The 139562-nt window shown below is 35.4% G+C and overlaps 1 protein-coding gene across 3 annotated transcripts; it reads right to left on the bottom strand.

Moving 5' to 3' along the window:
- Positions 1 to 56277: 56277 nt before the first annotated feature.
- On the bottom strand, positions 56278 to 116271 carry LOC148951462 (uncharacterized). Of its 3 annotated transcripts, none has more exons than XM_089090288.1 (8): positions 116140 to 116271; positions 102975 to 103046; positions 97058 to 97129; positions 90862 to 91039; positions 87164 to 87304; positions 81330 to 81482; positions 73392 to 73665; positions 56278 to 56434 (listed from the first exon to the last, which is right to left on the bottom strand). In XM_089090288.1, the coding sequence occupies exons 2-8, from the start codon at positions 102992 to 102994 to the stop codon at positions 56400 to 56402; spliced, it is 873 nt and encodes a 290-aa protein (XP_088946414.1). In that variant the 5' UTR covers positions 102995 to 103046; positions 116140 to 116271; the 3' UTR covers positions 56278 to 56399. The 3 variants fall into 3 exon arrangements, with proteins under 3 accessions (XP_088946414.1, XP_088946415.1, XP_088946416.1); XM_089090289.1 differs by lacking the exon at positions 56278 to 56434 and adding an exon at positions 61701 to 61994; XM_089090290.1 differs by lacking the exons at positions 56278 to 56434; positions 73392 to 73665 and adding an exon at positions 68146 to 69355.
- Positions 116272 to 139562: the final 23291 nt, after the last annotated feature.

Here is a 139562-nt window from a genome sequence, read left to right as displayed (position 1 = left end):
TTTATTCATTCTGAAAATTAGATTTTGTCAATTTTATCCGACATATCCGACAAAGGATGTTGATAATGAATTTATTCACTCTGATACTTAGATTTTGTCAGTTTTATCCGATGTATCTGGCAAAGGATTTTGAAAAAAAAAATTATTCACTCTAACACTTATAATTTGTCAATTTTATCCTATGTATCCGAGAAAAGGATGTTGATATAGAATTTAGTCACTCTGATACTTAGATTTTGTCAATTTTATCCGACATACCCGATAATGGATATTGTTATAGCATTTATTCATTCTGGAATTTAGATTTTGCCAATTTTATCCGACATATCCGACAAAGGATGTTGATAATGAATTTATTCATTCTGAAATTCAGATTTCGTCAATTTTATCCTATGTATCCGGGAAAAGGATGTTGATAAAAAAATTTATTCCCTATATTACTTAGATTCTGTCAAATTTATCCTATGTATCCGAGAAAAGGTTGTTGATATAGAATTTAGTCACTCTGATACTTAGATTTTGTCAATTTTATCTGACTTATCCGATAAAGGATGTTGTTAAAGCATTTATTTATTCTGAAATTTAGATTTTTTTCAATTTTATTTGATGTATCTGACAAAGGATGTTGATAAAAAAAAATTATTCACTCTGGCACTTATATTTTAACAATTTTATTCGATGTATCTGGCAAAGGATGTTGTTAAAAAAAATATTCACTCTGATACTTACATTTTTGTCAATTTTATCTGACATATCCGACAAAGGATGTTGACAATGAATTTATTCATTCTGAAATTTATATTTTGTTAATTTTATTCGATGTATCTGCCAAAGGATGTTGATAAAAAAAAAATTATTCACACTAACACTTAGAATTTGTCAATTTTATCCTATGTATCTGAGAAAAGGATGTTGATATAGAATTTAGTCACTTTGATACTTAGATTTTGTCAATTTTATCCGACATATCCAATAAGTATCCCAGAAAAGGATGTTGATAAAAAAAATTTATTCACTCTGTCACTTAGATTTTGTCTATTTTATCCGACATATCCGATAAAGGATGTTGTTAAAGCATTTATTTATATTGAAATTTAGATTTGGTCAATTTTATTTGATGTATCTGACAAAGGATGTTGATAATAAAAAAAAATTATTCACTCTGGCACTTATATTTTGTCAATTTTATTCGATGTATCTGGCAAAGGATATTGTTATAGCATTTATTCATTCTGAAATTTAGATTTTGTCAATTTTATCCGACATATCCGAAAAAAGGATGTTGGTAATGAATTTATTCATTCTGAAATTTAGATTTTGTCAATTTTATCCGATGTATCTGCCAAAGGATGTTGATAAAAAAAATTTATTGTCTCTGACACTTAGATTTTGTCAATTTTATCCGACATATCCGATAAAGGATGTTGTTAAAGCCTTTATTTATTCTGAAATTTAGATTATGTCAATTTTATCCGACATATCCAGCAAAGAATGTGGATAATGAATTTATTTATTCAGAAATTTAGATTTTGTCTATTCTATCTGATGTATCTGCAAAAGGATTTTGATAAGAAAATTTATTGGCTCTATTACCTGGAACTTGTCACTTATATCCTATGTATCCGAGAAAAGGATGTTGATATAGAATTTAGTCACTCTGATACTTAGATTATGTCAATTTTATCCATATCCGATAAAGGATGTTGTTAAAGCATTTATTCATTCTGAAATTTAGATTTTGTCAATTTCATTTGATGTATCTGACAAAGGATGGTGATAAAAAAAAATTATTCACTCTGACTCTTATATTTTGTCAATTTTATCCGACATATCCGATAAAGGATGTTGATAATGAATTTATTCACTCTGAAATTTAGATTTTGTCAATTTTATCCGACATATCCGACAAAGGATGTTGATAATGAATTTATTCATTCTGAAATTCAGATTTTGTCAATTTTATCCCATGTATCCCAGAGAGGGATGTTGATATAGAATTTATTCACTCTGACACTTATATTTTGTCAATTTTATCCGACATATCCGACGAAGGATGTTGATAAAAAAATATTCACTCTGATACTTAGATTTTGTCAATTTTATCCAACTTATCCGACAAAGGATGTTGATAATGAATTTATTCATTATGAAATTTAGATTTTGTCAATTTTATCCCATGTATTTGCCAAAGGATGTTGATAAAAAAAAATTATTCAATCCAACACTTAGAATTTGTCAATTTTATCCTATGTATCCGAGAAAAGGATGTTGATATAGAATTTAGTCACTCTGATACTTAGATTTTGTCATTTTATCCGACATATCCGATAAAGGATGTTGTTAAAGCATTTTTTCATTCTAAAATTTAGATTTTGTCAATTTTATTTGATGTATCTGACAATCGATGTTGATAAAAAAATTCACTCTGACACTTATATTTTATCAATTTTATCCGACATATCTGACAAAGGATTTTGATAATGAATTTATTCATTCTGAAATTTAGATTTTGTCAATTTTATTTGATGTATCTGACAAAGGATGTTGATAAAAAAAATTTGTTTACACTGACAATTTTATCCTATGTATTCCAGAAAAGGATGTTGATATAGAATTTAGTCACTCTGATACTTAGATTTTGTCAATTTTATCCGACATATCCGACAAAGGATGTTGATAATGAATTTTTTCATTCTTAAATTTAGATTTTGTCAATTTTATTTTATGTATCTGAAAAAGAATGTTGATAAAAAAAAATTCATTCACTCCGACACTTAGATTCTGTCAATTTTATCCTATTTGTTCGATAAAAGGATGTTTATAAAAAATTTTAGTCACTCTGATACTTAGATTTTTTCTATTTTATCCGACATATCTGATAAAGGATGTTGTTGAAGCATTTATTCATTCTGAAATTTAGATTTTGTCAATTTTATTTGATGTATCTGACAAAGGATGTTGATATAAATATTTTATTCACACCGACACTTAGATCCTGTCAATTTTATCCTATGTATCCGAGAAAAGGATGTTGATACAAAATTTTAGTCACTCTGGTACTTAGATTTTGTCAATTTTCTCCGACATATCTGATAAAGGATGTTGGTGAAGCATTTATTCATTCTGAAATTTAGATTTTGTCAGTTTTATTTGATGTTTCTGACAAAGGATGTTGATTAAAAAATTTATTAACTCTGAGACTTAGATTTTATCAATTTTATTCGATGTATCTGGCAAACGATATTGTTAAAAAAAAATATTCACTCTAATACTTAGATTTTGTAAATTTTATCCGACATATCCGATATAGGATGCTGATAATGAATTTATTCACTCTGATATTTAGATTTTGTCAATTTTATCCAATGTATTTGGCAAAGGATGTTGATAAAAAAATTTATTCAACTCTAACACTTATTTTTTTTCAATTTTATTCGATGTATCTGGCAAAGGATGTTGATAAAAAAATTTAGTCACTCTGATACTTAGATTTTGTCAAATTTATCCGACATATCCAATAGAGGATGTTGTTAAAGCATTTTTTCATTCTGAAATTTAGATTTTTGTCAATTTTATTTTATGTATCTGACAAAGGATGTTGATAACGAATTTATTCACTCTGAGACTTAACGAAAAATGGATTTCACCTATGAGCCAACGAATTGTATTTTTCATAATTTTCTTACAAAAAACTAGAGTTTACAGTAAAAAACCCTTATTAACTCAGATTTAACGGAAATAGTTTATTTTTCGATCTAAAAAAGGACTTAAGTTTCACATTTGAACCAGAGAATTGTATTTTCCATAATTTTCTCACAAAAAACTAGAGTTTACGGTCAAAAACCCTTATTAACTCAGATTTTACTGAAATAGTTTATTTTTTTGATCCAAAAAAGGACTTAAGTTTCACATTTGAACCAGAGAATTGTATTTTTCATAATTTTCTTACAAAACAAATAGAGTTTACGGTCAAAGACCCTAATTAGCTCAGATTTTACGGAAATAGTTTTATTTTTCGATCCATAAATGGACTTAAGTTTCACATTTGAGCCAACGAATTGTATTTTCCATAATTTTCTTACAAAAAACTAGAGTTTATGGTCAAAAACCCTTATTAACTCAGATTTTACAGAAATAGTTAATTTTTTCGATCCAAAAATGGACTTAAGGTTCACATTTGAACCATAGAATTGTATTTTCCATAATTTTCTTACAAAAAAAAAATTGTTTACGTTTAAAAACCCTAATTAGCTCAGATTTTACGGAAATACTTTTTATTTTTCGATCCATAAATGGAATTAAGTTTCACATTTGAACCAGAGAATTGTATTTTCCATAACTTTCTTACAAAAAACTAGAGTTTACGGTCAAAAACCCTTATTAGTTCAGATTTTACGGAAATAGTTTTATTTTTCGATCCATAAATGGACTTAAGCTTCACATTTGAACCAGAGAATTGTATTTTCCATAGTTTTCTTACAAAAAACTAGAGTTTTCGGTCAAAAACCCCTATTAGCTCAGATTTTACTGAAATAGTTCTCACAAATCAAGTTATCAAAAAATATTTGAATATATTATGTTATAGGCAATACTGGTTTAGAAAAACTAGAATAGTAATTTTAAGTTTGTTTCATCTGATTCGATGACGTGTAAAAAAAAAGGTGAAAAAAATATATCATGTTAAAAAAAAAAAAAAGGGGGGGGGGCAAAAATTTGGAGGGGGGGCGCCCTTCGAGTTTGGGGATAAGGGACCTTTGGGGAGTTGATGTAGCTGCTGGTTAGAGTCGTGGGTGCTTATTATCCTTGATGGTTAGTACTCACATAAACCATACTACTTGATTTGCAAGGATTTATAATGTTTTTTCTGAATTTAATTATTAAAATTCTTTTGTTACCATCTACGTCTCTCTTAGTATCAACTTTTTAGTATACTAAAACGTTAGACCCTATTTTAAATTGACAATACTGTTTAAACATCACTTGTGTATTATACAGACCACATCGGAGAGGTAAAGCTAGGTCAAGTCACAATGTCATTCTATCGCCGTTAGCCGTTTTCATAGACTGATGTTGTTTAAAATTTATAACAAATTGCCTTAGATAACAACCACTTCAGGGTTACCTTAACTGTTAATCAGTTTAATCCCTTTTTTTCTCCACCATTATGAGATCCAATCACTAATCAGAATCATTCACACTCCTATTATTCAAAACATTAATTAATATCGTTCATAGTGTCCAATTTGCGAATTCCTTATCCCTTTTTGCAAAAATGTCAAATACTCACTCTCTTTGAAAAGGTGTAGAGGCGTACGCAAATAACGTAAAGATTCCCCCCGTTCATACTGCTTTCTTTTTTGCAATGTTTAGGAACAGGCGGGGAATCCCCAAAAAAAACCAGACTATACCCATCCAACCAGACTAGACCCCCCAAACCAGACTGTACCCATCAGACCAGATTATACCCACCAAATCAGACTATACCCACCAAACCAGATTGTACCCACCAAACCAGCCTTGCTATAACAGGAAGGAACGTAAAGGCCACAAATCCATAGGTACATGCTCTGGAAAGATGCCATGGAACGTAAAGGCCCAGAAACTTATAGTTGACCCAGAAACTTGTCTGCTTGGCCCAGAAACATGTCTGGTTGGCCCGAGAACTTGTCTGGTAGGTTTTGTATAAGTCCATATTCAATTGACAACAATAGCAATACTCAGTCTTGGGGGAAGGTGCCAGGGAATGTAAAGGACCAGAAACTTATAATTGACCCAGAAACTTGTCTGCTTGGACCAGAAACATGTCTGGTGGCCCAGAAACTTGTCGGGTAGGTTTTTTATAATTCCATGTTCAATTGACAACAATATCAATAATCAGTCTAGTAATCTGCCATGGAAAGGTGCCATGGAATGTAAAGGTCCAGAAACTTATAGTTGACCCAGAAACTTGTCTGGTAATCAACCATGGAAAGCTGCCAAGGAACATAAAGGCTCAGAATTCAATAGATACTTACTACTGCTGTCTTCATTTGTCAAGTAGTGTAAGTCTTAGAAATTTGGAAATATGGACCTAGCAATATAATCTACATGTTTCACAGGATGAGATGTTTGCTAGGTACCTAAAACTGATAACTTGAATCTACTCAATACTATTCTCTTGTAGGGTTCTTATGCAGTAGCTTAAAAACTTTAGTTGTTTATAAGACTTACCTAGACTTGGGACTTCCCACACCGGTTAGCGTATAAGGTGGCAACGATGCCTCTCCACGATGACCTCTCTAGTGTCTTCGGCCAAAGATCCTCCAGGGATGTTTTTGAGAGCGCTGCATCTTTTTCCAGGCATCATCCAAATGTAACCTTATGGCATCCACTCCATTGAACCCCTGGAGGAGTCCAACACCAAACATCATGAGGCAGACGAATGCTGCCCATTCTAACTATGTGTCCTCAATATCGCCACTGACTGCTTATGACTTTGTCAATAACGAGTGGCTGTTTAGTCTTTTTTCTATTGAATGCCTTGGTAATTTTATCTGTCCACTTGATTCCAAGGATTCATCGAAGACAATTATTTTCGAAACTTTGTTTATTTTTTCCTCTAGGTGTTCGTCAGCACCGAGCCTCCAGGACCATACATTAATACTGACAGGACATTACATTTGAAGAGCCTCAAATTCAGCTTCCAAGAGAAAGTGGCACTTCTCCAAATGTTTCTTAACTTATCAAAGGCGATATCTCGGGAGTCCCGTGAGCACCGATGGCAGAAGCCCTGAGCATGAAATTGCCACACTTATCACGTACGCAGGAGTCACCTCTGATAAGTTAAGAAACGTTTGGGAGAGGTGCCGCTTTCTCTTGGAAGCTGAATCTGGCAGGTGATTGCTGCCCATTCTAACCATGTATCCCCAATATCGCCACTGACTACTTATGACTTTATCAATAATGAGTGGCTGTTTAGTCTTTTCTCTATTGAATAAGTTGGTAATTTTATCCGTCCCAGTTGATTCCGAAAATCCATGGAAGACCATTATTTTCAGATATTTGTTTTTTTTTTCTCTAGGTATTTATCAGCACCGAGCCTCCAGGACCATACATTAGTACTGACAGGACATTACATTTGAAGAGCCTCAAATTCAGCTTCCAAGAGAAAGTGGCACTTCTCTAAACGTTTCTTAACTGATCAAAGCCGACTCCTGCGCACGTGATAGGTGTGGCAATTTCATGCTTAGGACTTCTTCCATCGGTACTCACAGGACTCCCAAGATATCTATACACCTCTACCTTTTCAACATCCTTTGCTTTAACCGTCAGCGGCTAAGCAGGTAGTTTATTCACATTATTGAACATGATTTTCGTCTTTTGCGTGCTTATTGTCAAACCTATTCGTTCACCCTTTTTGAGAGCTCATTTATGATGTAATGAAGCTCCTCTCTTAAGTGAGAAAGGAGTGTTATATTTTCTGCGAAGCCTGCATTAAATAAAGTACGACTTTCATTCAACTGGATACCACCTATGAAGTTAAACGTCCGCAGAATGAAGTCATTGAGTACTGTAAACAGCACTGGGGCAAATTGCACCCCTGTCGAACGCCTGAGTGGACTTTCAACCACTCAGTCAAGTCCCATCTTCAATCGGAACAGCACAATAGCGCAGTATTTTCCAAAGTGAATATCTATGGACTGAGCCGAAAGCCTTCAAGAAATCAATGAAAGCTATTATGACTTCAGTCTGCCATTCATTTGACACTTCAATATTCTAAGACTGAAGATCAAGTCAACACATGACCTACTTGGTCGGAATCCATGCGGTTCATTTCTAAGTATGGCGTCAACTTTCGTCTGGATGCGATTTAAAAGTACTTGGCAGAGGACTTTGATTCCTGCAGACTCTAGGGTGACACCTCATGAATTGTTTCAATCAGCTGTGGTTCTATCCTTCTTAATCAGTTTTCCCATAGCTCCTTTCTTACAATCTTTGGGAATGTCCTTGGTGCACCAAATATGCATTCACGCTTGGTGTAGCGGATATAGTTCAGGATTTATATTGTTGATGCCACCTGCATTTCCATTCTTTAGTTTACGTAGTACAGCCACTACTTCATCTAAACTAATTGCATCTATACTTATGTCCAATTTGAAAAGGGGTCGACCATTTGGGGGGGTCTGCAAGGTCTGCAGGAGGGGTAAAGTTTAATATTTCGTGGAAATATTCTTTCAATCTATTATCGATTTCTTCTTTGCGTGCTAGTAGCCTTTTTACAGCCTTGGAGGCTTCTTTGTACTTATTCTTAAGATACTGCTTATATTCAGAGGTGGCACTGAGGTCAAAGGAATCACTTCAAGAACAATCAATTTTCAAGAGGAATCACTTATTCACTTTTCTATTTTCTTTTCAGCAAAACCAAGAGTCTCTTCAGCTAGAAGATTTTCCATGATCTTGGTCCATGTTTCACCAACAGAAGCTGTCCTCTCCTATTTTTGTCGAATGTCTTTGTCTCTTAGCTTCCGCACATCAAATGTTCAAAGAGTTCTTTTGTGCTTCACAATAGTCAGTAGCTTCAGCTTGAAACGGGCGATCACTAGTTGGGGATCTGAGAATGAATCAGCACCACGAAACTAACGCACGTCCTCCAAACACAATCCGTATCGCTTTCCGATCAAAGGGTGGTCAATTTAGCTTCTTTTCACTCTATCAGGGGAAGTCCTAGTATACTTGTGGATTCCCTAGTGGTGAAACCACGAGTCCACAACAATTAGGTAACGGCCAGCAGACATATCTATTAATCACTCACCATTATCATTTATAGCACCCAAACCATGCTTTCCAATTACTTCAGGTGCATAACTATAGTTATTACCAACTTTGGCATTAAAATCTCCATATATGACTAAAATACCGTGCTCAGGTACTCAATTCATTAGATTATTAAGTTCACAATAGAAAACTCTTTCTTGGAATTTTCGGCTTCATTTGTTGAAGCATACACACTAATGACTGTCAGCTTTGACTTCGAGACTTGCGAAATGGACTTTCATTATTCTATCGTTTTTGGGGACGAACACAAGCATCGAATTCTCTGCTGGCTACAGGGGCAACGCCAGCTTCACGCTTCTTATCCTTGCCAGAAATGAAAACCTTATTGTCCTCAACTAAAATAGATCTAAACCTGTCAATCTAGCTTCCGATAAAGCCGCCATTTCCACATTATATGTTTGAAGGGTTTTTATAACACCTTCTATGTGGCCATGTTGTGTATCAGGGTTCACAGTGCGGATATTCCAAAAAAAAACACGGAAAGGTTGGTTTTTTGTCAAAAATCGGTTCAAAAGTCGGTTTGTCGTCAAAAATCGGTTCAAAGGCGTTTTGGACGACATCAAATTGGGTCCAAAGCTTATCGTTGTCGTTTCATGAATCAGTAATATTTTGCGGGAATTAACCTATCGCCCAACCCTCCTACTTTCCTGGCTTGGGACAGGCTGATCGTCAAAGCCCCGAAAGCCAAGTATCCTCGCAGGCGGGGTTAAAATACAACAGCAACGTAAAAATTATTATCTCGGTTCTAGTTTAGCCTCTGTTGAGTGAATAGGCTTTTGTAAATTTATTTAATTTTTCAACCCCAAAGAAATTGTGGCTTTGTAGATATTTTATTTCTGTACTTGCATTTTGTGTGGATATCAATATCTGAGGGGTCTATTTCCTTAAGGGTTAGTCAGAGGCCCTTCGGAAAAGCATAAATCTGAAGAGCCTTCGACGTGCTTTGTTTGTAGTATCTTTTTCTTTTGCAAGTAAATTCAGTTCAGTCCAAAAATGGACTAAGGTGAGGAAGATTTAGCTTGGACCCCTACTTTCTTAAATAGCCCATTGGAATCAGAAAATACTTCAACCACTGTCATTCTAATTTGTGGTATCCTAGGGTTTTAACAAGAGCCATCTTGTAATTAGTCATACTTTGCAATTTGTGCGATTATTTCACTAATAGATTTTTCCCTTATTGGCTATGAAGCCATGCCGCTTTGGGGATTGTGCTATTTTCTTAAGAAAGGTAAAAAAATGAAACACAAAATGATATTTGTTCTAATGCCTAAGACATCTGTTCAGAATACTGGATTAAAATTGGTTTGTCTTGATCAAAAGAAGTCAATTAAGAAATATTTATTTGAGAACTGAGACTAGTGCCTCTGTTATCTTCTACATAATACAAGTTTTCATGATAAACAATCACAATTGGAATCAACTTAATATGAAAAAGGTAAAATATTGATTTTATTAGATAATATTTTTTTTATCAAAAATTTGTACACCAAACGATAATTCCACTTCCTCCTTTCACGTCCATAAAGGTTGTTTTATGTAGTAATCCATTATCCGCTGCGTATTTTAATCCTGCTTGTTGTTTCCAGAAGAAAAAAAAAAATTAAAATGGCGTAAATAAATTTTGCGAAATTTTCAAAGGCTTATAAATCTGAAAACACAGGTCAGCCATACATAAGCGAATTACCGCTTTGCTTATAGCACTGTATAAGAAAAAATGGAAGACGACAGTAAAAACATAGCTTGTGACATTTAAGTCCAACCTTGGAGCTAGCAGGAGTTTCCAAGAATTTGGGTGACGCTGGAATTCCCACTGGCTCAAGATCTTAGATTAAGCCATCCCCCAAAAAAATCTATGGAAAGAAGTATTCTGTCGTTTTCTGGGCACCGCAATGAGCGTAGATGCAGCTTGCACGTTAAACTAGTACAGTGGTAAGTACATAGCTAAAGGTAATATGTAGCTAGTCATTTCTAATACCTTGTCTTTTTAAGCTCCAAAAATAGCTAGTGTTGAATATCAGTTTATGATATCATTACGGCAGTATCAACCTGTTTTAGTGCATATCAAATCGCTTGGAATGGAAATAACGTAAAGAATGCTTTTCGAAATCTGTTGCGCAAGCTTTGAGCCTGATTGTAGTTTATATACAGCAAGAACTTTCTTCATATGTTTCTTCATGTGTTTCTATATAAGAGTTTAAAGATGACGCTGAATACCTTAAATCAGCACAACTGAAACAATTTTTGGGATAAGGCAAAAGTAAAGGGAAGTAACGCCTCCATGGAACGAATTCTAGATTTTCAATGAAAAGATTGAAATAATTTCAACACCTGAATTTTATTTTACATTAGATAAGGGTTGGGATTGCTATTGCACTTCAGATAGCAATTCACAATAGCAATTCAGATCTCTGTCGTCAAAATTTTTGTTTTCACCCTTGCACACAGCAAGAACTTTCTTCATATGTTTCTTTTTTCCTTGAAAATAACTTCATTACGCGCAATATTAAACCCTTTACTTATTTTGCATATGTGGTTTAAAGCGGTTTAAATAATTGACTAAATAATAGTCTGTGGCCTAAATAAATAGTTAATGATAAGTGTGTTTTTTTTGTATTTTTCTGTTGCTTATAAAATTCAAAAAACTACCTGATATTGGCATTCATGTCTTGTGCTAAACATGGCAAAGTATTGTTGTTCATATTACCCACCCCCTCATCCCACGCGAGACCTCTATAACTATTACAATTCTCCTTATATTTGGGATATGTTGTTCAATATGTTCCTCGGCATGTCTCGTGACGTTTTTCCTAGTTTATTCATTAACTCATTTACGTACTGTTGTATAGTGCAAATAATCTAATAAGGTATGTACAGCTAGAAAGAAATATTTTGGCGAGGAAATAATAACAAACAAAACTAGGAGATGACAAATGATTGCAAAAGTAACAACAATATAACAAAAGAGATAAGTAGAAAACAAATTAGAAGAACCAAGATTTGAAATCTTGAAGAGAACCAAAAATGAATAAAAGTTGAAAAGCGAGGAAAAAGAGCAGCCTTAAATTAAAATTATTAAATACTAAAGTAAAATGAAAATTGACAGAACTCAGAAATAACTAGGAAATTATAACGCAAAGAATATTATAGACGAGGATAAAATGCACAAACAATATCTGAAAGACGGATAGGATAAAAAAAAAACCTAATAGCTAATTTAATATTTTATAAAAGATGGCTCATGAAGATAAGAACATAATAAATGATTAAGAATAGCATTGTAAACACGTCAAATTAACAAAGCTAGAACACATTACAATTTATAATAAGAATGTCTGAACTTCACCAAAAAAAAAAAATGTTAAAAAAGACGAAAATTTACGGAGAGGAAGAGTGAGTGAAGTAAAAGATATGATGAAGGTAAGGCAGAAAAAAAAATGAATATTGCCTGTTAAACTAAAGATCTTCTGCCATCGAGGGAAGATCTAAACAAGGTTTAAAATTTAAATGAGAATAAGTAGCCGGTCAAATTTATCATTAAGAGAGGCAAAAAAGTTGTTTTACTAAAGAAGGGGGAAGTTTAAGTTAGCAGCAAGAATTACAAAGCGCTATAAGTTTCAAACTGAATATACCAACAACAAGTCATTTTTATTATTAGAACCTGGAAAAAAGAACTTAACATTCTTTCAAAAGTGTTCATGGTTCTGACAGCTGATCATACATGAGCAGTAAAAAACCTAATATTATTTAGGTTTTTTTATTTACAGTCTGTAGCTTTTAGTGCTTTTTAAATTGCTGCAGTCAATTAGTATTTGGATCTGTTGTGCTTTATTTAATTCCATCTCATACAAATTTTACACCTCTAAATCTTAAAGAGTAATAATTTTTTAGTTCTGTACTTTGCACTCACAAATCCTAACGAAAATTTAAAGAGAAAAGCAGACTGTGAGTTGCAGGTCGCCATCTAACCACCATATCTGGTTAGATAGCTCTTTTTATCAACAGGCTTTACGTTTTGGTAATGGCAAGAATGTGCAAAAGTAGGTTAATATGCATAAGCCAACTCACCTCTGATCAGGGTTGCCACCCTAGTGATTTATCACTATTTCTAGTTATTTCTTATGTTGCTTAGTGATTTTCTTCAAGCTAGGATAGTGATTTTCTTTCTGAAACTAGTTATCTTTTCCTAAATCTAGGAATTTTTCACGATATAGCACGTGGATTCATGATTCAATCGAATAAATCATAAAAGAAGCTAATTAATAAAAAAAAAAAAGTAGAATGGTGATACATTAGTGATTCAATTGTTTAATGGTTTTAATCTTTACTTCTAATATTATATCGAAACTCCAATAATTATCCAAATTCTCTTATTTCTAGTTGAAACACCTAATAATCACAGATAACATCCTATTCTTTGAGTTTTCGGATTTATGTGCTAACAGATCAAACAGTTTGTAGTAACGAACTGTAAGAATCGAGCGACATGGCTCAATAGCAACCGAGAATCTAGAAACGGAATTTTGATATCAATCGCTATATAATCGGCTTATTATGCTGATTCCAAATATATAAGTTTCATTTAGCTTCGTTTTACCCACAAAGGCTAAGAGACTGCGAAAATTTGCCTGATTTTTGAAAGAGGGAGGAGACACCCACTAAAAGTCAAGGAATTTTAATTGAAACCAACCACTAGATTAGGCGTATCAGAGAACCCTCCTGTAGATGTGTCAAGCCCATATCTGCAAAATTGTTGAATTTTATACTTTTTGCCAGAAGAAAAATCCCTGATGAGTGTTAATTTGTTTTTTTCCCAGGGGCGATCGTATCGAGACAAAGGCCCAAGAACATCGGGAGAGAGCTCATGTGAACGGAAATTAAAATTTATGGTGTCCCTTTTATTTGACCAGAAAGATCGGACGGCTACTAGCCCCCTTCCTACATCCCTTTTTTTCCCAAAAATGGTTCATCATGAGTTTGAGATAGCCATTTTGTTTAGCATAGCTGAAAGGTTCCAAAACTATTCCTTTAGATTTAACATGACGACGCAGCCCCTGAGGATAGGTCTGGGGATGAAGTGTGCGAAGGATAGGTTAGGTTACTTTACCCCCCACACCCCTCTAATGTGCGAATATATAGCCCAAGTTATGTTGTTATATAAACTAAAGTACTATATTTTTATCATATTTTGGTATAATTCAAGTCCCTCTAACAAGTACCTCTTTTTTTTATTAAAGAAGTAATAAGACCAATGCTTATTGAAATATGTGAAGGGTGGGACACATTTTTTCCATGAAAGTATAAAAAGGCCATTTTCAGAATTTTTGGTGGTGTCCCAGTAATTATACCAGCTCAACTAAAGTAAAAAAAAAATTGTTTCTATATTCTTTTGGGGAACAAGCTGGGGTTTTGAATCGACAAGGAAAAAAAATTAAAAAGAAAAAGCAAATACTTCAATTAGATCACCGATAACTAACTTTCAGTGATCAGGGTATAAGCCAAGGGTGCCAATTCGGGAACATACATGGAGGAAAGAAGGATTTTGTCCCATTCTCTACATAAAGATGCAAAAAGGCATATTTCAAAATTTCAAGGGCAATTTCCACTTGGGAAAAAACAAAACATCAATCTAAAGGTATTTTTCCACTTCCAGGAGGGTAATTTTATCCCCTTCCTGTAGGTGCGCCTGTACAGAACATTGTAAATAAAACAAAACAATTATTAATTACAATGATAAAGAGTAATATAATTCTATGGTTTCTAGTGATTTTTAGTCAATAATCTAGTGATTTATGCTCTGATTTAGTGATTTTTTTTTAAAGAATCTATCGGGTTTTTTCACCGGGTGGCAAACCCTGCCTCTGATTTGGCTAAGGGTACAAAAGCTGGTAGAAATTTAGTAAATTTTGTAGCAAGATAGGTTTCAGACTGAAGACTTCACAAACAAAAATGAAGGACTTTCATATTATGAGAAACCATTCCGATTTATCGTTGCTTTTCGAAAAAAGCTGGTAACTATCGTACAAAACTTAAATTTTGCTTTAATAATGTAAGAACCTGTAAAACAACGTAAAAAATCCAGAACTCCTGTAATAGAACTCATTTTACTACAGTCATTTTTAGCTTTTGTTTGTTTTTACCAATTAAGCATAATTCTAGATGGCAATAAGTAAGAAAACAAATCCAAGTTAACGCAAATCCTTGAATTATAAACCCAACTAACCCCAAGTTAAATATAATACCCATTTGTTTAACAACAGCCCTTCGTCTGTTTAGAAGTTTAATCTTTTACTAATATGAGGTAAAAACAAAATCGTAACAAATCGTAGCTTTCACAATCTTTCCACAATTTTGATTTATGCCTGGGGCATACAGAGGAGCTCATTTCACTTTAGGGATCATATTATGGAGAGAGAAGGTATGATTTAAAAAAAACGGCAAATTTTATGAATAGAACAAAAATATAGAAAATTAGATTTTTCGTTCAGGGGAGGAGAGTGGGTCTTAAGGGCTATATTACCCGTGACAAAATTCGTTGAGCAGAATTTTTTGGAAGAAATATGGTTTCTGAAGCATCTATCTTCGAGACCATTATTTATGCCATTAGATTTCAAAAAGGGATTTTGAAAAACCTTGCTTCAAACCTGCAACAATACATACACAGAAAAGACAAATAATAAGGTACGCACACGAAAAGATCAAAACCACAACACAAATGTAAATAGATAATAATAATAAAAAGCCAAACAAAGTTGAAAAAAATAATACCAGAATGAAATGAACAATCTTGAAGAATACGACAGAATTTATCTGAAATAAAAAGAAATACGGGGGAAAAAAAATCGGAAAAAAAAGAGACATTCTTAGTCAGAGGCGTCAGGAGTATTTCTCTTTACTCGGGGGGTACGTTTCAGACTTGAAATTTCATGATATTTCTGATAAAATTTTCCGACTATTCAGATCATAAGAGCACTTGCTCACAAGAAGAACGGGTGTCTCTCTTAAATTGAATATTTTTTTTTATCCAACTCGTAAAAGCGTAATGAAAATGCATTTAAACACATTTTGACGCGTTTTTCAAAGTTTTCTTAACCCTCCCCCAGAACAAAAATTGTAGATATGGACCTGTCCATGAGTAAACAGTGGTATAAACATAATTGAAAACATCCAAACATTGTTTTGTTTCTATTTTGCTTAAATTGGATCAAGTTGTGGTAGTTTCATGTGCCCATGAACATTAAACCAGTGTCTTAAAAAATAAAATTCTATATTTTGTGTATCCATATTGGGATTTTTGTAAGCGAGATCACATTTCTGTATTAAAATCGGCAATTTAAAATAAATCTATCCTATCGATTTTTACCCATGGATAGGTGCTGCTGATTAGCTTTACCAAGGCATATTTCGTTCCATTATTGAGTTTGTATTATTAGAACAAAAACCAGCCAGTTATTTATGGGGACTTCAATGTTCTTAAGGATTTCCAGCATTTTGTTTTCAGCTATTGAGAAATGGCCGGTCGTTAGTATCATTCCACTAAGCTAAAGACATCAACTTTCAACCCCTATCGGTTGAGATGAAACCTCAACTTCTCTCAACCACTCACATCTACCAACAACAACTCAGCCTCGAGTACTCAACCGACAGCCCTTTTTAAAAAAGAAAATCTATCAATTATAGAAAAAAACAGATTTTGTTAATATTTCATAGCCTTTACCACACACACGGAAAACAAACAAAAGTATTGGATTTCTTTTATGGAAATATTAAATAAAATTCCAGCTCTCTTTCGTCAAATCATCTTTGTCTTCACCTCAGACAAAGGAAGATTTACTTAATATTAAGTAAAAAACATTTACCGAAGTCACTTACCGAAGATCAAACAGTCAGCAAGAAAAGTGTGTAGATTATTCTGTGAGATTATCTCATGAAATTGGCCCTATAATATAGTCAATCCAACTTTAAATCCCATTTCATTTGGGCTGGTTATACCTGGCAAGAAAAAAAGAATGAAGATTAAACCCAAAAATCTTTTGAAACTGAAAAATGTTTGATTTGGACTCCAGGTGCGGGTTTTCAAACGAAGAATAAGTTTTAAACCGTAGACCACACTGTACTGCCTAAATGAAACAATATTCCAATCTGTCTATTTTGCTTGAATAAGCATATTTGTCTATTTTGCTATTTTGAATAAGTTTTACGCCGTAAACCACACTGTACTGCCTAAATGAAACAATATTCCAATCTGTCTATACTTTGCAAATGGAATCCACTGCTCTATCTAACTTTTCCATATTAGGATTTAGTCCAGGTGATAGTTTGGGATTGATTTCTCAATCTAATTGATTAATCTGTCGAAATTGCGCTGACATGATCATTTTTGGGAACCCGCTCAACAAACCTTGATGGAGTTTCATGAAAATCTTTCAACTTCGAAATGTGGATTTTTGGGAAGACCAACTTTATCAAGTGGGAGTTCCCTATAATTTGAGGATAGTGGAAGTGCTAGTCTGTGGGATTCACGGGCCATACATTTTATCGCCCCCCCCCCAAGTTTGCACCAACGATTTATACAATTTTCTAAGGATAAATCTTGCCAGATATTCCCGGTTCTCATACAAACTCAGAGCGTCGTAGTTAATTAAAGCACGATACTTCAAATTATATAAATGATTTCACAACATGTAAATAATTAATAATTGTAATTCAATAATTTTAATACTAAGATGCTTATTTTATGTTATGTGTTGTTATATATGATATATTTGCCATAAAATGACTAACTGAGGTTTTTTTTTATATATTATTAAGTATTGTCAGAGTCCCATCCCTCTAAAGTAAAAAATGAAAATGAATGGAATGGAATCTTCAACGCCTTAACATGACTGAAATCGGGATTAGAAACTAGTGATATCAATCACAGGGTCAAACTATGCTTGACCGAGTCAAACTAGAATCATTCAAAATAAGCTTAGCCCAGGTTAAATCTTATTTTATTTTAAATTTTGTTGTAATTTAAAGCTGAAGCTCCTTTGGATCCAGCCTGCAACTTCTAAAAGTCTATACTCATTCTCAAACTTTGCTTTTTGATTGAAGGTTAGTTTGGAGATCATATAACTAGACTTAGCTAGTCGGGATAAAAAAAAAATTGGGTGTAGCTATGTTGTTCTCAGGCGGCTTGGTGCTGCATTGAGTTGTTGGCACTGTTCTATTAGCTGGGAAAATCGCGGGATATTGTATAGCGAACATGATAAAAGAAAGTAGTCAAGCAGGTTCTTTCAAAGGAGAATTCCTATGTCGAGCATTGCAAACAGTGGTTTCTATCTCTGTTTAGAATATTTAAACTTTAGTTTTTTGGGGTTAAAGGGGCAAAAAAATGTATGTAGGTTAGGTTAGGTTACGTGTTTAATGTATGCTATGCTTTACCAACACCCCCACCCCCTAATGTGAAAATATATAAAATATATAGCCAAAATTTGTTTCTAAACTATTATATTTTATCCCATTTTGTTTTGTTTCATTAGCATTAACCAGACTTCACTTCTCGCAAGTTTCCCAGCTAATAGAACAGTACCAAGTTGTTAGTAGTTGGGAGAAAATATTCTAGCCTTAGAAAGATTTGCACACATGTTCCTATCATCTCCTTTTGGCAGAAGTAGTTCTTTGACCAAATATAAACTATCGTAACAAGAAAAAGATACATACAATATCTTATATATAGTAAGACAGTAATATCTTATATATAGTTTTATGATTAGCTTTCTAATTACACCGTTATTGGTTTTTCGGAGATAATTTTTTTTTTCTTTATTAGTTCTTCTTGCTCTAAAGATTGAAGTGTCTTTTTCTTACCTTAGACATTACATCCTGTGCTGCCAGTGGCATCCAGGATATTTACGAAGAGCCGCCGGTTATTCTGTATATGAACCACTGCCCACCATTATTCCCATTGGAGTTGGACTAGACAGGTCTAGTTGCTAGATCTGGTGCAAGGTGTTTATTAGTCAACCTCTCCTGCAGATTCTCTGAGGTTTCAATTCCAAGATCTCTCGGGGTCCTTTCATCCTTCGTAAGGATCACGTACCCAAGGTATCCCCACCTTGGTTCCCATTTGCGTCTATTGAGCCTTATGAAAAATGACAATTTGTTTAAGCCACCATTTTTGTACCTTTTCTCAAAATTTACGCATGCATCTAATGGATTTTGCTGGATTAAGTTTCATATAATTTTGTCGAATTTGCATGAAATTGCAATACTATTTTTAAGAGTATGTGTAATTGCGAGGAGATTCAACTGTTGTGTTGAATATCAATCAGAAAAAAGTAAAAAAGTTTGTACCCTCCGGAAGGTATTACCAAATGGGTCATGTAAATATCATATACAATTCTCACTCTATAAAACATTTCGGATATCACACATTTCAAAACATTTTCTGAACTTTATAGAGTAAAATTTGCGTGTTTTTCCTTGTTAAAAAGGTTCTAGATGTCATCTAAGTAATCATATTCATTATTTATGTAGTATAACCATACTGGTATTTTGAATTGTATTATGTAACTCTTCGTGGGCATCTGTAACGAATAAAATGGTAGCCATCTCCCCCTCCCCCAGAAGAATAAACATACACAAGAAGCCCCAATTTTCGTAATATTGAAGGAGACTTGTGACATTTTTCTATCTTTTAGAAAAGTGGTTAATATCCCATTATGCGGGCCTCTCTAAAAAGTCAAGTTTGATTAATGCTAATGAAATAAAATAAAATAGGATGAATATATAATAGTTTAGAAATAAATTTGGGCTACATATTTTCACGTTAAGGGGGATGGGGGGGGTAAAGCATTGCATATATTAAATACGTAAATTAACCTAACCTAGGTATTCCCCCCCCCCTAAACCCCCAAAAAACACAGTTTAATATCGTATATGCACAGTTTAATACGCTATCATTGCCTGCTCTATAACAGTTAAGACGTCACAAAACGGGTTTTATCATTGCCTACTCTATAGTGATTAACCCGAGAGGCCCGCATAATGGGATAGTACCGAAAAATGTACAAACTTTTACCCCCGTTCTTTAAAAATTGGTCCACCTTCACCCATACATGATTCACGCTATATATATTACCAAAAAAAAAATATATAATTTGCATTCCAAAGTAAAAGAGCATATTTAGAAATAACTAATCTGACTGTTACAATGTTTTAGAAATAAAATGTTTTGAAGATATATGTCTTCAATTGGATAAATAGTCGGGTTTATAAGACGAATACAGTCAAAAACCTTATGGTTTTTCCGGTTTATGAGGATCAAAATTAACTGCAAAGATACAACAGCGTCATCTAAATTTTTCTATGTTTTGTAGTTGGGTGAATATTTCAGTAATCTCAGTGTCAAAATGAAAACTATAAATATCAGAGTTAAAGAGAGTATTGGAAACTTCTTATGAGAGGATGCGGAAATGAAAATAACTGAGATAAGAGCTTCTTGCGGTAATAGATAATCAGATAGATAATTTTTTGTTCGAAAGCAAGGTGAATGTATTGCATTTCTGAAGATAAAAGCAATATGAGTTTCAGTGATTCTAGTGATTTCGGAACTGTTACTAATATTCAGATTATGTTTACTTCGTCGAAAGCACGAACTGCAACTAGTAGTCCCAAGCCTAACACAAACCTAGTTTAAATAAGTATTTTGTTCGAAAATGATACCGCAAACTGTATCGATAAAACTGAAAAGCTTGATGATCATATGTGATATCAATGGCTTTAAAGTCCTTGGATTCAACTGTATGGCTACATCTTCCCCTGTTCAGTTCACAAGAAGCAGGGTAGGGGTGAAAAGGGATTTTTCAGTTGCATTGGCTTAGAAGAATTCTGTTGGCGAGTACTTTCAAATAAGATTAGGGGCACATTTTGTAAACATTGTGTTTTGTTTAACGTTCATGGGTTTGGAAACTTGCAAAAGTTGACTAAGAAGCCACTCGTATCTTTTGTTACGCCAACTGGAAAAGGTGGCAACTTAGTGTGTTATAAAGGCAATCAGTATCACCACGATTCAGTTGACACAGGCACACTTATCCTTCTAAAGTACAATAGCCTTGAAACCAATATTTTAACGCTTGTAAACGAAAAACTTAGCCAACAAGTGCAAAAAAACATAGGGAAATTGGGGCCGATTGTGGAATGAATTATTTTCTTGGGTTGACTGAGCATTACTCTTCGGTACCGTGGAGGTAACAAAGAATTATTGGCAGAAAAGGACCAATTGACAGACAAAGGAAACTTCCGAGAACTTCTACGATACCTTATAAATAGTAGTGACACCACTGTAAAATAACTTATTGAAAGCTCAGGCGCCAATTATGCTTATATAAGGAAAACATCCCAAAATGAGTTAAATGAATATTGAGCCAAGACATTCTTAAAGAAATTCATGCACGAGTTCATTCTGCCAAGTTCTGCAGTGAGGATGTTGATGAAACAACGGATGCGTCACAAAAGTCGTATCTGAATATCGCCCTTTGCATTAATTACGACTCACAAGACGTGAGGGTTTTTGTTATTTTTTTTTAAGCTCTGCACGAAGCATGTTACTCGGGAACCATTGTATACTTAAAACCGATCAAGTGGGTTTTTTTATCTCTTGGGCTAGACTTGCTAGATTGTGTGAGCATAAGCACTGATGGATGAGCTATGACGGTTTCAGCACATTTTGGTGCTGTAAAAGAAGTTCAAATTTAGAATACCTTGCGTTGTCCATGTTTCAACCATGTTCTAAATCTTTCTATGTTAAAGTTTCTCCGTCCAAAGTGCTAGAAACTCTATTGGGGTAAAAAAAAAGAAGACAATCGCTATTTTTTGGTGTTTCTGCAAAGTGCAATTAGTTTTAATCAGAGTGATGAAACACTTGGCATGTTTGAAAGGAGTTGATCGAAAGGCACAATTTCTTAATGCACTTCGTGGTAGAACTACCTAAAATATTGGTGACTTTGGAGATCATCAGCAGCTGAACAAAATGCACAACAGCAGCAAAAGCAAGTTCTTATTGAGTGCTGTCAGATCCTCTGATATGACAGTAACCATTTACGCTCTTAGTAACATGTACGGACTTATTTTAGTGCCCTGTCAGCTATTTCAGAAGAAGAGCTTGGACCTTGCGTACGCAGCAAGCCATGTTAAGGACCTTCTTACCCAGCTGCAAGCCAAGCGTCGGGAGAGTGAAAGTGAGTTGAAAATAATATTTAATGGGGTAAAACTAGAGCAGCAACCAGACTAGATTTAGAAAGAACGGTGGCCGGCGTTTACCCCCCCCCCGGCAATTATCTCCCGGAAAATACCCCCCACGGAAAATACCCCCCCCCCCCGCGGAAAATACCCCCCCCCCCCGCGCGGAAAATACCCCCATGGAAAATACCCCCTCGGAAAGTACCCCCTGTGGAAAATATCCCCTCGTGGAAATCCCCCCCAGAAAATAGTCCCCAAGGAAAATACCCCCCCCCCGGAAAATACTCCCCCCCCCCGTAGAAAATAAGGCTTTCCAAATTTGAGAATTTCATTTGAGTTTTATTTACTTTTATTTCTGTAGGGGGAAGGAATTTTGCTACTTGTGTATTATGCGCCACTCACTCAAGTTTACGCTGTGTAAAACTCAAGAACAAACCGGTTTCTTCGTAAGTTTCTTTCAGTTTCTTTCATGAGACAAGACAAAGACAAGTGACAGAATAGATTGAAAATATATAATTTGGGCTATATATTCGCACATAAGGGGGGGGGGTAAAGTATTTGTACAGTTTGAAGTCAGAAAACAATTCCTTCTAGGCATAGCCACTAAACAATTACAGAAGAAGAGCGAAATATCTGGAAATTGTGTTAACTAAAAAAAAAAGAAATTTTACTTGGAAATGATCGAGTATTTTCTTGCCTACAAATTCGATAGGAGCGAAGAAACAAAAATTCCCTGCTTCAATTTATTAATTGTCAATGTGATATTAGTCAGTTGTCGTTTTTTACTCCTTCCAATTGGCTTGTGAATCTGCTCTCGTCGGAGAATCGACCATATGGAAAAGTCGGTTGCCTCGTCTGAGAGAAAGCAATGAAGACACAGGTAGTTGAAATACAAGCGGAAGCTTCACTGAAACAGAACTGCGATGTTTTATATTTTCCCAAAATAATAATAATAATAATTTATTTTTGACCCACTATACAGAAAATGAAGTGGAGTAACACAAGAAAAGAAAAAAAACACAAAAATACATTTAACAACAACACAAAAATATGTCAGTGCTCTTGCAGATCCTCGTGACCCTTATTCAATATCAGAAATGTACGTTATGCTTAATTTAGAATAATATTTTTTTTGCAGTGAGCTGCAATATGAATGAAAATTTTACAATTTCCATTGGGAAATTGTATTGAATAGGAATTTGTCTTGCGAATCTCATTAGAATGGGAATTCGCATTGCGAATCTCGTTAGAATGGAATTTTTCCCAGACTACAAAATTTTAGGTTAGAGTTCCACCACTAATGCTTCTTCTGAGTACTCACAAATGGTCAAATTAGTGCTATTTGAAAAGCTGCTTGCATCCACCACTTTTCCAAACACTTTATCAGGGAAATAATTTTTCTTCACAGGTTTTCTAGTATTTTCCAGATCATTGAATTGTAAAAATTCCGTTCCATGTTTTACAATGCTACCGTAGATGCCCTTATTTAACGCATTCTCCGTAAAATTTAAAACAGCATAGTAGATCGGTGAAGCTGTAACTTGTGTTGAGAAGAAATACTTATACAAAGGTATATGCTCAAGAAGTGTATATTATGCCTAAATTTTCTAGCTTTCCACAAACCTTTGGTTATGTATAGCAGAATGTCTGAGGGGGGGGATATTGAGATATCATACCCTGCATATTTGAGTTTACACTGTAAAGAGTGATTTGTCTCACGTGTATTATTAAGAACCCATTCTATTAAAAACTTTGATATCTAATTTCTTTTTCACGGGCCAAGTTGTTCAAAGGGCAATGTACCACTCATTAAATGCCCAATGCGTCTCGGTGCCTTAACGTCCCCTATGACACTAAAAAATTCAAGATAGCCATTTTAGTCCGAACGGTTTTAGGGTCCTGAACATTTTTCCTCTGTGACGACGCACCAAGAGCAGTCCGGGTTGTGGGGACCCAAAATTAGAAGAAACAGTCAATTATTCATAGATATATAGTAGTACAAAAATTGAATTTGTTAACAATTGAATATAACTATGACTCCAACACTGAATTCTCTATCCAAGGCCCTTGGGTTGTTAGAAGCTCCTGCATATGGAAGCTCTTTTGACTAACGGTTAGTCGGGGACAATTTAGAGTCTGGATTATTGTTTAGGATGGAATATTACTTACGGAGTAAACCTTATGGAAAACACGTAATTTTTGTCCAAATTCAAAAGATACTAAAAACATACTTTACCAATGGTGTTCCGTTTCCCCTGATGCTAATAAGGCAAAGGTTTTAAGCTGTCATATTAAAAATCTGAGGATCATTATGGAATTAAAAGGAGTCCGAGATCCAAAGACATCGTGCACATATTCAAAAATATGGACATGGTGGGCCTTGTTGGAAATGTTTTTTGAGGAAATGTACAACCCAGAACTTTTTTACACTATTTTTTAAAATACTTAGTACTAGTCAAGTTTCCCGAAAATTTACTTTTAAACTTTTTCTGTTACTTATTTTTCATTTTCCAATTACTTATATACATTTTTCATTGTCAATTTAGTCTTACTGCTTCAATGGGAGTTGTTTTTGCAACTAATTTTGCTTTCAATTCCGTTTCGTTCGAAAATGTAGAAAACTGATGACCAAATAAAATTATTAAAGCATCAGTTTGCGATTCTTCAAGCAATCTCTTTGCTTTGAATATGCAATAAGACTTTTTGGAAAACAAACTCAAAAGACGATACGTACATATTTCACAAATGCTTTTGATTTCAATCGAAGTAGATATTTTTTAAGTTAACGAGCCTAGTGTTGCAATATACATACTTATTCAAACGTGAGTAGGCGTCACATTGTATTCTAATAAGAACTTTTCCTTTTTTGTTCTAAAAGATATTGTGTTTTTCCTTTAGTTGAGATAAGAAGTGAATTTATCACTATGAATTTATCACAATTCGTATCACTATGTATAAAACAAACAGTTTAAATTTCATTGCTTCCTTCCAATCCTATTTAGAGTTCTGTATTTACATCACATATACTTCAGCAGAGAAGTTTAATCTTTGGAACTCAAATTCCTTCTATGTTTTTTCTTTTTTTTGTGTTGAAAAAAATACTTAAAACCGGACTCAAGTAATATCCTTATTGATTAGATTTAACTACTTAGGTTCTTTAACAACCCATTTAACATTGGCTGATAAAATGATTTGTACCCATTAAACCAGGCCCATAACCAGGGTTTTTCAGGGGGGGGGGTATTTAAAAAATTTAGGGAGGGCCAATAATACAAAGGAAAATTTTATTTTTAAAATTTGAATAAGAAATTCAAGAAAATTCTAGATTCTTCCGGGTGGAAGGGGGTGTGCCCCTGAGGTGCTGCAGTGAACAACAGATTTGGAACACATAAATTACCATTTTATAATATATAAAATTACTTCTCCCCACCCCCCTGTATGTTCGTAGTAAACCTTTTAAAATTCAAAGGGCAATTTTGAACTAATCAACACTCTAGCGTCTAGAAGTAAGCACTCTAGCCCCTGAGGGGTTGCGGGTAAATAAAACCGAGCTGAAGCATTTTCATTACAAATTTTTGTAATTGTAATAAAAACACTTCGGCTTTTTTATTATAAATTATACTGCAAAAGCATTTTCATTGCAAATTTTATCCACTAAAACATATACAGTGTCTAACTAAACTGATTTATTGTATACTTTAAATGCGATGTTAGCAAATTTAGTTTTGTCGTTATTAACAAGTTCCCTAAGCTGTGGCCTTTATGACTTGTCTTTTAAGTGATCATTCCTTTTTGAAACGTCACTGTGTAACGAATTCTCTTTTTTATAACAGCCGTCACCGAATTTTTTCTTAACTAAACAATCCCTAGATTGCACATGGAGCTGGAAATTGCATTTGAAAATGTCTTTCAAAATGTTTTGATCGCTTAAATCGTTGGACTGCGTTCACCTCTGGTCGTTATCCACATTTTGTCAGAATCCTTAATAAAAAAAATAATAAGTTGCCTCTTGAAAATGATGCTTACTTTTTGAAAGATTATTCTGGTCTATAATAAATAGTCTTCTTAGAAAATAACTGCCAATAGAATTCTTCGCAGCTAAATAATTTCCAGCTCGTTATTAATCCCATACTTCTTTCAATAAATCACATTTGAATTGAACCAAACCAGTGCCAACATATCCTCAATCAAGCAAACCAAAACCTTAGAATCTTGTAAGAATGCAACCGTATAACTTATGTTATAGATTCATTAGAATAAATTTAATTTTATGACAGAAATAAAGTCACTATTGGTAACCTTAACGACCGTGAACTGATCCGGCCAGAGGCAGTGGCGTATCCAACCTAGTGTGACTAAAGGTGGGACGGAATGATGGGATGACATATGGAGTAGTGGAGTAGTTTCTTGGCACAAATATTGGTGTTATGAGTAGATAATTTAAGGGCGGATAAGAAAACCAAGTATAGCTTAATTTAGCCAGTCAGCAAAAAATCTTTTCGATGAAGTATGTTTTGATGAACACAAGGAAACAAATTTTCAAACAGTTCGTGGTAACGAACCGTAAATAAGGAGCGACGTGGCTCAATTGTAACCAAAATTCTAGAAAACGGGATTCTGATATTAATAAATATATCAAAAGAATTGGCTTGTTATGTTGATACCAAATATATAAGATTCATTAAGTTTAGTGTTACCTATCAAAAGCTACGAGCCTGAGAAAATTTGCCCGATTTTCGAAAAAAGGGCGAAACACCCCTAAAAGTCAAGGAATCTGAAAGAAAGTCACACCATCAGATTCAGCGCATCAATGAACGTAGAAATTTCAAGCTCCCTAATTAAAAAATGTGGAAATTTGTATTTTTTGCCAGAAGAAAGATCACGGATGCGTGTTTATTTGTTGTTGTTTTTTCCTCCAGGAGTGATCGTATTGAACTAACAGTCCTATAATATCAGAAAAGAGCTCATTTGAATGGAAATTAAAAGTCTTTGTGCCCTTTTTAAGTGACCATAAAGATTGGAGGGCAACTAGCCCCCTCACATCCTCTTTTTGAGAGATTTTGAGATAGACATTTTACTCAGCATAGTTGAAAACCCAAGTAACTATGCCTTTGGGAATAACATGACCCCCTACAGCCCCTGGGGAAGGGTATATAAGCTGGAAAATCTGCCCATTGTTTACGTTTAGTATTTGTTTTTGGGAAGTATATAGGAAGGGGGGTAGGGGTTCTGAATTTTCTGCTAGGAGGATTTCCCACAGGAATAATTTTTTTGGGGGAGGGAAGTTTCCAGGGGTGAGCATTCCAAGGGTTTTTCTTTTACTGGGGGAATTCGCCAGAATTCCTTCACGAAATTCTTTTTATTTGTCTTGCTTTCTCTTTGACGACCCAATTTTACTTGTGGAGATATTAAGGGGAATTGTCGGGGGGGGATTTGTACCGGTTTAGGATTGTCTAGAGTATCTTTCTGTAGTGGGGGGGAGCTCACGGGACAAATTCTCCATTGGGGAGTTTTCCACGCGACAAATTCTCAAGAGGGAATTTTCTGCTGGAGCAACTTTCTACTAGAAGCAGGGGGGATCTTTTCCAGAAGATTTTCCACGAAGGGGGAGAATTCCAGCATGATTTTAAAACAATCAGAAATTAAAGTATTTTTCGAATGAAATTGTGCTAAGAAAAAAAATTCAGCCGGAATCGTCAGTAAGAAATTTTCCGGGGGGAATTTTCAGTTTGAAAGGAATTGTCTGGGGGTAATTTTCATGGTTTTTGGAACTTTTAAAAAAAGCTTATTATTCTGATGAAACGGCCTTTGTGTTCCAAGAGTCGTTCTTAAAGAATTGGGATAAAAGACAAAAAATTGGGACAACTTTAGTGTAAAGAGCGAGGTATTGAAGATGGGGCAACCACCCTCATATATGTAATGATTTCTGTTCGTTTTAGGTTTTGATGGTGCTCCTTACTTTCAGTTGAAAAAACTTGTTTTTTTTATTTAATCTTGAAATACCTTACAGATTGTCTGAAGAAACAAGATCGTCTTTTTCTTCTGGTTTAACATCCAGTCAAGAAAGTCAATTCACGAAATACAGGGGTGAGGGCAAGGATTCTTTCATTTTTTTAATGAAGAGAAGCCAGACCAAATTAACCGATTAAATTGGAAATAAAAGAACAAGGAGAAAAGACAATAGTTTTTTTTTGCAAACTATGCAATTTCTTTTACATTCTATTTTGTTGTTTTTCCTCAAAGATTCAGGGGAAAACAGATACTTCAAAAAGAAAGTAAAGTTGGAAAAAGGAGGTGGACTAGATTACAACCTGAGATAATACGAAGCAAGCCTATGCGGAATATTGTTTTTCTCTGATCATTTTTCTACCGACTAAAAATATTAATATGGAAGATTTGTGTCAATTGCTTGACTTTATTGGTCGATCACGACTACAAAGTAGGTATTTAATAACCCCTGGCTTACTTGTAATATGTAGAAATAATAAAGTCAATTAATATGTCACCTGTTTTATGTATTTTTGGCAAACCATATATTCTTGGGCTAACTGATCCCCTCGGGAAGAACTTGTAATACATCTGGGGTGTGTTCTTTCCGAGGGGATCAGTTAGCCCAAGAATATATGGTTTGCCAAAAATACATAAAACAGGTATCCCTTTAAGACCTATAGTTTCAACAACCAATTCACCAACGGTAAAAATCGAGAAATGGGTAGCAATGACACTTAAACCTTTATTATATCTCCAAGATTTGTATATAAAAAACTCGGAATTCTTAAAAGATAAACTTATAAGTGTAGAAATATCAGAAGAATCTAGATTGTTTAGTTTTGATATAAAATCAATGTATACGTATATTCCTTTTGATAAATCGTTTAGTATTTTATCCAAAAAACTTGAGGAACATAAAAATGAGATAGAAGAATTATCTTCGGGAATCGAACTGGAAACTAAATTAAATTTAGTTAAAATAACTAGCAGGTATACTAATTACTTCATGTTTAGAGATAATTTTTACCATCAAATTAGGGGATTGGCAATGGGAGGGCCTTTAAGTCCGTTGTTAGCAAATATTTACGTAGAGTATGTAGAAAATTTAGCTATAAAAACATATTTTTTAAAACCTAAACTTTGGGGCAGAAATATGGATGATATTTTAGTTATTTGGAATTATGGGGAATCATAAATTGAAGGTTTTTTGGAACATTTAAATAATCTGGGAGGAGAATCAATTTTTACAATTGAAAAGGAAACAGAGAATATCTTACCGTTTCTAGATATTTTGATCCATAGAAATAATAAAGAACTAGCGTTTTTAATTTACCGTAAACCAAATAATAACAACCGTTACTTGTCTTTTGCACCAAATCATCCGATCCAGGTAAAAAGACGTGTGGTTATTTCTTTAGTTGATATGGTATTAAAACTAGAATACCCAGAATATATAAGCAATGGACTAATTTTTATTAAGGATATTCTAGCACGTAATGGCTATCGGGAAAATATTATTTCTCGAATAATTGAAAAAAGGAAAAAAAAGTTGATGGAGTCAGAAATATTAGAAGAAGACGGGTCAAATCAAGAAACAAATTACATAACTTTGCCTTTATCCCAATATTGTCACAAAAATTAAGAATAGAATTAAAAAAACATAATGTGAATACAGCATTCAAATCAGGACAAACTATAAGCTCTTTGTTAAATAAAGGGAAAGACAAGGTACCGAGAAATTTGCAAAAGGGAGTATACAAAATTCCATGCTCTTGTGGTAAATTTTATGTTGGAAGAACACAACAGATTTTAGAAAATAGGCTACAGCAACACAAGAATGCAATAGATTGCTCTCTAAAACATAATAAAGCACCGGAAACGTTTGAGTCAGCTGTTGCAGAACATGTATATAATTTTCCTCGTCACATCATTTTATTTGATCAAAGAAAAATGGTAGATACGTCTGTAGGACTTTTACAAAGTTTTAGAGAAATTATAGAAATAAAAAAGATAAAATATGGGGGTAATTAGAATCAATATAGATGAAGGGGAATTTAGGATAAAATCAATTTATAATTGTTTAATTAAAAAGCAGGTAAGATTTTCAACCAGTACTGATTTTAATAATAGTTCTGAAACGAAAGATGACCTTGAGAACAAAGGTCAGAATGGGTTAAATGCTGGGAAAAGTAAACGAACTGCAGCTAAGCTTGCAAGCAAACGAATCCGTTCAATTTATAATTCAAAAATTGGTTAACGAATTTATGAGATCTAATTATGAGTTATGGGCCGGGGGTTAACCGACCTTTATTGTTTGGGTTTAAGTATAAGTATATTCTTCATTTTCTTATAGATTTCCATTTATATGCTGTGAGGAGGCGTGTTTGAATCAATATAGACATTGGATTTGTTTATACGCCAGTGAATGGAAGTGTTTTTTCAATATGTGAGTTTTGTTTCCTATTTTTTTATATTTTTTCTTTTGTTGTTTTTTTTCTCTTTATGTGTTTAGTATATTTTTATTTTGATGTAAGTTCCGGTTTTTAAAAAGAACATTTTTTGTTTATAAGAAAACAACTTGTTCTGAAATGCCATTGAAAAGTATTGCTTGGTGTTGGAGCATTCAAAAATCAGTATAGTAAAGTTGTGGGTGAATAGGATGGGTACTTCATTTTTAAAATGGTTTTAGGATGGAAATTTAGAAAATAACTTTTTCTTAAAATATATAAAAACCCAATAAAAAATTATTAAAAATTGGGGGCGGAGGGGCCTTGGGGGGACGGGGGGTCCTTTTGTGGGCTGGGGGGCACGTGAGGACCGATTGGTCCTTTGGGAGCCCGGTGGACCTTTGGGGACCGGGGGAGGGCCTTTGGGGGTCCGGGGGGCCCTTTGGGAGCCTGGTGGTATTTTGGGAGCCCGGTGGACCTATGGGGACCAGGGTGCTTCCTTCGGGGCTGGGGTCGGGGGATTGGAACCCTTTGGGTGGGGGTAGGGGGATCGGAACCCTTTGGGTTGGGGTAGGGGACCTCACGACACTGTTAAAATACAACTTGTGTATTATAACGACCACAGAGTTTCACCCTTAAATTCTCTTCTAAAATCATCTTTTAAAATGTCTCTAACTGTTTCGCCGAAATAATTCCCTAAAATGGTTAAACGGTTTCGCCCAAATAATCCCTAAACGTAATTTCAGCGTGTTCCTTTTGTTTTGGCATCTCTGCGCTGACACATTTCAAATTATTTGGAAACCCTTTCGTGAACCAATCTCTTCATTGCTAAGATCGAAACATTCGCTCGGAGACAGTTCTGTTTAGAAACAACAAATTAATTCCCCTCTCGTGAATCAATTCTCTTTAGAAACAACAAATTAATTCCCCTTTAATGTCAATCAATCAATCATGACATCACCTGTCAGACATTATTAAACTTCGCCTGGAAACAATTTGATTAATGATTGACAGTACCTGTCAGACATTATTAAACTTTTACCGGAAACAATTTGATTAATGACTGACAGCACAGGTGTTCCAAATTCCCAATTGCTTTAATGAACCACGTATTCTCCCTAGGGACTCTATGCCCAAATTTGGTGTTAAAAAAAGTTGTAGGTGGCAGCAGGGTGTTCTCGTGGGAGTACACAACAACAACAACACCCTTGGAAAAAGAGGTCATTGACCGATTACGCAATCTTTCTCCCTAGGGACTCTATGCCCATATTAGGAGTCCCCGTGGGATCAACAAATGCTGTTTTCTATTTCTGGAAACTCATAACATTTACCTCGAGCATGTACATGTCCAAAACAACAACAAATGCTGTTTTCTATTTCTGGAAACTCATAACATTCGCTGAGAGCGTACACTTACAACAACAATAACATCGACCTTGGAAAAAGAGGTCATTGACCGATTACGCTATCTTTCTCCCTATGGACTATAGGCCCTTATTAGGAGTCCCCGTGGGATCAACAAATGCTGTTTTCTATTTCTGGAAACTCATAACATTCGCTGAGAGCATGAACTTACAACAACAATAACATCGACCTTGGAAAAAGAGGTCATTGACCGATTACGCAATCTTTCTCCCTAGGGACTCTATGCCCATATTAGGAGTCCCCGTGGGATCAACAAATGCTGTTTTCTATGTCTGTACACTCATAACATTCGCTGAGAGCGTGCACTTACAACAACAATAACATCGACCTTGGAAAAAGAGGTCATTGACCGATTACGCAATCTTTCTCCCTAGGGACTCTATGCCCATATTAGGAGTCCCCGTGGGATCAACAAATGCTGTTTTTTATTTCTGGAAACTCATAACATTCGCTGAGAGCGTTCACTTACAACAACAATAACATCGACCTGGGAAAAAGAGGTCATTGACCGATTACGCAATCTTTCTCCCTAGGGACTCTATGCCCATATTAGGAGTCCCCGTGGGATCAACAAATGCTGTTTTCTATTTCTGGAAACTCATAACAATCGCTGAGAGCGTGCACTTACAACAACAATAACATCGACCTTGGAAAAAGAGGTTATTGACCGATTACGCAATCTTTCTCCCTAGGGACTCTATGCCCATATTAGGAGTCCCCGTGGGATCAATAGGGGCCTTTCTACTATCACATTCAGCATATCAGAGAACCCTGCTGAAGAGGTTTCAAGCTTCGATCTGCAAAAACGTGGAATTTTGTGTTTTTTACCAGAAGAAAAATCGCGGATGTGTGTTTTTCCTTTGTTTTTATTTTTTCAGGGTTGATCGTATCGACCCAGTAGACCTAAAGTATCGGGAGAGGGCTCATTTGAAGAGAAATTGAAAGTTCTAGTCAAATTTTTAAGTAACCAGAAAATTGGGGGCGGGGCAACTAGGCCCCCTCCTGCACCCTTTTTTCAAAATCGCCAGAAGAAAATTTTGAAATAGGTACTTTGTTCAGCATGGTCGAGAGGCCAAATAACTACGCGTTTGGAGATATTATGATCCCCCACAGTCATTGGGGGAAGGTATTTAAGTTATAAAACTTACCTATTGTTTACGTATAGTATTTCTTATTAAAAAGTAAACAAATACTTCTCGGGGGGAGGGTATTCTCTGCTGGGCCAATTTTTCACGGGGATAATTTTTCATGGGGACGGAAGTTTCAAGGGGGTGAATTTTTCAGGTGAAATTTCACGCCGGGAGAATTTGCCTGAATTCTTATATTAAATTCTTCTTATGTCTTGCTTTCTCTCTGCCAACTCAATTTTATGCGTGAAAATATTAAGGGCAATTGTCCACTGTAAGTTTTCACCAGGATTAAATTGCCTAGATAATATATTCATAGGGAGGAGGGATTTTTCCGTGGATGCGACGACAGATTTTCCGGCGTTAGTAGTAACCTATCTATATATTTGAATTGCACATGGAATTACACATGAATATACAGTGTGGTTTCACGTGCACATTGCAAAAAAGCTGGCAAACCTATAAAGTGGCCAAACACGTTCTGAGAGTATAGTCAAGGTTGTATAAGACACTCAGACTGGTTTTTGCTATTGATATCAATTGCACAACAATATACACTTCACTTTCACATGCACATTGCAAAAAGCGAGCAGTACGAGCAGGGATTCCTCACTGGTTCCTGAAGTCTAGCTTGTTACATAAGTTTGCTTACATTTGCGAATTGGATCGTATGAAGGTGGAGAAAAAAAGGGTTAAACTGATTATCAGTTAAGGCAGCCCCGAAGGGCTTGTTAACTCAGGCAATTTAAGACAACATAAATCTATGAAAATGGTTAATGATGATAGAATGACATTGTGAGTTGACCTAGCTCCACCTCTTCCATTTGTTCTGTATAACAAACAAGTGGTGTTTGAACAGTGTTGTCAATTTAAAATAGGGTCTAATGTTATATTATACTAACAAGTTGATACTAAGAGAGATGTAGATGGCAAGGAAAGAATTTTAATAATGAAATTCAGAACAAACCTTAGAAATCCTTGCAAATCAAGTAGTAAGGTGTATGTGAGTACGAACCATCAAAGATCATAAGCACCAACGACCCTAGCCACCAGAGACCTCAAATCCCCAAGGGTCACCTATCCCTAAACTCGAAGGGTGCCCCCTCCCCTCCAACTTTTTCGGACTCCTCCCCCCAGTTTCTTAAGTTTTTTATAACTTTCTTTTTTTATTATTTTTTTTAACATGATATATTTTTTCAACTTTTTTTTTACATGTCTGCGAATGAGATCCACTGGTCCCCCAAAGGGCTCCCCCGAGCCCCAAAGAACCCCCAACTTTTTTTACCTCCATTTTTTAATACTTTTTTATTTGCGCATTTGAGACACAGAGGGGCCCCCAGCCCCCCAGCTTTTTGGCTCTCCCTCCCACCAGTAGTATTTTGTTGTGGTCTACCTTGTCACAGTTACATTCTCTTTATTTTTCAAAGTTTATTTTGGATTTATTTCGTGGAAATGCAAGATTTGGAAAATTTAAGTAGTGTTTTCTTGGGGTTTACCTTGTCACAGTTACATTCTCTTAATTTTTCAAAATTCATTTGGAATTTCTTTCGTTGAAATGCAAGAGTTGGAATATTTCAGTAGTGTTTTGTTGTGGTTTACCCTGTCATAGTTACATTCTCTTGATTTTTAAAAGTTCATTTGATTTTCTTTCGTGAAATGCAAGAGTTGGAATATTTCAGTAGTTTTTTGCTGTGGTTTACCTTGTCAGAGTTAAATTTTCTTGATTTTTCAATGTTCATTTTGAATTTCTTTCGTTGAAATGCAAGAGTTGGAATATTTCAGTAGTGTTTTAAAATGGTTTACCTTGTCAAAGTTACATTCTTTTGATTTTTCAAAGTTCATTTTGAATTTCTTTCGTTGAAATGCAAGAGTTGGAATATTTCAGTAGTGTTTTGTTGTGCATTTTCTTGTCACAGTTACTTTCTCTTGATTTTTCAAAGTTTATTTTGAATTTCTTTCGTTGAAATGCAAGAGTTGGAATATTTCAGTAGAGTTTTGTTGTGGTTTACCTTGTCATAGTTACATTCTCTTGTTTTTTCAAAGTTCATTTGAATTTCTTTCGTGAAATGCAAGAGTTGAAATATTTCAGTAGTGTTTTGCTGTGGTTTACCTTGTCAGAGTTACATTTTCTTGATTTTTCAAAGTTCATTTTGAATTTATTTCGTTGCAATGCAAGAATTGGAATATTTCAGTAGTGTTTTGTTGTGGTTTATCTTGTCACAGTTACATTCTCTTGATTTTTTACAGTTTATTTTGAATTTCTTTCGTTGAAATGCAAGAGTTGGAACGTTTCAGTAGTGTTTTGTTGGGGTTTATCTTGTCACAGTTACATTCTCCTAATTTTTCAAAATTCATTTTGAATTTCTTTCGTTGAAATGCAAGAGTTGGAATATTTCAGTAGTGTTTGGTTGTGGTTTACCTTGTCACTGTTACATTCTCTTGATTTTTAAATGTTCTTTTTGAATTTCTTTCTTTGAAATACAAGAGTTGAAATATTTCAGTAGTGTTTTGTTATTGTTTACACTGTCATAGTTACATTCTCTTGATTTCTCAAATTTCATTTGAATTTCTTTGTGAAATGCACGAGTTGGAATATTTCAGTAGGGTTTTGCTGTGGTTTGACTTGTCACAGTTACAATCTCTTGATTTTTCAAAGTTCATTTTGAATTTTTTTCTTTGAAATACAATACTTGGAATATTTAAGTAGTTTTTTGTTGGTGTTTACATTGTCATAGATACATTCTATTGATTTCTCAAATTTCATTTGAATTTTTTCTCGAAATGCAAGAGTTGGACTATTTCAGTAGTGTTTTGCAGTGGTTTACCCTGTCATAGTTACATTCTCAAGATTATTCAAAGTTAATTTGAATTTCTTTCGTGAAATACAAGAGTTGGAATATTTCAGTAGTATTTTGCTATGGTTTACCTTGTCACAGTTACATTCTCTTGATTTTTCAAAGTTCATTTTGAATTTCTTTCGTTGAAATCCAAGAGTTGGAATATTTCAGTAGTGTTTTGTTGTGGTTTACCTTGACACAGTTGCATTCTCTTGATTTTTCAAAGTTCATTTTGATTTTTTTTTCTTTGAAATAAAAGAGTTGAAATATTTCAGTAGTGTTTTGTTGTGGTTTACACTGTCATAGTTACATTCTCTTGATTTCTCAAATTTCATTTGAATTTCTTTGTGAAATGCAAGAGTTGGAATATTTCAGTAGAGGTATGCTGTGGTTTACCTTGTCACAGTTACATTCTCTTGCTTTTTCACAGTTCATTTGAATTTCTTTCATGAAATGCAAGAGTTGGAATATGTCAGTAGTGTTTTTATGTGGTTTACCTTGTCACAGTTACATTCTCTGGATTTTTCAAAGTTCATTTTGAATCTATTTAGTTGAAATGCAAGAGTTGTAATATTTCACTAGTGTTTTGTCGTGGTTTACATTGTCACAGTTACTTTTTCTTGATTTTTCCAAGTTTATTTTGAATTTCTTTCGTTGAAATGCAAGAGTTGGAATATTTCAGTAGTGTTTTGTCGTGGTTTACCTTGTCACAGTTACATATTCTTGTTTTTTTCAAAGTTCATTTTTAATTTCTTTCGTGAAATGCAAGAGTTGGAATATTTAAGTAGTGTTTTGTTGTGGTTTACCTTGTCACAGTTACATTCTCTTGATTTTTCAAAGTTCATTTTAAATTTATTACGTTGAAATGCAAGAGTTTTAATATTTCAGTAGTGTTTTGTCGTGGTTTAACTTGTCAGAGTTAAATTTTCTTGATTTTTCAATGTTAACTTTGAATTTATTTCATTGAAATGCAAGAGTTAGATTATTTCACGAGTGTTTTGTTGTCGTTTACCTGGTCATAGTTACATTCTCTTCATTTTTCAACGTTCATTTTATGTTTTCTTTCATTGAAATGAAAGAGTTGTAATATTTAAGTAGTTTTTCGTCGTGGTTTAACATATCACAGTTAAATTCTTTTGATTTTTCAAAGTTCATTTTGAATTTCTTTCGTTGAAATGCAAGAGTTGGAATATTTCAGTAGTGTTTTGTTGTGGTTTACCTTGTCACAGTTACATTCTTTTGATTTTTCAAAGTTCAATTTAGGATTTCTTTCATTGAAATGCAAGATTTTGAATATTTCAGTAGTGTTCTTTCGTGTTTTACCTTATCACAGTTACATTCTCTTGATTTTTCAAAGTTAACTTTGAATTTCTTTCGCTGAAATGCAAGAGTTGGAATATTTCAGTAGTGTTTTGTCTTGGTTTATCTTGTCAAAGTTACATTCTCTTGATTTTTCAGAGTTAATTTTGTATTTCTTTCGTTGAAATGCAAGAGTTGGAATATTTCAGTAGTGTTTTGTCGTGGTTTACCGTGTCACACTTATATTTATTGATTTTTCAAAGATCATTTTGGATTTCTTACGTCGAAACGCAAGAGTCGAAATATTTCAATAGTGTTTTGTTTTGATTTACCTTGTCACAGTTACATTCTCTTGATTTTTCCAAGTTGATTTTAGATTTCTTCGTTGAAATGCAAGAGTTGGAATATTTCAGTAGTGTTTCGTCGTGGTCTACCTTGTCACAGTAAAATTCTTTTAATGTTTCAAGGTTCCTTTTGGATTTTTTTCATTGAAATGCGCGAGCTGGAATAATTCATTAGTGTTTTCTTGTGGTTTTATTATGTCAAGGTCACATTTCCTTGATTTTTAAAATTTCATTTTTGATTTCATTCGCTGAAATGAAAGAGTTGGAATATTTCAGTTTTGTTCTTTCGTGGTTTACCTTATCACAGTTACATTCTCTTGATTTATCAAAGTTAACTTTGAATTTCTTTCGTTGAAATGCAAGAGTTGGAATATTTCAGTAGTGTTTTGTCTTGGTTTACCTTTTCACAGTTACATTCTCTTGATTTTTCAAAGTTAATTTTGTATTTCTTTCATTGAAATGCAAGAGTAGGAATATTTCAGTAGTGTTTTGTCGTGGTTTACCTTGTCACAGTTACATTCTCTTGATATTTCAAAGTTCATTTTGGATTCTTTGTTTGAAAAACAAGAGTTGAAATATTCCAGTAGTGTTTTGTTGTGGTTTACCGTGTCACAGTTACATTCTCTTGATTTTTCAAAGTTCAGTTTAAATTTCTTTCGTTGAAACGCAAGAGTCGGAATTTTTCAGTAGTGTTTTGTCGTGGTTTACCCTGTCATAGTTACATTCTCTTGATTTTTCAAAGTTCATTTGAATTTCTTTCGTTGAAATGCAAGAGTAGGAATATTTCAGTAGTGTTTTGTTGTGGTTTACCCTGTTATAGTTACATTCTCTTGATTTTTCAAAGTTCATTTTGATTTCTTTCATTGAAATGCAAGAGTTAGAATATTTCACTAGTGTTTTGTTGTGGTTTACCTGGTCACAGTTACATTCTCTTGATTTTTCAACGTTCATTTTTGATTTCTTTCATTGAAATGCCAGAGTTGGAATATGTCAGTAGTGTTTTGTCGTGATTTACCTTGTCACAGTTACACCATGGCCACACCTGAGGCTACTTTCAACTTCGTTTTACAGCATTTCGGATGAAAATCTATTGAATGATTTAGGGCCTGGTGAGCGGAGATGTTTTTAAAATCCCCCTTCCCCCCAAACTCAAAAGTTGAGAGAGACATGCAAAGTCGACGTAGCTTTATTTCATTTTTAAGTTTAATTTAGACGAGGTTAAATGCGCGCAGGTGGGGGGAGTGGGGATTTTAAAATTATCTCCACTCGCCAGGCTCCAAATAATTCAATAGATTTTCATCCTAAATGCAGTAATACGAAGTTGAAAGTAGCCTCAGGTGTGGCAATGGTGTAACTGTGACAAGGTAAATCACGACAAAACACTATTGAAATATTACAACTCTTGCATTTCAACGAAAGAAATTCAAAGTGAACTTTGAAAAATCAAGAGAATGTAACTGTGATAAGGTAAACCACGACAGAACATTACAGAAATATTCCAACTCTTGCATTTCAATGAAAGAAATCCAAAAATGAACTTTGAAAAATCAATAGAATGTAACTGTGACAAGGTAAACCACAACAAAACACTACTGAAATATTCCAACTCTTGCATTTCAATGAAAGAAATTCAAAATGAACTTTAAAAAATCAAGAGAATATAACTGTGACAAGGTAGACCACGACGAAACACTACTGAAATATTCCAACTCTTGCATTTCAATGAAACAAATCCAAAAATGAACGCTTAAAAATCAAGAGAACGTAACGGTGACAAGGTAAACCACAACAAAACACTACTGAAATATTCCAACTCTTAAATTTCAACGAAAGAAATTCAAAATGAACTTTGAAAAATCAAATATATGTAACTCTGACAAGGTAAACCACAACAAAACACTACTGAAATATTCCAGCTCTTGCCTTTCAATGAAAGAAATTCAGATGAACTTTGAAAAATCAAGAGAATGTAACTGTGACAAGGTAAACCACAACAAATCACTACTGAAATATTCCAACTCTTGCATTTACAAAAAAGAAATTCAAAATGAACTTTGAAAATCAAGAGAATGTAACTGTGACAAGGTAAACTAAAGCAAAACACTACTGAAATGTTCCAACTGTTCCATTTCAACGAAAGAAATTCAAAATGAACTTTGAAAAATCAAGAGAATGTAACTGTGACAAGGTAAACCAAAACAAAACACTACTGAAATATTCCAACTCTTGCATTTCAACGAAAGAAATTAAAAATGAACTTTGAAAATCAAGTGAATGTAACTCTGATAAGGTAAACTAAAGCAAAACACTACTGAAATATTCCAACTCTTCCATTTCAACGAAAGAAATTCAAAATGAACTTTGAAAAATCAAGAAAATGTAACTGTGACAAGGTAAACCACAGCAAAACACTACTGAAATATTCCAACTCTCGCATTTCACGAAAGAAATTCAAACGAACTTTTAAAAATCAAGAGAATGTAACTATGACAGGGTAAACCACAACAAAACACTATTGAAATATTCCAACTCTTGCATTTCAACGAAAGAAATTCCAAATGAATTTTGAAAAATTAAGAGAATGTAACTGTGACAAGGTAAACCCCAAGAAAACACTACTTAAATTTTCCAAATCTTGAATTTCAACGAAATAAATCCAAAATGAACTTTGAAAAATAAAGAGAATGTAACTGTGACAAGGTAGACTGAAACAAAACACTACTGGTGGAAGGGGGAGCCAAAAAATTGGCGGGTGGGGGCGGCCTTCTGTGTCTGAAATGCGCAAATAACAAAGCATTAAAAAATGGAGGTCAAAAAAAGTTGTGGGGTTCTTTGGGACTCAGGGGGGCCTTTGGGGGACCAGGGGATCTCATTCGCAGACATGTAAAAAAAACGTTGAAAAAATATACCATGTTAAAAAAAATAATTAAAAAAAAAGTTAAAAAAACTTCGAAAAAAATGGAGGGGGAGGGGTCTGAAAAGTTGGAGGGGAGGGGGCACCATTTGAGTTTGGGGATAGGTGACCTTTGGGGGGTTGAGGTCTCTGGTGGTTAGGGTCCTTGACGCTTAGGATCCTTGATGGTTCGTATTCATATACACCTTACTAATTGATTTGCAAGGATTTCTAAGGTTTGTTCTGAATTTCATTATGAAAATTCTTTTCTTGCCATCTACATCGCTCTTACTATCAACTTTTTAGTATAGTATAACGTTAGACCCTATTTTAAATTGACAACACTGTTCAAACACCACTTGTGTATTATACAGAACACATCGGAGAGGTTGAGTTAGGTCAACTCACAATGTCATTCTATCATCATTAACCATTTTCATAGATTTATGTTGTCTCAAATTTCCTGAGTTAACGAGCCCTTCGGGGTTACCTTAACTGATAATCAGTTTAACCCTGTTTTTTGTCCACCTTCATACGATCCAATTCGCAAATGTTAGCAAACTTATGTAACAAGCTAGACTTCAGGAAACAGTTGGGAATCCCCACTCGTACGGCTCGCTTTTTGCAATGTGCATGTGAAAGTGAAGTGTATATTCTTGTGCAATTGATATCAATAGCAAAAAACCAGTCTGAATGTCTTATACAACCTTGAGTATACTCTCAAAACGTATTTGGCCACTTTATAGGTTTGCCAGCTTTTTTGCAATGTGCACGTGAAACCACACTGTATATTCTTGTGTAATTCCATGTGCAATTCAAATATATAGATAGGTTACTACTGGCGTTATTTAAAAAAAACGATCAGAAATAAAATAAAATAAAAAATTTTCAACTAAAAGACAACTTTCTTTAAGAACGACGCCTGAAACACAAGGCTCATTTAATTAGAAGAAAAGGAAGCTTTTTCAAAAGTACTAAACAACTTTAGCGTAAAGAGCGAGGTGTTGAGGAGGAGCAACCCCCTCATACACGTAATAATTTCTGCAAGTTCAAAGTTTTAATGATGCTCCTTGTTTTCAGTTGAAAAAAACTTGTTTTACTTATTTAATATATATATCATATATAGCATATATTAATTTTATGGCCTGTTGATTAGCGGTTATTATTATTTTTTTTTAATTTTTACTTTTCGTATTCAGAGGAAATAAAAAGTTGAATTGAATTGAATTGAATATTATAAAGGCATGAAGAGCCCTTTAATCTCCTGTACTTTTAAGTTTGTTGTGTTTTTGCTCAGATCATGGATGTTTGCATTTCTAGCTTTGCTTTACATTGCATGTGCAGACCATCTGGATCTGATTAGCCACTCCGAAAACAGTGCCTTTGTACTTTTCCCTTTGTTTCTTGTAATTTTTTTGTTATTGGCCTTTGGCTTTACGTAGAAAAGAGTGAGTTTCTCCCCATAATCTGGCTATTGTAACTTCCTTTCATTGTAGCAATTTCACATTCACTTGTTTAGATTGTGTCCAATTTTTGGATATCTCTATTAATGACTGACTTTTGAGTATGCATCAACGGACTAAATCCGGACAATTAATTTAAATTTTCAAATTTTTTTCTTTATCTTCAACCTTTAGTTAAGAAAAATCATGCGAAATTTAGGCATTTCTGCCATAATTTCAAAGTACGAGTATTAAGATTGCATAGAATACTCTTAAGTTTTTGTTTATATGCATATATTCCCTTGTCGTCGTCTTCCTTTATTTTTTTATTGGAGCTAAGGGTACTTTTGCATTACTACCTGTGGTAAAATATACCACTTTTTCCACCAAAATCCACATGTTTATAATACATATTACGGATATATACATATCCGTACGCTTGTTCCCTTTCCATACGTGTCCTTCCATACGTAGCGAATTCTAGCGAATCCTTCGTTTCATTAGTCACTGACCTACAGAATATTCTCCAATTCGAGACTTGTACATCCAAGCGTTCACTTTGCCTAAGTGTCCTTTCGAAACGTGTTCTTCCATACTTAGCGAATTCTAGCCAAGGCTTTATTTCATTATTCACTGACTTATAGAATGTCTTCCAATTCGAGAGTCGTACATCCAAGAGTTTACTTTGTCTTAATTTGTGCGAAACCCACATATCCGTCAATTTGCGTATATTCATATGTCTCAATTTTCGAAACAATTCAGAAGGAAACTGTTTTTGTATCTCTCTTTCACATTGTTCTGAAATTTGTCTCGCGTCTCTGTGATAGATACACTTCCATAAGGAGTTGTCATTTAATACGTTATTCATACATTTTGAGGTAAGCGCAAAATTGTTAACAGACTTGACATCCAAAAATTTGGCAATATGCACAATCAGCTCTGGTGCTAGATTTTCGGTGATTGCACCTGGTTCATCACATAATAAGGCAGAAATAGATCCAGCCTTGAATGGTACTGATGGGCTCGAATTTTCAAAGCTTGACTCATGAGTTTTTGTTTTTTTTGAATTCACAGCCTTGTTGCCTGGGTCACTGGTTTCTTCGAAAAGCCTTTTTTTGACTGTTTAAGTTTAGGAATGTTTGCACCTGGTTCATCACATATTCGGTTGGAAATACATTTTGCCTTGACTGTTACCGTGGATAAGTTTTTCACCTTTTTTTTTACTTTAACAATGGTCTTCCGACGATAGTCCTATGTCCTTAACACTCTCTGGTAATTTTGGTTGATATTTCAATTGTGTGGTCTGTGTGACCGAACCGGCTAGCTTGCGAGAAACTCCAAATATAGCATTTATCTGTAAGTCCTTCTGTAACGTGGCATCATTTTCTGCTTCTGAAGTAGCTGCTTTATTTGTTGAAGGAAGAGCTTCTTCCTTCATTTGTATAACAAGGTGAAGTGTTGATTTCTTCTTTATGTCGCGAGACGAACACGGTTTTTCTGACATGCCCACTTTAATGCTGTTTATAAACAAATATTACTGACACATTTGCAGTTCTTTCTTTTATTGATTATATGACGTCATTATATACTGACGTTATTATACAGTAGCATTGCACAGTTTTTAGTATTTGCGTCAAAGATGGTTGAATGCTCCGGTTATGACGTCATTTTTCATCTTGTATACGAAGATACAGTTTTTTGTCAAAATTATTTTTATTTTAATTCCATTTTGTTAACATTAGTCCAAATATAAAATAATTATAAGTTAGGAGATGATAAAACTCCCCACAGCTCAAAGGACAAGGCTTGCTAGTTATGTAAATTGTCCATTGTTAACACAAAGTTTTTTTATTAAGAGGGCTCCTTAATCCAGGACTTAAGGAAATGTTATGAAAAGGAACTGTTCTGAAAGATGTAAAACAAAATCAAAGTAAACCATGTGCTTGCTGGTTGCAAAAGAGAGAGAAAATTCATTTTTATTAAATCCCAATATTCACAAGAAAGTCACATCAAACAAACCTACCTTGTTAAAATCTATACAGATTTGTCTGTGGCAGAACTCACTATTTTACTCACTTATTCCATATATATTACAAAAAAAATTCAATCACATAAATAAATAAGAAATAAACCTCACGGGAGCCGTGAACCAATACTTACACAAGATAGAAGACAGAATGCAGCCCCCCTCCCCTCACCCATCCTGATTTATTAAGGAATTCTTTAACCTATTTTTAAAAGAGGACACACTCTCAGTCATCCTAGTGCTTTCCAGAAGACTGTTCCATACCGAAACACCCACATGACTAAATACAAAACTAGACCTAGCAATGTGTCGTCTGTCATGTACTAGGTCCGGAGAATTCCTTGTATCATAAGAATGGTACGCAGAATTCGATGAGAAAAGATCACAAAAATAATTAGGTGCTAATTTATTTAAACACTGATACACGAAAATACCGGTCTGATAATCCCTCAACTGCCTAACATTTAAAATATTAAAATAGCGATAACAATCCATTGTACGTTCACAATTTTCAAAATCACCGAGCAGGCGCAGTGCTTTTTTCTGCACAATTTGTATCCGTTTAAAATTTACAACAAAATTACTAGCCCACACAGAACAACCGTACACAATGGAAGGATGATTAAGTGAATGATATAAAATTTTTAAAACTAAAAGAGGAAAAACATGTTTAAATCTACGAATCAGACCTAAGCACCGTGCAACTTTCACCGATACAATTTCACTATGTTTTTTCCAATTTAAATTACAATCAATCTGAAAACCAAGATACCTTGTATCAAATATCTGCTTAATCTCCGTACAATTAAAATTAACTAAACCGAAAATATTATCAATAGCTCCAGTACGACTAAAAATCATGTAATTACTTTTACTCGCATTCACCTCTAAGCAACTAAGACTAGTAAAAATATGCAGTTTAGGTAGCACTTTATTTGCTTTTGAAACAAGCTTACTCAAGGCCTTTCAAGCAATCGTTATAGCTGTGTCATCCGTACAGAATGTTATGGCGGCATCAGGAATGTAGAACCGTAATATGTCAACATAAGTTAAATATAAAAGCGGACCTAAAACAGAACTTTGCAGTACTCCACATAGTACAGGACGAGGTGAACTGACAATATCCCCCACTACTACACGCATTGATCTATCATACAAATACGAACGAAACCAATCAATCCAATTTCCTTTTAAAATGTGACATCCTATCTAACAACAGCTCAAAATCAATAGTACCAAAAGCTTTCTTAAGATGAACAAAAATAGTTAAACGAGTAGAGCCGCTCTCAAATACATGGTTTAAAACATCAAGAAGATGATGCACGGCATGACTAGTAGAATGAGATTTTCGGAATCCAAATTGCATGTCACATAAAAATCCAAGAGAATTAAGATAGGAATATAGTTTCTTATGAAGAACCTTTTCAAATATTTTTGAGAACAGTGGCAGAATCGATATAGGTCTCCAGTTTGACATTCCTCTTTTATCGCCCCCTTTATGTAAAAGTATAATTTTTGCTTGTTTTAAAACATCTGGGAACTGACTTTTTCCCATAGATAGGCTCATCAAGTATAGAAGACAAGGCAAAAGGTAAGCGGCGAGATCCTTAAATGCCTTAAGGCTAAGACCGTCAATTTCTGCTGAATTCGATTTTATTTTTTCAGTACGTCCTCAAGATCAGACTGAGTGCACTTTACGAATTTCATGGAACTACCTTTCCCACGGTCATCAATAAACAACCCATTTTTGTACCTGTGGTCAGCAACATCATTTTTAACATAAATTCCAACTTTTGAAAAATATTTACAAAACTCATCACTAACACCTTTCTTACCTTTAACTTGTTTTTCACCGACTACAAGTTCATCCACTGGGTTTATAGTGTTATTACGACGTAGTGCCTCATTTATCACTTGCCAGGTTCCCTTAACATCAACGTTCTTATCACAAAACTTCTCTGAATAATAATGTTTCATTGATAACCTTCTGAGGGAATTCACATTGTTCCAAATTTTCCTAAATTCTTCAAGGTTTTGTTGCTTTGGAGAATCAAGGTACAACCGATAAAGTCTGTTCCGTTCACTAATTCTTTCCAAAATTTTATTCGTCACCTACGGTTTCCTTGGGACATTTTTCTCCTTACGAACAACCTTCACAGGGCAACACTTATCATAAATAGGTGATAATATTTTTTTTAAAGTGTCAAATGTCAACGGTGCGTTTTCTTTTTCATTTATAACTTCCTCCCAAGAAACTATACTTATCTCTTCTTGAAAATCCTTCCTAATATTTTCTTTCATTTGAGCGATTTCCTGCTCAGACGCTACCAATTGAGCTCGAAGTCCACTCACATCAGCAGAAGCACTGTTGGCAGATCCGTCCTTATTTGTGCCACTTTGATTTTTAGCTTTTTTCAATACATCAAGATAAATTTCCGAAAAAGAAACAAGTTCTTCGAACGCTTTTTTTACTCCTTTCGTTATTTTCTTGGATGCCTCTACTTTGTTACTCTCGTAATCTACGAGTTGGCCCTCTACGATGAGTTTCTGATCTTGTGACCCATAACAGAATACCCGATACTTCTTTGAACCCCTTGCAGTCTTCACCGTCTCAATAATCCTGATTGGCCAGAGGAGATACCCCAAAAATCGTGCTAAAGCTATGTCACCTGCCTTAAACTGGCTAGATGGAGGAGCCATTACAAAAATGAATACAGTCACTAAACAAAGACTTACACGCAAGGGGGGGGACTTAATTCCCCCCGCTTTTCAATAAACGTCTCCTAAATATCCAAATTAAAGCTCTGAATCGTAACCACAAGTATTCACAGAATTGAATCAGGAGTACGTCTTTACTGGCTGACTTCCGAGATACGACTGAAAAAAGGAATGTGAAAACTAAAAAAAAAGGAATATCAGCTATATCTAAGGAACAGCTTAGGGTATTAGATTGTTACTTTCAGGATACATTGAGGGCATGCTGAAGGGAGATTGGAAAGAAACCAGTATCCCCTTCCTGTCCTTAAACTTTTTAGCCCCCCTCTCATCTACAATCATTGAAATTTTGTAATTATCATTTTGTTCAAACTAGTTGAAAAGTTTAAAGGGTATGCCTCAAGGGATGCCGTGCCCCTTATAGCCCTAACGTTAAGGTTATTAATGAGAAAACTTTGGAGAATGTTGAAGAGTATGCTATTTGAAATCGAAAGACACTATGTACATCCCATTATCAAATGTAAGGTTCTGCAATATTTTAATAACAGCTGAGGGTGTTAAATTGAAATTTTCAAGACATATTGAAGGGGTGTTGAAAAGTACTTGGAGGGCTGCCAGCCCTCTCCCATGCCATTTGTAATCACGTTCCGTTCAAATACATTTGATCAAAACTTTGAAATAGACACTTGCTCAAAATAGTATAAAGTTCAAATATTTATCAGGATAAATTGGTCCCATGTAGCTTTGGAAATAGATTTCAAGATCAATAAAACACAATGTGTGCATGCTGGCTGTCAGAAAGGCATATCATCAATATCGTAGGAACAGTTGAGGGCATTCAGTTGATATATTAAGGGAATGTTAAAGAGCTATTGGAGGGCAACTATTTTCCCTGCCCATTTTAGATGCCTCCTCCCTTCAACACTGATTAAGATTTTGAAAAAACCGATTTTGTTTCAAACACTTAAAGGTCAAGTAACTGTGCCTCCTGTGACAATCCCCCAACAACCACCAGGGCAAAGATTGCAAATTATGCAATTAACCCATTCTTAGACAAGAGGATCACGACTGAAACTTGAATGGGAATCACCAACCTTAAACAATTTCTCAGACAACCTGGCTACAACCTACAATTATGACATCACTGACAATCTTTAATCCCGGTGTGGTAATTATTTTTAAAACCTTATCTACAGAAACTGACTAGCTAATTTGACAAAACATAGGTTACTAAGGGCAAGAGTTCGTATAGTTCCTTACTATAGGTTCTTTGATACGCTGAATCTGATGATGTGATTTTCATTAAGATTCAATGAATCTTTGGGGGATGTTTCTCACTTTTTTTGAAAATGTTTGACATGAAATTATAAACAGAAAAAAGCCTATGGCATTTTCTTAATTTGAATAGTAAGAGACGACATGGCTACAACCTATGATTATGATATCATTGATCAATCTTTAACATGAAATATGCAGTTGTTCATAAAGAAATTAATTTTATATTAGAAATTATTTGTTTTACTTACAAAAGGTTTTTAACCCGACTAATTTCCTTTAAAATGAGTCATTTAACAACTCTATGCGATGTTCCAGTGCCAAGCTATCTGTGGAAGAAAATAAAGAAAAAAGAAAAAAAGAGCCCGTTTTGGCAGAACGCTGTAGTAGCAACCACTTTTCTGGATTTTCAAGCCAATATATTCCCCTTGATGTTCAAGCCAAGGGACAGAAGGTTTCCTATATAGGAGTTTCAGACAAGGCAGTTCTAATTGTGTACTTTTTATTCTGATCTGATTCTATTTTTAGGAGTTATGGGTTATTGTATTTCTTAACATTGGGCGTGATCGTCTCTTACTAGGCTGCTAGCTATCACTGCAACCCGGATTGCTAGCTGCCGCTACAACCCGAATGAAAATGGATCTGATTTTTTTTTTTTTTTACCATAAGTTAAACTGTATATTCAAAGTGTTTCAAGAATTGGGGTAAAATAATCGATTTAAGTTCCAACCCTCTAAAACACCCTAATTATGTTGATTCCATTTTCACCGAAGGGTTACCACCTGTAACACAAAAGTGATATTTTAGCACTACTTCAACAGTGAAGTAGCACTGTAGCACGTGCTACTTCAAACATAGCACTTTTTTGAAAATATATACATATTAAACGCAATTACACAATATGTTTCACATTAAAATACATGTCAGAACATTTTCTATGCATGACAATAATCTAAATTCATTTAAATAAGGGATATGTGTGTGCGCCTACATTTTCACATTCGGCGCTCTGATTGGTAGCGTCTGAGCAGGAAATCACTCAAATGAAAGAAAGGATAATTAGGAAGGATATTCAAATATTAGGAAGGATATTCAGCGCAAGGTACAGGAAAAACTAAATGAACGAGGGGTTGGTAACTTTCCGACGGAATTTATTGTCTCTAAAATCTGTGATGTAATCACTATGGAATACACCCCCAAATTTTTGATTTTGTAAAAATGCCTTTGGAGAAATCAATCATCAGATTGATTTACTGGAATAAAAAGTTCGTAGTTTAGAAACTACGAAAGAAAACCACAAAGAAAAGTTCGTAGTTTAGAAACTTCAAGTAAATCAATCATCAGATTGATTTACTTGAAGAAAAAGTTCGTAGTTTAGAAACTTCGAAAGAAAACCACAAAGAAAAGTTCGTAGTTTAGAAACTTCAAGTAAATCAATCATCAGATTGATTTACTTGAAGAAAAAGTTCGTAGTTTAGAAACTACGAAAGAAAACCAAGAAGAAAAGTTCGTAGTTTAGAAACTTCAAGAAAATCACTCATCAGATTGATTTACTTGAAGAAACAGTTCGTAGTTTAGAAACTACGAAAGAAAACCACAAAGAAATTTTCGTAGTTTAGAAACGTCAAGTAAATCAATCAGCCGATTGATTTACTTGAAGAAAAAGTTCGTAGTTTAGAAACTACGAAAGAAAACCACGAAGAAAAGTTCGTAGTTTAGAAACTTCAAGTAAATCAATCATCAGATTGATTTACTTGAAGAAACAGTTCGTAGTTTAGAAACTACGAAAGAAAACTAACAAGAAAAGTTCGTAGTTTAGAAACTTCAAGTAAATCAATCATCAGATTGATTTACTTGAAGAAAAAGTTCGTAGTTTAGAAACTACGAAAGAAAACTACGAAGAAAAGTTCGTAGTTTAGAAACTTCAAGTAAATCAATCATCAGATTGATTTACAAAATAAGTTTTTCAAAAAAAGTAAAGAACTCCGTTAAACCAAAAATTAACAAAAATGGAATCAAATTATGTGACCCACCACAATGTTAAGCGATTTCAGGTCCTAGAGGTCGCAGAGAGACGGCGGTGATTGCATTTTGTAGCCCAAACTCAAACTAAGAAACGTGAAAAATTTCATCCTCCTCCGACTCTATCTTCATGGGGTAAACTGGGCCGGAAGTTTCGACCCTCCCACCTCAGCCCCCCTTTAATGGTGTCCGATTGGGCTGAAATTTAGAGGTTAAGCTTTCCTAGGGCCCGGGAGCTTATCCTCGAAATTTCAGCTGAATCCGATCACTCCTTCCCTGTTTTCAAAAACCCAGATATAGCCACTTAATGTTCATTTCTCTTTTTTTTTGTTAGCCACGCCTACAGGCCACAGTTGGCAACTGATCCGGGTGAATGAGGACTTATTCGAAGCAGAATTCGGCCTGTTAGGGCCTTTTGATATTTTCAGACCGAAAAAATTATCCCCTGAATTTACATTTACGAAAAACCTCGTTTTCCTATAAGAGCCCATGTTAAATTTTCCCACCACAGCCCCCCTTTAACGTTGTCTGACCGGACTGAAATTTAAAGAATAAGCTTTCCTATGGCCTGAAAGCTTATCCTCGAAATTTCAGCTCAATATGATCACTCCTTCCTTGTTTTCCAAAAACCAAATATCAAGTTTTGTGGGTATTTGCTTGCGTCAAAAATAGATTCCACAGAATAAAAATACAAGTACAATTGTGTGTCTTTGGTACAGTGGTCGATACTCCTGACTGTCAGGCGGAAGACCCGGGTTCGATTCCCCGTCAGAGGAAATTTTTTATATACTGAATTTAAAGTTTAAAAAAGAAACTCAGTTTCTTTTTTAAATTATTTGAAAAAACTACATTTTCAAAAGAGTTAAAGAGTCTGAGTTACAAGGTCGACCCTTAAAACACCCTGTCGAGAAAGAAAAGAATAATACACAATCATCTAACAGTTAGTCAAGCAATAATAAGTAATAAACTGTACAAAAACGTGCAGAAATTATTTGAAAAAAACTACGTTTTCTAAAGAGTTAAAGAGGCTGAGTCACACGTTCGAACCTTAAAACGTACAGGGATTAGAAGGTACAGTTGGGGGGCTGCCACCCCCCAAACCCCCCGCTTTCGCAGCCTTTAAATAAAAAAAAATTTAAACTGAAAGTAAGGAGTGACATTAAAACTTAAAACGAACAGAAATTATTCCGTATATGAAAGGGGCTGTGCCCTCCTCAACGCCTCGCTCTTTACGCTAAAGTTTGACTTTCTCACAACTTTTTTTTTAACAATAAAAACTATATATATATATATATATATATATATATATATATATATATATATATATATATATATATATATATATATATATATATATATATATATATATTAGTGAAGAGAGTGGGAGCAGTGAAGATGTTAAAAATAAAATAGCCAAGGCTCAGGGTATTTTTTTACAGTTAAAAAAAAGTCTGGAAAAATAGGAAGATAAGTCTGCAAACCAAGATTAGAATATTAGAAGCTACAGTTATGACAGTGGTCAAATATGGCTCTGAAGCATGGACGCTCCGAAAAGCAGATAAAGATTTGCTAGATGTTTTCCAGAACAATTGCTTAAAGATTGTTCTGGGTACCCGGCTGACTAACCGTATTTCAAACAATGGGTTATACGAAACATGTGATTCAATACCGCTCTCTAGGACTGAAATGAAAGAAAGGTTGAGGTGGTTAAGGCACGTTGTGCGGATGAAGGATGACAGATTGCCGAAGATTGTTCTTTTTGACCAACCATCTAGGGCTAAACGGAAAGCAGGTCGTCCCCGTCTGGGGTGGGAGGACGTCATAAATAAAGATTTAAAGGAAATGGGAACTTCGTGGGCGGGTGTAAAAAGGGAGGCTTTGAATAGATTGGGGTGGAGGAGGAGCGTGCGTAGCTGTGTTGGCCTCAGGCGGCTTGATGCTGCGGTGAGTCGTTGTTAGTAGTAGTAGTAGCATATATATATATATATATATATATATATATATATATATATATATATATATATATATATATATATATATATATATATATATTATGTTAAATTTCTACTTACTTTTAATTTCTCTCACCAGGCTCCTTTTTCCTTAAAAAACAATTTTGAAACTGAGAAGATTCACCTAATCACCTTAGGTGGTTGGGTTTTATTTTGATTCCAATAGATTCCCAATCATTACAAATCCGAGGGTCATTATAGCTTCAATTTTAGTTGGTAAGATTTGATACACAGAAAGATGATTTTGTCAACCTTTAGACACCGGAAGTAAAGTGTCTGTTTATGAAAATAGGTGACTGCTTGCTTGTCTGTCTCTTTAAGAGACAGACAAGCAAAATTATAAAACAGACAAACAAAAATTGTAAATTGTCATATATTTACAATAATTTTTTCCCCTGAATTAATGGAAAATAAAAAAAAGTTTTTTTTATTATAAATCATGACTCTTTACTAGTTTTTACTAGATTTCGGAAAATTTACTAGATTTTATTTTTACTAGATCTAGTAAAATCCTACTAAAGTTGGCAACCCTGGAAGTGAAGACATGAAAACTTGTTAACCATATTTTAAAATGGATATATTTTATCCCACAGGCAAGAGTGTCTGATTGGTTAAAACAAAAAAACAAAAAAAACCCTAAAAGGAGGTAAAAAAACGAAGAATTGGGATTTGTCCCGTTTCATGACCATCTGCATCTGAAGACTTGAAAACTTGTTAAAGTATTTTAAAATGGAATACTAGACAAATATTTTTCATTGGATTAGTTCTAGGTATGTGAATTTGTTTCACGGTTGCAGCGGCACAGTATTTTTTTGCATTGGCAGCTGCAACCTAGTAAAGAGCGAACCACAGCCCATAGTAATCTGAAGTTGAAAAACTTGTTTTAAAAAAAAAAGAACTGTCTAGTGAGAAAACAATGCCATTTGACACTGAATCAGAATGGTAACCATTGTTTCGGTTAATCTTAGAAGTAAAAGTTTATTGCGAAAAGAAATTTATGATGATTTCAAAAAAAACCTGAAAGCCCTTGAAAATGTCGTTAAATCGAAATAAAAGGGGCACCATTGGAATCAGCATGGTCCAAAACCTTTTGTAGAATATTTACAGTCCCTCACCATGAACACCAAGGAAAAATGACTTTTTTGCATGGAAAGCACTGATCTGTCTCTCTTTTTACTTTCTTTTTTTTCTAGGAAGGCTAGGGGGTGGCCAGAGCATCATAGAGAAGTTTGTAATAGCTCATTCGAAAGGGAATTAAATTTGTAAGTGCCATTTTTAAGTGACCAAAAAGATTGGAGGACAAATAGCCCCCCTCACTACAGGCCAAAACTAGTCCTATAACGATTTTGAGATAGCCATTTTGTTTAACATAGTTCAAAGGTCTAATATATATGGTTTTGATTACAATATGGCCCTCCGTAGTTCCTGGGGAAGGGCTGTATGTGGTATCGGTATAAAGTTATTCAGGGGAAATCGAAGATATAATAATTGGTGAAAGAAATCGTAAAAGTTACAAGAAACTGCAAAATAATCATTGAAAATTGATCCAACATAAACTCTGTTGAAAATAAAAGTATTAAGACTATTGTATCCTATCTGTTTTATCATTTATAAGACCAAAAGTGGTTCCTTTTGACTCTTCTTCTTTGAGAGGTGACTCCTTATTGGATTGTGGGATGAACGAAGTATATGCAAGGTTCGCAGATTAATGAAATTTTCACTGAGAAATTCAGCGTAAGGTATTTTGTATCTTATTTATTCTCTATGGCATAGTCAACCCTGTCTTCTTCTAGAGCTAAATACAAGTAATAAACCTTTAAAATCAATCTTCAAAGTTCAACTTTGCTTGTCTTCTTCGTTAAGCTAATTTCTGTCAGTTTCATGTTCTAATATTGCTTTTCACTTTTCGTTAGATTTGTTTTTCTTCTTTATTTTTATTTTTAAATTAATTTCTACCTCAATTGAAAATTTGGATGCAAGGTTGTTTATCAGGATTAGGAAGAAGAGCACCGAGCGTTGTCCTACGTGGTAATGCGTCAGGATATTGAAGAAATCCTTCATGTGCTTCACTTAGTGCAAGAAAAAATGGATAAAAAAGATGAATAAATTTTCACTAGAAAAGTCTCAGCGTAAATTGACGAGAAAGGTTATCAGTTATTCCATAGCTACCAACAAAGCCAGCAAGATAACAGGCATAAAAAAAGCTCATACTGTTTTGCGAGGACCAGAGAAGAAAGTTTAGATCCTTCCCCTAAATGTAAATTTCTAAGTCACTCCAACCCCCCACGCCTACAAATATCAAATCGACCCGCCAGCCGTGAGACAAAACAGGTGACTATTCGTCAACTTTTAATGAAACCTACTGACTGTATCCAATCTCTATGATAACAAATACTCGCCTTCAGGAATAAAAACGCATACTTTTCTTGTAAGTATCCAATAGCCTACTGACTCAGATTATATCGGAAAATCACATGAGTCAGTTGCCTATTATTGGTTTAACTATGCAATTGTTTCCTGATCATTAATCGGCTGGGAGCTATGAATACTCACCAATAATAAAAAGCAAGATGGCTGATTAGATCAAAGGCTTTTTGAAAATCAACCAGGATTACATTTAGACGTTTATTAGGATTCTCTAGTCCTGATAAGAGACTAACGAGAGGTTAGTTTGAAATAATGGAAAAAATATAACCAGTACTAATTGCTAAGTCAAGTGCTGTCTGTTCTATGTTCCCATGGCATAAATAATACTTCCCCTGTACAGCCTGGGTTTTTAATCAAAGCGGGTAGTACCACAGGAACTCCAAAAGCTTTCAAATATTCAGAAGATACTTCCTTTGATCTGATTTTGACCTTTTCCAAGCTGGTTTCCTAGAATACATAAGGACTACCCTAAAAGGGCCGTATCAAGGATTTTTTTTGGTAGGGGGGGGGGGGGGAGGGGGTTACAAATTTTTTTTTTAAAGCGCATAAAAAATTTGTTTCTATTCATTTTTATTGTATTTTTGCGAGTCAGGAAAACATTTTAGTGGGAGAGTTCAAACTCCCTACCCCCCTGGATACGGCCTTGTACCCTCTTTTGAACTTCAAAGAGAAAATTCTGCTCCGGAGTAACTTCTCACAACTTTAGCAAGACACTTATTCAAATTATTTGATATTGAGATTGATATTTTCCTGTTTCTTTCTGCAGACTTGTTTGACACGTTGTTACCATTTTCTTGAATATGTCCCAAATAAATTTATGCTACAATAAAATACAGTGATTAAGTACCTTTTTATTTGGATCTTGCATTAACATTGATTGAAATTTAGTTGAATTTTTGAATTTTGCTCACAGTTCATATTGCAATTCAATATTTTAGGTCTTACACGGGAAATCTTTACCCCCACTGAAATTTTACTCCAATTAATTCATAAAAAAAGTGTTTTCTAATAACACTAAACAGAACTTAAATTGAATAGTTAAGCTTAACACGAATAGATGTTGCTGCAAATTAATAAGCTAAACAAGTTAAAATTGGCATAAACAGATGTGGGGGTGCCCCCTCTCATACCTTGCCAGCTAGAGTTTTTTTTCGGTTTACTGAAAATACAACATATTCCAAACTATTTTCTTTCTTCATCAAAACATTTAAAAATCAAATACTTCTCAAACGTTAAGGAATTCTTTCAGTTATACACCTAAGATATTGAAGCGCTCAATCTCGTTTTATTCGCCCAATATACAGTTAATTTTCATCATTTTTTTTTCTTATTATATCTCTTCCTTTTAATTTTATAGGAAACTAATTGGTATTTTATTCGTTGATCATTTGCAACTCAAAAGATTGCTTCATCAAACTGGAAAAAAAAAAAATTAAAAATTATCAATTAACTTTTCAAAGTTTTGTTTGGTTTCCATTTTCCATCTTATGCAAATGGAATCACTAAGAAACAGTGTCCTTTTAAAATACTAAAATTAAATTAAAAATTATAAATGTTTTATTCTGAGAAGCTGTTGGTTTCTTTCCTGTAAGCTTGATTAGTATTTTGAATTTCTTATATGCTTGACGACATAAAATGTACTGCTAAAAAAATATCGTAATATTTTTCCAGAGGTAAGGGGGCAAGTACTACTTGGACTTTTGTTTTACCGGGATTTGAATGGGAATGTCTTTCAGTTTCCTCTTCTGATTCTTTCGGTCAATGTCATAATGGTTCCTGGTGAGGGGAGTGGGGTCAGCAGGCGTCTTCCTGGTGGTTGCCCATCTATTAATCCACTGTTCATTTAACGTTATTTTTTATGACTATGAAATTCGGTTTCGGCCCTTTGGGCTTGTAATAGAAATTTTTTTAAATAAATTTCTCATCTTGCTAACGCAAAAAAAACAATGTAACAAACCTTATGTGCTTTAATGAAGTATAAAAAGGAAAAGATTCATATGTAGCCCTTTTCTTTTTTACTGTATTGTAATCAACAAAATTTATCTTGCAAAAAAGATTCCATTCAAGGGCAGCAACAATTCTCTACAGCGAGTGAAGATCATCGAAAGAAGACGAAACTGAAAAAGCGGTTTTAACCAGTAATTTACTGAAAGTTGTGAACAAAGTGCAAAGGCATAAACTACAGTTTAACTCTGGCGGTTCATGAAGGAAGATTAGAAAGAGCTAGAGAGTTTATCAATCCTCTCTTGCTCAAAAGATTCGGTAGAAGGATAAGTTTTACTTCTTGATGCTGTTAAGAATAGAAAAACACCAGTTACTAAATTAACTGTCATTATAAGAACCGTCAAACTAAACAAAGAGGTTAATGTCGCTGCTAAAAACGATGATAGGGGACCTCACTTTAAAATGTAATTCAACTTCAGAAAATTGAAATTGCTGAATTGCTTTCAAAGAGTTGAGCTGATGTTTATAAATTGTTGAACATCCTTTAAATTTTGGATCCTTATGAAAATAGTGTAAAAGATCCATAATTTAAAAGATCCTCGACAATATTTTACGCCACACTTTTATGTCCTGCCCTAGCCAAGCATGTTTTTTGTGCTTTCCTGGCAGGAATGTTATGTGAGTCATGTATTTTGTTATTAAATATAAATAAATGAAACTGAAACTTCATGATGCTGTTAATAACAAGCATGTTGATGTTAATTCTACAGACGATGACGGTACAAGTCTAATCTATGAAGCCTATATCCCCATCTATTATGGACCTTTATGTAAATCGTGTAAAAGATCCACAATTTAAAGGATGCTCAACAATTGGTAATTGTTTTGTCTCAGCTGCAAGATGAATTAAACTTGTACCATTATCATCTGTAGCATTAACATAAGCTCAATGTTCTAAAAATAACTCACTAATTTCAATTATTGTGAAGTAGAGTTCCCCGCATTAAGTTCAAGCATAAATATTAGCACCCTTGTGTAGAATTATTTTCATAGTTTAGATCTTTTATAGTTTCTATAACACTACTCATATCAATTGTAACAGTGATGTGAATAGCAGTATCAGAAGGCTTTTCGTTTCTACTTTTCTAATGGATCAGAAGGCTTTTCGTTTCTACTTTCCTAAAGGATCAGAAGGCTCTACTTTTAAAAAATCCACTTTCTAAAGTAATGTAGTAACTGATACTTGTCTGTTTTTAGCACCATCAAGAAGTAAAACTTATCCTTCTTCCGAATCTTTTGACGAAAGTGTGCGAGAGTATTGATTAACTCTCTAGTTCTTTCAAATCTTCCTTCATTAATCGCTGGAATTAGACTGTTGCTTATATCCCGATTGGCTAGCATAAGTACTTCAGGCCTTGTCCTCAATTTTAAAGGTATTGACTGTCTAAAACTGCTTCTTTAGCTTCATCTTCGTTCGATGATCCTCACTCGCGCTAGATTAATGCTAGTGCCCTTGAACGGATTTTTCGTTTCATGATAAATTTTGTTATTTATCATCTTGAAAAAAGAAAAACGACTATATACAAAACTTTTCTTTTCTATAGCTTGTTTTAACAAATCACTGAGAGATCTGAATTAGCTCAATTTTTAATATTACCTACAGCCTTCTGATACTGCTATAAAAAGAATTTGGGATATGGTATATTTTTTTTGTCTTTGGTACAGTTTTCATGCAATTTGTGGTAAATTTTGTTTTGTGGTGTTTGTAAAACTGAGTGTGACTCTAAAAACAAGAGAATTGTCTTGTCATTCATGATATAAAAGAAAAGATAGAAAAGAAAAGCTTTGTATATAGTCATTTTTCTTTATTCCAGATGATAACTAACAAAATTTATTTTGAAACGAGATTGAGCGTTTCAATATCTTAGGAGTATAACTAAAGAATTCCTTAATGTTTGAGAAGTATTTGATTTTTAAATGTTTTGATGCAGAAAGAAAATAGTTTGGAATATATTGTATTTTCAGTAAACCGCTTAAAAAAAACTCTAGCCGGCAAGGCATGAGAGGGGGGCACCCCCACATCTGTTTATGCCAATTTTAACTTGTTTAGTTTATTCATTTGTAGTAACATCTATCCGTGTTAAGCTTAACTATTTAAGTTCTGTTTAGTGTTCTTAGAAAACACTTTTTTTATGCATTAATTGGAGTAAAATTTCAGTTGTAGTAAAGATTTCCCGTGTAAGGCCTAAAATATTGGATTGCAATATGAACTGTGAGCAAAATTCAAAAATTCAACTAAATTTCAATCCTTGTTAATGCAAGGTTCAAATAAAAAGGTACTTAACCGCTTTATTTTATTGTAGCATAAATTTGTTTGTGACATATTCAAGAAAATGGTAACAATACGTCAAACACGTCTGCAGAAAGAAACAGGAAAATGTCAATCTCAATATCAAATAATTTGAATAAGTGCCTTGTTAAAATTGTGACAAGTTACTCCTTCTAGCAAACAACCTCAAATATCTTTCGTTTAATAGCCCCCTCTTTCACATACCTTTATTTCTTAAATTGAACTAGAAAAGATAATAGAGTACCTAAAAAAAGTACCCCTTTGCAATTTTTAGACTTCTGTCTCATATTTTAATGCATATACAGAAACTGAGGAATACCGTAAGCGCTAGAAATATCAGATTACTACTCCAATAGAGAAAAACGGAAATAAAAGATGGGTTTGATGGAATTCGACTAATCAAAACCTTGTTTCCAAAATGCACGTGTCTTTTGTAAGTTCCATTTCAAAACCCTTTATAAAAAAAACTCAAGGCGCTGTGATAAATTAAAGAATCGCCTCATGTCGTCAATTATATACCCTTTTAGTTTGTGCGGCAAACTGTTTAGAATCGATTACACAATTTTGCCATAACTTGTAGAGCTTGGATAAAAGATCCAAATAAATGACAGAAAGCTTAAACCCGACCCCCTGCTTTCCCAGAAATCCTAGCAAAACCCTTTAACTTGTCCCGTTTTGTGTCGAATATAGAGGTAGGCCTACTCCGATTTAAAGGAAACTTACATCATTAAAAAAAGTTAATTTCATTTTTCCGATTAAAGTGAGCAGAATTTTCTTTTTAAAGTTCAAAAAAGGGTACAAGGCCGTATTCAGGGGGTAGGGAGTTTGAACTCTCCCCCTAAAATGTTTTTCCGACTCGCAAAAATACAACAAAAATGAATATAAACAATTTTTTTATGCGTTTTTTTAATTTTCTTTTTACCCCCCCCCCCCCAAAAAAATCCTGGATACGGCCCTTTTAGGGTAGTCCTTATACGTATATTCTAGGAAACCAGCTTGGAAAACGTCAAAATCAGCTCAAAGGAAGTATCTGAGTAATTTTAAAGCTTTTGGAGTTCCTGTGGTACTACCCGCTTTGATTAAAAACCCAGCCTATACAGGGGAAGTATTATTCATGATGTGGGATCATAGAACAGACAACACTTTGCTTAGCAATTAGTATTGGTTAAATTTTTTCCATTTTTTCAAACTAACCTCTCGTTAGTCTCTTATCAGGACTAGAGAATCTTAATAAACGTCTAAATGTAATCCTGGTTGATTTTCAAAAAGCCTTTGATCTAATCAGTCATCTTGCTTTCTATGATTGGTGAGCATTCATAACTCCCAGCCGATAAATGATCAGGAAACAATTACATAGTTAAAACAATAGGCAACTGACCCGTGCGATTCTCCGATGTAATCTGAGTCAGTAGGCTATTGGATACTTACAAGAAAAGTATGCGTTTTTATTCCTGAAGGTGAGTATTTCTTATTATAGAGATTGGATACAGTCAGTAGGTTTCATTAAAAGTTGACGAATAGTGACCTGTTTTGTCTCACGGCTGGCGGGTCGATTTGGTATTTGTAGGCTTTTCTTGGTGGGGGGGGGGGTTGGAGTGACTATAGAAATTTACATTTAGGGGAAGGATCTAAACTATCTTTCTTCTCTGGTCCTCGCAAAACAATATGAACTTTTTTTTATGCCTGTTATCTTGTAGGCTTTGTTGGTAGCTATGGGATAACTGATAACCTTTCTCGTCAATTTACGCAGAGACTTTTTGAGTGAAAGTTAATTCATCTTTTTTATCCATTTTTTCTTGCACTAAATGAAGCACATGAAGGATTTCTGCAATATCCTGACGCATTACCACAAAGGACAACGCTCGGTCCTCTTCTTCCTAATCATGATAGGATAAAATAGGAAACAGGAAACAGATAGGATACAATAGTCTTAATAGTTTCATTTTCAACAGAGTTTATGTTGGATCAATTTTCAATGATTATTTTGCAGTTTCTTGTAACTTTTACGATTTCTTTCACCAATTATTATATCTTCGATTTCCCCTGAATAACTTTATAAAAATAACTTTTTACTTTGTTTTTATCATTTTTTTTTTTTTTTCAGGGTTAATCTTGTTTAAACTTGAAATATCTCTCCAAGAAACTTAAATAAGTTGTTTTTTGTTCTTTTTAAAACGTGCATTGATTTTTTGTTCTTCTTTTTTTTTTTTGCTTAATAATTGCTAAAGGGGCAAGTTATATTGCGACACGCCCTTTTCATAATTAATCCTACTCGAAATGTAAAACTTCGAAAAGTTACTGGAGATAAAGCTGTTTATTTTCACCGACTCAAGATTCATATGATAAAACAGATAGAATAAGAAGGGACGGGACCATGAGATCCAGGTGTGGCATGCGCGAGTGAATGAGACCCCATCACTGGAGTTATATACAAAGGCTAAGGAGCAGTGGGGAGAAGAATTGTATTTTAAGGCGGGGCTTCAAAAGAGACAGCTAAAGTTTATTATTTGTGTTAGGTCAGATGGGTTACCACTAGGTGAGAGAAAGAAGTATCTGGGAGGGGTTAGGCATGCTTCTGGTCCTTATTTCTGTCCCATGTGCGGGACAGAGGAAGATTTGGTTTATTTTGTGGGGAAGTCTAGTGAATTCATAGATTTAAGAAAAGAATTGTTTGGGGTTGAGCTTTGCGAGAAAAATGAGATAACAAATTTATGAGCAAGGAAAGATATGGAAGGGGTAAAGAGACTCGGAAGGTTAGTGACGATGGGTATAGAACACAGTGAATTTTTTATGAAGATTAGGGATGAGGGTGATAGTTCACTAGCCTAGATTATACTTTGAACCAATTTAAGTTTGTATGAAAGTGTCTGTTTTTTTTGTGACCACGGCCCTTTGGGTTTTTGTGTCAATAAATTCTTCTAACAGTGGATCGATATCGACTCCTTGACTCCGATTCTTAGTAACTTTTGGCACTAGTCTATAGATTTTTGGACATCTGATCCAGCGGATTTTGTCCCTCAGACCAGAGGCAAACCTGTCTAAGAGACTGCTTTAAGCGAATACATTTAGAAAAAAAAAACAGCTTAAAATTAGCAGTTTAATTGAATTTTTCTGCGCAACAGAGTATAAAAATATCACAAACTTCGATTTACAAGAAAATATTAATTAAAAGTTTTGAAAAAAATTCTCTATACTTCAGACATGTCAGGGAGGTCTTCTCCTCGTCTAAACCTCTGACTGACTGTTTCGTCATCATCTTCCTCACAGGGGTCTCTCTTCCTCTTCCTAGCAATTTTCTCCTCCTCAGACGTATCTTCACCCTCTTCAGAATGATCACCAAGAGAATGATGTAGGCCCGTTTTATAGCCAGGTGGATGAATCCTCTAAATAAAAATAAACAAAAATAATAAGTAAAGCATTTAAAGAAGAATTAAAATTCGAAAGATTATCTATTCAACAAGGTATCAAATTAACAAAAGAATTACTAATTCTATACTTTCTAACCTTCGTCAACATTCATTTTCAATTCAATTTAATGCTTATTTCAACCATCTGGAGACGGTTGAATATTTAGATATTAATTTTAAATTATATATAGTTATCTGAACTCAGTTTAACATACAATATGAGTTTAGTATCTGAACTAAAAGGAACTAACTTATGAACCTAATCGGATTATCTTTTATACTGTACTGTGTTAGATTGCGTAATTAACTTGTCGATTTAATTGTGAGGGATTGTTCACTTTACACAAAGGGAGTTATTATTTAACATAGTGAATAATTTAGTTCCATAACTGAATATTTACTTTTGGTCAAGTAGCCTTGAATTAAGACTGATTAACAATTCGTGAATCTTTAGTGTCTCGTCAGAATAAATGTCGGGAAAAAAGCAGCCTCCAAGGCCACCCCTCGAGAAGGATACTCCCACTAAAATCCTTGGCCAGTCGCCCTTCCTACCTACTTCAAAAACTCTTTCTAGACCCCCCCCCCCCCAACTACGCGGTCGAAAACAGCTAGCCACTTGTCAGGAATTCAGGCATTAGCCACAACTAACTCTAATGAAAGAGGTGAGACGCCTGGCAAAAAGAGGAAAAAGGATGAAACTCGTTCGCCAGTGATAGTGCAACCCCTTCCTTCAAGTGTCCTAGAAATTAGTGCTACGGATTACCCCAACTATTATACTGTCTCAATCAAGAAAATCAATGGCCAACCCTTTTCAAAAGATCGAATAATGCAAATTAGGAAAAATGTTTTCCTGATCGCCAAGGTAAATTTTAAACTTGTTATCAAGCAGGACAAGTCTATTGATATTTACTTTACGTCTTCTCGGGCGGCAGACCATGTCCTGTCAAAATCCAAAGAAATAATTCTTGATGGCTCAAAAATTTTAGCCACAAAAAAAAATGTGGAAAAGTTACACAAGTATGCGCTTTATGGTGTTGATACCAGTGTAAAACTGGAGGAAATACAAACCGAACTAATAGATTCTTCCGGCATTCTCATAAATACTTCAACTGCAATAAGGCTAAGTTTAAACAAAGAAGGAGTCCTTCACCCAAGCCGTTCAATCCTCATTTCCTGCAAAGTTGAGCTAAACAGAGAAATATTCTTGTGCGGTATGTCCCTTTTTTATAAGATTTACAAGCCTAAGCCCCTACAATGATCTACTTGTCTGGCCCACGGCCACAGCAAAAAACATTGCCAACAGTCCCATCCGTCTTGCTATAAGTGTGAGAAAACAGGTCACGCAATTAGTGAATGCCCTGAGTCAGACCCTTTCTGCAGAAATTGTAACCGCAAGGGACACACAGCCCTCCAAAAACAATCTTACCCGGCTCACCAAAAGCGAGTTGTAATCCTTAGAACATCGGATAAAATGAACCTACCCTACTCAGAACTGCATCTTCCTATGTTTTTGAACCCATTATGCATATAGCAAACCTGTCAATGATCAATGGAGTCTTCCCAGAAATAGTTAAATCAGCAATTGTTATCCCGATTCATTAAAAAGGCGATCCTTCTGAGATAAGTAATTATCGTCCAATCTCACTTCTCCCAGTTGTATCCAAAGTGCTCGAGAGAATTATCTTCCGACGTCTTTCTCTCTTTTTATTTGGGATTAATCCTTCAGATTCGTTGATTTCTTCTCATCAATATGGCTTCCGTACCAAATTTTCAACGGTTCATGCACTAATCGATGCCACACAGTTTATCCGTTCCCAACTTGACCTTAAAAATACTGTAATGGGCTTATTTCTGGATTTTTCTAAGGCCTTTGACATGGTTGATCAGTGTTTTATTAAGTAAACTCAAGAACATACTGATTCGTGGAATTCCTTTCTCATGGTTCGGCTCTTATCTCTCTGGTAGAGTACAGTGTGAGTCTGGGCGGCATGACCTCACATCCCCTACCTGTCCGGAAGGGCGTCCCGCAGGGCTCTGTTCTTGGTCCAATACTTTTTCTCCTTTATATTAATGATTTGGTTACAGGCCTGGGTCCATCAGTGCACCCAGTATTTTTTGCTGACGATAGCAACTTTTTCATCACCGGCCCTAATTTACCAACCTTCGTCACCTCGGCTCAAATTCTTCTGAATAGAGTACAGGAATGGCCTCTCGTTAACTGCATGACCATTAACAGCAAGAAAAGTCAGGTTGTATTATTTCGAATCCCTTACAAAAAAATGAAGGTCAACAAGCACTTGACCTAAAATATTCCACCAATCTCCTCCTGCAGGTCGAAGTTGCCAATTTTCATGGTGTCCACATAGACTCCTCCCTATCATTTGCAACTCATGTTTCCAACATCAGAGCCATAATCTTGCGACAGGTAAGTATAATTAATCGTGTGAATAATTTTCTTCCTCCCGATATCCTTGTCACCCTTTGTTACTCTTTTATTTACCAATATATCTCATACTGCGGATCTGTTTGGGGCAACACTTATCCTTCAGTTACCAATAAATTAAAATCTGCCCAAAAACCGTGCCATCAAAGCATTTTTTCGGCTGCCCCGACTGTATCCCACCCAGGACTAGTTTTCCAATTTTGGTATTATCCCTTTTGAACAAATTATTAAAAAATTAAATTTATCCCTTGCATACTCCGCTTACCATAAAAACCTTCCTCCCCAATTATTATCTTATTTTAATTGCAATAATTCTGAAGGGCTATGTCTCCGTTCATCCAACCGTTCCTTTATTGTCCCCAAGTGTGTCTCTAGCTCCGCCCAGCAATCCCCCATTTATAAATCTATACTTCAATGGAATATAATACCCTCCAGTATCGAGCTATCCACAAGTTTTCGCACGCTGTATAACAATGTTATAATGGAATATAATACCCTCCAGTATCGAGCTATCCACAAGTTTTCGCACACTGTATAACAATGTTACTAAAATTTGATATTGTAAATCTCTAAATTTTTAATCAATTTGCTTTAATTTACCCGTGTTTTCTCTTTTTTCTGTTTTTCTCTCTTGTTCATTTTCAATTTTTTGTTGTAATGGTCCTCAACAAGTTCGCTAACAGGATCCTTATTATTATTGGTGTTATGTTTAATTTTTTTATTCAATAAATTGAATTGAAAATAAATTGAATATCTATCTATTATATCATAATTTTTCTTTTGAAATTAGCTCATTTCTATTTTATGTTGGTTAGCAAAGGGTAGTGCCACATTTCTTTCTTTTTTAATTTTTTTTTCCCGGGTCTGTCGAGTCCTGCATCGCCTGATTTGAGTTGATTAATGGTCATAATTCCAATTCAGTTTTTTTTTATCCTTGAATGCATTTTTTTCTTTCTTCTCTCTCGCTTTATGGGATCAAGGAGCCCACCAGGGGCTTGTGTGTTTGATTTTATGTTTAAAGTTGTTGCAGATATGCTGTAAATAAACGAACTTGGACATGGAACACTACTTAAAAATATTAAATGCCCACATTTGTTATGAGCGTCTGATTAAAAGGGTCAGTACATACATCTTTGGACACGTAGTAAACTAACAAAAAGTAGAATATTTCGTCGTGCGTTCACAAAGTCACTTCTCATTGATGTTTTGACAGGAATATTCCAGTAGCTGCTGAAAGCCTAAAAGGCATTATGATATTTATTTTCATAGCAATTATGAAATGAATCCCCCTGGCTTTGTTGTACTTCATTGTTCTCAGCCATTACGCAAAAATGGTCATATTCTCACATTCGTTCATAACCGATTGGCTTTATAATCGTTATATAACCGATTATACCCGTTTATAACCGTTTTATAACGGTTTTATAATTGTTTTATAACCGACAGGTTTTATAATCATTTTGGCCTAAATCAGAATGGGAACCAGAAAATGCCAGTATCAATAGCATTCTGAGCGAATTCAAAATTAATGCATTTTTCAGCGTATGTCTAGGATAAGATAAGATATTTATTAAAAAAAAATGACTATCACAAGCCCCGAAGGGCCGAATTCGCATTTTGAGGTCACACAATAAAAAAAAAATATAAAAATAGCACAACAACTAAAAAACTGGCTAAACAATGCTAAAAACAACAATCAGAAAGGCAAAGACATTCATTAGTCTAAAAAAAAGAAAAAACAAGAAAAGTGTCAAATGTAAGAAAGTTAAAAAGGCAAAAACTAAAATGAAACCAAAAAAAAAAAAAAAATGAGATAGCACGTGGCAGGCGGTGTCTGGCTGGGGAGTGTCTTTTGTGGAAAATTTTTTCCGTGCGAGGGGTTATTAATGCATTTTTTGCAAAACGGTGGCACAGCGTTCCTCTCCTGTGCTCAAGAGTTTCCAGCTTGGCCTTTTTTAGAAGGTCTCCTTTATTCTTGACAAAAAAAGGAGACAAATGCCAGGTCCCCATGTTATAACTCCGTAGGATAATCCTCTTCTGTCAAAACTGGCATATGCCTCTTCTTTACCTTCGTAACGGTACAAGATAAAACAATTCTGACTGCACCATTCCATTCTTCGTTCTGAATTTACCCGCGACACATTCCTAACTCATTTTCAACCAAAATGGCATACGTCGACCTTTTGATTATCACAGCCGAGCTTTTTAGAGTCTTCTGGATATGACGGACTGTGATGCTTGTAATGATAATATTATTACTGGTTGGATAGAGTTCTGTCCTAACGGGTTCTAAATCATAGCTTTTACATGAGATGATTAGAGATAGAACGTTCCTAAAATTAATAGTTAAAAAAAAATAACCTAAAAGTAATAAAAAAATTAGGCTAAAATAGGTAATTTAAGCATTGGAATGTTACCAACTCCTTCTGTCATAATATTTGGAGACAGCGCGACCTCAATTCTCTAACTAGAAATCATAACAAAAACATTTGTAAAATGGAATCACTAAACTATTTTCAAAATCATAAAATCCCTCCAATTATGTTAAAAAGACAAAACAGACACAGTGGTGTTAGCCCACTATGTTTCACTAAGTCTATGTAAACTTCTAGAATAGCCTTCCGGACAGCAGTATGAGGTTTGAATCAGTTTCTTAATATAATTCACAGTTCAAAAGTATTTCCTTAGCCGAGATACAGGGTGAGGGGTTCCTCGTGAATATCAGAGTCTGTATGTATCCGTTTTCTTCTCTTTGTTCGGTAGTGTCAGTATTTTTATGCTGCTCATTATGAGAAATAATTAATTAAATGGGCCACTGCGCATAGGTTAGCTTCTACTAGTGGCCATATTTACTTAATTAATTTAAAAGACCTTTTCCACAAAAAAAGTTTTTAAAAGTAATGTAAACAACTTCATTAAACCAAAAATGAGTAAAATTAAAATCAAATAATATACCAAGCATGTAACTACCAGAAATCGCTATTAATAAATACATGAAACCCAAAACGAATAAAAATTACTATAAATAACCAAATCTAACTCAAAACGAGTAGAAATTAACATAAGTTGGGCTCAAAACCCCTATGCCTTCCCAAGGCCAGAACAAAATTTGCACTTTACTGAAAAAATACAAATGAATGTGCAATGTCAGTTTAATATACATATAATGAAATTTAGTAATCAAAATGTTAATATTATTTGATTTATTAAAGTTATAAAAGTAAAAACATTAGTAAAAACGAAGGAATAGGGGAAGGCAGTTTCACGCTTGGTAGATTATTTGATTTTATTTTTGCTCATTTTTGTTTAATGGAGTTCTTTACTTTTCTTTGAAAAATTAATTTTGTGCTGCCCGTGAATCAATATGCTGGTCACTGATCTACCCTGGATTCGCACATATACGATTATTTGTATGCAAACGCGATTATTCGGCCAGGTATACGAATATTGCAGCTGTGAGCGAATTTTGGTTAAAATAAATCCGATTTTTCAAAATATCGTACAAGTTCATGAATGTCAATTTCTCCGATAATTTGAATAAATAAATCAAATCAATAGACTGGTCAAGATCAAAATAGATATTGAAAAATTGATTTTGTCAGTTAGAAATCCTAGAAATCTATACTCTAAAGCAGATAAAGACCAGGAGAATAGGTTGCTTGTAATGAAAGCAGTACAATAAAGTATCCGAAGAAGTTGGAGTTGAAGGTAAGAATAGTAGGTCAATTTAGATGAGTAGGCCTAATTTTAAAAATATAGGTCAGTTTGTTCTGCCTGGGTTCTGCCCAAAAAGTCCTTCAATGGGCATTGCAGCTAAATATCTAGACTAGCATGGGGAAAGGCAGTCAGTAAAGACCCAATAAGTTACCTTGCCCTTTTTTTACCAAGTAGTCAAAATTTCAGAAGTTGCATTCTAATCACTTTGCATTAAATTCAGTTTAAACGACCAAAGTAGTACAAAAAGGTAGAAACGCCATGTTTGGGCTCTAAAATAAGGCTTGTCTATTCCTGAGAAAACCTTGATGATAAACTGTCGTAACAAAATCTAAAAGGAACCCAAGCGCTGTCTGCACTTTTGTCGTAACTAATTTAGCAGAAAAAAAAGCGGGCTAAAATGTCGTATCCATTTTTTGTTTGACGTAGAAAATCTTATCCAACAGGACCAAAATTCTACCAACAACTCTCCCTGAATAGCGACATTAAATTGGCGGTTCATTTGTTTTTCTATCTACCATACGTTCACCTCCACAAAAATCTGATTTTTTCAATTGAGTTTTTCTCGGAATTTTAAGAAGTGCGGTTACAATATTCTTGCTTTCACAAGGTGATTTGTTTCGTATTTCCCAACTGCAAGAAGGACTCCCGGCCAACGGCATAGCATCAGGAGATCAGCAGATGAACTGCATGGACGTCATTGGTCCGAACGCAAAGTTTTTTTTTAGTATTTGCCCTTATTAATTATGACCTTGTCTGCCCTTATCTTTACTATTCTGTTTTTTCTTGTTCTTAGCTGTAAATTCTATTCTTAGATATTTTTTTTCTTTGGTCCTGGGTAATCATGTTACCTTAATCATATAAATTCTTTTTCTAATATTTCTCACTTAGATTTTTTTTTGTGGCTTAACAGTGTTTTGATAGAATACATAAAATACCTAAAAAAAAAATTCCCTGTGCTAAAGACTATATACCCATACAGAGAATTATAAAATGTTTTTCTTTTTCACCACCTGTTATTTATTAAAAAGTGTTGTTCATTCATCTTAAGAAGGTTACTTACACTTGAGGTTGATGAAGGGCCGGGTCCTATCACTTGAACTTCTATCGTGTCTTCTGCGGCTGCCCTTTGCTTCTTTAAATCTCGTTTCTTGTGTGCTTCAATGGCGGACATCACATCCTAAAATACACACACATACAAATATATTATGGCGATATTCGCGCATTTTCTCTTCTTGGGAGGAAAACGAGCAGAAGAGGGGAGGGCACCTGTTGCAACGGCCGTAGAGGTACCTGCCAAGTCCTTTGACTCTTAAACTGCGGGGAACAGGTAGCGGGGCTCTACGCTTCCCTCGTTTATTTAAGGCCTAAAATATTGGATTGCAATATGAACTGTGAGCAAAATTCAAAAATTCAACTAAATTTCAATCCTTGTATATATAAAAAGGTACTTAACCGCTTTATTTTATTGTAGCATAAATTTGTTTGTGACATATTCAAGAAAATGGTAACAATACGTCAAACACGTCTGCAGAAAGAAACAGGAAAATGTCAATCTCAATATCAAATAATTTGAATAAGTGCCTTGTTAAAATTGTGACAAGTTACTCCTTCTAGCAAACAACCTCAAATATCTTTCGTTTAATAGCCCCCTCTTTCACATACCTTTATTTCTTAAATTGAACTAGAAAAGATAATAGAGTACCTAAAAAAAGTACCCCTTTGCAATTTTTAGACTTCTGTCTCATATTTTAATGCATATACAGAAACTGAGGAATACCGTAAGCGCTAGAAATATCAGATTACTACTCCAATAGAGAAATATTATCCAATTTTTATCTAAATCATAGCTTTTACATGAGATGATTAGAGATAGAACGTTCCTCCCCTTTATTACTTTACTTATTAGCCGTTCTGAACCTGTCACCATGTAGCGCCTTTATACTAAGAAAAATATAACGGCATTCTGCTTTAACGCTAATAGTACATATTTTTAACTTTATTTACGTTACTCCCCAAAAATGAAGGATTCTGATTACAGTCATTCATTAATTAAAACAAGCAACTACACCAATTAAGACGATGTATTTGCTGTTAACATCACGTCGGTACACCAACGACTAGTATGTATAGAGAATCAAGCTAGTATATATACACCATCATGTGTATGAAGCTGTATCTGTTTATTTCGCAAAATTAAACTGCAATACTATTAAAGCTAGAGACGTGAAAAGGTTTCCATCTCTATACCTCTTTGAAAACAAACGGTTTTATAATTGTTTTATAACCGACAGGTTTTATAATCATTTTGGCCTAAATCAGAATGGGAACCAGAAAATGCCAGTATCAATAGCATTCTGAGCGAATTCAAAATTAATGCATTTTTCAGCGTATGTCTAGGATAAGATAAGATATTTATTAAAAAAAAATGACTATCACAAGCCCCGAAGGGCCGAATTCGCATTTTGAGGTCACACAATAAAAAAAAAATATAAAAATAGCACAACAACTAAAAAACTGGCTAAACAATGCTAAAAACAACAATCAGAAAGGCAAAGACATTCATTAGTCTAAAAAAAAAAGAAAAAAGAAGAAAAGTGTCAAATTTAATAAATTTAAAAAGGCAAAAACTAAAATGAAACCAAAAAAAAAAAAAAAATGAGATAGCACGTGGCAGGCGGTGTCTGGCTGGGGAGTGTCTTTTGTGGAAAATTTTTTCCGTGCGAGGGGGTATTATTGCATTTTTTGCAAAACGGTGGCACAGCGTTCCTCTCCTGTGCTCAAGAGTTTCCAGCTTGGCCTTTTTTAGAAGGTCTCCTTTATTCTTGACAAAAAAAGGAGACAAATGCCAGGTCCCCATGTTATAACTCCGTAGGATAATCCTCTTCTGTCAAAACTGGCATATGCCTCTTCTTTACCTTCGTAACGGTACAAGATAAAACAATTCTGACTGCACCATTCCATTCTTCGTTCTGAATTTACCCGCGACACATTCCTAACTCATTTTCAACCAAAATGGCATACGTCGACCTTTTGATTATCACAGCCGAGCTTTTTAGAGTCTTCTGGATATGACGGACTGTGATGCTTGTAATGATAATATTATTACTGGTTGGATAGAGTTCTGTCCTAACGGGTTCTAAATCATAGCTTTTACATGAGATGATTAGAGATAGAACGTTCCTCCCCTTTATTACTTTACTTATTAGCCGTTCTGAACCTGTCACCATGTAGCGCCTTTATACTAAGAAAAATATAACGGCATTCTGCTTTAACGCTAATAGTACATATTTTTAACTTTATTTACGTTACTCCCCAAAAATGAAGGATTCTGATTACAGTCATTCATTAATTAAAACAAGCAACTACACCAATTAAGACGATGTATTTGCTGTTAACATCACGTCGGTACACCAACGACTAGTATGTATAGAGAATCAAGCTAGTATATATACACCATCATGTGTATGAAGCTGTATCTGTTTATTTCGCAAAATTAAACTGCAATACTATTAAAGCTAGAGACGTGAAAAGGTTTCCATCTCTATACCTCTTTGAAAACAAACGTACAATTTCCCATGAAGTAAAACGACTAAACATCTTTTTTAAAATTGTTCTCTATTTTGAAAGTTTTTAGCAAACAAATTAATTCCTTGTTCATTTGATTCATGCATATCTTCTCAGATTTGATAAGAATAAACTTGGTTTTGCTTAGATAACGGGTTGGGATGCTGTTTTAGCGGTTTTCGAGTTAAGTAAGAAAAGACTTATTGCTTAAAGTGAGCCATCATTAACTATAACAGGGTGGATTCCCCTTTTTGAGTAAAAAAGAACACAAAATGGAAGATTAAATTACCGGCTGTAGACATAAATAAGGCAACGACGAGAGACAAAACGGAAAATCATAAAATCTAACGAAGAAAAAAGGAGAAAAATTTGAGAAGTAAACGAAATACATTGAAATGGAGACACATTTAGTACACAACAATAAAACACTCATAATACATAACACGTAAACACTCATGATAAATAGTTCAGTTTTATTAAAGCTATGGCAACAAAATTATTTACCATCAAACAAGATAGTTAGGGGGAAAATTGATTCCATTTTCTCAAGACCGTCTGAGAAATCGATCGAATTGTTGATCCATGTTAACAGTAATTCAAATATCCCAAATTTTCTGATAATATACCTATTTTTGAACCGTACTGGGATTCCAAGGAGAAAAAAACCAGAAAAAGTACATACGGATACGCTTTGAGGTGTAAACATTGAATTATAAATTTTAGCAAGATTTTGTTTATCAAAACCACCTTTCACCCTGAATAGCAGGCCATGATTTTTTCTAAGTTTTTCCAATACAGACGATAACCCCAACTCGCGCGTAGCTTTAGCTCTCGGGCCGAAACAATGAGTAGCTAATTGGTCCTGTTATATTGGTGACGCATGTTTTTATTTTCATACCTTAAGGCAAGGCAATGGCCAGCAGGTAAGATAGGTACGGACTGAGACAAACAACGGCCAAGACGGACTCTGGAGGAGTAGTGTCTTTTGCGGAAAATTTTCTCGGTGCGAGGGTTAAGTCCTGCGCTTTATTATGAAATAAACACAGTCTGATTCTTCTACATCATAGAATACATGCTTTAACCTCAAAAAGAATTATTCACAGGGCTCATTTTTGGGGTGTATTCAATATAATTCAAGTCTCCACTCAAAATGAAAGCTTGTCGAAAGCGACACACAATATTCAAGCAGAGAAGACAAACAAGGGAGGAATAAGTCTTTGAAGGGAAATGGTAGCATTGACCAGATGAAGGATGTTTCTGACGTGAGTATTTTAATTTAGGTTAGAGAAATAGCGACGTCCAATATTTTGAAGGACACTCTTACAATATCAAAAGGGATGAGGTGAAGAGAAAGTGGCGATGATCTAAAGAAACTAATTGACACAATCAACATTCAGATAAGTTGATCATCATGTGGTTTATAAGGTGGCCCATGGAACTTTATAGTTGAGCCTAAAATATAGGCTAAACATGATTGTTTAGCCATCTACAAATTCAACAATTGCAAAAAAAAATTGGGAGGTTGTTGAAAAAGACTGAAAATAATGAAATGATATAGAGATAAAAATAAAGAAAACTGCATCTAAAACACAGATACAAATATACAAATAAATTAAAATCCCCCCTCCTTAACGAAGAAAGACATTTACCTTCATACACATCCTCTGTAGGACCAAACTCACTCTCATCTTCTAACTCATTAAAATTTTCCATTTTTTTTATCCATGGTGCCTCAGGGTCGTATTCTTCTTCTTCCTCGTCTCCCAAAAATTGTTCATCGCCAGCAAAGACTGATTCTTTGACTTCTTCTTCATCTAATACACTTTCTACTTCTGCTGACATTTCATCTAACATTTCCTGAGTAATAGAGACGGGCGGCTTTTCAACAGCTAAATTCTTTAACGAGCGCGAAGTTCCGGCTTCCTTGAATAAATTACGATAATATAAGGACAGATTAACAGTTAAATTAGAACAATTGGAAAACAATTTATGTAAATTATAGAAACAAATTAAAAATATTAGGCTAAAATAGGTAATTTAAGCATTGGAATGTTACCAACTCCTTCTGTCATAATATTTGGAGACAGCGCGACCTCAATTCTCTAACTAGAAATCATAACAAAAACATTTGTAAAATGGAATCACTAAACTATTTTCAAAATCATAAAATCCCTCCAATTATGTTAAAAATACAAAACAGACACAGTGGTGTTAGCCCACTATGTTTCACTAAGTCTATGTAAACTTCTAGAATAGCCTTCCGGACAGCAGTATGAGGTTTGAATCAGTTTCTTAATATAATTCACAGTTCAAAAGTATTTCCTTAGCCGAGATACAGGGTGAGGGGTTCCTCGTGAATATCAGAGTCTGTATGTATCCGTTTTCTTCTCTTTGTTCGGTAGTGTCAGTATTTTTATGCTGCTCATTATGAGAAATAATTAATTAAATGGGCCACTGCGCATAGGTTACCTTCTACTAGTGGCCACATTTACTTAATTAATTAAAAAAAACTTTTCGACAAAATAAGTTTTTTAGAGAAAAGTAAAGAACTCAATTAAACAAAAAATGAACAAAAATAAAATAAAATAATCTATTAAGCATGAAACTACGACAATTCGGCATCGATAAATTAATGATACCAAAAACGAACAGAAATTACATTAAATAACCAAGTCAAACTCCAAACAAGCAGAAATTAACACAAGTTGGGCGAAAAAGCCCTATGCGATCCCAAGGCCAGAACAAAATTTGCACTTTACTGAAAAAATACAAATGAATGTGCATTGTCAGTTTAATATACATATACTGATATTTAGTAATCAAAATGTTAATATTATTTGATTTATTAAAGTTATAAAAGTAAAAACATTAGTAAAAACGAAGGAATAGGGGAAGGCAGTTTCACGCTTGGTAGATTATTTGATTTTATTTTTGCTCATTTTTGTTTAATGGAGTTCTTTACTTTTCTTTGAAAAATTAATTTTGTGCTGCCCGTGAATCAATATGCTGGTCACTGATCTACCCTGGATTCGCACATATACGATTATTTGTATGCAAACGCGATTATTCGGCCAGGTATACGAATATTGCAGCTGTGAGCGAATTTTGGTTAAAATAAATCCGATTTTTCAAAATATCGTACAAGTTCATGAATGTCAATTTCTCCGATAATTTGAATAAATAAATCAAATCAATAGACTGGGCAAGATCAAAATAGATATTGAAAAATTGATTTTGTCAGTTAGAAATCCTAGAAATCTATATTCTAAAGCAGATAAAGACCATGAGAATAGGTTGCTTGTAATGAAAGCAGTACAATAAAGTATCCCAAGAAGTTGGAGTTGAAGGTAAGAATAGTAGGTCAATTTAGATGAGTAGGCCTAATTTTAAAAATATAGGTCAGTTTGTTCTGCCTGGGTTCTGCCCAAAAAGTCCTTCAATGGGCATTGCAGCTAAATATCTAGACTAGCATGGGGAAAGGCAGTCAGTAAAGACCCAATAAGTTACCTTGCCCTTTTTTTACCAAGTAGTCAAAATTTCAGAAGTTGCATTCTAATCACTTTGCATTAAATTCAGTTTAAACGACCAAAGTAGTACAAAAAGGTAGAAACGCCATGTTTGGGCTCTAAAATAAGGCTTGTCTATTCCTGAGAAAACCTTGATGATAAACTGTCGTAACAAAATCTAAAAGGAACCCAAGCGCTGTCTGCACTTTTGTCGTAACTAATTTAGCAGAAAAAAAAGCGGGCTAAAATGTCGTATCCATTTTTTGTTTGACGTAGAAAATCTTATCCAACACGACCAAAATTCTACCAACAACTCTCCCTGAATAGCGACATTAAATTGGCGGTTCATTTGTTTTTCTATCTACCATACGTACACCTCCACAAAAATCTGATTTTTTCAATTGAGTTTTTCTCGGAATTTTAAAAAGTGCGGTTACAACATTCTTGCTTTCACAAGGTGATTTGTTTCGTATTTCCCAACTGCAAGAAGGACTCCCGGCCAACGGCAGAGCATCAGGAGATCAGCAGATGAACTGCATGGACGTCATTGGTCTGAACGCAAAGTTTTTTTTTAGTATTTGCACTTAATAATTATGACCTTGTCTGCCCTTATCTTTACTATTCTGTTTTTTCTTGTTCTTAGCTGTAAATTCTATTCTTATATATTTTTTTTCTCTGGTCCTGGGTAATCATGTTACCTTAATCATATAAATTCTTTTTCTAATATTTCTCACTTAGATTTTTTTTTGTGGCTTAACAGTGTTTTGATATAATACATAAAATACCTAAAAAAAAAAATTCCCTGTGCTAAAGACTATATACCCATACAGAGAATTATAAAATGTTTTTCTTTTTCACCACCTGTTATTTATTAAAAAGTGTTGTTCATTCATCTTAAGAGGGTTACTTACACTTGAGGTTGATCAAGGGCCTGGTCCTATCACTTGAACTTCTGTCGTGTCTTCTGCGGCTGCCCGTTGCTTCTTTAATTCTCGTTTCTTGTACGCTTCAATGGCGGACATCACATCCTAAAATACACACACATACAAATATATTTTGGCGATATTCGCGCATTTTCTCTTCTTGGGAGGAAAACGAGCAAAAGAGGGGAGGGCACCTGTTGTAACGGCCGTAGAGGTACCTGCCGAGTCCTTTGACTCTTAAACTGCGGGGAATAGGTAGCGGGGCTCTACGCTTCCCTCGTTTTCCTCGACATAAATGACCCGATGCAACGGCGCGAACGAGCGATTTGAAATTGAAATTGTAATTGTACATATTACCCTGTTTTGTATATAAAAAGAAAAAGAGGGGCAGCTGCTTGTCACAAAAGCCGGTGTACCTGCCAAAAGCTGTCTCCTTTTAATTGGGGATATTTGGTGAGCAGTAACTTATTTTTCATTTTAATTATACACAAACATTTCTGTGTTTAAAAAATTAGCGTTAGAAAATAAGCGACTGGTATGTTACATTAAGAAGCAAAAGGAACTACAACTTAGAGAGAAAACGTGATATAACAAACGTAATTATGCATATGAATATCCACTAAGGATCCTGATTGTACATATTCAAAAATTTTAGATTTGAATTGTTAAAAATTTTACACATCTAGTCGGCCATCTGTCCTGAATATAGAAATATGGTGAGGAGAGTCATAAAAACACCCAGGACTCCTAATTTATGTCCTGTGTGCAACAAAATAGTGACCACGAATTCTATGCAATGCTGCGAGTGTGAGAAATACGTTCACTTAGCATGTAGTGACATGACAATAAAAAACAGACAGACTAATATAAAAAAAAGACTCATGTGGTTTTGTCAGCCGTGCCGTTTCAAGCCCAAGAGCTTGACCCCAAGGGACGAATGCGAGATAATCAAACCCGTTGGACTTTCCAAGGTAAACAATAAGCATACCTCAAATCCTAGTCCTGATGAAAAAAACCTTGCCAACTCATGGTACATATTCAGAGAAAGACAACTCTGTAGGTGGAACCTAATTGAATTTATTTTTCTTCGGAGCTCAATCTAGCAGAATTTTTGACGCACTTGAGTTGCCAATCAGCTCCTACAGATGCCGTTCCAAAATCAACACTAGAATCAACAGGACTCTCCCTGCTATTCCCGCGAGCCGGTCTTCCAAGATCTCAACAGTCAGTACCGATTCGTCCACAAATTCTTCTTGGCTGAAAAAAGTACTAGAGCCTTCCACTAGTATAGAAAGCCACTCCTTATCATGGGATGAAGTAGGAACGACACCCTTTGAACTCTACAAGAAATAGGATCAGGTCCCAGCAGCATCTACACCCGTGAAACGGGACAATACAGAATCACTAACCTTAGATCAGATCGATGTTCTTTTAAAAAGAGTTCAAGATCAGAATCAAATCATAAATGAGAAAAAATCGTTGATTGCTCAACTTGGTACTACCAACGCAGCATATCAAGCCATCAAAACGGACACCACAAAAATCCTACACAGCAAGAACGATGCACGACAATGCAGTATTAGCTAGAAGTTAGGAGAGGCCACGAAATCCCCCACGTCCTCAAGTGTGGGCACAATGACTAAACCGCTCGACCTTGTATTTACTAGAAAGGTTTCGGGAATTGTTCAGTCAGTAGCTCAGACCGAGTCACGTGAAGTAGAAAAACCCAAACTCAAATACCCTAATGACAAAAGAATTGTGCTTTTATTCCAAAAAAGGTCACTGTAAATGGGGATCAAAATGCCGACTAAGTCATGAAGAAATGCTGCCGCCGACCTGCCAAGATCACCTAACAAGTAGAGGTTGCCTCATTGCTTCGGGAAATTGCAAAGGGATCCATCCTGAAAAGTGAAAAAAATTCACGACAGGCGCTTGCAACAGGAGATTACGCTGCAATTACTAATCATGCAGACATCAAACCTACCCCAAATCCAAAAACTGACCAGCACGAAACAATATAAAAAAAACTGGAGACGTGCCCTAGACCACCACCACCCGGAAACGAAAGGATGAACCAAATGGAGGTCGTGAGTTTTCTACAGATTTGGCTCAGACACCAAAAGCAAGAACCCCTACCAGGGTTTTCTCCAACAACAAAATGGTTGGAGAAACACAAGAACAAACCCCCACCAACCCGATCGAAAACAAAATCACAATCGAAGACGAAGCTACTGGATCCCATCTCGTTCATCTTACCAGCCAAGAGATCCCCCTGGTCACAGCTTCTCAAACAGTCACCAATCGACGGGGAGACCTTATCTGAAACCAACCAGCATTCTTGTACAGGAAACACTTGTCTAAATGTGGAGACAACAGCAAAATCTAATTCAAAATGCCCCACTATCCCTCCCACCTCAACAGGTACTCACGATTTGGGACTGGAGACTCCTGATCCTTCTTCCTGCAGCCTGGAAAGAGGGAAAAAGAAAACAAGTTTTAAAACAAGACCAATCCAGTCTTACCGTTTTCCAACAATAGCCCTGTCAAATGTTCGATCTCTCAAAAACAAGGCAGAGGATATGAAAGTTTTCCTAAGGAAACATAGCATTGACATCATGTGCATGACAGAAACATGGATCCTGTCTCCTACCTTGACCATGATTGATGGGTATTCCTGTTACGTTTCCCCACACTGTAGTGCAATGGGAGAACCCAAGACGCATGGTGGTGGTGTCGGTTTCTACTGCAAAGAAAACATGCCTCATAGGATTCTGGATGTTGCAGTACCAAAGGACCATGACATCGAAGTTTCGTGGCAGTGGGCACGACTATAAGGCCTACCTCGGCAAGTGCCGTCATTGATATACGCCATGGTATATTTCCCACCAAGAGGACCATATCGGCGACAACTAGTGGAATACCTCCAACGAAGTTGCGACTTCCTCAGAACAAAATGTCCATATGCAGAAATCTTTATTTGTGGGGACTTCAACGACCTCAAGGCAAACTGGTTCGAAAGAACTACAGCCCTGCATCAAATAGTTAAAGTGAAAACACGGGGAGAAAACACCCTTGGCTTGATCTTCACTACACTTGGTGATTTCTACTTAGATTCTTTGGCGGAAGCACCACTCTCAACCAGTGACCATGCAACAGTTTTATTACCGCCAAAGTCAACAATGAAACCTACTAAACCAACCCAGTTCACCTACCGTCCACTTACAGAAGAAAGTACAATTGGCTACAGAGGATGACTCAAATAAGTAAGCTGGTTCAACCTTTTCCAAAACAAAGAATCAAATGGCAGGACCGAATTCCTATATGAACAAACAATTCGAGAGTACAAAAGATTCTTCCCTGAAAAGTGAGCTATAATTAGGGCACATAATAAACCATGGGTTATTCCGACATGGAGAGCATCAATGGCAGATCGATCCGTGCTTTATGAGGCACGGCCGCACTCTGACGACAATCAATCAAAAAGAAACATAATAGTTAGACTCCTATAGCGAGCTCGGCGTTTGTATAGACACCCCATTTTTGCTAAGTTGTCAGCCAGTAACCCAAGAAAGTTCCACACAACTGTACGGAAACTAATGGGACAGCAGAAGTCTAAATCCATCCTGAGGGACCAGCACAGAGAGAATGTAACCACAGAAGCAATTAATGCATACTTTTCAAATATTGTCGCCAACAGCCTCCCCTCAAGACTATACCACAGAATGGTCCAATCAAAACCATCCCTATTATTACAGTTTCCCAGGTCCAAGACAAACTCGAAAACCTAGACATTAGAAAAGCTTCGTACCCTGGTGAAATTCCTATAAGGGTGATACACTCATGCTCCCCCCTACTGGCTACACCATTGGCTATGGTGTATAACCAGTGCGTACTGGAAGGCTTTTTACCAGATAAGTTCAAAAAGGCAATTATCACACCAATTCCAAAGAAAACATCACCAACCTCACCATCCGATCTCAGGCCTCAAAGACGCCCATCATTTCAAAAGTCTTCAAAGATTTCATTTTACAGTGGCTACTATCAGAGGTAGAACAAAAAATCAATCGTATGCAGTTTAGTTTTCGTCGAGGACACAGCACAACTCACTATCAGGTCATATTACTTCATGATATGGTAGAATACATAAAAAATACTGAAGCCTTTCCTGAAATAATCCTTTCTGATTTCGTGAAAGCTTTTGATCTGCTTGATCATGAGATTGTGATCAATGAAGCCCGTGCCCTGGAAGTCTTGCAGATTCTCTTATGTACCATTGCAAGTTTCCTTTCTGGTCGTCAAAAGTGCGTACAACTCGAAAACGGGGAAACATCCAACTTCCAAGACATTACGTGTGGAGCTGCCCAAGGAAGCAAGTTAGGTTCCATCCTACTTGTTATAGTCATGAACCAACTGATGAGGCAACACAAACAGAGGTATTAATTTGCAAATGATCTTTCCTCATATGCGCTTTACTGAAAACCAATTTTATTACAAACATCTTCTTTTGCACTTTATACTGAAAATAAACATTGAAATTATACTAGAATTTGGAACTGATGAGCTTTCAGCAATTAATATCATTATACATCTAATATTCAGTTTAATTTATTAGTTCTATCTAAAGTTGTTCAAGACGAATATAGTTTCACTACAAAGAAGAGTTTCGATACTGCCTCCTTCTTTAACTGTAAATAAAAACCAAAAGCCTACTGTGTCCTTGGCGCTTAACTGAAAACAAATTATATTACAAATATTTTCTTTCCCAGTTCTTACAGCATTGAAAATTAAATTATAGTGAAATAAATTCTTGAACTGACGGCTCTTTCAACAATTAATTTCATTATACATCAAATATTCAATTTGATGTTTTTATACTTTCCAAGCCTGTTCAAGACATAATTTTCAGTAAAGCGCCAATGACGCAGTAGGTTTTAGACTTTTACAGTGAGAGGAGACGATACCCAAACTCTACTCTTGTTTGTAGTGATTTTTGTTCGTTTTACATCGCTACATAGCTCGATTTACATATCCAATTAAAGTTTCACTCGTTTTAAGATTTATTTATTCATTTACATTAATATCTATTGTATGTTTGTTTGCATTGATTGTTTATTTAATTATATATATATAAAAAAAAACAAAAAAAAACAGAACAGACCTTAATTGATCCATTTCTGAATTTTTCTGGTAGAGAGTAGAGATCATGTAGTTCAAAACTCTCAAAATCTTCTGGACCTGGAACTTCATCCTCGATATCAAACAACGAGCATGTGACAATCGTTCCTTCAGACCATTTAAGTTCGTTTTCCACCTTCAAAAAAGAAGAAGTTACTTTGATATCTAACAGATGCTAAAAAAAAATGAGGAATGAATCTACGACTGTGACATTCTTTCTACCATATGTTCCTACCAAAATATTGTTGTACACTGTTGTATGCAAAGGAAGTGGTATAAACTAATTTTTTGATAGTTTAGCTCCAATTGTATGAGTTTTTAATTATGCCAAATATTACCACAATTAAGGTAGTAAGTAAGATTAGCGGTTGATTTGGTGTGGAATTAGGAGTTAAGTGACATTTATTCACAATTTAAGCTATCATTAAGTGGTATATTCACTTTATTTGTAAAGTCAAAAATATGATTTGATGAAAATTTAGTCAATAAGATGAATAAAGAAAAATTTACCAAACTATTTGCCAACTAATGGTACTTATGCTGGTCTAGGCCTACTTTAACATTAGGATACTCCTTCTGAAGAACAACTAATATTTCCATTAAAATTCTACTAAATTCTACTATTTCAATTAAATTTAGCTACTTTTGGCTATTTTTGAAAGGGGTTAGGGTAAAAGACCTCTTTTTGGGAAAGACCACTTTTCTTTGGCATTCTGTAAAAATAGCAATGGGTTTTTGGACCACCTCTTTTTGCTACAACATGAAGCAATGTGAGGGCAGTAACAAGAACCCTGCCTTCTAGGTCAAATTTTCACCAATGATTTGTCAGCATAAATTGAAAATATGATCTCTGTTTTGAAAAGCAATTAAAAAGAAAAATTATATTTAAATATTTGTGATATATAGAATAAATATCAAGCAATAAAAGTTACATTCCTAGAATCAGAAGAAAATCATCCTGTCATATATGACAGGCTGATTTATGACAGCCTGTCATATCTGTCAATATATGAATAAAACTGAAACACTAAAAGGATATATAGCCTACATCAAAATAGGATAATTGGTATTTCCATAAAGAGGTCCCTTCAGGTAAGTCAATAAACTAATAGTTTCAAGTGGTTGATCTTAAATAATCTGAATAATAACTATATTGATGCATAGCTTAGACTTTTAGCTAGGCTATTCATTAATATACCCAATCCTTCTCAATTCCTCTTTGGTAACAATATGTGAGGGTTTTAGTTTTACACAATTTTACTCAATTGGATACTGGTTTTTTACCCTAGATTAGGAAAATGAAACTTTCAGGGATGGGTCTACAGGCTAAAGTATGTCCCAGGAGTGTATTTTGAAGTACCTACATCCACTCCTTCTCCCTCTAGGGGATCCTAAAATTTGACTACATGACAGATCTATAGGCTATTAACAAAAAGCTGATAGTCTTATGATTCTAAAGTTTTATTTTTTGATTTTTATTCTTAAGATCATTCACTTAAAACAATTAGTTTATTGATAGATCTAGAAAGACCTCTTTTTGGAAATAGCCTAGGTGCCAATTAGCCTAGGCTATCCCTTTTTGATGTAAATATATTTTTAGTGTTTCAGTATTATTCACATATTAACAAAAAGCTGATTGTCTTCTGATTCTTAACTTTTATTTCTTGATTTTTATTTTATAAATCACTAGTATTAAATAGCCTACATATTTTTTTTCATTTCACTTGCTTGTCAAAACAAGGACCACATATTGGATTAAGGATGACAAATTATTCCCATTTGGCTGGCTCTAGTGAGAGATGATTGGGTCTACACTTGGATTGTGTCACACTGTAGTAAAAAAGGGACAGTCCGAAAGGCCAATGCCCTCTTGGGGGAAGAAGGGGTGGCAGTAAACAGGCCTCTTTCAAAAAGTCTCTTAACAGGGCAATGTTTAGGCTCTAGAAAAATTACTGTAAGTTTTATTCACCTAACTTAGCTATTTCCCAAGATAGCAAAAGTCCTGTCTAGAAATTGATCCAACAGAAGTCTAACCTAAATGAGCTTTAAGAGCCCAACTCCACTCTAACCTATTTTTTATTTAATTTGCAATCATTGTTACCTTGATTAAGTCTGGAGGCCAATAATAGTTATTGGCCTGGTTCTTATATCACCTGGTTCTTCACTTTCTGATTCTCAGATCCAAAACTGTGTGGTCCAAAATTACGTGGCAGTTTTATTTCTTGTATGACATTAACGGCGACTCTTATTCCCACGGCTAAGTTAAGCAGTTCTATCCCCCAGGGGTGTAGATCCAGCATTTTTATTGGGGGCAAGAGGGATCTCCATCCGGAGAGTTAAGGGGCATGGGCTATATAATAATTTTTCTCCAAATTATTTGTTATTGCGTTTTTTTTTATCCAAATTATTAAATAAATATTTTATATTTAAATTTTTTTACCTTGCCCCCCCCCCCTTCAGAACGACTCCACTGTTATCCTCCTTTATAATTATCAGTTTCATGGACTTTGTCTTAAGGAGCACGGGAAAGGCAATGGGAGACCATGGAATCTAATGGGAAGAGAAACTTTCTTGTACTTAGATTATGCCGATGATTTATGTATCTTTGGCTTAGGTGAAAGTGTGAGGAAAATTAATGAACTTTAAAAGATTTTTTAAAAATTAAAGTTAAAGAGACTAAGTCATCAAAGCTAGGGATAAGTGAAGATGAAAAGGTGACGCTGGGTAGCGAAAATGTTGATAAGGTGGACTGCTTCACTCAACTTGGTAGTATTATTCAGAAAGACTGTAGGAGCAGTAAAAGTATAATAGCCAAGGCTGAGGGATTTTTTCACAGTTAAGAAAAAGTTTGGGAGAACAGGAAGATGAGTCTGCAAACAAAAATTAGAATATTGGAAGCTACAGTGATAACAGAGGTCAAATATGGCTCTGAAGCAGGGGTGCTCCGAATTGCTGCCGCAATTAAGGTAGTAAGTAAGATTAGCGGTTGATTTGGTGTGGAATTAGGAGTTAAGTGAAATTTATTCACAATTTAAGCTATGTGCTTTTTTTTCCAAACCTTTTCTCATACCACAGAATCTCAAAACCTCCAAAAAGTTAATTCAATTCGCCAATATTTTACATATGTGAATCAAACTACCTGTCTAACCTAAGTCGAGGGGAGCTTAAGTTGTTATTTAACACCAGGCTCCCCCAAAACTCTTTGATAATAATTGGAGACAGAAATTAATCCTAGGAAAACGAAAAAATCAAATATGTATCGTGCTACTCCTTAGTACAAATGCACCTAAACAGTTCCCCAATTCTCGAAGCATTGCAGCACAAAAGTCAAACAGCAGATTTTCGTTTGGAGGTTAGAGGTGGGGATAAAGCTTTTTAAAGGTCCTTTAAAAAACTAGATTTCCCATTCTTTTCCATGTTCTTCACAGCAATTTGGAACGAAGGGACAGTTTATATAGACTATATAGACTCATTTATTTATAAACAACTATCGTAGCCGTGGCCGAAGCCCCGACTAAATGGCGCTGTTTAGTACATTGCATAAAACTGGTCACTGGCGGTTTAAATAGCTGACAAAAAAAGGCACGAAAGAATTGCTGTGACGGGTTGTTCGACACTTTGGCGGCACTAGTTGATTTTTATGGCGGGTGTTGGCGGTGATAGGTGCAGGTGGGGGAAGCAACGAACGGTGTTTCTCGGACGAAAGAAGGGACTGCCCAAAATTACACATTAACTGTAAGCGCCTATCACGCAACGTTGGCAGTCGTAAGGTACTAAGGGCAGCCTCATAAGAGTTGTATTTCGGGCCTAGTATCACTTTCACTGCCCGTTTTTGAATGGCTTCCAGATCTTCACTTAGGTGTTCAATATTATGAGCTTGAGGGCCCCACACAGGACACGCATATTCAAGGATTGGGCGCACATACGTGACGTAAACCGTCTTCAGCTGACTTTGTGAGAAACCCAGTCGGCGCAAGGTAATTAGCGACTGTAATGCGCAACTACCTTTTTTCACCAGACCGGCGATGTGCGCGCTAAATGAACAGTCGTCACTGAAAGTAACCCCGAGAATCACTGAGGTTGAGGTAGTAGGGTACCAAGGAACCGGGCATGAGAGGTCACGCTTAAGCGGATTAAACCTCATGACTTTTGTTTTATTCATATTAAGCTGGAGGTCGTTAATGCTACACGCCTCGAGAAAGGAGTTCCTGATCTCACTGCTGAACTGGGGATACACGTCTGACTTTTCAGCAAGATATTTCAGAAGATATTTCAAATTTCTATCAAAGAAATTTCCTGAATCTAAAAGAATACATAAGGAGTAGGCGTTCTTTACGATTCTGAAGCGAGAAGCAACGCCGCTTTTTTCAATTAGTTTGAGCAAAAAAAAAAAAATATATTCATATGATTACTTGCACGGGGGTGGGGGGATGTCCCAAACGACAATATTTGGCTAAAAGATTAAACCAGAATAAACTAAAGTTTAGCACCTTATTGTGCTACAATAACCATTTTTAGCTCAAATTGGGCCATAGCACCATTCTGAGCCAAAACAAAATTTCCAGGGTTATGTTCCCAAATGGTTGGTTTCGTTCTAAAGAACATTTTAACATCTAGCCATATAAGTCTGGAAGGAGATCTGGAAGGATATTCCATCCATCCCTCATGTTTGCTGCTGCCCAGATGTATGAAGCAAAGAGAAGAAAAGATATAATGCAAAATAAAATCAAATAGGTGAAAAAAAAAACGAGGATTTATCGGCCAGTAGCAAACATTGAAAACAAAAACAAAGTAAATATTTCGACAAGGACCTCTACCAGGTCGTCCTCAGTGTTCAATAATAATAATAAAAAAAAGATCAACCTGACAAGATCTAACCTTTTGAAGTGAACTCTACAAGAAGAGAAAAGACACTGAAAAAAAAACCCAGCCAGAATCAATTAAAGACAATTCATTGGATTAAACAAAAATTGAATTGAATTGAAGACGGTCAATAGCGTCCAAAACTTACAACTAGTAAAGGAGTGATACATGAAACTCCCCCCCCCCCACTCTTCTGTTTTTCTTTTAGTTTACCTTGTGTTGCAATGAATGCTTGTAACAATCGTTTTACTCAAATTATCTTTCAAAACAGTTTGAACTCGCAATTTTCCTGTTTCCAGTCTTACTGAAGAAGCATTCCAACCTTAAATCAATACATTATAATGATAAATCATTCTCGTGCCAATATGATAGATTACCTTAAATAATTTTGATCAATTTGATGCTTTAAAGACATTGGTTACTTTCAAAAATAAAACTGTTCAGTTTTATTTATTAACATTTATATTACAATTTTTATAAAAAATTTTTTATTTTCCCTCTGAGACAAGCGTTTCTGTGACAAGCTAACAGCTACACAAGCTGTTGCCTAACCAACAAGCAACAGCTGCGACAAGCAACAGCTGCAGTAAACGGGAACAGCCTCTTATATATCAACACAAGCAACATTTGTAACAAGCAACAGCTGCGCTAAACGAGAAAAGCAGCTTATATAATTAGGTTCAGATAAATCCATTCACCAAGGCAGACAGATGATATTATTTGGACGTTTTCTTAGAGAATGCTCCAAAATTAACTTCGAAAATAGGAAAATTTGTCCAGTTTTTGCATGTTTCTGACGTATTTTTAACGTTTCTCCAATATATATTTTTTTGCAGAAAAAAAAAAAAAATAGCAGGTTTTGCCATATATGTTGGCAAATGGGTAAAGCTATTGATGCCGTGTCTTATTGATAATAAGACATTGATGCCGTAGAGATGCAGTAAAATAACATACCAAAACTCTTCGCCATAAACCACCCCATTGAACACAGTAAGTTCGTCCTCTGGTCACGGAGCCAACCGGTTGAGGATTTTTGGAGATAACAACTTCTTCAAAAAACTTGTCAAACTTGTACGGGAAATCCTTCAATTTATCCTGAAAAAAAGGAACATAACAAATACACAGAATAAAACAGAGCCAGATGTAGGTTTTCCCTCAAGGAGGGAGGGGGGGTGAAATAATCGTTTTATCCCCTTATGCCACACCGTCAATACCGTAGGCCATGGGTCGGCAACCAGCGGCCTGCGAGGCATCTAGGTTTTTGAGCAAAACTACTTCAAAGTTTGGAAAATATCCCCCCAAAAATACATTTTCTTTTGATTTTCTTTGTTTATTCTTTTTTAGTTCAATAAATTTTAGTGTTTTGGGTGCAAAAGGAAAGCCACATTATCTGGTAATGTTATGTGGCCATCTTGTGGGAAAACAATTGGAAAAAAATAACGCTTGATTTTGTAGATGGGTGTCATCTGTTATATAGTGGAACAGGAAAATATGGCACATTCTGGGGCATATACCAGTATGTACCAGATGAGACCCATCTACAAAATCAAGGGAATTTTTTTTTCTTCAAAAACGTTTAACTACATCCAGGTTGTCAAAGGAGCATAGATACAATGTCTTGGGAACAGAGCAAGGTGTTGAGTTTCAATATTCAGGGTAACTAGAGGGGGAGTAAAACTAAATCGAAAGGTACAATATATATCCAGATTGTCAAAAGGGTGTATGTGCAATATCCCAAGAAAAAGGTGGGAGGTACGTTGGAACTTTCAAAACGTATTATTGGGAATATTGAACTAAATCAAAAGACACAATGTCCATCCAAGTTTGTCATAAGGGCATATTATGGCATCTTAGGAACGGATAAAGGTATTATGTTGAAACTTAAGGACCTGTTGAGGAGGATTTATAACTATGCATGGATGTTAAAATGGGCAATCTGTAATACATCTGGGATGGCCATGGACATTAAGGTGAATGTGACTTTTGAAAGTGACTGATTGCGACCCCAAGTAATTGTAACTACAATTGCCAGTGCATATGACTTTGAATGCATCAACTACTTGCCTATACCAAACAACAAGACAATCCCTTAGAACTAGAGCAATGCCAGAGGCAGGAATAGACTGGCTGGTAGGTTTTCAAGCTCAAAATCCACAACTGTGACTACGCAAGCATAAACCCATAAGCTTGAGTCGAGCAACGAACCTTAACACGGTCAACATTAAACAGTTCTTCTCAAACCCGAAATAGGTTCTAGAAACACTTCCTTTTACTTCAAGTGACGACGAAAATTCTGGGACCACAGTTCACGTTCCTTCTTTAAGTGTTTAAGGAGAACGGTCAGATGATAGTGTGCATAACAACATCCTCAGAGAGAGGTATAAAGAAAATTGAAAAAATAAGAAGTGAAATAATGAAATACCAAAATGAAAAGAGGATAAAGACAACTTCAAACTGACATTGAAAACCATTTGCTGATTTCACAAAGATCTCACGTAAGATGGATATTTTCTAAAACCCCTTCGCAGTGGGTATTTCTCGATTATCACTGTTCTCGATTCGATGAACCTGCAAAGGTTGTTGTTTTTTACCAAATCACAGTTTGTTTGCACTGTCTTTGAAGGATGCATAATACTATTTATTCAAAAAGAACTTTATTATCTCAAATATAGCCTAAGCCTAGTTAAATGGTAATGAATTAGGTTAATAGAAGGTGAAGCGTAACATATATCAAAGATGTATTAGCATAGTACATTTATTATATAATTAAATAAAAAAACTTCGCTCTTTACGCTAAAGTTTTCTTAGAACTTCTAAAAGAGCTTATTATTCTAATTGAACAGGCTTTGTGATTCAGGAGTCATATTTAAATAATTCGAACTAAAAATCAAATTTTAGCATAAAGAGTGAAAACAACTTTCAAAATTATAAAATGTTCAAATTTACTTCCATCATGCAGACGGACTGCTTTGAAGCCATTTTTACGCGAATCAGCAAATCTGCAACATCCTGATAAATCAAATTCTATGGCAAAGCACTTCGGGAATGACAATCATTTACACTGATAAGCCTCTTAAGAGAAAAACTGAGGAAATACCCAAATAGCAGCAGGTTGAACATTTAAACTTAATAGTACCTTCCTTTGTCTTTTGAAAGTATCTCACCAGGTCATTGAGCTCACTCTAAGAAAAAAAAACTTGGAGTACCTTTGTCAATATGATATTTAAAACTAATTTGGTTGTTGCTTACAAATCCGCCTGAGCCCTTTGAATCAATCATATGTCATGTAAATAAGAATGAAACAGGATTTCGGAGCCACGGGGCAATAGACAATTGGTTGACTCAAAGTTAGAGCAAACTTCAAAGAGAAGTGATCCTTCTTTTCACGTCAAAAGGAATTCCAAAATGAAAGTTCTTCTTACACTTAAACCACAGATGAAGATCTTGCCTGTCTGCCTCTCCTCTCCTTAATTTTAGAAAGCAAAAAATTATTTCATCAACAGAAAAATATGGGCTAGATTCATCTATGAGAGGTAATATATTTCCATCCTCCAAATTTCAACTAACTATACAAACTCGGAGGTTCAAGTAGAACAAGTCTACTTGAATTATGATTCTTAGTCAGATATATTTTTAGCATTAAACGCTTCACATCTAAGAAAAATAAGAATCATCTTGTAGTTCTATTCACGTATTTGATGACATGATTTTAATACAACTAGACTGAAATAACCTCCTCCCTCCTACTTGCCATTTGTGATTCTCTAGTTGATTCTCTAGACAAAATTTAGAGTGATTCTCTAGACAACATTTTAAAGTACGATAAGATTATTGGACAGAATTTTCAAAACAGCAGCATGTCCAAAGGGTCTCTAGATTCCATATCCCTTGGCCAAGGCCGTATCCAGGGGGGGGATACCCGGTTTGAACCCCCCACGAAATTTTTGACCGACTCGAAAATAAGTCGAAAATTAGTAAAACCTAGGTAAAAATCAGTAAAATTAGTCGAAAACTGAGTCAAAAATTAGTAAAAACCCCCCTGAACAAAAATCCTGGATACGGCCCTGCCCTTGGCCCCAATTTCACAGAAGGCCTATAGATCAAACACAAACTTATTTTTATTTTATTTTTGTCAATTTTAGCCGCTAGTCATCAGCAGCATTGGGATACAGTTTATCCTAGTGAACCAAAAAAGGAAATAAAAAAGGGGAACAGCCTATCATTTAATTTGGTAGAATCACTATTGATGCAAGAATTTAAGCATAAGCTGGTCAGCGCAACCTTTTATATCAATCAGTTAAATATCTGGCAGACTGTCAAACATGCTGGTATATGTATATGTTTTTTTTTTCATTTATTTGGTTCTCATTTTCGTCTTACTTCCTGTTTTGTGATAGTTTCAGTAAATGTTCTTATTTTATATGAGCTTACCGTTGTTTTTAACAATAAATATACAAGTACCATAGTCCATGGTTACAAAAAAACAAACACAATCCATGTTTTTGTAAAGTAAAACATACGAAAACTGAACTGCAAAATGATTCAACTCTTCATTCATTAGGGTGGTCTTCGGGTAACAAATTGATGGTAGTTCCAACACAAACGTAATATAGACAAAAAAAGCTGTTTTAAAATATTAAACAGTAACATACCACTTGGTATCTCTTTCTATCGTCGTTGGCCCTTTCATGAAATCTCTTCTTTGACTCATCATCAAGTTTTGCCCACCTTCTTCCCAGTTCCTTTCCATCAAGACCCTTGGCACGAAGATTGGGATATAGAAAATACGCTTTTGATCTTTCGTACTTACAAAACCAGAAGAAAGCAGACCTAAAAATAATAATGATGAAGTTAAGGGGGTAATACTCTGCCGAAGGCACAGCTCTGCAACATATCGCAACATGAGAGCGATATTCTCATTCTTCTCAAACTCATTCCGAGAAAAAACAACGAGAAAAGGGGAGTGATCCCCTTTGCCTCTGGAGTCAATAGGCTAGGGGATGGTGGCCCTTTCTTTTTTCGACATTACGAAACTGCTACTACTACTAACAACAACTCACCGCAGCACCATGCCGCCTGAGGCCAACACAGCAACGTACACTCCTCCTCCATCACAGCCTATTCAAAGCCTCCCTTTTTACACCCTCCCACGAAGTTCCCATTACCTTTAAATCTTTCTTTATGAAGCCCTAATATTGAGTGAAGGTCCCTATTGGTCCCTTAAATTAATAAAGGTCCCTGAAGTCCCTTTTCTTGCTTTGGTTTAAAGCTCTGTATCCTGAAGGCTACCAATACCTATGGGTATATGGTTTTCAGTTTTTTTGTTTCAATTGTAATTCTTGGAACCTGTTTTTGCTTATCTAAGACAAAACTTGTTGTTGCATAGGCTACAGCATTACTCTCTGGATAGAGCAGACCAGCTAGTAATGAAGGGGAGTGATCCCCTTCGCCTCTGGAGTCAATAGGCTAGGGGATGGTGGGTTCAGTTGGCTTTGTTAAATACTTAAAAAACTTTTCTGGGTGTCACTGTTACACACAGAGAAAAAAAATAATAAGAGAATGGTTCCAAGCACAAAATACAAAGGAGGCAGCGTTAAAACCAGGTTTCTTGCACAATTTCGAGCTTATTTACATTTCTCAAACTATTAGACTAGCTCCTAGCACCCTTTTTCACTTGAATACATTTCCGCTAATAGCCTATATATTTTTCTATGATCTTCTTTTCTTTTTTGAAGTTTCAGTTTGAATAAGAATGGGAAAGTGCAAGTTCAAGGAGACTTGGTTAGAAGCATAAGATGTGAGGGGACAACAAATGAAAGAGTGGTGTAAAGCTGTTCAGGGAGATCTGTTCTCTTTTCAATGTTGTATCTGCAATATATTGCTTGTCTGCCATAAGGGCTCCTATGCTTTACTTCAGCATGCCAGGACTGCTGAACATAAGAAGAATGTTACCATAAACCTAATGTCAAATCAGCTTTGTCTCTCAGCAGTATCTTCTGTGGAGAGTGGCAAACCATCAAAACTGCCCATGCACTTAGGTCCTTATCGAGTATAGGATAAAAAAAAAAACAGTTGCAGGAATTACGTTGGCTCTGTAGATGATTGAGTCTGACTAATCTGGGAAACCTACACTTATTTGGAAAAATGTTTAGAGATACAGCAGTAAAAACTTCTCCTTTAGGCAAACTATGTTTGCTTATTTTTTAATCAAAATTGGACCCTATTTTCAGAACATGACCCTTGATTAGGTCTGCAAAAGTTATTATGTTGTCAAGTTTGAGGAAGCCACAAACTCAGAAAGTAAGAAAGAGCTTCAAATGAAGACCCAAATCTGGTCTGAAAAGATGAAATGAGTTGTAGAAAGACATTTGAAAACTTCATTTACTGGAAATGCCACAGATGAAGTCAGAACAATCTATGAGAGTGGTTTGTCTATCTCTAAACTACTAGCATTAATTTGTGACAGTATGAACATGAACAAAAACTTTCTGACTGATTGACAGTGAAAAAAGGGATTGATAGGTAGTGAAGGTCTCCTTGATATTGGTACCTGCAAGATCCATTTGGTACCCAATGCTTTTTGAAGAGTTTGCAGGAAATCAGCAAGAATTGTTTTGATCTGATCATCAAAGGGTAGTACTTTTTAAAGTGGCTGGCCAGCTAGACAAGAAGAATATGGGAAGATACAAGAGAAAACTGGTGTTCCAATGTCACGATTTTTTAAACACATACCCACCAATTGGTTAACAATAGGACCTGCTGCTTTGAGGCTAAGGGAACAGATGCCAGCTCTGTCGAATACTTTGTTGTCTAAATTCCAAAGAAAAACCCTAATCTTATTAAATAAAATACATACAAAGAGATCATCCAGCTAATAACAACTGACCATGAAAGCAGAGTGCCAGTTTGTTGTTGATATTTTGAATCTCCTCACACATTTCACAGAAAAGTTTAAATAGGAAGAGCCTATAGTGCATGAGCTCTATATGGAGCTGAATCTGCTGGTCTTGATAATGACAGTACAAGTCTTAAAACCCAAAGCAACCAAAGAGGTTAGGAATGAACTAATGCTTCACCCATTCAAAGATGAAAAGAACTTTGTGCCACTGCTAGACAGTTGTGAGTGACAAGATTGTCAATTGTCTCAAGTCAGTAGACAAGCTTCCAAAATGCTCATTCATGCAGCATGTTCAGAAGCATTATTCTGCAGCTGCTAGACATGTCCTTGAGCAAATACTTGGTGCAGATTTTTGAAGTTGTTGGAAGTGTTAACTTTTCTGTATCCCAATGAAGTTTCAATACCAGTTTTTGCTCAGAGTTTATTACATGCTGCCAGGAAGTTACCCACTATGACACAAAAGGACATGCAAGTTGACAAGTTTAAGGTAGTTCAGTTTCAGGAGGAAAGATTGACAACAAGTGGAACAATGTGATTCAGGGAGGAAATATCAAAACATATCTGAACTTGTAAGAAATGCTTTGACCATTACATGGAGGTCTGCCAGAATGGAGCAGGACTTCTCCCTTTCCGGAAGGTTCTTAGCAAAGAAAGAGCTTTGATGAATGAGCAAACTTTGAATGCAAAACTATTTGTGATAGATGGGTTGGGCATATTTGGAGGACATGCGCAAAATGCTGCTGTCACCAAAAACTTGATAAAACTAGAAAAATCCACAAATTCTCAGCATAACTTTTGGGTGATTCGAAGATGCAGATAAACTTGCAGGAATACATCAAACAAGGCAATAACAGCTAAAAGGGAATTAAACGCAATAGATTTTTTATCTTGCATTCCAGTACTAACTCCTACCCCCACAATAAGCACAAAGAGTAGCCTTCAACTTTTTGCTATTCAATAAAGAGACGCTTCAGTTAATTGTTAGCTTGTTTATCAACTCAGCATATGATCAATCCTGCGTTGAGAGGGAGGTGAGAATGTTTCTCCAGCACAAAAAGACATATTAAAGATGCATAAATGCACTTTTGATATGTTTTTACGGTTTCTTATTGCCACCTCCCCCCCAACAGAATCCTGAATACAGCCTTGAATGGTAGTAAAACTAAAATAAACAAACTCGAGCCCGTCCTTCTCCGTCACAGATCTTGACTATGCTGACAATGTGGAAATGCTTGCTGAATCTGATGCAGAAGCCCATGCTATGATAAATGACGTTGCAGTCAAGGCACTCTCGACTGGTCTCCAAATAAGCCAACTAAAAACAAAATCTATGCGAACAGATGGGTTGGGTGAAACCTCTGTGACCCTAAATGGTAATCAGATAGGACGTCCAATTGTTCAAATACCTCGGATCGACGAATCTTCAGAAGAAATCCAGAGCCACATATCGTCAGCCTGGAGTGTCTTCCTTCAACTTCGGAAGTATCTCTGGAAGTGGAGCGAAATATCGCCATGCACAAAGCTCCGAGTGTATGAAGCTATGGTTCTCTCTGTCCTCCTCTATGGATGTGAAACGTGGTCATTTAAAGCAGCAGAAGCGTTGAGCTTGAATATATTCAACCACAAATGACTGCGCTATATCCTGGGTATCCGCCTCTCAGACAGAATCTCGAATGAACAAGTAAGGAGAAGATGTGGGGATCACCCACTTGTCTCTGATATTGTTAAGCACAGAAGACTGAGATGGTTTGGCCACACAATGCGCAGACCAGATGACCATATAAGCAATAAATGTCTCAAATGTCTACCACTACCGGAATGGAAGAAGATGGCAGGAGGCCAAAAGAAGACGTGGCTAGCAACAGTAGAAAAGTCTGATCTGGAGCCAATCACAGGATTCTAAAATACGGCCGTCGCTGGGATCGCCAGTGGCTGGAAATGGTGGAACCTGCCACCCCCGAGCGAAACCTACGGAAGGAGACATGTCGTCATCTGCTGGGTGCCATGATGAGTCTGGATGCGGCTTGAACATACAACAAGTACAAGTAAGAGCCACACAAGACATTAGGAACAGACCATCAGGTTTAGGAAGGGGAGGCCTGGAACAGTCAAAATAAAGGAGAAGGCCGAAATCATCTAGGCTAACAAGAAATCAACCATTTTGTGAAAATTTTACACCTTTTGTTTCCTTTTACAAAGAGAAAAGTAAACTCTGGCCTTAAAAATACTGCCGCTAAATGAGCGCCTTTAATAAACAGTTGCATCATTCAATCTGGAAAATCCTAAATGAATCATCATATTTTGCAAGAGGCAAGCATGAGCTGCCGAGCTTAAATTTTTTGAAGAACAACGAAAAATTCTTCAGTGTAAGCGCCTTGGCAAATTGGCTTATAATGTATAAACATGTGTCCACATGTATACAGAAAAAACCCTCGAGTTTGTTTATTTTAGTTTTACTACCATTCAAGGCTGTATTCAGGATTCTGTTGGGGGGGAGGTGGCAATAAGAAACCGTAAAAACATATCAAAAGTGTATTTATGCATCTTTAATATGTCTTTTTGTGCTGCAGAAACATATTTTTTGGGGGGGGGGAGAGGGGGGGGGTGGGGACTCAATCCCCTAATCCCACTTCCTGGATATGGTTTTGCTATCATTAATATATTTTTTTATGTTAATCCTAAAATGACCAATAAAGTTCAAGAAAAACTCGGAGATCCAACCTAACATTTTATTGGTGACAAATGTATAGAATTTAGATATTGCCTATGCAACCAGTCTTATCAAACAGTTTGTGGTGACGAACTGTAAGTAAGGAGCTAGCCAGCTCAATACTAACTGAAGACCCCCCCCCCCTCCCCGAAAAGTTTGTTTGACTCGTAAAAACGTAACAAAAATGGATTAAACAAATTTTGTAATCGTTTTTTGAGGTTTTTTGTGTACCCCCCCCCCAAAAAAAATCTTGGGAGTAAAACTCCCTCCGAAAAAAATCCTGGGTACGGCCTTGATGTCTTTAGCTGTAAAATGACCCCCCAGAGTCCTTGGGGAGAGGCCTGCAAGTTATGAAATTCGTCTATTGTTCACATGTAGTATTTGTTATTTGGAAGTACGCACATTATTTTTTTTTTGGGGGGGGGGGGTGTTCTTGGGATATATTTCTATTAATAGAATGTTCCATGGGGAGGGAAATTTCGGGAGGGTGAATATTCTAGGGTAAATGTTACACTGGGGGCAAGGCCGTACCCAGGACTTTTTTCAGAGAGGGTTTTACTGAAATATTTTTATTTTTTTTTTGGGGGGGGGGGGTATACAAAAAACCTCAAAAAACGCATAAAAAATTTGTACATATCCATTTTTGTTACGTTTTTACGACGGTTGACCAAAAAAGTTGCATATAATAAAAACAAATGATTTGTGTAAAGATTATCTCTGAATCTGAATGGATTTGGTGATAAACGAGATGTATTGCAGTCTATGCTGCGCAACCTGGATATTTTGTGTCTGCAAAAGCATCACCTTTTGGACCACTCTACTACTCTTCCTTCGAGCCTGTCGCATCAGTTTAAGTGTTTTATCTCTCCAGCTACGCCAACAAGCGGACGCCCATCTGGAGGCGTTTGCATATCTATTCAAGAGAATAGGCTATTCCAGTTTCAGTCTTTGCTGTTAAATCGTTATTTTGACGATTCCCAGGGTTCAATAAAAATCCATATTATTGAATATGCTGAAGCAACGACAATTAGCAGTGTTTTCAAACCACCCTCTCCTCCTCACAAATTCCGCTGATGCTCTCAACAATCCAACCTTTTTTACTCACTTCTCGTCACTAACAGACAATGTCACTCAAAAAAAAAAAAAAAAAAAAAAAAAAAAAACCAAAAACAAAAAAAGAAATAACAGAAAATAACAGAAAAACAGAAGAAACCACCAGTCGAAAAATGGCAACACTTACAGAGTTTTTTTTAGGCTCATCTGGATCTTTCTCTTCCATCTTGTGAGCCATCTTGTGCGATCTCGTTTTGGTCTAAAAATAAAAAAAAACACAATGAATTTGGTCTATTGATGGTACAGAAAGTGATGAAAATGTTTGTTAAGTACTTCAATGGGAAGACAATAATGTTACTCCTAGAACTTGAATGAAAATAAATGAAAGATTTCAATGAAACCTAAAAAAAAGCCATTTTTTAGGCCATTTTAAGCCATTTTTACGCGAATCAGCAAATCTGCAACATCCTGATAAATCAAATTCTATGGCAAAGCACTTCGGGAATGACAATCATTTACACTGATAAGCCTCTTAAGAGAAAAACTGAGGAAATACCCAAATAGCAGCAGGTTGAACATTTAAACTTAATAGTACCTTCCTTTGTCTTTTGAAAGTATCTCACCAGGTCATTGAGCTCACTCTAAGAAAAAAAAACTTGGAGTACCTTTGTCAATATGATATTTAAAACTAATTTGGTTGTTGCTTACAAATCCGCCTGAGCCCTTTGAATCAATCATATGTCATGTAAATAAGAATGAAACAGGATTTCGGAGCCACGGGGCAATAGACAATTGGTTGACTCAAAGTTAGAGCAAACTTCAAAGAGAAGTGATCCTTCTTTTCACGTCAAAAGGAATTCCAAAATGAAAGTTCTTCTTACACTTAAACCACAGATGAAGATCTTGCCTGTCTGCCTCTCCTCTCCTTAATTTTAGAAAGCAAAAAATTATTTCATCAACAGAAAAATATGGGCTAGATTCATCTATGAGAGGTAATATATTTCCATCCTCCAAATTTCAACTAACTATACAAACTCGGAGGTTCAAGTAGAACAAGTCTACTTGAATTATGATTCTTAGTCAGATATCTTTTTAGCATTAAACGCTTCACATCTAAGAAAAATAAGAATCATCTTGTAGTTTTATTCACGTATTTGATGACATGATTTTAATACAACTAGACTGAAATAACCTCCTCCCTCCTACTTGCCATTTGTGTTATAATTTAGAGTGATTCTCTAGACAACATTTTAAAGTACGATAAGATTATTGGACAGAATTTTCAAAACAGCAGCATGTCCAAAGGGTCTCTAGATTCCATATCCCTTGGCCAAGGCCGTATCCAGGGGGGGGGGGTTTACCCGGTTTGAACCCCCCACGAAATTTTTGACCGACTCGAAAATAAGTCGAAAATTAGTAAAACCTAGGTAAAAATCAGTAAAATTAGTCGAAAACTGAGTCAAAAATTAGTAAAAACCCCCCTGAACAAAAATCCTGGATACGGCCCTGCCCTTGGCCCCAATTTCACAGAAGGCCTATAGATCAAACACAAACTTATTTTTATTTTATTTTTGTCAATTTTAGCCGCTAGTCATCAGCAGCATTGGGATATAGTTTATCCTAGTGAACCAAAAAAGGAAATAAAAAAGGGGAACAGCCTATCATTTAATTTGGTAGAATCACTATTGATGCAAGAATTTAAGCATAAGCTGGTCAGCGCAACCTTTTATATCAGTCAGTTAAATATCTGGCAGACTGTCAAACATGCTGGTATATGTATATGTTTTTTTTACTACTTTTTACTTTTTTTTACTTTTATGTTTTAGTTAAAAATACTGCCGCTAAATGAGCGCCTTTAATAAACAGTTGCATCATTCAATCTGGAAAATCCTAAATGAATCATCATATTTTGCAAGAGGCAAGCATGAGCTGCCGAGCTTAAATTTTTTGAAGAACAACGAAAAATTCTTCAGTGTAAGCGCCTTGGCAAATTGGCTTATAATGTATAAACATGTGTCCACATGTATACAGAAAAAACCCTCGAGTTTGTTTATTTTAGTTTTACTACCATTCAAGGCTGTATTCAGGATTCTGTTGGGGGGGAGGTGGCAATAAGAAACCGTAAAAACATCAAAAGTGTATTTATGCATCTTTAATGTATAAACATGTGTCCACATGTATACAGAAAAAACCTTAAAATACTATACAGAAAAAACCTTAAAAATACTGCCGCTAAATGAGCGCCTTTAATAAACAGTTGCATCATTCAATCTGGAAAATCCTAAATGAATCATCATATTTAGACTGCATATTAGACGCAGCATAGACTGCAATACATCTCGTTTATCACCAAATCCATTCAGATTCAGAGATAATCTTTACACAAATCATTTGTTTTTATTATATGCAACTTTTTTGGTCAACCGTCGTAAAAACGTAACAAAAATGGATATGTACAAATTTTTTATGCGTTTTTTGAGGTTTTTTGTATACCCCCCCCCCCAAAAAAAAATAAAAATATTTCAGTAAAACCCTCTCTGAAAAAAGTCCTGGGTACGGCCTTGCCCCCAGTGTAACATTTACCCTAGAATATTCACCCTCCAGAAATTTCCCTCCCCATGGAACATTCTATTAATAGAAATATATCCCAAGAACACCCCCCCCCCAAAAAAAAAATAATGTGCGTACTTCCAAATAACAAATACTACATGTGAACAATAGACGAATTTCATAACTTGCAGGCCTCTCCCCAAGGACTCTGGGGGTCATTTTACAGCTAAAGACATCAAGGCCGTACCCAGGATTTTTTTCGGAGGGAGTTTTACTCCCAAGATTTTTTTTGGGGGGGGGGTACACAAAAAACCTCAAAAAACGATTACAAAATTTGTTTAATCCATTTTTGTTACGTTTTTACGAGTCAAACAAACTTTTCGGGGAGGGGGGGGGGGGGTCTTCAGTTAGTATTGAGCTGGCTAGCTCCTTACTTACAGTTCGTCACCACAAACTGTTTGATAAGACTGGTTGCATAGGCAATATCTAAATTCTATACATTTGTCACCAATAAAATGTTAGGTTGGATCTCCGAGTTTTTCTTGAACTTTATTGGTCATTTTAGGATTAACATAAAAAAATATATTAATGATAGCAAAACCATATCCAGGAAGCGGGATTAGGGGATTGAGTCCCCACCCCACCCCTCTCCCCCGCCCAAAAAAATATGTTTCTGCAGCACAAAAAGACATATTAAAGATGCATAAATACACTTTTGATATGTTTTTACGGTTTCTTATTGCCACCTCCCCCCCAACAGAATCCTGAATACAGCCTTGAATGGTAGTAAAACTAAAATAAACAAACTCGAGGGTTTTTTCTGTATACATGTGGACACATGTTTATACATTATAAGCCAATTTGCCAAGGCGCTTACACTGAAGAATTTTTCGTTGTTCTTCAAAAAATTTAAGCTCGGCAGCTCATGCTTGCCTCTTGCAAAATATGATGATTCATTTAGGATTTTCCAGATTGAATGATGCAACTGTTTATTAAAGGCGCTCATTTAGCGGCAGTATTTTTAAGGCCAGAGTTTACTTTTCTCTTTGTAAAAGGAAACAAAAGGTGTAAAATTTTCACAAAATGGTTGATTTCTTGTTAGCCTAGATGATTTCGGCCTTCTCCTTTATTTTGACTGTTCCAGGCCTCCCCTTCCTAAACCTGATGGTCTGTTCCTAATGTCTTGTGTGGCTCTTACTTGTACTTGTTGTATGTTCAAGCCGCATCCAGGCTCATCATGGCACCCAGCAGATGACGAAATGTCTCCTTCCGTAGGTTTCGCTCGGGGGTGGCAGGTTCCACCATTTCCAGCCACTGGCGATCCCAGCGACGGCCGTATTTTAGAATCCTGTGATTGGCTCCAGATCAGACTTTTCTACTGTTGCTAGCCACGTCTTCTTTTGGCCTCCTGCCATCTTCTTCCATTCCGGTAGTGGTAGACATTTGAGACATTTATTGCTTATATGGTCATCTGGTCTGCGCATTGTGTGGCCAAACCATCTCAGTCTTCTGTGCTTAACAATATCAGAGACAAGTGGGTGATCCCCACATCTTCTCCTTACTTGTTCATTCGAGATTCTGTCTGAGAGGCGGATACCCAGGATATAGCGCAGTCATTTGTGGTTGAATATATTCAAGTTCAACGCTTCAGCTGCTTTAAGTGACCACGTTTCACATCCATAGAGGTGGACAGAGAGAACCATAGCTTCATACACTCGGAGCTTTGTGCATGGCGATATTTCGCTCCACTTCTAGAGATACTTCCGTAGTTGAAGGAAGACACTCCAGGCTGACGATATGTGGCTCTGGATTTCTTCTGAAGATTCGTCGATCCGAGGTATTTGAACAATTGGACGTCCTATCTGATTACCATTTAGGGTCACAGAGGTTTCACCCAACCCATCTGTTCGCATAGATTTTGTTTTTAGTTGGCTTATTTGGAGACCAGTCGAGAGTGCCTTGACTGCAACGTCATTTATCATAGCATGGGCTTCTGCATCAGATTCAGCAAGCATTTCCACATTGTCAGCATAGTCAAGATCTGTGACGGAGAAGGACGGGCTCGAGTTTGTTTATTTTAGTTTTACTACCATTCAAGGCTGTATTCAGGATTCTGTTGGGGGGGAGGTGGCAATAAGAAACCGTAAAAACATATCAAAAGTGCATTTATGCATCTTTAATATGTCTTTTTGTGCTGGAGAAACATATTTTTTTGGGCGGGGGAGAGGGGTGGGGTGGGGACTCAATCCCCTAATCCCACTTCCTGGATATGGTTTTGCTATCATTAATATATTTTTTTATATTAATCCTAAAATGACCAATAAAGTTCAAGAAAAACTCGGAGATCCAACCTAACATTTTATTGGTGACATGTATAGAATTTAGATATTGCCTATGCAACCAGTCTTATCAAACAGTTTGTGTTGACGAACTGTAAGTAAGGAGCTAGCCAGCTCAATACTAACTGAAGACCCCCCCCTCCCCGAAAAGTTTGTTTGACTCGTAAAAACGTAACAAAAATGGATTAAACAAATTTTGTATGCTTTTTTTGAGGTTTTTTGTGTACCCCCCCCCCAAAAAAAAAATCTTGGGAGTAAAACTCCCTCCGAAAAAAATCCTGGGTACGGCCTTGATGTCTTTAGCTGTAAAATGACCCCCCAGAGTCCTTGGGGAGAGGCCTGCAAGTTATGAAATTCGTCTATTGTTCACATGTAGTATTTGTTATTTGGAAGTACGCACATTATTTTTTTTGGGGGGGGGGTTGTTCTTGGGATATATTTCTATTAATAGAATGTTCCATGGGGAGGGAAATTTCTGGAGGGTGAATATTCTATGGTAAATGTTACACTGGGGGCAAGGCCGTACCCAGGACTTTTTTCAGAGAGGGTTTTACTGAAATATTTTTTTTTTGGGGGGGGGGGGGTATACAAAAAACCTCAAAAAACGCATAAAAAATTTGTACATATCCATTTTTGTTACGTTTTTAAGACGGTTGACCAAAAAAGTTGCATATAATAAAAACAAATGATTTGTGTAAAGATTATATCTCTGAATCTGAATGGATTTGGTGATAAACGAGATGTATTGCAGTCTATGCTGCGCAACCTGGATATTTTGTGTCTGCAAAAGCATCACCTTTTGGACCACTCTACTACTCTTCCTTCGAGCCTGTCGCATCAGTTTAAGTGTTTTATCTCTTCAGCTACGCCAACAAGCGGACGCCCATCTGGAGGCGTTTGCATATCTATTCAAGAGAATAGGCTATTCCAGTTTCAGTGTTTGCTGTTAAATCGTTATTTTGACGATTCACAGGGTTCAATAAAAATCCATAGTATTGAATATGCTGAAGCAACGACAATTAGCAGTGTTTTCAAACCACCCTCTCCTCCTCACAAATTCCGCTGATGCTCTCAACAATCCAACCTTTTTTACTCACTTCTTGTCACTAACAGACAATGCAACTCAAAAAAAAAAAAAAAAAAAAAAAAAAAAGAAATAAAAGAAAAAAACAGAAAAACAGAAGAAACCACCAGTCGAAAAATGGCAACACTTACAGAGTTTTTTTTAGGCTCATCTGGATCTTTCTCTTCCATCTTGTGAGCCATCTTGTGCGATCTCGTTTTGGTCTGAAAAAAAAAAAACAATGAATTTGGTCTATTGATGGTACAGAAAGTGATGAAAATGTTTGTTAAGTACTTCAATGGGAAGACAATAATGTTACTCCTAGAACTTGAATGAAAATAAATGAAAGATTTCAATGAAACCTAAAAAAAAAAGGATTTTCCCTTTCATAAGAGATTATGTTAGTAGAGGCTTTGGTACACTGCAGCACCAAGCTGCTTGAGGCCAACATAGCAAAGCGAGTTCCCCTTCCATCCCACTCTTTTCAAAGCTTCAAGCTTTGTCCCATGTCAAGAAGTTCCAATCTCCATTAAATCCTTCCTTGTGACCTCCTTGCACCCCCCCCCATTCGGGGACGGGTTTGGCGTGACTGATGGCCAGAAAACAGCCATCTTTGGAAATATATCATCCTTCTTATGTAAAAGATGTCCTAGCTTGCTAAAATACAGTTTTACGCTATGCATTCCATTACTTCATGATGTCCAAGACTGTTATTTGGTACGAATTTCATAGTTGATGGGAACAGGAGCGTAGGTTTGGTTTTCATTTTTGAGATGGGAGGTAAATAATGTGCAAACAAAATCATCCAGTTTGTCAAGAAAAAAGGAAAATGAACGTTAGCCTTATTTCTTTCCACCCCTTTGAATCCAGGCAATAATTGGTGTGTTGTTGGTTGCTTAAATAGGCTAAACCTAATTGAACCAGGGACCAAGGGTAAAAGACCTCTTTTTGGAAAGTACCACTTTTCCTCGGCATTCCGGAAAAACAGAGACGGGTTTTGGACCGCCCCTTTTTTACTACTGCATGACGCAATCCAAGTGTAGTAACAACATCCCCCCCTTTCATCTGCCTTCTTGGTGAAAGACGTCATTAAGGAAAATTTATACAAAAATAACTTAGGCTTTTCAAGCTAATTTAAAAAAAAAAAAAAATATGGGTAAGTGGAAATGCAAATAAATATTGAAGGTAAGTTACAACCCGTCATTACGGAAAAAAGTTAAGCGTATATCCGTTTTTGTTTTGATTTATAAATTCGAGTGTTTTCAAAGAAACCAACAATTGTACACAAAAAGGAATTTTCTTCCAATGACCTAAATACATAATTATGGTACTTTTGCACCGAAAAGCCAGTGTAATATCATGGAATGACAGGCACAAGAAGAACATGGACAAATTTTACTACTCTCCTCCCAACCCGAATGAGTAAGTTAAGTTTTAATCTATAGAATTAAATTTGTTTAAAAAGTTTTTTTAACTGAAAGTAAGGAGTGACATTATAACTTAAAACGAACAGAAATTATTCTGTATATGAAAGGGGTTGTCCCCTCCTCAACACCTATCTCTTTACGCTAAATTTCGACTCCGTGTAGCAACTCTACTTTTTAAAACAATAAAAACTTAAGCGTAAGGAGCAAGGTGTTGAGGATGGGGCAGTCCCTTTCATATCCGGAATAATTTCTGTTCGTTTTAAGTTTTAATGTCGCTCCTTACTTTCAGTAAAAAAATTTTTTTTTTTTAATTTAGTTTCTGAACGTTTTTCAACTAATACAGGCTTGAATTTGGCTCATCGTACATGGAACATTAAAAAAAAAAATTGCATATTAATTTTGGCAGATTTATTCCATATATGAAGGCCTCTTCCTTAATGAACGTTTTTCAACTAATACAGGCTTGAATTTGGCTCATCGTACATGGAACATTAAAAAAAAAATTGCATATTAATTTTGGCAGATTTATTCCATATTTGAAGGCCTCTTCCTTAATGCCTTGCTCTTTACGCTAAAGCTGTTAGCACTTTCTTTCAGCCAAAAAAATTCTCCTTTGTATCCTTTCATTTGAATAACACTTTAATCTCTAATCGGTTTCTCGATCACTCCAGAAAAGCCCCCTTCCACGAAAATTATTTCCCAGAAAACAAAGAAAAAAATTCCTGGGTATGGCCTTGTCCCCAGTGTAACGTTTCCCCTAGAATATTCACACTCCAGAAATTTCCCTCCCCATGAAACAATCTACTCATGAAAATCTATCCCAAGAGCAGCCCCCCCCCCCCAAAAAAAAATGTGCATACTTTCCAATAAAGAATACTACATGTAAACAATAGACGAATTTCATAACATAACTTACAGGCCTCTCCAAACGGACTGTATGGTCCTTTTACAGCTACAGACATCAAGACCATACCCAGGATTTTTTTTTGGGGACGGGGTTTTACTCAAAGATTTTTTTGGGGGGAGGGGAGGGTTTACGCAAAAAAACTCAAAAAACACATACAAAAAATGTTTTAATCCATTTTTGTTGCGTTTTTACGAGTTAAACAAACATTTCGTGGGGGGGGGGTGTCAAACCCCCCCCTCTGGGTACGGCCTTGAACGACATAGTTGTTTGATCTTTGGTTCCAAGTCTTTGGTGACACCAGCATATTGCACATGTCCTCCAAATCTGCCCGACCCATCTATCACAAATAGTTTTGCATTCAAAGTTTGCTCATTCACCAAAGCTCTTCCTTTGCTGAGAACCCGCCCGGAAAAGGGAGAAGCCCTGCTCCATTCTGACAGACCTCCATGTAATGGTCGATGCATTTTTTACAACTTCAGATATATTTTAATATTTCCTCCCTGAATCCCATTGTTCCACTTGCTGTCAATCCTTTCTCCTTAAACTGGACTACCTTAACCCTGTCAACTTGCATGTCCTTTTGTGTCACAATGGGTAACTTCCTGGCAGCATGTAATAAACTCTGAGCAAAAACTGGCATTGAAACTTCATTGGGATGCAGAAAAGTTAACACTTCCAACAACTTCAAAAATCTCCACTAAGTATTTGATCAAGGACATATCTAGCAGCAGCAAAATAATGTTTCTGAACATGCTGAATGAATGAGCATTTTGGAAGCTTGTCTACTGACTAGAGACAATTGACAATCTTGTCACTCACAACTGTCTGTAGCAGTGGCAGAAAATTCTTTTCATCTTTAAATGGGTGAAGCATTACTTCATTCCTAACCTCCTTGGTTGCTTTGGGTTTTAAGACTTGTCCAGTCATTGTCAAGACCAGCATATTCAGCTTTATATAGAGTTCATGCACAATAGGCTCTTCCTGTTGAAACTTTTCTGTGAAATGTGTGAGGAGATTCAAAATATCAACAACAAACTGACACTCTGCTTTCATGGTCAGTTAATATCAGCTGGATGATCTCTTTGTATGCATTTGATTTGATAAGATTAGGGTTTTTCTTTGGAATTTAGACAACAAAGTATTCAACAGAGCTGGCATCTGTCCCCTTAGCCTCAAAGCAGCAGGTCCTATTGTTAACCAATTGGTGGGTGAAAGTGGGACTTTGAAACACCAGTTTTCTCTTGTATCTTCCCATAGTCTTCTTGTCTAGCTGGCCAGCCACTAAAAAAGTACTACCCTTTGATGATCAGATCACGACAATTCTTGCTGATTTCCTGCAAACCCTTCAAAAAGCATTGGGTACGAAATGGATCTTGCAGGTACCAATACCAAGGAGACCTTCACTACTTATCAATTCCCTTTTTTCACTGTCAATCAGTCAGAAAGTTTTTGTTCATGTTCATACTGTCACAAATTAATGCTAGTAGTTTAGAGATAGATAAACCGCTCTCATAGATTGTTCTGACTTCATCTGTGGCATGACCAGTAAATAAAGTTTTCAGATGTCTTTCTACCACTCAAATCATCTTTTCAGACCAGATTTGGGTCTTCATTTGAAACTCTTTCTTACTTTCTGAGTTTGTGGCTTCCTCAAACTTGACAACATAATAACTAATGCAGACTTAATCAAGGGTCATCTTCTGAAAATAGGTTCCCATTTTGATTAATAAATAAGCAAACTTAGTTTGCCCAAAGAAAAAGTTTTTTACGGCTGTATCTCTAAACATTTTTCCAAATAAGTCTGCAGATTTCCCAGATTAGTCAGACTCAATCATCTACAGAGCCAACATAATTTCTGCAATTGTTTTTTTTTTATCCTAAACTAGATAAGGACCTAAGTGCATGAGCAGTTTTGATGGTTTGCCACTCGCCACAGAAGATACTGCTGAGAGACAAAGCTGATTTGGCATTAGGTTTATGGTAACATTCTTCTTATGTTCAGCAGTCCTGGCATGCTTGAAGTAAAGCATAGGAGCCCTTATGCAGATACAATATTGAAAAGAAAACAGATCTCCCTGAACAGCTCTACACCACTCTTTCATTTGTTGTCTCTTCACATCTTATGCTTCTAACCAAGTCTCTTTGAATTTGCACTTTCCCATTCTTATTCAAACTGAAACTTCAAAAAAGAAAAGAAGATAGTAGAAAAATATATCAGCTATTACCAGAAATGTATTCAAATAAAAAAGGGTGCTAGGAGGTAGTCTAATAGTTTGAGAGATATAAATAAGCTTAAAATTGTACAAGAAACCAGGTTTTAATGCTGCTTCCTTTGTATTTTGTGCTTGGAACCATTCTCTTATTTTTTTTTTCTCTGTGTGTAACAGTGACACCCAGAAAAGTTTTTCAAGTATTTAACAAAGCCAACTGAATTCTACCATCGCCTAGCCTATTGACTCCAGAGGCAAAGGGGATCACTTCCCTTCATTACTAACTGGTCTGCTCTATCCAGACAGTAATGCTGTAGCCTATGCAACAACAAGTTTTGTCTTTCTTAGACAAGCAGAAACAGGTTCCAAGAATTACAATTGAAACAAAAAAAAATGAAAAAAGGTTTTGGTAGGTTTAGGTAGCCTTCAGGATACAGAGCTTTAAACCAAAGCAAGAAAAGAGACTTTAAGTACCTTTATGAATTTAAGGGACCAATAGTGACCTTCACTCAATATTAGGGACTTTATGGCAGCCCTAAGAGAACCAGTTGATTTGTGAAAAATATATATATGGCAAATTATTGAGTCAGTCTTAGGAAAGCATCTTGGGACGTCTCATATGTACTGTTGCTATATTGCTCTCAAACATTGTCATTTGTTAACTTTATGTAAGTAAAAAATAAAACTATTGTTTATTATGATTTCTTTGTTTGTATTGTAAGATATCAGGAAGATCTCTTATGACCTCTAGGAAATGCTCAATTGGGAATCTGAAATACAGAGGAATAATATTCCTCATAGCCTGTACTCACTAGTTTTTAAGAGATAGGTAACAAAACTCTTCATTAAATGGACAAGGGATTCAAACCCTTAATTCTGATACCTCTCAACTTAAGTAAATCCTCCCCTAAATTCAACCCTTACCCCCCTCCCATTATAATGGCCTGACAGTCTACATCCTTTTCTAAGCGAGGCAGGCATAAGACCTGAAGATGCACCCACATCAGCTCAAGGCTGGGTTTACTGGAAAAGGAATGTCTGCTCTCTCAATGCTGGCACAAAGTCAGCAGAATTAAGTCAAGTAAGTCAATCTGTATTTTTTGGTTTACTGAAATCTCTTCCCCCTGATGATCCCAAAGACTATAGGCCAAGTCTATAGCCCAAAGAATCTGTAAAAATAAAAGAAAGCACTGAAATAATTAAAATTTTAAGGAAAAATCTTGTAGAGCATTTCTATTTGGGACTGTATTTGTAAGTGAATTGATTAGCCTACTAGGCTATATTTTGAAAGAGCATAAAAAAGAAACTAAAATACCTGGTTTTTACTGAATTTGTAATGGATGAAAAACTTACAGCAATGGATTTCCATGCTAAGATATGTCCTGGGGAAGCATTTTGAAGTACCCACCTCCACTGCTTCCCAAGGGCCATTACAAATAAAAGTAAAACCTTGTAAAATAGATCTTCTGCATTAATGAAGCACAAAAAAGTATTTTCAGCTTCACAATTTTGTTCAATCCCAATTAATGATGTTTCAAAGATCTGTGAACATATTTCCTAAATTTTGAAAATTGCTGTTAAAAAATTGGCTTAAAATGATACTCAAATAACAGGAATAACCCAAGAAAGAAGTCATTTTTCCAGTCCCTTAAGTAATGTTTGATGCTTAAATGGGCAGAGTGAAAGAACCATGGCACCTAACACTCCTCCACTGCTGTTGTTCACTGTGTTCTCCTTCCAAATCAAGAACTAAATTATGATAGTATTGTTTACTAAAAAGGAGGATATCCAGTTCTGCCATGACCACTTGAATCAGAACTGTGAAAAGTATAAGCAGCTCATCAAAAAATTGAAAGAACGCACCAATGCAGGCAAACAAAACCTTGGCATACGCAATTTCAAAATCATGAAAAAAATGGTCTGTCTACATCTGCCCCAATGCAGATGTAGAACCCCAAAAATTGGACAGAGCACATAGTGTAAATACTAGTGTTATATCTACTGAAAGACAATCAACTGTTTCTAGTGCTGATTTATCCAAATCTGAAACAAACTCTGAAAGATTTTGGACTGCAAATTCATCAACAGCTGCAACAACCTTTGCCTCACTAGATAACCACATGGACAAGCCCAATTGCCAGACCAACCACCAAAGTAAGAAACACCTGCAAAGAGTAAGTCCAACATTGTCTGCTCTTATTACTAATGTTGACCAGCTTACTAACAATCTGAATGAGCTGAAAATTGTTGTTTACTCAAAACATTATGATCTGGTTCTTCTCATCAAAGTTTGCCCAAAGTCTAGTAGTATTAAGTTGGCTGAATCCCATATTAAGTTCCCTGGATCTTTTGTTATTTTGAATTTTTAGTCACCAAATTGTAGATGTGGTACATTGACACTTGTTAAAGCATCCTACAGTGCCCAACAAGTTAGTATATCTTGCAACTCAGATTATATGGAAGCTATATGGCTTGATCTCACTGATCACAACATGATGGTAACTCAAATAGGCTGCATATATAGGAGCCCCTCTGCCCCAGATCAGCTCAAAATGGAAAGAGTGATTACAAGTATGTTTTTTAAGGCAACTGAAAGCTTCAAAGGGAATTTGCTGTTAGCTGGTGACTTTAACTTCCCCACCCTTCACTGGAGAGAAGGCTTCCTATTTGACCCTTTCCAGCAGGATATAAGCTCCTCTAACCCTTTCTCTAAGTGTCTAACCCTTTCTCTAAGTGTCTTTCTCTAACCCTTTCATGATCTGATCCTACCTCAGATAGTTGAAAAGCCAACCAGTCATTGAATTTTTCAGAGACCAACCCTCCTTGATTTGGTATTCCTTTAGGAATGAAGAACAGCAACAAAACATAAGTTACCACCCCCCTTTCAGCAAAAGTGACCACCTTGCCATCAAAGTCAACTTAGCCTTTCACAAGATAAAAAACAATAATATCAAGAAGACTTACACTGACTATGCAGCAATCAAAGGAGAGTTGAGTGGCGTGGACTGGGGGTCTTGGCTTCAAGGAGAGGTAGATCAACAGTGGATCAGATTCCAAGAGGAGCTTACAATGCTCCAGAAAAAGCACACATCTACCAAACTCATGCCAAAGCCCAAGACACTCCCACACATGACCCTTCAGATATCTAGAGAACAAAACCAAAAAAGCTGATACTGCAGCAAGTAATGTAAAATGGGGAAAGATTATCACTATGAAAAGTTTGCAATTGCTTGAAATAAACTACAATATCTCACTAAACAACCATATTCAAACTTTGAGTCCAAGCTTGCAGATGATAGCAAGAGAAACCCCAAAAGGTTCTGGAACTACGTATCCAGCAAAGATCATAGTGGACATTTAATAAAGAAACTGAAGAAATCTGATGTCATGAAAACTATTGACCTACAAGAAATTGCTAAATTACTCAACAAGCAATTTGCATCAGTGTTTACTAATAAACCTGACAGCCCTCTCCCCAACAGTCCAGCATACAGTGTACTGAACCTTATACCACCTATCATGATTACTCCAGGGTCTGCCACAAAGCAACTTGAAGTGCTAGATGTTAATAAGTCATCAGGGCAGGATAACATTCACTCAAGGCTCCTAAAAGAACTGGCTAATGAGATATGAACTCCATTATGTAAAATATTTCAGAAGTCCCTCAACTCAAAGACTTCGCCTTTGGGTTGAAAGAGCTCTTACATTAAACAAATATTCAAGAAAGGTGCAAATATTCAAGACAAATGCAGAAAATTATTAGCCAATCAGCTTAACCTCAGCCGTAGCAAGAACCCTGGAATGCATTGTGAATGCTGAAATTCTAACACATCTTCTGTCCAACAGTATACTGTCACTGGACAAGCAGAGCTTAATTCCCAGAAAGTCAGTTAAGACCAACGTACTTGAAACCTACAATATTATCACTGACCTTCTGGAGAGAGGATTACTTGTTGACCTTATTTTGCTTGACCTTGCCAAAGGGTCTGACAAGGTACCCCACAGACACCTTAGGGCCAAATTATCAGTAGTTGGCATTCACAATGATGTAGTAGAATGGGAGATGAATTTCCTGACAGACCAAGAGCAGCAGGTCCAACTTTTTACCAATAATGGCAATAAAGTATTCTCCAAACCATGCAACATTGTCAGTGGAGTTCTTCAGGGTACTGTCCTAGGCCCCACCCTCTTCCTCATTTACATAAGTGATATGATAAAGGAAGCCACAAATAATATCATGCTTTATGCTGATGACTCCAAGCTTTTTGGACCAACTGTTCAACAAAGCCTGCAATCAGACCTCCAGAGAATTCAGAAGTAGACCAGTGAATGGCTGCTAAAGTTTAACATTAATAAATGCAATGTCCTCCATTTTGGCAATAACAATCCTCACCACCAGTATACCATGCATGACCAAAAGTTGCAGTCTGATATTCAGCTACAAACCAGTTGTGAAGAATGAGACTTGGGAGAACTTGTTGATGAGTAACTGAAATTCCAAAGGCATTGGTAACAATTTGTGTTGAAAGCTAATTTGAGACTAGGCCTGCTGAAATGCACTATTACCAGCTGCTCCCATACTGTCTTCCTGAGACTTTACAAGGCTATTGTTAGGCTATTCTTGGACTTTGGAATATGCCTGCCCTCCCCTCTTACAAGCATGACACCAGAATAACTGAAGGATTCAAAGACATACCACCAAATGCATCACAGGTCTGCAAAATATGCCGTATGATAAGAGACTTTAGCACGTAAAACTACCAACACTGGTCTTCAGATGTTGCAGATGTTATATGATGCTGACCTACAAATATAATAGTCAACCAAAAAACACCCTCCTCACAATTTATATAGGTCAACACAACACTAGAGGACACTCACAGAAGCTAGCAAAGCAAAGAGTGAAGACCAGAATACTCCAAAACTTTTTTACCAAGCGCATTTCCAACAACTGGAACAACCTCTAAGGCAAAACTGTGACTGCACCCACTAGTGCTTCCCTCAAGTCAAGACTTGACAAAGAATGGAACAACAAGCCATTGAAATATAAGTGGGACAGTCCATCCCTCTCAGCTGCCAACTAATGCAACATCACTGGGCCCATTTCACAGTTACATTCCAAATTAACATCATTGACATGGACCAGAACAGATCCAGCATGGACCTTATTTTGCTCCAAAGTGCAAATTAAGGTAAATGAGTAATGCACTAGTGGAATCAACTCTTTGAAGATAAAGTGGCTGCTGATTCAACAGGTGCATTCAAGAAAAATCTAGACAAAGAATGGCTACAGCTAGAGTTTCTGTACAACTGGGAAGCTGCTGAGTCCTCAACCCAAAATTATCAAACAACCCAAAGAAGTCACAATGCAGCATTACAAGGATGAAAATCCTTAATTTTGCTCCAAGCTGCAATTTAAGGTAATTTAAAGGTAATTGCATTTTTGGTATAAGCTTAGGAGTCCAGCTGGACATAAGGAAACATGTTAAGAAAACAAATACTTACTTCATAATATGCAGAATAATCATAGCTAACACATTTTGCAGGGAGAAAGCCTTTATCTTCACTTCTTTTTTTTCCAGTTTTTCTAAGAAATCCATGAATTTCTTAGAGCATAAATATTAACAGAGTATATACCCTCCCCCTAATATTCAAATATATACCCAGAATTGCATCCCAAATCTAAATAGGCCTATAATATTCATTTGCATTAAAAATGGGTTAGATTTGTAGGTGGCACTATAATTTAGCTAGGATGAAAGTGAAAATGTCGTTTGATACCCTTTTTTGTCTTTCATAATTCAATAATTGCTTCTGTTGCAAATTACATCTTGAGCCCTTAAAGGGGTCCCTGAAGTATTTTATATGAATTATGAAAGAGCATTAAAAAATTTATCAAATGATGTTTTCACTTTCATCCCAGCTAAATTATATGACCCATTGCAAAGTAACCATGGAATTTACCCATCCCCCTAATGTGTAAATATATACCCTGAATTTTTTACAGCAAAGTTTTGAATTGTAAAATTCAGTGCTATTTTTGTCAACTGCATTTGAAAAACTTGAAACATTAGGAAAACAGTTTATATTTGAGTTACCTAATAAATGAGGTTTGAATTGTTATAAATAAGTATTTTTGGAATATATTACTCTTGAACAACTTATTTTAAAACTAGTGATATGTGTTTATCAACTTTTCAATAACTTAACTAGCATTGATAACTTCTTTGTTTGGTTACAAAAATGAAATACCTTTGGGGCCCCTTTAAGGGCTCAAGATGAAACTTGCAACAGAAGCAATTATTGAATTATGAAAGAACATAAAAAAAGGCATCAACTGATATTTTCACTTTCATCCTAGCTAAATTATAGTGCCACCTGCAAATTTACCTACAAATGAACTTTATCTCAACCCTCAAGATGTGCAAATATATAGCCCTAACCTGATTTGAATATATTTAGGGATGGGGGTAAAGTTCATTTGTCATGCAAATGAACTTTACCTAGAATTATATACTCTGGCTAAACTGGAAAAACAAGAAGATAAGTGAAGATAAAGGTTCTCCCCTTGCAAGATGTATTAACAATGATTATTCTACAGATTGTGAAGTAAGAAATATTTTCTTAATATGTTTCCTTGTGTCCAGCTGGGCTCCAAGCTTATACTGTATTTTTAAAACTGTAAGTAGCCTAGGCAGATTTCCAAGACTTTGAAATCAGAAAAGGCTTAAAATAGTAGCTTGGCATAACCTTCTCAGATCATGTTTTTGGCTCTGGATTCATTGCTGAAAGATTAATTTTTATAGTCTAGCCCCTTTTTAAGATAGCCAATAGTAGCTTGTCAAGAATTTTCCCATTAAACCTTGGTAAATTTTTACCAAATTATATTATTGACTAACAACTAAAGTGAATATACCACTTGATGCCTTTTTTTATGCTCTTTACAAATACAGTAATCATTTTTGTTGGATAAGAATTATACCCCCACCCCTATATATACCAATTCAGGATATACTGCTAATTCTATAAACTGTGATTGGTATATACAGGGGTAGGGGTAAAATTCATTCCCAACAAAAATGATTATTATATTTGGAAAGAGCATAGAAAAAGGCATTAAGTGGTATATTCACTTTATTTGTAAAGTCAAAAATATGATTTGATGAAAATTTAGTCAATAAGATGAATAAAGAAAAATTTACCAAACTATTTGCCAACTAATGGTACTTATGCTGGTCTAGGCCTACTTTAACATTAGGATACTCCTTCTGAAGAACAACTAATATTTCCAATAAAATTCTACTTTAGCTACTTTTGGCTATCTTTGAAAGGGGTTAGGGTAAAAGACCTCTTTTTGGGAAAGACCACTTTTCTTTGGCATTCTGTAAAAATAGCAATGGGTTTTTGGACCACCTCTTTTTGCTACAACATGAAGCAATGTGAGGGCAGTAACAAGAACCCTGCCTTCTAGGTCAAATTTTCACCAATGATTTGTCAGCATAAATTGAAAATATGATCTCTGTTTTGAAAAGCAATTAAAAAGAAAAATTATATTTAAATATTTGTGATATATAGAATAAATATCAAGCAATAAAAGTTACATTCCTAGAATCAGAAGAAAATCATCCTGTCATATATGACAGGCTGATTTATGACAGCCTGTCATATCTGTCAATATATGAATAAAACTGAAACACTAAAAGGATATATAGCCTACATCAAAATAGGATAATTGGTATTTCCATAAAGAGGTCCCTTCAGGTAAGTCAATAAACTAATAGTTTCAAGTGGTTGATCTTAAATAATCTGAATAATAACCATATTGATGCATAGGCTAGCTTAGACTTTTAGCTATTCATTAATATACCCAATCCTTCTCAATTCCTCTTTGGTAACAATATGTGAGGGTTTTAGTTTTACACAATTTTACTCAATTGGATACTGGTTGTTTACCCTAGATTAAGAAAATGAAACTTTCAGGGATGGGTCTGCAGGCTAAAGTATGTCCCAGGAGTGTATTTTAAAGTACCTACATCCACTCCTTCTCCCTCTAGGGGATCCTAAAATTTGACTACATGACAGATCTATAGGCTATTAACAAAAAGCTGATAGTCTTATGATTCTAAAAGTTTTATTTTTTGATTTTTATTCTTAAGATCATTCACTTAAAACAATTAGTTTATTGATAGATCTAGAAAGACCTCTTTTTGGAAATAGCCTAGGTACCAATTAGCCTAGGCTATCCCTTTTTAATGTAAATATATTTTTAGTGTTTCAGTATTATTCACATATTAACAAAAAGCTGATTGTCTTCTGAATCTTAACTTTTATTTCTTGATTTTTATTTTATAAATCACTAGTATTAAATAGCCTACATACTTTTTTTCATTTCACTTGCTTGTCAAAACAGAGACCACATATTGGATTAAGGATGACAAATTATTCCCACTTGGCTGGCTCTAGTGAGAGATGATTGGGTCTACACTTGGATTGTGTCACACTGTAGTAAAAAAGGGACAGTCCAAAAGGCCAATGCCCTCTTGGGGGAAGAAGGGGTGGCAGTAAGCAGGCCTCTTTCAAAAAGTCTCTTTACAGGGCAATGTTTAGGCTCTAGAAAAATTACTGTAAGTTTTATTCACCTAACTTAGCTATTTCCCAAGATAGCAAAAGTCCTGTCTAGAAATTGATCCAACAGAAGTCTAACCTAAATGAGCTTTAAGAGCCAAACTCCACTCTAACCTATTTTTTATTTAAATTTCAATCATTCTGTTACCTTGATTAAGTCTGGAAGCCAATAATAGTTATTGGCCTGGTTCTTATATCACCTGGTTCCTCACTTTCTGATTCTCAGATCCAAAACTGTGTGGTCCAAAATTACGTGGCAGTTTTATTTCTTGTATGAGATTAACGGCGACTCTTATTCCCACGGCTACAGAATAAGATTATCAAGTCGTTTCCATAGTTTTCTTCTTTCTCTTTTCGTCTCCTTTCGATCTTCATCAATGGAAGTTTAAATAGAGTAAGATAATTGCAATCAGATCAATTCTTCTTTAATAAAAGTATCTTTTCCTTAAGAGAACATCATTTAATTCTTGAAATTGACACCGTAAGAAAAAAATTAATTAAATAATTTTTTTTAAGTGTTTTTATCCTCTTGTGGTATACCAGACAAGCACATTAAAGCAATTATTGCTACGTATAAGAACAACACTGCTGCGCTTAAAGTGGGAAATGAGATTAGCAGCTGGTTTCGTATGAAATCAGGAGTTAAGAAGGGCTGTGTTCTATCCACCAGGGGCGTAGATCCAGCATTATTATTGGGGGCAAGAGGGATCTCCATCCGGAGAGTCAATGGCATGGGCTATATAATAATTTTTCTCCAAATTAATGGGTATAGCGTTTTTTATCCAAATTAGTAAATAAATTTTTTCTATTTAAAATTTTTTACCTTGCCCCCCCCCCCTTCAGAACGACTCCACTGTTATCCTCCTTTATAATTATCAGTTTCATGGACTTTGTCTTAAGGAGCACGGGAAAGGCAATGGGAGACCATGGAATCTAATGGGAAGAGAAACTTTCTTGTACTTAAATTATGCCGATGATTTATGTATCTTAGGCTTAGGTGAAAGTGTGAGGAAAATAAATGAACTTTAAAAGATTTTGTGAGTTCAGGGTGCTAGAATAGGTTTAAAAATTAATGTTAAAGAGACTAAGTCATCAAAGCTAGGGATAAGTGAAGATGAAAAGGTGACGCTGGGTAGCGAAAAGGTTGATCAGGTGGACTGCTTCACTTAACTTGGTAGTATTATTCAGAAAGACTGTAGGAGCAGTAAAAGTATAATAGCCAAGGCTGAGGGATTTTTTCACAGTTAAGAAAAAGTTTGCGAGAACAGGAAGATGAGTCTGCAAACAAAAATTAGAATATTGGAAGCTACAGTGATAACAGAGGTTAAATATGGCTCTGAAGCAGGGGTGCTCCGAAAAACGAATGAAGCTTTGCTAGTTGTAATATGGAGATATTGACTACGGATTGTTCTGGGTTCACGGCTGACTGACCGTGTTTCAAACAGTAGGCTACACGTAAATTGTGGTTCAATTCCGCTTTCTAGGGGTGTAATGAGAAAAAGGTTGAGATGGCTAGGGCACCGTCCTGCAGATGAAGAATGACAGATTGCCGAAGATTGTCCTTTTTGGCCAACTTTCTAGGGATAAACAGAATGTATGTCTTCCGCGGTGGGGGTGGAAGGATGTCATACAGAAAAGGAAATGGGAACTTCCTGGGAGAATGTAAAGAGGGATGCTTTAAATAGATTGGGGCGGAGGAGGAGAGTGCGTAGCAGTGTTGGCCTCAGGCGGCCTGGTGCTGCGTTGGGTTTTTAGTAGTAGTAGTATTTTGTTTTCTTCAATAAAAATTTTGAAACTGAGGAGACTCACCTATTATTTTATTTTGATTCCAATAGATTCCAAGGGTCATTGTAGCTTCAATTTTAGTTGGTAAGATTTGATACACAGAAAGATGATTTTGTCAACCTTTAGACACCGGAAGTGAAGTTTCTGTTTATGAAAATTGGTGACTGCTTGCTTGTCTGTCTCTTTAAGAGACAGACACGTAAAATTATAAAACAGACAAGCATAAATTGTAAATTGTCACATAATTACGATAATTTTTTTCCCTGAATTCATGGAAAATAAAAAAAAAGTTTTGTTTATTATAAATCATGACTCTTTACTAGTTTTTACTAGATTTCGGGAAATTTACTAGATCCTCTAAATTTACTAGATTTATTTTTTACTAGATCCAGTAAAATCCTATTAACGTTGGCAGCACTGGAAGTGAAGACATGAAAACTTGTTAACCATATTTTAAAATGGATATATTTATATCATCTCACAGGCAAGAGTGTCTGATTGGTTAAAACAAGAAAAACCCGAAAAGGAGGTAAAAAAACGAAGAATTGGGAAGCGTCCCGCTTCCTGACCATCTGCATCTGAAGACTTGTTAAAATATTTTAAAATGGATTACTAGACAAATATTTTTCATTGGATTAGGTCTAGGTATGTGAGTTTGTTTTATGGTTGCAGCGGCAAAGTTTTTTTTTCGCAGCGGCAGCTGCAACCTAGCAAAGAGCGAACCACAACCCATAGTAATCAGAAGTTGAAAAACTTGTTTTAAAAAAAAAACTGTCTAGTGAGAAAACAATGCCATTTGACACTGAATCAGGAATGGTAACCATTGTTTCGGTTAATCTTAGAAGTAAAAGTTTATTGCGAAAAGAAATTTATGATGATTTCGAAAAGTACCTGAAAGCCCTTGAAAATGGCGTCAAATCGAAATAAGAAGGGCACCATTGGAATCAGCATGGTCCAAAACCTTCTGTAGAATAATTACAGTCCCCCACCATGAACACCAACGAAAAATGACTTTTTTGCATGGAAAGCACTGGTCTTTCTCTCTTTTTACTTTCTTTTTTTTTCTAGGAAGGCTAGGAGGTGGCCAGGACATCATAGAGAAGTGTGTAATAGCTCATTCAAAAGGAAATTTAATTTGTAAGTGCCCTTTTAAAGTGACCAAAAAGATTGGAGGACAAATAGCCCCCCACCCTATAGGCCAAAACTACTCCTATAACGATTTTGAGATAGCCATTTTGTTTAACATAGTTCAAAGGTCTAATATATATTGTTTTTATTACAATATGGCCCTCCGTAGTTCCTGGGGAAGGGCTGTATGTGCTATCGGTATAAAGTTATTCAGGGGAAATCGAAGATATAATAATTGGTGAAAGAAATCGTAAAAGTTACAAGAAACCGCAAAATAATCATTGAAAATTGATCCAACATAAAATCTGTTGAAAATGAAAGTATTAAGACTATTGTATCCCATCTGTTTTATCATTTATAAGACCAAAGGGAGTTCCTTTTGACTCTTCTTCTTTGAGAGGTGACGCCCTTATTGGATTGTGGGATGAACAAAGTATATGAGTAGAGTAGTAGGTACAATTTCTAAGGGTTTATGTTCCTTCCTATGCTATTCTAAGGGTTTATGTTCCTTCCTATGCTATTCTAAGGGTTTATGTTCCTTCCTATGCTATTCTAAGGGTTTAAGTTACTTCCTATGTTTTTCTAAGGGATTATGTTCCGTCCTATGCTATTCTAAGGGTTTATTTTCCTTCCTATGCTTTTCTAAGGGTTTATGTTCCTTCCTATGATATTCTAAGGGTTTATATTCCTTCCTATGCTATTCTAAGGGTTTATGTTCCTGCCTATACTATTCTAAGGGTTTATGTTCCTTCTTATGCTATTCTAAAGGTCTCTGTTCCTTCCTATGCTATTCTAAGGGTTTATGTTCCTTCCTATGCTATTCTAAGGGTTTATTTTCCTTCCTATGATATTCTAAGGGTTTATGTTCCTTCCTATGCAATTCTAAGGGTTTATGTTCCTTCCTATGCTATCCTAAGGGTTTATGTTCCTTCCTATGATATTCTAAGGGTTTATATTCCTTCCTATGCTATTCTAAGGGTTTATGTTCCTTCCTATGCTATTCTAAGGGGTTATGTTCCTTCCTTTTGCTATTCTAAGGGTTTATATTCCTTCCTAGGCTATTCTAAGGGTTTATGTTCCTTCCTATGCTATTCTAAGGGTTTATGTTCCTTCCTATGCTATTCTAAGGGTTTATGTTCCTTCCTATGCTAATCTAAGGGTTTATGCTCCTTCTTATGCTATTCTAAGGGTTATGTTCCTTACTATGGTATTCTAAGGGTTTATGTTCCTTCCTATGGTATTCTAAGGGTTTATGTTCCTTCCTATGCATTCTAAGGGTTTATGTTCCTTCCTATGCTAATCTAAGGGTTTATGCTCCTTCCTATGCTATTCTAAGGGTTTTGTTCCTTCCTATGGTATTCTAAGGGTTTATGTTCCTTCCTATGCTATTCTAAGGGTTTATGTTCCTTCCTATACTATTCTAAGGGTTTATGTTCCTTCCTATGATATTCTAAGGGTTTATGTTCCTTCCTATGCTATTCTATGGGTTTATGTTCCTTCCTATGCTATTCTAAGGGCTTATGTTCCTTCCTATGCTATTCTAAGAGATTATGTTCCTTCCTGTGCTAATTGGGGAGATTACGTTCCTAGACACCTTTCCAGAGCATGTACTTATGGAATTTGGTGAGATTATGCTAATTACCATGGTATTTTAAGGCTTTTAATTCATTTCCTTGCTATTATAAGGGTTTTTGTTCCTTCATATGCTTTTATAAGTGTTAAATAACCTTCCTATAATTTAATAGGGGATTAAGATACTTAACATCAAATTATATTTTCTCATGTTCCTTCCTATGATATTCTAAGAGATTATGTTCCTTCCTGTGCTATTTGGGGAGATTAAGTTCCTTGGAACCTTTCCAGAGCATGTACTTATGGATTTGCTTGCCATATGTTCCTTCCTGTGTTATTTGCTTACTTTACGTTCCTCTTCATCTTTTCAAATAGAGTGAGTATCCTCTCACACCTGTTCCATTTCTTTGAAGTATGTGCTATCAAATATTTTTTGGACAATTGCCTTAACTCGAGAGTAGTTTGATTAAGAATGTAACATGTCAAGAATTGATGCCAATATGCTGTTGAATCATTTAAAAAAAAACTCTATTTACATAAAAAAGGGTTTAGCATTTGCAAATTGGACTCTATGAACGATATTAGTTAATGTTTGAATAATAGGAGCGTGAATGATTCTAATTAGTGATTGAGTCTTATGAAGGTGGAGAAAAAAAAGGGCTAAGGGATTCGCGAACTGGACTATACGGACGATATTAATTGAATAATAGGGAAAAAACAGAGTCAGATAGTATTTGCGAATTGGATCGTATGAAGGTGGAGAAAAAAAGGGTTAAACTGATTAGCAGTTAAGGTAACCCCGAAGGGCTTGTTAACTCAGGCAATTTGTTATAAATTTGAGACAACATAAATCTATGAAAATGGTTAATGATGATAGAATGACATTGTGAGTTGACCTAGCACTACCTCTTCGAAGTGTTCTCTATAATACACAGGTGGTGTTTGAACAGTATTGTCAATTTAAAATAGGGTCTAACGTTATAGTATACTAAAAAGTTGATACTAACAGAGATGTAGATGGCAAGAAAGGAATTTTAATAATGAAATTAAGAACAAACCTTAGAAATCCTTGCAAATCAAGTAGTAAGGTGTATGTGAGTACGAACCATCAAGGATCATAAGCATCAACAACCCTAACCACCAGAGACCTCAACCCCCCCAAGGTCCCCTATCCTCAAACTCGAAGGGCTTCCCCTCTCCTCCAACTTTTCGGACCCCTCCCCCCATTTTTTTTCTTTTTTTTGTATTTTGAAGTTTTTTTACTTTTTTTTATTATTTTTTTTATACAACTTTTTTTTCTACGTATCTTAAAATTACGTGAAATATGCTTATGGCTATAAAAATTGTACTCTATGGTTGCTCAGAGACACGATGAGGCTTTCCCACTGGTACTCTATGGCCGGTTATCGACACTACCTAGTCTATTGCATGTATTAAATCAGTATTTTTTACGCAGTGGAACGATAAACACATAAGTCATATCTTTAAAAAAGTGATGATGGAGGATTTTAATAAAGTTTGTTCACATGACGATGTTATTATAGCATTGAAAGCTGACGAGGAGAATTATTTAAACTATGAAACAAGTACAAGCGATAGCACTATTGGAAATGTATGCATGCATTGTCATGACAGTAAGGAATTAAATTTCTTTGGAGTACCGAAAAAATTCAACTCTTATTTTGGTGGATATGCGAGATTGAGATCTCCAGAGATGATTGCGCTCAAAGAGAATGCCAACATAAAAATAATCGTTGATGATAGAGGACAACTCCTTGTGATTTTTCAAAGTTCATTTTGAATTTCTTTCGTAGAAATGCGAGAATTGGAATATTTCAGTAGTGTCTTGTTGTGCTTTACCGTGTCACAGTTACATTCTCTTAATTTTTCAAAGTTCATTTTTGGATTTCTTTCCTCGAAATGCAAGAGTTGGAATATTTCAGAAGTGTGTTATCGTTGTTTACCTTGTCACTGTTATATTCTCTTGATTTTTCAAAGTTCATTTTGAATTTATTTCGTTGAAACGCAAGAGTTGGAATATTTCAGTAGTTTTTTGTTGTAGTTTACCTTGTCACACTTACATTCTCTTGATTTTTCAAAGTTCATTTTGAATTTCTTTCATTGAAATGCAAGAGTTGGAATATTTAAGTAGTGTTTTGTCGTGGTTTACCTTATCACAGTTACATTCCCTTGATTTTTCAAATATCATTTTGGATTTCTTTCATTGAAATGCAAGAGTTAGAATATTTTAGTAGTGTTTCGTTGTGGTTTACCTTGTCACAGTTAGATTCTATTAATTTTTCAAAGTTCATTTTGAATTTCTTTCATTGAAATGCAAGAGTTGGAATATTTCAGTAGTGTTTTGTCATAGTTTACCATGTCACAGTTACATTCACTTGATTTTTCAAAGTTCATGATGGATTTCTTTCGTTGAAATGTGTTTTGCTATGTTTTACCTTGACACAGTTACATTTTCTTGATTTTTCAATGTTCATTGGGATTTCTTTCGTTGAAATGCAAGAGTTGGAATATTTCAGTAGTGTTTTGTTGTGGTTTACCTTGTCACAGTTACATTCTTTTGATTTTTCAAAGTTCATTTTGGATTTCTTTTGTGGAAATGACAATCAGCTTTTTGTTAATATGTGAATAATACTGAAACACTAAAAATATATTTACATAAAAAAGGATAGTCTAATTGGCACCTAGACTATTTCCAAAAAGAGGTCTTTATAGATCTATCAATAAACTAATTGTTTTAAGTGAAGGATCTTAAGAATAAAAATCAAAAAATAAAACTTTAGAATCATAAGACAATCAGCTTTTTGTTAATAGCCTATAGATCTGTCATGTAGCCTAGTCAAATTTTAGGATCCCCTAGAGGGAGAAGGAGTGGATTTAGGTACTTCAAAATACCCTCCTGGAACATACTTTGGTCAATATATTCCAAATCATATTATTGAGTTTCAAATAAAGTGAATATACCATTCGACGCCTTTTTTTATTGATTACGAATATAATAAGCATTTCTATCGGAAATGAATTTCAGCCCCCCCCCTATATAGGCTATACCTAACCTAACCTAACCCTGAATTGGCATATATAGGGGGGGCTGAAATTTCCAATAGAAACGCTTATTATATTCGTAATCAGCATAAAAAACGGCATAGAATGGTGTATTCACTTTAGTCCTAACTCAATAATATGATTTGGTATATATTGACCCATACTTTAGCCTGTAGACCCATCCCTGAAAGTTTCATTTTCCTAATCTAGGGTAAAAAACCAGTATCCAATTGAGTAAAATTGTGTAAAACTAAAACCCTCACATATTGTTACCAAAGAGGAATTGAGAAGGATTGGGTATATTAATGAATAGCAAGAGTTGGAATATTTCAGTAGTGTTTTGTCATTGTTTACCTTGTCACAGTTACATTCTCTTGATTTTTCAAAGTTCATTTTGGATTTCTTTTTATTGAAGTGTAAGAGTCAGGTTAGGTTAGGTTTTTTGAAGAAGCGCAAAATATTCAAGTTCTCTTCTGAATTTTCTCTTCTGAGATTAGGTTAGGTTAAGTTAGGTTAGGTTAGCCTATGTACGCGCGCGGTCATAGGCTAACCTAACCTAACTTAACTCAACCTAATCTAGCCTAACCTAACCTAACCTATTCCAACCTATTTTTTTGTATTTCTATGTAGTGGGAAAGGGGAGGGGATCGGAGGGAGGGGGCTCTCCGGAGGTCCTTGGGGAGGGGGGGGGCAGGGACCTATATATAGGGGGGCGGCTCATGATAAGCTAACCTAATCCAACCTAACTTAAACATGGAGAAATGTTTCTATTTATTTATTAATATTTATTAATATGGCTGTATCAATTATACGCTATGGTTGGTCATAGACACTATGCAGCTTCCTCAGTGATGCTGTAGGGCGGGTTATCGACACTACCTAGTTAAATATAGGTATTAAATCAGTAATTTTCACACTTTGGCAGGATAAACACCTTGTATCATTCTTAGAAAAAAAGTGAAAATGAATTATTCAGTGAAAACGCGTACACACGATAAAATCCTCGTCGTGTTGAATGCCGACATAGATCGTTATTTAAACATTGAGACAAGCATTAATGGAGATCTTATTGGAAACGTATGTGTGTGTTGTCATGATAGTGAAAAGCTAAATTTCTTTGGACTATCGAAATCATTCAACATTGCCCAAGGTGGATATGCGAAAGTGAGAGCACCCGAGATGATAGTGCTAAAGGAGAATGACAACTTAAAAATAATAGTTGATGAAGATGGTCATCTTCTTGCTAATGGTTCTGGTAACACGATGCCTATTGATAGATCCTATTCTCATCGGTCTTGTATTACTATTCAAATGAAAGCAAAGAGGAAAAGAAAGGCCTACTGCTGCACTAGTGTAATCAATCATATCATGTCTACCTGCCAGAACTGTTACCTTTGTAAACACAGTGTGAAAATAGACGGTGAAATCGCTGGCAAAATAAAAAGGGCATTGACGTACAATATCATCAATGATTATAAAGATAAATTGATGGAAAATGAAGCATAAGTGAGCATTATTACTACTATAGATCATATAGTCAATGAATCAAATAATACTAAAGAAGATTTACAGATTGAGCTAGTAGGTGGCACCCCTGTAAAAATTGTATATGACACAAAATGGGTGAATGATTATTCTACTGGTTATGAACTAAGAGAAGCGAGTAACTCTAGTATCAAAAGAGAACATGATGAATTATTTTATGGAACAGATTGAAAATGTCCAACATTGTTCAACGATGTTAATAATGTATAATAATATCTGAAACATATTTTTGTGTTAATATGCTACATGTTGTTACTTCATTAAAAATATATTATGCATTACTTCGTTATATTTCTATTATTTTAGGATATGTTAGTATTTCAAACGCTTAGAATGTTTAATAAAAGGTTGGAGATTTTTTATTTTCTTCAGAAAAAATTAGAATTGGACTATAGCTTTTTTCTTTTCTTTAAGAAAATTCAGAAGAGAACTTGAATATTTTGCGCTTCTTCAAAAAACCTAACCTAACCTGACTCTTACACTTCAATAAAATGAAATCCAAAATGAAAGTCGAAAAATCAAGAGAATATAACTTTGCCATGGTAAACCACGACAGAACACTACTTAAATATTTTAAGTCAGTCATTTAACCGAAAGAAATTCAAAATTAACTTTTAAAAAACGGTAGAATGTATGAGTGAAATAATAAGGCAAGATGACAAGGTAAACTCTTGCATTTCAACAAAAGAAATCCAAAATGAACTTTGAAAAATCAAAGAGAATGTAACTGTGACATGGTAAACCATAACAAAACACTACTGAAATATTCCAACTCTTGCATTTCAATGAAAGAAATTCAAAATGAACTTTGAAAAATTAAGAAAATGTAACTGTGTCAAAGAAAAGCATAACAAAACACATTTCAACGAAAGAAATCCATAATGAATTTGAAAAATCAAAGAGAATGTAATTGTGACATAGTTGATCTTGACAAAACACAACTGAAATATACCAACTCTATCATTTCAATGGAAGAAATTCAAAATGAACTTTGAAAAATTAAGAGAATGTAACTGTGACAAGGTAAACCACAACAAATCACTACTGAAATACTCCAACTCTTGCATTTCAATGAAAGAAATCCAAAAATGAAATTTGAAAAAAATCAAGAGAATGTAACTGCGACAAGGTAAACCATAACAAAACACTACTGAAATATTCCAACTCTTGCATTTAAATGAAAGAAATTCAAAATGAAATTGGAAAAATCAAGAGAATATAACTGTGACAATGTAAACCATAACATAACACTAGTGAAATATTCCAACTCTTGCATTTCAATGAAAGAAATTCAAAATGAACTTTGAAAAATAAAGAGAATGTAACTCTGACACGGTAAAGCACAATAAAACACTACTGAAATATTCCAACTCTTGCATTTCAACGAAAGAAATCCCAATAAACATTGAAAAATCAAGAGAATGTAACTGTGTCAAGGTAAAGCATAGCAAAACACATTTCAACGAAAGAAATCCATGAGAATCCAAGAAATCCAAGAGAATGTAATGGATTGCGAAAGAAATCCAAGAGAATGTAACTGTGACAAGGTAAACCACGACAAAACACTACTGAAATATTCCAACCCATGCATTTCAATGAAAGAAATTCAAAATGAACTTTGAAAAATCAAATACTGAAATAATCCAACTCTTGCATTTCAGTGAAAGAAATCCATAATGAACATCGAAAAATCAAGAGAATGTAACTGTGACAAGGTAAATTACAACAAAACACTTCTGAAAAATTCAGACTCTTGCATTTCAATGAAAGAAATTCAAAATGAGCTTTGAAAAATCAAAAGAATGTAACTGTGATAAGATAAACCACGACAAAACACTACTGAAATATTCCAACTCTTACATTTCATTTGGAGGCTCGGGGGCCACGGGGGGCATTGGGGTTGGGGTAGAGGTCCTCACAGCACTGTTCAAATAGAACTTGTGTATTATAACGAGCACAGAGTTTCACCCCAGATCATCTTCTAAATCATCTTCTAAAATCATCTTCTAAAATGTCTAACTGTTTCGCCCGAATAATTCCCTAAAATGTCTAAAACGGTTTCACCCAAATAATCCCTAAACGTAATTTCTACGTGTTCCTTTTGTTTTGGCATCACTGCGCTGTCACATTTGAAATTCCTAGGAAACCCTTTCCCGCGTTAATCTCTTCATCCCATAAATGTTCCTAGCTACACTATTAAGGTTTCGTTAGAATATCAATTTATCTCTCCGACTTAAAGATCAGTGAAGCCGTATTTAAAAATAGAATTTCTATCTCTTTAGACTCCCGCATAATTCCAAGATAACAAGTGATCTCATTTCTATTTCCTGACACTAAAGATCAACGAAGCTTTATCTAAAAATAGAATATTAATTTTTCTCTCTGACCTAAAGAGCGTTTATCCCTCAGAATTAAGATCAATGAAGCCTTATTTATTTCTTTATTCTCCTTTTCGTAAATCAATAATTCCCCTTGCGATTGTGTAAAACAAGTTCTCACAAATTTTCTCCCCTTTCGTGAATCAATAATTCCCCTCGATTATGTAAATCAATTTCATCGAAACCATGAAAATACATAAAAGTGAGAAATATCCTGTTTTTTTCATTCTCAGTGACAAAAACCATAAAACAGACATAAATTGCTGTACTCGTAGGATATATTATGTAATCAATTGACAAAAACCATAAAACAGACATAAATTGCTGTTGAAATCCATGAAAAACAACAAATAAATTGACTAACACTCATAACCATCCAAGAAACATCCATCAAAGTGAGAAAAATCCTGTTTTTTCATTCTCAGTGAGAAAAACCATAAAACATCCATAAATTGCTGTTGACATCCATGAAAAACAACAAATAAAATGACCAACACACATAACCATCCATGAAACATCCATCAAAGTGAGAAAAATCCTGTTTTTTCATTCTCAGTGAAAAAAACCATAAGAACAGACATAAATTGCTGTCGATATCCATGAAAAACAACAAATAAATTAACTAACACTCACAACCCTCCAAGGAACATCCATCAAAGTGAGAAAATCCTGTTTTTCAAGTGAGAAAAACCATAAAAACATGCATAAATTATGTCTATGCCCATATATGGTGTAGGGTTTGGACTGTCAGCACAGGTGTTCTCCCTAGGGACTCTATGCCCATATATGCACTCCCATTTGTATCAATAGGGGCCTTTCTACTGACGTCGTGAAAAAAGATTTAAAGGAAATGGGAACTTCGCGGGTGGGTGTAAAAGGGAGGCTTTGAATAGATTGGGATGGAGGAGGAGTGTGCGTAGCTTTGTTGGCCTAAGGCAGTTTGGTGCTGCGGTGAGTTGTTAGCAATAGTAGTTTTTACTTTTTTTTTAAAAAAAGAACGGCGTTTGAGCTTTAATCTTGACCGTCCTAAAAGAATCTTTTTCTAGAGTGTAACTACTGGTGCTTATGATGAGTATCAAGAAAATATTATGATGAGTATCAAGAAAAGCCAATAGTCTGTATCGTTATGCAATAGACTTACGAATGCCATCTAGATTAATTTTTTTCTTCGTTGATTCGTATATTCAACAAGTTTTTAGTCCACTATTCTCAAAGCTAGAGATTTTGCATTTACCTGCCCAGTCCCATTTAAGCCAGTTGTAATATAGAAATAATGTGTTCAGTCCACGTAAACCGAGCCCCCTCCAAAGACTGAGCAGGGAATATGAACCAAAATACAAGAACCTGAATGGACGAGGTTCTCAATATGAACAAGAATATCAAACTTTATTGGACAATTGTTTAACTCACCCTAACGGCAGAATCGAGAAACCAAAGAGCAAAGGAAGGGTACCAAACAGCATTACTCGTGAGGATAGAAAGAAACTTATGCATTCAGGACAGGAGTACAGGAGCTAAAGATACAAAATCATGACGCCAGAAAATTTGGGAATGTAAAAGACTGTAAACTACAATGTAAGCAAAGAATTACTGACAATACTCGGAGAGATTTGTTCATGTCATTCTGGGGCAGTGCGAACAAAAAGCTGCAACAGCAGTAGCTTGTACCATTGATGCAAAAGCAGGTTCCAAAGCATTTAAGAAAGAGAGGAGACAACCCCAGAAAAGGGCCAATAATTTTTGTATGGCCATTGTAAAAAGTAAAGTGTTTGCAAGAAGTGTTTTATGTCCACTTTTTGCTTGACAAGAAGAGAGTTGGGAGCTTTACAAATAAGAGCTCAGAAAAAGGCATTATGTCTTCTACTCTTCCAAGACAAGCAGTTAATCAAATGTCTTCAGAAATTTTGGAATAAATACTAGCAAAGGATTCTTGTGGCATATGCAAAAAATTTGTTATTCAAGAAAAATCTGCTACAAATGATAAGACTGAAGAAGTAGTCATAACAATAAAAGTAACACATGACTCAACTTTCATTAAAAATTACCATTGAAAAAGGGCAGAAATAGCATCAGTAGAAATTAGCGAAAGAAAACAGGTCAGTAAGTCTGGTGCTTTGACCTATTTACCCGCACCAGATCTTACAACAAAACTTGTTTTCTATAAACGTAAGCTTTGGACCTACAATCTCTCAGTTCATATTATCTCTCATAAAATAACATGGACCAGTGGCATGAAGCGATGGGGGACAAAAAGGCCATTGAAGTGGCCCCATGCTTGTTACTTGGCCTCTAATTTTGCTGAGTCCTTAGAGACTGTGACACTTCATTCTGACACCTGTAGCTCACAAAACAATAATATGTTTGTGTCAAATATGTTTTCGTACTATATATCTCGCATGGCAGGTAGCATACTTTCATACATCGATCAAAAGTTCCTAGAGCCAGGTCATACCCAATTACAGTGTGACACTGACCTTGCCCGAATAGACCTGGCAAAGAAAAATTCTGATATCCTTATCGAAATCCCAAGACATTGGGTCCACGGTATGTGATCTGCAAGAGGTAAAATACCGATGGTTGCAGATGAAAAGAAGAACTACATGACTGAGCTAAATTTTCAAAGCAAATGTGCAGTGAATCAGGCATTGATGAAAAAAAAATTAGTTTATTGTCGCTGGAAATGCCCACGTTGGATTCGGTATGAGAAACATTTTAATATTCTGAAGTTGAAGACAAATTTGGAAGATGAAGAGCTCTTTCGAGTAGAGAACTAGCGAAATATTGGAAAATTAATGACAAAAAAACTGAGACCCAAATATCCGAATGGACAATCAATCAGAAAATCAAACAGTTCGTCGTAACAAACTGTAAGTAAGGAGCGACCTGGCTCAATAGTAACCGAAACTCTAAGAAACTTAATTTTGGTACCAGTAGATACATCAAAAGAATCGGCCCCTAGTCAATACCTCGACCCCTAGTCAATGCCTCGCTCTTTACGCTAAAGTGTTTTTTAGTACTTTCAAAAGAGCTATCTATTCTAATTAAACGGCCTTTATGATTCAGGGGTTTGTGATTCGAACAAAACTCGAACTTTAGCGTAAAGAGTGAGATATTGACTAGTGGGCGAACCCCCTCATATACGTAATAATCTCTGTTTGTTTTAAGTTTTAATTTTACTCCTTACTTTCAGTTGAAAAAACTTGTTTTTTTTAATTAGTTTTTCAAAAATAAGACCGGGCTTATGTTACAGTTCCCACTTCTTGAAGAATAGCATAATCCTTATTATAAAAACCTCATGTACAACACTTCACCAGTAGACTTCGAAACTGAAGAATCAGAGGCCCATGAAGAGCGATGAGCTTGATACTTCGTGTTCTTATACTTTCTGGCTGTATATATGTTTCTTTTATTCCACCAAAATAACCAGACAAAAAATAAATAATCAATATATATCTGGCTTTTACTACCAAATAATCAATAATTATTTACAGGTCTTATCAAGTGTACTTTTGTTTATAATAATATTTTTATATCAAAAGAAGAACTACTTGACTGGGCTAAATTTTCAAAGCAAATGTTTTAAGTTTTAATGTTGCTCCTTACTTTCTGTTGAAAAAACTTGGTTTTTTTTATATTTAATTTTTCAAAAATAAGACTTGGCTTATGTTACAGTTCCCACTTCTTGAAGAATAGCATCATCCTTATTATAAAAGCCTCATGTACAACACAACACCAGTAGACTTCGTGACTGAAGAATCAGAGCCCCTTGAAGAGCGATGAGCTTGATAGTTCGTGTTCTTATACTTTCTGACTGTATATATTTTTCATTTCTGTAGGTAGCAAATTGCTTAGTAATATGATACTTTTTAGACTGAGAGATGCCGTAGACAAAGTTTTAAGAGAAGAGCAGTGCGGTTTTAGAAAAGGTAGAGGATGTGTTGACCAAATTTTCACTCTTAGGTTAATAATTGAGAAGTGCCTAAGTTTTCAAACACCTTTGGTCCTCAGTTTTATAGATTATGAGCAAGCGTTCGATTCTGTTGATAGAGGAGCTTTAGTAAAGGTTTTATCCTTGTATGGTATACCAGACAAATACATTAAAGTGATTAGTGCTATGTACGAGAATAACACTGCTGCGGTTAAGATAGGAAATGAGGTTAGCATCTGGTTTTGGATTAAATCAGGTGTTAAGCAGGGTTGTGTTCTATCCCCCTTTGTATGGATTATTTTGATGGATTTCGTCTTAAGGAGCAGAAGAAAGGCAATGGGAGACCACAGAATCAAATGGGGAGGAAAAAGTCTCCTGTACTTAGATTATGCTGATGATTTGAGCATCCTAGATGAAAGTGTGAGCAAAATGAATGAAGTTTTAGAGGTTTTGCGAGTTCAGGGTGCTAGTATTGGTTTGAAAATTAATGTTAGGAAGACCAAGTCACTAAGGCTAGGAATAAGTGAAGATGAAAAGGTGACGTTGGGTAATGAAAAGATTGATCAGGTGGGCAGTTTCACTTACCTTGGTAGTATTATTAGTAAAGATGGTGGGAGCAGTGAAGATGTTAAAAATAGAATAACCAAGGCTCAGTGTGTTTTTTCACAGTTAAAAGAAGTTTGGAAGAGTAGGAAGATAAGTCTACAAACCAAGATTAGAATGTTAGAAGCTACAGTGATGACGTTTGTCCAATATGGCTCTGAAGCATGGACGGTTCGAAAAGCGGATGAAGATTTGCTAGGTGTTTTCCAGTGAAATTGTTTAAGGATTGTTCTGGGTACCCGGCTGACTGACCGTATTTCAAACAATAGGCTATACGAAAAATGTGGTTCAATACCGCTTTCTAGGTCTATAATGAAAGAAAGGTTGAGGTGGTTAGGACATGTTGTTCGGATGAAGGATGACAGATTGCCGAAGATTGTTCTTTTCGGCCAACCATCTAGGGCTAAACGGAAAGCAGGTCGTCCCCGTCTGGGTTGGGAGGACGTCATAAAGAAAGATTTAAAGGAAATGGGAACTTCGTGGGCGGGTGTAAAAAGGAGGCTTTGAATAGATTGGGGTGGAGGAGGAGCGTGCGTAGCTGTGTTGGCCTCAGGCGGCTTGGTGCTGCGATGAGTTGTTAGTAGTAGTAGTAGTATATTTTTCTTTTACTCTGCCAAAATAACCAGACAAAAAATAAATAATACAATATATATCTGGCTTTTACTACCAACTTATCAAGTGTACTTTTGTTTATAATAATATTTTTATATCAATGATTTTTAGCTCTTGTCTAGCGTTTACTTTTGTTTATCAAAAGAATAAAAGTTAGATGGACTGAACATTTTAGTGCAATCCATTGTTTATATTTCTGGCAAAATCATATCGTGCTTAAAGGTGTTCACTCTGTTTCCTATTAAAACTCGAAGCAATATACTAATTACTATATTGCCACTGGAAGAAGCAGACATAATTTTCCTAGATAATTGTTTTTACATACTTTAATATTCACGAAATTTGTTTATAGTTTATTTCTCTCTACTATAAAATCTGAAAAAAGGACTGAGCACGCTTATGTATAAGGGATCGGAAATGTATCAAGGACTATTTGCAGAGGAGCGGGCTTTAGCAAAAGGGCTCGGTTTCACTTACCCAGGGACCACTCACATAGGGCTCCAGGCTAGCACCATGCATGTTTTAATTAACTTTTAATGAATAAATATCTCTAATGTAACTGAAGGGGTCTGTTGGGGGAACAATAGAATATCTAATATTGTATTCCTACAAAATATTTCTTTAAAATTGACTTACCCTTTGTCTTATTTTTTCTTCCATAAATTGAGAAACAATGTTAAAAAAGCTCAATGCAATGGGTGGGGAGTTGACTTGATGAAACTGTTTTGGCATGAAAGGCTGACCGTCCTGTAAATAAAATTACTTAGCTCCACAGAACTTAGCTCCACATATAAATTAAGCATAAAATATCAACTCTCATGGGATTTTTTTGCTTTTTAAATAGCATGTGAGCTCGGGAGAGTTAATATTTGAATATGAACTAATGATGCCTCGTCCTGCCTTTCCCATCTCTGTATCTCTGTGCCGGTAGACCTGTGAGTGTAATCTTTTATGGTACATTAAAGATTAAATTTCTCCCAGCAGAGGGAACACTATTAACCCTTCCCTCAATAGTATATTGACCTTCGCCAAATAGGCGTAGACCAGAGTATTTCCATGAATTAAGAGGGATTAAATATCGATTTCTACTAACCCCCCCCCCCCCCTAGAACTAGCTTTATTCTGCACATTATATACATCTTCATTTATATGAAGGCTCTATGAGGTTTACGATATTTTGGCACTAAAATCAGTGGCGTAATTTCACCAAAGCTCTGGAGGGGGAGGAGGGCAAAGTTAGAGCCAATTTTCTCAAATCAAGTGAAAATAACAGTAAAAACTGAAAAATGAGCCATATTGGACAATAAACGAAAAGAAATACTATAGGAAAACTGACCTGTTTCTGTGGATGCTTGAATTGTTTAGGCTTATCTTAGCTTTGTCAAGGTCTTTGAACAAATCAAGTTTCAACTGGAGGTTGGGGGAACTAGGGTCAGGGAGGGGGGCAAACCATGGTCTTGGAGGAGGTGTACCTTCTGTTCCATAGCAAATTATGCCCTTGGTTAAAATGCACTATTCGAAGCCTCTGAAAAACGTTCTTCATAATAGCTGATGTCCAAAAATATCGTTCCACATAATTTTATGAAGTTCAAAAAAAAAAATAGTGTAATTAAATGAAGATTTAAAATAAACTTGGGAAACAAGGGAGATATTACCCGCACTGTAAGTTTCATACATTTTAGGGACAATAAGTATTTGACTCATTTCTTGGGCAACGCCAGAAGCAATGGTAGAGTGTTGCTTCTAATAGTTCTTGAGTCGTTCTGTTATAAAGCCTTATAAATTCCGTTATTAAATTATTTTTCATAGGCGAAAAGATGCACTAGATACTAAAACAGTTCGTGGTAACGAACTGCAAGTAAGGACTGACCCGGCTGAATAGTAAACGAAACTTTAAAGAAAGGAATTCTGATACAAATAGACACATAAAACAAAATCCGCTTATGCTGCTGGTTTCAAATACATAAGTTTCATTATGTATGGTCTTACCTATCAAAGACTACATGCCTTAGAAAAGTTGTCTGATTTTCGAAAAAAGAAGGGAAACCCCCTAAAACCATAGAATCTGAATGAAAATGAGGTTATCACATTCAGCATATCAGAGAACCCTGCTGAAGAGGTTTCAAGCTTCGATCTGCAAAAACGTGGAATTTTGTGTTTTTTACCAGAAGAAAAATCGCGGATGTGTGTTTTTCCTTTGTTTTTATTTTTTCAGGGTTGATCGTATCGACCCAGTAGACCTAAAGTATCGGGAGAGGGCTCATTTGAAGAGAAATTGAAAGTTCTAGTCAAATTTTTAAGTAACCAGAAAATTGGGGGCGGGGCAACTAGGCCCCCTCCTGCACCCTTTTTTCAAAATCGCCAGAAGAAAATTTTGAAATAGGTACTTTGTTCAGCATGGTCGAGAGGCCAAATAACTACGCGTTTGGAGATATTATGATCCCCCACAGTCATTGGGGGAAGGTATTTAAGTTATAAAACTTACCCATTGTTTACGTATAGTATTTCTTATTAAAAAGTAAACAAATACTTCTCGGGGGGAGGGGATTTTCTGCTGGGCCAATTTTTCACGGGGATAATTTTTCATGGGGACGGAAGTTTCAAGGGGGTGAATTTTTCAGGTGAAATTTCACGCCGGAAGAATTTGCCTGAATTCTCATATTAAATTCTTCTTATGTCTTGCTTTCTCTCTGCCAACTCAATTTTACGCGTGGAAATATTAAGGGCAATTGTCCGCTGTAAGTTTTCACCAGGATTAAATTGCCTAGATAATATATTCATAGGGAGGAGGGATTTTTTCGTGGATGCGACGACAGATTTCCCAGCGTTATTTAGAAAAACGGTCAGAAATAAAATAAAATAAAAAAATTTCAACTAAAAGACAACTTTCTTTAAGAACGACGTCTGAAACACAAGGTTCGTTTAATTAGAAGAAAAGGAAGCTTTTCCAAAAGTACTGAACAACTTTAGCATAAAGAGCGAGGTGCTGAGGAGGAGCAACCCCCCTCATATACGAAAGAATTTCTGCTCGTTCAAAGTTTTAATGATGATCCTTGCTTTCAGTTGCAAAAACTTGTTTTTTTTATTTAATATATATTATATATAATATATATTAATTTTATGGCCTGTTGATTACCGGTTATTATTACTTATTTTTAATTTTTACTCTTCGCATTCGGAGGAAATAAAAAGTTGAATTGAATTGAATTGAATATTATAAAGGCAGGGAGAGCCCTTTAATCTCCTATACTTTTAAGTTTGTCGTGTTTTTACTCAGATCTTGGATGTTTGCATTTCTAGCTTTGCTTTACATTACATGTGCAGACCATCTGGATCTGATTAGCCACTCTGAAAACAGTGCCTTTCTACTTTTCCCTTTGTTTCTTGTAATTTGTTTTGTTATAGGTCTTTGGCTTTATGTAGAAAAGTGTGAGTTTCTCCCCATAATCTGGCTATTGTAACTTCCTTTCATTGTAGCAATTTCACAGTCACTTTTTTAGATTGTGTCCAATTTTTGGATATCTCTATTAATAACTGAATTTCGAGTATGCGTCAACGGAATAAATCCGGACAATTAATTTAAAGTTTCTAATTTTTTTCTTTACCTTCAACCTTTAGTTAAGAAAAATCATGAGAAATTTAGGCATTTCTGCCATAATTTCAAAGTACGAGCATTAAGATTGCATAGAATACTCTCAAGTATTGTTTATGTGCATATATCCCCTTCCTTTATTCGTCGTCTTCCTTTATATTTTTATTGGAACTAAGGGTACTTGTGCATTACTACCACCACTTGTGTATGTAGGGTTTTGTAAAGGGTGATGTGTACCCATACAAGTTTAATTAACTTCGGTTTTTGTTGTTAATGTGTTATATTTTTTTTAATAAAACCTTTTTCTCTCTCTCTCTTAACCCACCAAAATCTACAAGTCCTGATTTTATTTACATATCCGTACGCTTGTTCCCTTTCCATACGTGTCCTTCCATACGTAGCGAATTCTAGCGAATCCTTCGTTTCATTAGTCACTGACCTACAGAATATTCTCCAATTCGAGAATTGTACATAGAAGCGTTCACTTTGCCTAAGTGTCCTTTCCAAACGTGTCCTTCCATGCTTAGCGAATTCTAGCCAATGCTTTATTTCATTATTCACTGACTTGTAGAATGTCTTCCAATTCGAGAGTCGTACATCCAAGAGTTTACGTTGTCTTAATTTGTGCGAAACCCACATATCCGTCAATTTGCGTATATTCATATGTCTCAATTCTCGAAAAACTGGAGAAGGAAACTGTTTTTGTATCTCTCTTTCACATTGTTCTGATATTTGTCTCGTGTCTCAGTGATAGATACACTTCCATTAGGAGTTGTCATTTAATACGTTATTCATATATTTTGAGGTAAGCGCAAAATTGTTAACAGACTTGACATTTGGCAATATGCAGGATCAGCTCTGGTGCTAGATTTTCGGTGATTGCACCTGGTTCATCACATAATAAGGCAGAAATAGATCCAGCCTTGAATGGTACTGATGGGCTCGAATTTTCAAAGCTTGATTCATGAGTTTTTCTTTTTTTTGAATTCACAGCCTTGCTGCCAGGGTCACTGGTTTCTTCAAAAAGCCTTTTTTTTGACTGTTTAAGTTTAGGAATGTTTGCACCTGGTTCATCACATATTCGGTTGGAAATACATTTTGCCTTGACTGTTATCGTGGACAAATTTTTCACCTTTTTTTTTACTTCAACAATGGTCTTCGACGATAGTCCTATGTCCTTAACACTCTCCGGTAATTTTGGTTGATATTTCAATTGTGTGGTCTGTGTGACCGAACCGGCTAGCTTGCGAGAAACTCCAAATATAGCATTTATCTGTAAGTCTTTCTGTAACGTGGCATCATTTTCTGCTTCTGAAGTAACTGCTTTATTTGTTGAAGGAAGAGCTTCTTCCTTCATTTGTATAACAAGGTGAAGTGTTGATTTCTTCTTTATGTCGCGAGACGAACTCGGTTTTTCTGACCTGCTCACTTTAATGCTGTTTATAAACAAATATTGCTGACACATTTGCAGTTCTTTCTTTTATTGATTATATGGCGTCATTATATACTGACGTTATTATACAGTATCATTGCATAGTTTTTAGTATTTGCGTCAAAGATGGTTGAATGCTCCGGTTATGACGTCATTTTTCATCTTGCATACGAAGATACAGTTTTTTGTCAAAATTATTTTTATTTTAATTCTATTTTGTTAACATTAGTCCAAATATAAAATAATTATAAGTTAGGAGATGATAAAACTCCCCACAGCTCAAAGGACAAGGCTTGTAAGTTATGTAAATTGTCCATTGTTAACACAAAGTTTTTTTATTAAGAGGGCTCCTTAATCCAGGACCTAAGGAAATGTTCTGAAAAGGAACTGTTCTGAAAGATGTCAAACAAAATCAAAGTAAACCATGTGCTTGCTGGTTGCAAAAGAGAGAGAAAATTCATTTTTATTAAATCCCAATATTCACAAGAAAGTCACATCAAACAAACCTACCTTGTTAAAATCTATACAGATTTGTCTGTGGCAGAACTCACTATTTTACTCACTTATTCCGTATATATTACAAAAAAAATGCAATCACATAAATAAATAAGAAATAAACCTCACGGGAGCCGTGAACCAATACTTACACAAGATAGAAGACAGAATGCAGCCCCCCTCCCCTCACCCATCCTGATTTATTAAGGAATTCTTTAACCTATTTTTAAAATAGGACACACTCTCAGTCATCCCAGTGCTTTCCAGAAGACTGTTCCATACCGAAACACCCACATGACTAAATACAAAACTAGACCTAGCAATGTGTCGTCTGTCATGTACTAGGTCCGGAGAATTCCTTGTATCATAAGAATGGTACGCAGAACTCGATGATAAAACATAACAAAAATAATTAGGTGCTAATTTATCTAAATACTGATACAGGAAAACACTGGTCAGATAATCTCTCATCTGCCCAGCATTTAAAATATTAGAATGGTGATTACAATCCATTATACATTCAGATTTTTCAAAATCACCCAGCAGGCACAGCGCTTTATTCTGCACAATTTGTATCTGTTTAAAATTTACAGTAAAATTACTAGCCCACACAGAACAACCGTACACAATGGAAGGATGATTAAGTGAATGATATAAAATTTTTAAAACTAAAAGAGGAAAAACATGTTTAAATCTACGAATCAGACCTAAGCACCGTGCAACTTTCACCGATACAATTTCACTATGTTTTTTCCAATTTAAATTACAATCAATCTGAAAACCAAGATACCTTGTATCAAATATCTGCTTAATCTCCGTACAATTAAAATTAACTAAACCGAAAATATTATCAATAGCTCCAGTACGACTAAAAATCATGTAATTACTTTTACTCGCATTCACCTCTAAGCAACTAAGACTAGTAAAAATATGCAGTTTAGGTAGCACTTTATTTGCTTTTGAAACAAGCTTACTCAAGGCCTTTCAAGCAATCGTTATAGCTGTGTCATCCGTACAGAATGTTATGGCGGCATCAGGAATGTAGAACCGTAATATGTCAACATAAGTTAAATATAAAAGCGGACCTAAAACAGAACTTTGCAGTACTCCACATAGTACAGGACGAGGTGAACTGACAATATCCCCCACTACTACACGCAAGTAGTAACCATCTATTGGCTTCTGCCACTTTATGCTCCATCCAGTTTTTCTGGTAGGTAATTATATTCTACATGGACGTTACACCCTTTCAAAGAGAGTGAGTAACCTGCCACAGAGCCATCTACGTTTACGACACCCCCGTACCACGCAAGTATTTCTGATAGTTGTATTCTACAGGGCATTACACTCTTTCAAAGAGGAACGAGTATAACTTAATTGGTGATTAGGATTTGAATAAAAGGAATAGTTTTCTTTACAATTCATATTAGTAAAGATT

This window comes from Artemia sp. Qi Xiang Cuo, chromosome 6, assembly GCF_049724085.1.
Source record: "Artemia sp. Qi Xiang Cuo chromosome 6, ASM4972408v1, whole genome shotgun sequence".
Classification (NCBI taxonomy): Eukaryota; Metazoa; Arthropoda; class Branchiopoda; order Anostraca; family Artemiidae; genus Artemia; species Artemia sp. Qi Xiang Cuo.
Note: the sequence above shows the minus strand (reverse complement) of the source record. Positions and strands in the feature narration are given on the sequence as shown.

What these genes read in the sequence shown, in the direction of transcription:
- LOC148951462 (XM_089090288.1), bottom strand. Translation starts at nt 102,994, where the DNA reads ATGAGCCTAAAAAAAACTCT. An exon ending in ATGAGCCTAAAAAAAACTCT is followed by an intron (nt 91,040 to 97,057) that starts GTAAGTGTTGCC and finishes TATTATTTTTAG; the next exon opens with GTCTGCTTTCTTCTGGTTTT. An exon ending in TCAGAAATGGATCAATTAAG is followed by an intron (nt 73,666 to 81,329) that starts GTCTGTTCTGTT and finishes AATTTATTCAAG; the next exon opens with GAAGCCGGAACTTCGCGCTC.